The 119,135-nt window shown below is 41.3% G+C and overlaps 4 protein-coding genes and 2 long non-coding RNA genes across 7 annotated transcripts; 3 read left to right on the plus strand and 3 right to left on the minus strand.

Moving 5' to 3' along the window:
- Nucleotides 1-13,634: 13,634 nt before the first annotated feature.
- LOC124145124 lies at nt 13,635-16,285 on the minus strand. Its single transcript, XR_006862514.2, has 3 exons — nt 16,039-16,285; nt 14,968-15,130; nt 13,635-14,042 (listed from the first exon to the last, which is right to left on the minus strand). It is a non-coding gene; the product is annotated as an uncharacterized LOC124145124 (long non-coding RNA).
- A 272-nt stretch (nt 16,286-16,557) lies between these two features.
- LOC124145123 lies at nt 16,558-26,303 on the minus strand. The gene is made up of 3 exons (XR_006862513.2): nt 26,082-26,303; nt 19,067-19,161; nt 16,558-16,749 (listed from the first exon to the last, which is right to left on the minus strand). It is a non-coding gene; the product is annotated as an uncharacterized LOC124145123 (long non-coding RNA).
- A 15,865-nt stretch (nt 26,304-42,168) lies between these two features.
- LOC124145144 (zinc finger protein 493-like) lies at nt 42,169-52,849 on the plus strand. Of its 2 annotated transcripts, none has more exons than XM_046514826.2 (2): nt 42,169-42,319; nt 48,576-52,849. In XM_046514826.2, exon 2 carries the CDS (start codon nt 48,730-48,732, stop codon nt 52,186-52,188), a length of 3,459 nt encoding a protein of 1,152 aa, XP_046370782.2. In that variant the 5' UTR covers nt 42,169-42,319; nt 48,576-48,729; the 3' UTR covers nt 52,189-52,849. The 2 variants fall into 2 exon arrangements, with proteins under 2 accessions (XP_046370782.2, XP_046370783.2); XM_046514827.2 differs by having other exon boundaries at nt 42,222-42,324.
- Nucleotides 52,850-52,924: 75 nt separating this feature from the next.
- Nucleotides 52,925-54,969, plus strand: LOC124145103 (salivary glue protein Sgs-4-like). The gene is made up of 2 exons (XM_048390432.1): nt 52,925-52,939; nt 53,403-54,969. Exons 1-2 carry the CDS (start codon nt 52,925-52,927, stop codon nt 54,228-54,230), a joined length of 843 nt encoding a protein of 280 aa, XP_048246389.1. The 3' UTR covers nt 54,231-54,969.
- A 5,574-nt stretch (nt 54,970-60,543) lies between these two features.
- LOC124145143 (very long-chain specific acyl-CoA dehydrogenase, mitochondrial-like) lies at nt 60,544-85,933 on the plus strand. Its single transcript, XM_048391051.1, has 20 exons — nt 60,544-60,691; nt 60,979-61,036; nt 66,043-66,115; nt 66,346-66,410; nt 66,958-67,066; nt 68,484-68,578; nt 69,203-69,334; nt 69,821-69,934; nt 71,107-71,192; nt 72,043-72,137; nt 72,655-72,758; nt 76,497-76,601; nt 77,527-77,613; nt 78,259-78,321; nt 78,593-78,694; nt 79,526-79,623; nt 81,485-81,557; nt 83,129-83,201; nt 83,523-83,671; nt 85,156-85,933. Exons 1-20 carry the CDS (start codon nt 60,618-60,620, stop codon nt 85,291-85,293), a joined length of 1,893 nt encoding a protein of 630 aa, XP_048247008.1. The 5' UTR covers nt 60,544-60,617; the 3' UTR covers nt 85,294-85,933.
- Nucleotides 85,934-92,772: 6,839 nt separating this feature from the next.
- On the minus strand, nt 92,773-117,835 carry LOC124145122. Its single transcript, XM_046514803.2, has 4 exons — nt 117,650-117,835; nt 97,023-97,220; nt 94,558-94,794; nt 92,773-93,660 (listed from the first exon to the last, which is right to left on the minus strand). The coding sequence occupies exons 1-4, from the start codon at nt 117,708-117,710 to the stop codon at nt 93,425-93,427; spliced, it is 732 nt and encodes a 243-aa protein (XP_046370759.2). The 5' UTR covers nt 117,711-117,835; the 3' UTR covers nt 92,773-93,424.
- Nucleotides 117,836-119,135: the final 1,300 nt, after the last annotated feature.

A 119,135-nucleotide genomic window follows, 5' to 3' on the forward strand; every position in this document is an offset into this window, starting at 1 on the left:
GCCCAGCTAAACTACAGCTTGGAGGGAACATATACAATTTAAAATTGTGAAAACACACAAGAATGCATTCATTGTGCTCCTTGACAAGATTTTTTTTACAAATTCTATTTCTTACTAAGGATACAAAACAAAGTAATTATTATTAAATACGTATGTCACGGATCGAAGTATTTGATAATTTAGATAATGCGCAGTGAAAAAAACAATAATGAAAACTATTTAATACTTTAAAACGAAATCACATGAAACACAGCGAAAACATTTTGTCTTTCATAAATCGATTATCTATATATTGTATGTTGATCTAATTACTTTTACTGTTTATTTTATGAACTGAACAACGCGAATCTCTAATATATGAGGCCAAATTATGGAAAAACGTTTAATATGTTCTTACTGTAAAACATTCCATTCCCTTACTCAACCACATGCATATTATCTTCTATGAATATCAAGCCTTCAAGCATATATGAAAAGCACATAAGTCAACAAATCAAACTCAGGAAACTGCGTTATATTCTAACAGTGTTAGTCAAGTGATACCACGGACTTGTATAATATACAATATAGGTCCGTGGTGATACACGGTCTCATTCACTCGTCGATAACTTCCCATTCGTGATGCACTCGTCTACTTTCTACTTCAGTCAAAGAGAATATTATTATTTGGAAACTGAAACCACGTGTATCCGCTGTACTACCACAACATCAGCTGTTTGACGTGACGTCATCCACGTTACAACACGCGAGGTCACGCGCACCTGTCCAGATGGCAAATTCACAACGACCATCTACTAGCCAATACAATTGCAGATTTAAACATCATTAAACGAAAGAAAATAAAGCGTTTACTCATTGCTGATATTTCAGATAACATATCAAATAAGAGTTGAAGACTTTCAATAGATTATCATATCTAATATCCATGACAGAATGTTTGAAATACGAGCTGTCGTGTTGTGATAATATATTCCATTTTCTAGAGAAGATTTATAATCATTATGTGTATTTGATGATATATATACATTCACACTTGGTTATCAATTATCTTGTACAATCACAGCATGTACCATGTATATTAGACTCGCGGAAAATACTATTTCAGCAAACCAATCATAGCGCCATTATCACAGTTTCAATGAAAGGAAAAACAAATCGAAACTTTACAGCACATCGTATCCATAAGCGGGTAACCGAAATGCTAAAAGGTATTGCTGTCATCATTGTGGAAGTTATGTTGATGTTTTCAGTTGTTGTATTATGTTTGTATCGCGTGTACCATCGACAGAAACGGGGGCCGAGCTACCACATGTCCAACCGACCATGACAAAAATGTTTACAATATGGCGTCAACTCAGGTCAGATGTCGTGGCCACACTTTTGAAATCTCCTTTTGCGACAAAAGGCGAAAAAAGCAGCAGTTATTTTTCGAAACGGGCGAGCATATAGGACAACTGGTAGACAAGAAATCGCGGCACAGCTTTGATGCGCACGTGCCCCACTTCGGGCTCAGCCATTCAATGTTTACGCTTTGATCATGAACTTCCTGCCCATTAATATACACCATACCACCTTTACATTAACGATCATAGCTATCTTTCCATATCTTAGATTTGAATATTTTCTGTAAATCAGCATCATAACCCGAAAGACAATCTGCACTGTCGTGACGTCTCAGGCGTCGTGCTAAATCGCCATGACACAAGCTCGATAAAAATATGTAAACTTTAGTTGTCGTCCGACAATCACTGCACGGTGGGGAAAAGTAACCAAGAGGGTGTGTAAAATCAGGGACCATATATGATCCCGTGGCACTTAGAGGGTGTGTAAAGTCATGGACCATGTAAGATCCCGTGGCACTAAGAGGGTGTGTAAAGTCAGGGACCATATATGATCCCGTGGCACTAAGAGGTTGTGTAAAATCAGGGACCATACATGATCCCGTGGCACTAAGAGGGTGTGTAAAGTCAGGGACCATATATGATCCCGTGGCACTAAGAGGGTGTGTAAAATTAGGGACCATATATGATCCCGTGGCACTAAGAGGGTGTGTAAAATCAGGGACCATATATGATCCCGTGGCACTAAGAGGGTGAGAAAAGTGAGGGACATATATGATCCCGTGGCACTAAGAGGGCGCGAAAAGTGAGGGACCATATATGATCTCGTGGCACTAAAAGGGTGTGTAAAATCAGGGACCATATATGATCCCGTGGCACTAAGAGGGTGTGTAAAGTCACGGACCATATATGATCCCGTGGCATTAAGAGGGTGTGAAAAATCAGGGACCATATATGATCCCGTGGCACTAAGAGGGTGTGTAAAGTCACGGACCATATATGATCCCTTGGCACTAAGAGGGTGTGTAAAATCAGGGACCATACATGATCCCGTGGCACTAAGAGGGTGTGTAAAATCAGGGACCATATATATGATTCCGTGGCACTAAGAGGGTGTGTAAAATCAGGGACCATATATGATCCCGTGGCACTAAGAGGGTGTGTAAAATCAGGGACCATATATGATCCCGTGGCACTAAGAGGGTGCAACAAGTCAGGGACATATATGATCCCGTGGCACTAAGAGGGTGCAACAAGTCAGGGACATATATGATCCCGTGGCACTAAGAGGGTGCAACAAGTCAGGGACATATATGATCCCGTGGCACTAAGAGGGTTTAAGGGTTTGATCAAAACCTGCGCGTACGGGTATGGTACTGACAAACCTAGAAACATAATCGGCGTGAATCTGGGATTCGAACCCACGACCATAGGCTCCTGTCCTATCCAAGGGATGCAACTGTGTACGTTGAGTTCCAACACCTTAAAGGGCTGGGTCGCCTGTGCTCTGATTCTTGTGAAAAGGTATCTGCGTCAAAATGTTATGGTGGGTGTTCTTTGTGACGATTCAGAGTGACACAATACTATCGACATGTCTGTATGACAAGAGGGAAGACTTCAACCCAGTCAGTGTACCCTTTATGTCCAGATATATTCCCAGCTCCGGCTTTTAGTGACTACATTTACAAACTTTGGAGGACAAATGGAGCGTGCTCTTTTAAAGAGATTTTAAGGAGCCTCATACGAGCTCAAAAGTTGTTTGATCGTGGTTACGTCTTTCAAGGTCTAAATATAGCTTTCAAAACGTTTTATGGTAGAAATGTCGAGTCCGTTCCCACATTTGACACATCAGCGACAAAAAAATATTCCGATGCAATTTCCCTTTTTGGCTTTTCCTTATGTCAGCATGAGTTTTCAGGTGAATATTTGACTTGCCTTTGCACGTGTTTGTGACCGTTGCCACCTTGCTGAGAACACGTGGTGTCATCACTATTTGATTGGGATTCAGAGACGCATGCTCATATTCGACATAGTACAATAGACTGTTCCTTTAGTAGAAATTTCTTATGATGATGAAAATGTTTTTTAACAGATATATTGTAACAGATTTTGTTTTCACTCTGCAAGCCAAATATGAACAATGTGTGAAGCCCATTCCTAGTATCTCCCATCTTGATATTGCCGGAATATTGCTAACAGCGGCTTAAAACCATACTCACTCCACATAGCAACTTTTGGTAGGTCCGAAGATAATGCAGACCCGTGAAGACCCGGTAAGAAATGGTCTTCAGCAATCCATGCTTGCCGTAAAAGGCGACTAACGGGATTGGGTGGTCAGGCTCGCTGACTTGGTTGATGCATGTCACCGTATCCCAATTGCGTGGATCGATGCTCATGATGTCAATCAGTGGGTTGTCTGGTCGAGACTTGATTATTTACAGACCGCGTCATATAGCTGGAATATTGCTGAACAACAAACAAACTCGACAAGCCTAGGAGTTTTAAACTTTTATAGACTCGCGTTCATATACTAGTATTTGATATCAAAGAACACATTCCCTATTTATTTCTATCGCTATACCGCTTGCAACTGAAAGATAATTAAATCATACACGCCCAACGGGCCAACGTATTTCAACAGCCGAAAGAATGCATATAGTTCTCGTTTCAGTGAGGCAAGAATACCTTCACATTTTCATTTGTTCGGAGTTATTATCATATGAAACACATGGTGGTCTATTAAATCAGGCATAAATTCAATTTGTCGATGCTATTTGATAAAGTGTGAGTTCGGTTTTACGCCGCTTTTAGCAATATTCCAGCAATATCACGGCGGTATTTGATAAGAGAGAAATTTGTGTGTGACAGTGAATTGCACTGTGTTGTACCTATTAACGATTACCTTTTTTGTGGTTTTATTTTAATGCCCGCGTTATTCCAGCTATTTCATAACGACTTGTAAATACTCGCCTCTCGATCTGAACTAGTGACTGATAGTATGAGCATGGTCCCACGCTATTAACAAAGTGCGTGTGTGTGTGATGACTGTGATGTGTGTGATGACTGTGATGTGTGTGATGACTGTGATGTGGGTGATGACTGTGATGTGTGTGTGTTTGTACGTGTGAGTGGTGTGTGCGTGTGTATGTGATGACTGTGATGTGTGTGTGTTTGTACGTGTGAGTGGTGTGTGCGTGTGTATGTGATGACTGTGATGTGTGTGTGTTTGTGTGTTTCTCAATGTGTGGATCTGGTGTGTTTGTACGTGTGAGTGTGGTGTGTGCGTGTGTGTGTGATGACTGTGATGTGTGTGTGTTTGTGTGTTTCTCAATGTGTGAATCTGGTGTGTTTGTACGTGTGAGTGTGGTGTGTGCGTGTGTATGTGATGACTGTGATGTGTGTGTGTTTGTGTGTTTATCAATGTGTGAATCTGGTGTGTTTGTACGTGTGAGTGTGGTGTGTGCGTGTGTGTGTGATGACTGTGATGTGTGTGTGTTTGTGTGTTTATCAATGTGTGAATCTGGTGTGTTTGTACGTGTGAGTGTGGTGTGTGCGTGTGTATGTGATGACTGTGATGTGTGTGTGTTTGTGTGTTTATCAATGTGTGAATCTGGTGTGTTTGTACGTGTGAGTGTGGTGTGTGCGTGTGTGTGTGATGACTGTGATGTGTGTGTGTTTGTGTGTTTATCAATGTGTGAATCTGGTGTGTTTGTACGTGTGAGTGTGGTGTGTGCGTGTGTGTGTGATGACTGTGATGTGTGTGTGTTTGTGTGTTTATCAATGTGTGAATCTGGTGTGTTTGTACGTGTGAGTGTGGTGTGTGCGTGTGTGTGTGATGACTGTGATGTGTGTGTGTTTGTGTGTTTATCAATGTGTGAATCTGGTGTGTTTGTACGTGTGAGTGTGGTGTGTGCGTGTGTGTGTGATGACTGTGATGTGTGTGTGTTTGTGTGTTTATCAATGTGTGAATCTGGTGTGTTTGTACGTGTGAGTGTGGTGTGTATGTGATGACTGTGATGTGTGTGTGTTTGTGTGTTTATCAATGTGTGAATCTGGTGTGTTTGTACGTGTGAGTGTGGTGTGTGCGTGTGTGTGTGATGACTGTGATGTGTGTGTGTTTGTGTGTTTATCAATGTGTGAATCTGGTGTATTTGTACGTGTGAGTGTGGTGTGTGCGTGTGTATGTGATGACTGTGATGTGTGTGTGTTTGTGTGTTTATCAATGTGTGAATCTGGTGTGTTTGTACGTGTGAGTGTGGTGTGTGCGTGTGTGTGTGATGACTGTGATGTGTGTGTGTTTGTGTGTTTATCAATGTGTGAATCTGGTGTATTTGTACGTGTGAGTGTGGTGTGTGCGTGTGTATGTGATGACTGTGATGTGTGTGTGTTTGTGTGTTTATCAATGTGTGAATCTGGTGTGTTTGTACGTGTGAGTGTGGTGTGTGCGTGTGTGTGTGATGACTGTGATGTGTGTGTGTGTTTGTGTGTTTCTCAATGTGTGAATCTGGTGTATTTGTACGTGTGAGTGGTGTGTGCGTGTGTATGTGATGACTGTGATGTGTGTGTGTTTGTGTGTTTCTCAATGTGTGAATCTGGTGTATTTGTACGTGTGAGTGGTGTGTGTGTGATGTGTGTGATGACTGTGATGTGTGTGTGTTTGTGTGTTTCTCAATGTGTGAATCTGGTGTATTTGTACGTGTGAGTGTGATGTGTGATGTGTGTGAATCTGGTGTGTTTGTACGTGTGAGTGTGGTGTGTGTGTGATGACTGTGATGTGTGTGTGTTTGTGTGTTTATCAATGTGTGAATCTGGTGTGTTTGTACGTGTGAGTGTGGTGTGTGCGTGTGTATGTGATGACTGTGATGTGTGTGTGTTTGTGTGTTTATCAATGTGTGAATCTGGTGTGTTTGTACGTGTGAGTGTGGTGTGTGCGTGTGTGTGTGATGACTGTGATGTGTGTGTGTTTGTGTGTTTCTCAATGTGTGAATCTGGTGTATTTGTACGTGTGAGTGGTGTGTGCGTGTGTATGTGATGACTGTGATGTGTGTGTGTTTGTGTGTTTCTCAATGTGTGAATCTGGTGTATTTGTACGTGTGAGTGGTGTGTGTGTGATGTGTGTGATGACTGTGATGTGTGTGTGTTTGTGTGTTTCTCAATGTGTGAATCTGGTGTATTTGTACGTGTGAGTGTGATGTGTGATGTGTGTGAATCTGGTCTGTTTGTACGTGTGAGTGTGGTGTGTGTGTGAATCTGGTGTGTTTGTACGTGTGAGTGTGGTGTGTGCGTGTGTGTGTGATGACTGTGATGTGTGTGTTTGTGTGTTTATCAATGTGTGAATCTGGTGTGTTTGTACGTGTGAGTGGTGTGTGTGTGATGTGTGTGATGACTGTGATGTGTGTGTTTGTGTGTTTATCAATGTGTGAATCTGGTGTGTTTGTTCGTGGAGTGTGGTGTGTGTGATTGTGCGTGTGTGTGTTTGTACGTGTGAGTGGTGTGTGCGTGTGTGTGTGATGACTGTGATGTGTGTGTTTGTGTGTTTCTCAATGTGTGAATCTGGTGTGTTTGTACCTGTGAGTGTGGTGTGTGTGATTGTGCGTGTGTGTGATGGTGTGTGTTTGTACGTGTGAGTGGTGTGTTTGTGATGTGTGTGGTGACTGTGATGTGTGTGTTTGTGTGTTTCTCAATGTGTGAATCTGGTGTGTTTGTACGTGTGAGTGGTGTGTGTGTGATGTGTGTGGTGACTGTGATGTGTGTGTTTGTGTGTTTCTCAATGTGTGAATCTGGTGTGTTTGTACGTGTGAGTGTGGTGTGTGTGATTGTGCGTGTGTGTGAATCTGGTGTGTTTGTACGTGTGAGTGGTGTGTGTGTGATGTGTGTGGTGACTGTGATGTGTGTTTTTGTGTGTTTCTCAATGTGTGAATCTGGTGTGTTTGTACGTGTGAGGGTGTGTGTGTGATATGTGTGGTGACTGTGATGTGTGTGTTTGTGTGTTTCTTAATGTGTGAATCTGGTGTGTTTGTACGTGTGAGTGTGGTGTGTGTGATTGTGCGTGTGTGTGAATCTGGTGTATTGGTACGTTTGAGTGGTGTGTGTGAGATATGTGTGGTGACTCTGTTGTGTGTGTTTGTATGTTTCTCAATGTGTGAATCTGGTGTGTTTGTACGTGTGAGTGTGGTGTGTGTGATTGTGCGTGTGTGTGGTGGTATGTGTTTGTACGTGTGAGTGGTGTGTGTGTATGAATCTGGTCTGTTTGTACGTGTGAGTGTGGTGTGTGTGATTGTGCGTGTGTGTGGTGGTGTGTGTTTGTACGTGTGAGTGGTGTGTGAGTGATGTGTGTGGTGACTGTGATGTGTGTGTTTGTGTGTTTATCAATGTGTGAATCTGGTGTGTTTGTACGTGTGAGTGGTGTGTGTGTGATGTGTGTGGTGACTGTGATGTGTGTGTTTGTGTGTTTCTCAATGTGTGAATCTGGTGTGTTTGTACGTGTGAGTGGTGTGGTGACTGTGATGTGTGTGGTGACTGTGATGTGTGTGTTTGTGTGTTTCTCAATGTGTGAATCTGGTGTGTTTGTACGTGTGAGTGGTGTGTGTGTGATGTGTGTGGTGACTGTGATGTGTGTGTTTGTGTGTTTCTCAATGTGTGAATCTGGTCTGTTTGTACGTGTGAGTGTGGTGTGTGTGATGTGTGTGGTGACTGTGATGTGTGTGTTTGTGTGTTTCTCAATGTGTGAATCTGGTGTGTTTGTACGTGTGAGTGTGGTGTGTGTGTGGTGACTGTGATGTGTGTGTTTGTGTGTTTCTCAATGTGTGAATCTGGTGTGTTTGTACGTGTGAGTGGTGTGTGTATGATGTGTGTGGTGACTGTGATGTGTGTGTTTGTGTGTTTCTCAATGTGTGAATCTGGTCTGTTTGTACGTGTGAGTGTGGTGTGTGTGATGTGTGTGGTGACTGTGATGTGTGTGTTTGTGTGTTTCTCAATGCGTGAATCTGGTGTGTTTGTACGTGTGAGTGTGGTGTGTGTGATGTGTGTGGTGACTGTGATGTGTGTGTTTGTGTGTTTCTCAATGTGTGAATCTGGTGTGTTTGTACGTGTGAGTGTGGTGTGTGTGTGGTGACTGTGATGTGTGTGTTTGTGTGTTTCTCAATGTGTGAATCTGGTGTGTTTGTACGTGTGAGTGTGGTGTGTGTGATGTGTGTGGTGACTGTGATGTGTGTATGTGTGTTTCTCAATGTGTGAATCTGGTGTGTTTGTACGTGTGAGTGTGGTGTGTGTGTGGTGACTGTGATGTGTGTGTTTGTGTGTTTGTGTGTTTCTCAATGTGTGAATCTGGTGTGTTTGTACGTGTGAGTGTGGTGTGTGTGTGATGTGTGTGGTGACTCTGATGTGTGTGTTTGTGTGTTTCTCAATGTGTGAATCTGGTGTGTTTGTACGTGTGAGTGTGGTGTGTGTGATGTGTGTGGTGACTGTGATGTGTGTGTTTGTGTGTTTCTCAATGTGTGAATCTGGTGTGTTTGTACGTGTGAGTGTGGTGTGTGTGACTGTGATGTGTGTGTTTGTGTGTTTCTCAATGTGTGAATCTGGTGTGTTTGTACGTGTGAGTGTGGTGTGTGTGTGATGTGTGTGGTGACTGTGATGTGTGTGTTTGTGTGTTTCTCAATGTGTGAATCTGATGTGTTTGTACGTGTGAGTGTGGTGTGTGTGATGTGTGTGGTGACTGTGATGTGTGTGTTTGTGTGTTTCTCAATGCGTGAATCTGGTGTGTTTGTACGTGTGAGTGTGGTGTGTGTGATGTGTGTGGTGACTGTGATGTGTGTGTTTGTGTGTTTCTCAATGTGTGAATCTGGTGTGTTTGTACGTGTGAGTGTGGTGTGTGTGTGGTGACTGTGATGTGTGTGTTTGTGTGTTTCTCAATGTGTGAATCTGGTCTGTTTGTACGTGTGAGTGTGGTGTGTGTGATGTGTGTTGTGACTGTGATGTGTGTATGTGTGTTTCTCAATGTGTGAATCTGGTGTGTTTGTACGTGTGAGTGTGGTGTGTGTGACTGTGATGTGTGTGTTTGTGTGTTTCTCAATGCGTGAATCTGGTGTGTTTGTACGTGTGAGTGTGGTGTGTGTGTTTGTACGTGTGAGTGGTGTGTGTGTTTGTGTGTTTCTCAATGTGTGAATCTGGTGTGTTTGTACGTGTGAGTGTGGTGTGTGTGATATGTGTGGTGACTGATGTGTGTATGTGTGTTTCTCAATGTGTGAATCTGGTCTGTTTGTACGTGTGAGTGGTGTGTGTGTGATATGTGTGGTGACTGATGTGTGTATGTGTGTTTCTCAATGTGTGAATCTGGTGTGTTTGTACGTGTGAGTGTGGTGTGTGTGTTAATTGGCTGTTGATTAAAACAAACGGTCTCTGTTAATGCTTGAAACAAATAGTTATGCTTCGGACTGACGAGATCAAAATAGAAATTGCCTCGCACACAAATACATTGTTGCTGAGATTCATAGTTTAAATAAAAAGTCTATCCGGGTTTGCAGCTATAGCTGAGAGCATTTCCAGTCTCCAAACAAAATCCCATCCCTCGCCCCCCTCCCACCACCCGACATCCCAGAATATGAAATAGTTGATCACTCACTGGACATAAGGCGTTGCATTTAATATTTGTTTGTAATTTGCACTGGGGGGCACTGGTATCGCAGTGTTGTAATGAAGTCACATGGCTGATACTTCAGGATGTAGCGGACGTTGTTTGTGGTTTTTTAATAATTTGTCTCCCTTGAAAAACAAGTCCACGCCGGAAGTATCGGGCTATTTTACGACCGCTTCGTTTGCTTTTGATATCGGGATGATATGCTTTAGACTCTTGATGCTGTGTGTTTCTTAGCCTGCATGTTAATCTGTCCTATATTCTTGTGGATATATTTAAGATGCATATTTCATTCACCTGAATGAACAACATAGTGTTAAAACTGACCTCAGGGTCCAGAAAAAAACTTTTTTCGTGGTGGCGTTCGCAGCTAAAGATGCATATTTCCTTTCAAACCTACCAAAAGATCACATTTGTGAATTTGTGTATACAACTGACGTCACGACATTTGAAAACGATCATCCCACTATAAAATGGTCAATAGATTCGGACGTGTTTTCCTCCAGCTGTACGCATGTCGATGGTCCAGTCGTTTAAGAAAAGTTGACATTTGAATGTGAAAAAAAATGACTGTCGAGGAATATACATACCTTGGAATATTATTCACAATTACACAAAGCCTCAGTAAATCAGTGTTAAATATATCAAACCTTGCAAAGAAAAGCTCTCTTTCAATTGCGGTCTGTTTTGTTTACACTTGGCGTTGTTACACCTCGCCTTTCCTTTAAACTGTTTGATTGCCAAATACAGCCGATCTAATTGTATGGCAGAGGCATATGGGTCTGTAGAAAGTTTCATTCTATCGAAAAAGTTCACCTGTTCGCCTGTAAAAGATTTCTTGATGTGTGTATGTAAACTCTATGTAATATAGTTATGGCGAATGTGGGAGGTTCCCACTACATACAGCAACTTATACTCGATGCCACTCTAATGGCTGAAGTTATTATGTGTGCCTGAACATCGTCTGCAAAAGGAAGCCTGTAATAGATCGTGATACTATTGGGAAGAACATGTTGGCTTCTCGTGTACGCTTAACTCTTTTTAATCATGGCTTTGGGTTAAAATGGAGCTTGCAATCTATTGGTGACATTCATATCGTTTTACAACAACTTAGATATATTCCGAAAGGATTGGCATTCTACCCTTTAAAAAGTTCAAAATACAACACATAGCAATATTAAGTCTCTCCTTGAACCAGAGTCGTATCTATCAAATTAAACATTCAAACACCTCTGAAATACCCTTATACATAAAATTGAATAAAAGAAAGTATTAAAATTATATATATACGAGTTTCGTAAAAATGGTATCTAACGAGAATGGGTGTGGTATTTTATTTATTACCCACGTTAAATATATATTTAAGTGAAAGACCAAACTGAAACCGGTTGCAAAATCTGGTTGTGCATGATTATTAATACAGGCCCAAATATGGGCATTGTTGACATTTCTATGCATACGCATTAACAACATACGCCTGCTGTTGTGTTTGCAAACATAACAGCACCGACACCCAAGATTCTTTAAGAAGAATTTCTTAAACTTATGGTAATTCAAGCGCATTGTTGTTAGTATGAAGGACACCTATAAGAAAATTCTAAAAGTCACATTAGCGCCGCGCTTTGAATATCGAACCAACGGCCGGTCGCTGGCACTGGCTTGGTCCTGGCTGAGTAATCAAAGTGATTCGGTTTTCTCGATCTATCAGCTGAATTTATATCTTGTCCGTACCATTTTGGAAGAGGGAAATCAGAGTGTTCGACAAAGACATTCATGTTAACTGTACCACCCTATACTGAAGACGGAAAAGGGTAAAAATCTCAAAACCGACAAATTTTCTGATTATGAACTTGCATAAATAAAAGTGTCCCTAATATAATTTTCTCTTGATATAAGAGCATATGATACTTGAGAAGTACTTTCTATTTCAATGCAGTGCATTGATGTGTTTAATTAATTAGAAAATAATTAATGAATTAGCCTAATCCGCTAGGACATTCAACTCCGTTACGGATCACAAAATGGAAAGTAATTTTAATAGCGCTAGGTTGTTTTGAAATATAAAACCATATTCAGCAATTAACTTGTGCGAATACAATTCAGTGTTAATACAAATGGAAACTGGCTAAATAAAATGTATGATTGGACATTTGTAAGTGCTCGCCAAAACAACAAAGTCATTTCCATGAAAGACAGTATCCAAAATATAGTATTTTTCATCTTTTGTCACAACATATATTATCATTAATCCTACTCTAAAGTTAAAACTAATAAAAACAACAAAGTTTTTCATCAGTTGTCAAAAGAAGTCATCTATTAAAAAGATCCTGACGTAACAGAGTTGAGTTTGTTGTAACGGAGTTGTAACTCATATATTTTGTTATTGCTCTGTAGCATAAAATAACAACCTTTTCATCCCTTTAGAGATGAAATATGAAAATACATGCACTGTGTTGTGTTACTTGTCAGGACTTTGGTACTCATGGTTTATGAGCCAGTTACTGCAGTAATGGCATACAAAAGTGGGTCTACTAAATTACTCATGTTCAGACCCTTTGTATAGACGTTGAAATAAATAAGCACAAAGCTGCTTATAATGCCATTTTAGATCTCTATAATATAGTTACAAAACTCACAATTGTAATGATCAAATTCCAGATCAATCATAACATCAACACTGTCAGTAAATATGTTGTTTATACATGCATAATGAAATTGCTTTCTGCAGCCAAAACACAATAGCCAGGCACTCCCATCAATGTAAAATCAACAGTTCTGTCTTCAATAATTAGTCCACTGTCTGAAAGAGAGCTATCAATAGTATCAGATCCACATTTTGCACAGGTCCTAACATCTTGTTCATCAGAAACATCAGAGCAGACTGAGTATATATATATGAATCCCACCTTACTTGAACATACTAGTTTCTGATTGGATAAGGAGCGGGTAATAATTTTCAATGTCGACCGCTCACGTACCATGCTCGTGTACAGCGCTGAGGAAGCAATCGGAACACACCTTAGGTAACTTGCTTGTCTCGCATTAGTCTCGATGTTTATCCGAAAGCATGTGGGAAAGGGAAGTAACTCGGTTTGTTTGCCTTGTCTGCTAGCGGTCAAAATGGCTGAATCAAAGCGTTTTACTCCGCGAACCTTGGGCCATATATTTCGGGTCTGTGTAAATGAATGACGGTGAGATAAATTCATTGTCAACCGATCCCCGGGGGTATATGGTGTGATATACCCTGTGTGTGAGCCACTGACGGCTTGGGGTACATCACACCATATACCCCTCGAGATCGGCCCACAACTTACAATATATATGACAGCTTTCGTAAACGTATACCAGCATATACTTAAAAGCAAAAGTAACTATAAATATATATAAATAAATCCACAAACATTTGTTGATAACTATACATTAATAATAATCATTACCATAACGCCCACTATCTTAATAGAAGAGGGGAGGGGGCACGGGTGGCCCAGTCGTCTATAGCGCTGCAATTCGCTGTGCAGAGTTGCGTCCCTTGGGCTCGCCAGAAACCTATGATTGGGGGTTCGAATTCCGGTTCGCCCCGATTATGTTTCGAGGTTTGTCAGCACCATACCCGTGCTCGTGGGTTTCACCAAAGTGATAAACGTCTAAAACCTGCATCACTTTGGGCTTTCCTCCCACATCAAGCTTACACGCCGTGATATAACTGGAATATTGTTAAAAGCGGCGTTAAACCCAACTCACTCACCCTCAAGGCCGAGTCATCTAAGGCACCACGTTACGATGTGCTGAATTATTCTCCTGATATCGTCATGGTTACCATTCTTTGACACACAATGCCGTGGTAAACACCTGAGACCTGCATCTTTTTAAGCTTTCCTGCCACAAGCTGACACGCCGGGATAAAAAAGCGGTTTAAAGTAAACAACCGTGTTCACACGTACGTTTGACCTTCGGTATTAATGTCGTGTTATGTAATTGTTTTATTGTATGAAGAAAGCACCAGTAAAGTGGTTGTAGGGGAGACATAGATACCCCTGGTATAAAGGTGTTGGTTTGGGGATTCACAGCATCTGAAACACAGAAGGAATGTATCATTAATGACTCATCATACATTGGACAATTAGCTTATATACACTCATGTGTGTGTGTGTGAGAGAGAGAGGGGTGAGAGAGAGAGAGGGAGAGAGAGAGAGGGGTGAGAGAGAGAGAGGAGTGAGAGAGAGAGGGAGAGGGGTGAGAGAGAGGGAGAGAGAGAGGTGGGTGAGAGAGAGAGAGGGGTGAGAGAGAGTGAGAGAGAGAGGTGGGTGAGAGAGAGAGAGGGGTGAGAGAGAGAGGGGTGAGAGAGAGAGAGGGAGAGAGAGAGGGGGGTGAGAGAGAGAGAGGAGTGAGAGAGAGAGGGAGAGGGGTGAGAGAGAGGGAGAGAGAGAGGTGGGTGAGAGAGAGAGAGGGGTGAGAGAGAGAGGGGTGAGAGAGAGGGAGAGAGAAAGAGAGAGGGAGAGAGAGAGGGGTGAGGGAGAGAGAGAGGGAGAGAGAAAGAGAGAGAGAGAGGGGGGGGGGGGGGGGGCTGGGGGGGGGGAGTTAAAGAGAGAGATATTGTAGGTCTATGTTTAACTCCCGAATATATATTGTTCACTTGTCATGTTGAATGTCCAGTAACAATACTTGGGAAAAATATTTATTATACAGAAAAGAAACAAAGGCTTTGATCCCGAAAACAACACCACCCCTACCCCTACACACACATACATGACCCGTGTAGATCCGGGGTAGAATAGGTCTTCAGCAGCCCATGCTTACCGTAAAAGGCGACTAACGGGATCGGGTGGTCAGGCTCGATGACTTGGTTAATGCATGTCATCGTATCCCAATTACGTTTATAATGTCAATCGCTGAATTGTCTGGTCCAGACTCATTTATGTACAGACCGCCGTCATATAGCTGGAATATTGCTGTGTCCGGCGTTAAACAACAAACAAACAAAACAAACAACCCTACCTGCGTGACGGGCACATGCTGACGGACCTCCATGGCTGTTACGAAAAGTGGCAACACACTTCATCCGGGTATTCACACTTCATAGAATGATCCACCCATCCCGACTCTGCTTCACAATCCGCCTGGTTGTGGAATAAACAGGTGAAGGCAGCCCCCTCACACGCTGTGGGTTGATAAGAAGGAAAAGGATATGCTCGTTACAAGTCATTTCTGACAGATAATTTGACGCGAACATCCAGCTCATAGCTGACCAACATAGGCAAACACTGATGACGTCACAGAGGAGTGAGTGAGTGAGTTTGATTTTACGCCGCTTTTAGCAATATTCCAGAAATATCACGACGGGGTCATCAGAAATGGGCTTCACACATTGTACCCATGTCGGGAATCGAACCCGGGTCTTCGGTGTGACGAGCGAACGCTTTAACCACTAGGCTACCCGACCGCCCCGACGTCACAGAGGAACAAAATATGCAAGAACCGATGACGTCTCATAGGACGAACGGCAGCTTTATTATTGTTACTACTTCTACTACTACTACTACTACTACTACTACTACTACTACTACTGCTGCTGCTGCTGCTGCTGCTCTGCTACTACTACTACTACTACTACTACTACTACTACTTCTACTACAACTTCTATTACTACTACTACTACTACTGCGACTACTACTACTACTACTATTACTACTGCTACTATTACTACTACAACTACTCATATTACTACTACTACTACTGCGACTACTACTACGACTACTGCTACTACTACTCATATGTACTTCCATGCTCCACTGTCTGCGCTTTACAGCAAATTACTTATTAATAATTCATCATTCATTAAACAGACCTGAGAACACTCGGAGTGTCTTAGTGTCTGAGTTGGGTATTTTTGTTTGATTACACATCCGGGGCATTCACACACGTACAGGTGCACTTTGTTGTATAAATGCTATAATCTTCAACGAGATTAAACCCCACCCCAAGCTGCAAATAGGGATGCTTAATAATGGTGGATCTTGCGAAACACTTTACACATGCAATCATTATAAAATGAAACACATTACTTACCACTGTTTGTTGACATTGCCGTTGTAGTCGTCGGCGTAGTGGTTGTTGTGGTAGTAGTTGTTGTGGTAGGTGTGGTAGTAGTCGTAGTGGTAGTAGTGGTTGTAGTCGGTGAGGTTGTCGTAGTGGTCGCAGTCGTTGTAGTAGGCGATGTAGTGGTAGTGGTCGTTGTTGTTGGCGTAGTAGTAGTAGTAGTGGTCGTAGTCGTTGTAGTAGGCGTAGTAGTGGTAGTGGTCGTTGTAGTTGGCGTAGTAGTGGTAGTGGTCGTTGTAGTTGTAGTTGGCGTAGTAGTAGTAGTAGTGGTCGTAGTCGTTGTAGTAGACGGAGTAGTGGTCGTTGTAGTTGGCATAGTAGTAGTAGTGGTTGTAGTTGTTGTAGTTGGCGTAGTAGTGGTAGTGGTCGTTGTAGTTGGGGTAGTAGTAGTAGTAGTAGTAGTGGTTGTAGTTGGCGTAGTAGTAGTAGTTGTCGTTGTAGTTGGGGTAGTAGTAGTAGTAGTAGTGGTTGTAGTTGATGTAGTTGGCGTAGTAGTAGTAGTTGTCGTTGTAGTTGGGGTAGTAGTAGTAGTAGTAGTTGTGGTTGTTGTAGTAGTGGTGGTGGTCGTTGTAGTTGGCGTAGTTGTAGTGGTGGTTGTAGTCGTTGTAGTTGGCTTAGTTGTGCTGGTCGTCGTTGTAGTTGGCGTAGTTCTTATGGCAGTTGTTGTTGTCGTAGTTGGCCCTGAATATTCCAAACATATGATCTAAATACCAACCTACATTCAGAATCTGCCATTCACATATACGGCAGTGTTGACCACTGCTCGCCGAATCTACACTTAAACGTTATTTCCACAATATAGCATTACCAGGCCTCATTACCTCCAAATCGTACCATTGACGGGCTTTGCTGTCTTCTACTTCCCCATCACCCGTCTTCACTCTCTCAAACCTTTAACCACTACCCGTCCTCACTCTCTCAAACCTTGAACCACTACCCGTCCTCACTCTCTCAAACCTTTAACCACTACCCGTCCTCACTCTCTCAAACCTTTAACCACTACCCGTCCTCACTCTCTCAAACCTTTAACCACTACCCGTCCTCACTCTCTCAAAGCTTTAACCACTACCCGTCTTCACTCTCTCAAACCTTTAACCACTACCCGTCTTCACTCTCTCAAACCTTTTACCACTACCCGTCTTCACTCTCTCAAACCTTTAACCACTACCCGTCTTCACTCTCTCAAACCTTTAACCACTACCCGTCCTCACTCTCTCAAACCTTTTACCACTACCCGTCTTCACTCTCTCAAACCTTTTACCACTACCCGTCTTCACTCTCTCAAACCTTTAACCACTACCCGTCCTCACTCTCTCAAACCTTTAACCACTACCCGTCCTCACTCTCTCAAACCTTTAACCACTACCCGTCCTCACTCTCTCAAACCTTTAACCACTACCCGTCTTCACTCTCTCAAACCTTTAACCACTACCCGTCCTCACTCTCTCAAACATTTAACCACTACCCGTCTTCTCTCTCTCAAACCTTTAACGACTACCCGTCCTCACTCTCTCAAACCTTTAACAACTACCCGTCTTCACTCTCTCAAACCTTTAACCACTACCCGTCTTCACGCTCTCAAACCTTTAACCACTACCCGTCCTCACGCTCTCAAACCTTTAACCACTACCCGTCCTCACTCTCTCAAACCTTTAACCACTACCCGTCTTCACTCTCTCAAACCTTTAACCACTACCCGTCTTCACTCTCTCAAACCTTTAACCACTACCCGTCCTCACTCTCTCAAACTTTTAACCACTACCCGTCTTCACTCTCTCAAACCTTTAACCACTACCCGTCTTCACTCTCTCAAATCCTTTAACCACTACCCGTCTTCACTCTCTCAAACCTTTTACCACTACCCGTCTTCACTCTCTCAAACCTTTAACCATTACCTGTCTTCACTCTCTCAAATCCTTTTACCATAACCCGACTTCACTCCCTAAATTTTTTACTATTACCCGACTTCACCATCTCAGACTGTTATATTACCCGACTTCACTATTTAAGACTTTTACAATTACCCGACTTCACTATCTCAGACCTTTACCACTACCTGACTTCACTATCTCAGACTTTTACCCTCACCCGACTTCCCTATCTCAGACTTTTACCCTTACCCGACTTCACTATCTCAAACTTTTACCCTTACCCGACCTCACTTTCTCAAACTTTTAACCATTACCAGATTGCACTATCTCAGACTTTTACAATTACCCGACTTCACTATCTCAAACTTTTAACTATTACCCGACTTCACTATCTCAAACTTTTAACTATTACCCGACTTCACTATCTCAAACTTTTACCCCTACTCGACTTCACTCTCTAAAACTTTTACTATTACCCGACTTCACTATCTCAAACTTTTACCATTACTCGACTTCACTATCTCAAACTTTTACTATTACTCGGCTTCACTATCCCAAACCGTTTACTATTAAGCGAGTTCACTATTTCAAACTTTTACCTCTACCCGACTTCACTATCTCAGTCTTTTACTATTACTCGACTTCACTATCTCAAACCGTTTACTATTACTCGACTTCACTTTTTAAAACCTTTACTATTACCCGACATCACTATCTCAGATTTTTACTATTACCCGACATCACTATCTCAGACTTTTACTATTACCCGACTTCACTATCTCAAACCGTTTATTATTACCCGACTTCACTATGTCAAACTTCTAACTATTACCCGATTTCACTATCTCAAACGTTTAATTATTACCCGATTTCACTATCTCAAACCGTTTATTATTACTCGACTTCACTATCTCAGACTGTTATATTACCCGACTTCACTTTCTCAGACTTTTACCATTACCCGACTTCACTATGTCAAACTGTTAGCACTACCCGACTTCACTATCTAAAACCATTAACCATTACCCATCTTCACGAGCGAACGCTTCAACTACTGGGCCACCCCACCGCCCCATAAGAGTTCATTTGACGCTGTAGTATCAGATGTTGACTGTAGTTTGACTTACGTGCTGTCGTGCTGGATAAGCAGAACTGTCTGCCAAGTTGACACAGCCAGTAACCATTGTTGGATGTACCCTTGCCCGAAGTTATACTAAATGAGCTAGAAATGAAATGTAAGTTAATAACTAAGCATTTAATAATGGTTAAATAATCGTGCACAATATGAGGGAGAAAATGTCTTTCGGATTTGCTCCCTTGACAGAGCCACGACCCCTTGGTCGCATCCCCTTGGTTGTAGTTACCCTAAGTGAGCTATTAATGAAATATAAGTTAATAATTAAGCATTTATTAATAAACTGACGGCCAAAAGAAACGTTACCAACATTAACTGATTTGCCACTTTGAAACAAAGATGCCAACCTGTTCAAAAACAGTAAAGAACTCATCTCACGAATACAGCCTTCATGTTCTCTGTCGTTCTTTGCACGTGCTTTGCGGATTTTGGGAGATATGGGTGTTTTCAGCAATTTTTTAAAACATTCTTTCCCAAATTATCGTGCAATTTTCGGGTATAAATTATGCACGGATCTGTTCCCTATCATTGGTTGCAATGATTAACACCAACGAACATGCCCAAACTGACCGTTGTCCAGAGGGAGAGAGCCATAGGTATGCTGCAGATGGGAGCGACGCAGAGAGCGGTTGCCATTAACATGAACTGCTCCAAGATGACCATTACCAGACTGGTCGCACATCTCCGACAGACTGGCAGAACCGCCGACAGACCACGGAGTGGCAGACCAAAGGTCACGACCCCGCAAGATGACCGCTTTTTACGGGTACTTCATCTGAGGAACAGATTTCTTACTGTGACGTCATCAGCTGCCAACAGCTTAGGACATCCGGTCAGCAGACAAACAGTGACCAGACGACAATGACATTATGGTCTCCGGTCTTATCGCCCTTTCAAGGGCATGACCTTGACCCGTCAACATCGACGTGCCAGATTGACGTGGTGCAGGCAAACTCAGCGATGGCAACAAAGGGAATGGCGGCGAGTGCTGTTTAGTGACGAGAGCAGGTTCCAACTCTTCAAACCTGATGGGTGGACGCGTGTTTATCGACGACGTGGTGGACGTACAGCTCCTTGTTGTGTCCAGGAGGTGGAACCTTATGGGGGCGGAAGTGTGTTGGTCTGAGGCGGCATTTGCGGGGACGAGAAGACGGAACTTGTCATCATCGAAGGCAATCTGACAGCACAACGCTACATTAACAATATCTTACTGCCAGTGGTTCTTCCTTTCATCCAGCGTCAACAACGGACGGTGTTCCAACAAGATAACGCCACACCCCATAAAGCCCGTATTACTAGAGACTTCCTCAACGCCAACAACGTGACTGTCCTGCCGTGGCCAGCTCGATCACCAGATCCGTCACCCATAAAACATCTCTGGGACCAGCTGGGGCGTCGTCTTCGGAAACGTCAACATCCTCCCTTCACGAGACGAGCGTTGATCGTTGCCCTCCGTGAGAAATGGAATCGGATACCTGCAGTCGATGTGAGGACGCTTGTCTACTCAGTTCGACGCCGCATTCGAAGATGCATTGCCGCTCATGGAGGTCATATCCCGTATTGAACGGTCTGGGCCGTCGTCACCTTAAAGTTGTAATGTCCCTGTTGGAGGTCAAGGACTTTGTTGTTGAATTAGTAAATTCGCATTTTACTGTTCTGAATGATGAATTTCTTCAATACATTTGTTATTGCTGCTTCAAATTGTGTTGGTCATATTTTATCCTAGAAATATCGTTGGTAACGTTTCTTTTGGCCGTCAGTTTAGTTGCAAATTCATGGAAGAACATTTCTGTCGGATTTCCTCCCTTTACAAGGCAAGTAAACATTGGTTGCATCACCCACGATTATATATAAGTTATTAAAAATAAGCTTCAATGACAATACAAAGATATGAAGGCTGGGAAAAGTTTAACGACAACATGTTAAACCAAAACTACAATAGAGAGTTATAATTAACAGATAATTATATAATTCAGATAAAGATAAAGAAAGGGACGATACATTACCCTATACAATGGTGGATGCAAAAACAGCGTTCTCATTAAGCGCCATTATTAGTCATATGACTTAATTATGCATATTACCCAGGTTACCCCAAAGGAAATCGTGGCAGAGTGTACGATAACAGGGGCAAAATATCCTGTCTCCCTCCAAACACACCATTTTGAAATGATGCAAAGCAACGTCAATTTCTCTGTGCCGTCATCGACCTGCTGTTTGCGCATGGATTTGTGATGTTTGGACAAAAAAGACAGTGTTGAAGCCTCAGCAAAACCACTGTAAAGAGTGACCGAGTGAGTTGGTATTCCAGGTAGCTTGATTTGGGAGGAAACCCGAAGTGATGAAGATCTCAGACGTTTGCCAATTTGGTGAAACCCACGAGCAGGGGTATGGTGCTGATAAACCTAGAAGCATAATCGGGGCGAACCGGGATTCGAACCACGATCATGGGTTTCTGGCACGCTCTACACAGCGAAATGTACCACATTAGTCCACTGGGCTACTTATACCCACAAGTGAGTGAGTGCGTGAGTATAGTTTTACGCCGCTTTTAGCAATATTCCAGCAATATCACGACGGGGGACACCAGAAATGGGCTTCACACATTGTACACATGTCGGGAATCGAACCCGGGTCTTCGGTGTGACGAGCGAACGCTTTAACCACTAGGCTATCCGACCGCCCCATACCCACAAGTGACTGAGTGAGATGAGTTTAACTCCGCTCCGGACAGCATTTCAGTTCGACCACAGATTGTCCGATTCGTGTGGTGGTAAATGCACGTGCTTGTCTGTTATTTAACGCCGCACTCAGCAATGTTCCTGCTTCATGTCGGCGGTCTCTAAATAATCGACCTTTGACAGGCCAGACAATCCTGTGATTGACAACATGAACATCGATCCACGCAAGTGGGATACGACATGCATCAACCAAGTAACCGAATCTCACCATCCGATCCCGTTTGTCGCCTCTTACGACAAGCATGGGTACAGAAGATCAAATCTGACTCGGATCTTCACGGGTAAAGTCACAATTAACGTTTACCACTTTCGTGAAACCTAAGGGACTGTGTAAATGGTAGAACTAACATCATCCTCGGAGTGAATGCGGGATTCTAACTCAATAACGCCGAATCCTGATGCACCTAAGGGACGCAACTCATAACAGTGAATTGCAAACCCTGAGACCGCCCATGATATATCCCGAACACCAAAGACGACATTCGAAAAAACGTCAAGTAAGCAAGATGTGCAACACGCTGCACGTTTAACTAAAGAACCAGTGAAGCCATAAGCTCTGTTACACCCTATTAATATATCTGATAATCTTCCAATGAATTACATGAATATTTGAATAAAATAACTTATATTGTTCACCCAATGCTGTGAAATATCGGGCATTCTTGTTGTCCTACATATGTGCGACTCGTTAAGGTAGCATCTGTTATAATTCTTCAGAAGTCATGGTAACCTGCGGTTCACAATGGTGAGATAATAGAGCGCGATTTGTGAGCCTCTTATTTGCTTAGTATATTTTTCATTTGGTCGTTGGATCCCTGACTTCAGGCTATACGACGGCGACCTCGAAACAACCGGATCAGCCAGTCTGGCCGTCCATTAAGTAGCCTAGTAGGACAAAGCGATCTTAGCACTAAGGCAATCGCCACACCAATACCTTAAGATAGACTTACGACAGTCTCAGCTCTAAGGGGGCGGTCGGGTAGCCTAGTGGTTAAAGCGTTAGCTCGTCACGCCGAAGACCCGGGTTCGATTCACGACAAGTGTGAAGCCCATTTATGGTGTCCCCCGCCGTGATATTCCTGGAATATTGCTAAAAGCGGCGTAAAAAAAACTCACTCACTCACTTAGCACTAAGTTTGTTATGTACAACGGCGCCCATTCCTGTGAGGACTCCCCACAGGGATCTCAGCGTGGGCTGCTGCTTGTGAGATCCCATTTCAGGTTCAGGAAGACTGGTGTCCTCAGCCTTCAGAACAGATCTTATTACACTAAAGGCCGAAATATTTGGCACATGAGGTACAAAAGCGTTTCAATCTCATTAAAATCAGATCTTTGTTCTCGCTAATAAAAATCTGAGGACATCCCATTAAGGGTCACGTCAGAACGACCTTTCATCCAACCAATCAGAGCATCGCTTACAAGATCATGAAAGTGATAGTCGGAATGTGTTTTCTAATCATGCAACCACGAAATAAAATACCGGGCAAAAGAAAGTTTTTACCGACTTCACTTGACACCAAACACCAAAAACAAAGGCATATGTGAGATTCATGATTATTAATTTATAAACAGAAATCATTTTCCATGAATTAGAATGAAAATGCATTGTAATGCCGATATTGCATTCTCCGCAATATACAAAGAAAGAGTCAAGGGGTCCAAATTAAAAATTACACAAATCGGAGTTCATTGAAAAAGTGCACGAAGAGTCCATTAATGACACAGTAGTCAGGTAACACGTCATCAATAGCGAGTTTGACCACCCTGGGCATCCATGCACGCCAACACACGCCTCCTCATTGACGTCGTCAGTCGGCGGATAACGTCAACAGGAATCCTGTTCCATAAGTTCAATAGAGTTCGCTGGAGGCGGTACATGTTGTCTCAGCTGACGATCAAGATGATCCCAGAGATGTTCAATGGAGATGTTCATGTCTGGAGAACAAGGTGGCCAGGGCAATACGTTGACGTTAACGTTGTTCAGGTAGTCTTGAACAATTCGGGCGGTGTGAGGCCTTGCGTTGTCTTGTTGCAAAATTAATCCTCTTGGCTGATGTTGAATAAAGGGCACCGAAACAGGTCTCAACACTTCATCCCTGAGCATTCAGGTTTCCTCGGATGATAACCAGCCGTGTTGTAATCTGGCAACAAATGCCCCCCCCCCCCCCATACAATGACGCCTCCACCTCCAAACGGGTGAACTTCTCTAATGCAGTTTGGCGCCAGTCGCTCTCCCCTTCGTCGAAAAACTCGAACTCTGCCATCGTTCCTGAACAGACAGAACCGACTTTCATCTGTTAAGAGCACTCTCGCCCAGTCACGTCGCTGCCACCGACGTACGGTTCGTGCCCATTGCAGTCTGCGTTGACGGTGTAGACGGGTCAAGGCCATTCCACGGAAGGGTCGGTAGGCTCGTATACCAGCCGTACGAAGTCGTCGAAGGACTGTTCGTCTGCTGATAGCATTCCCTAGTGCTGTTGCCGCCGTTGACGTCGCCGTCACACATCTGTTTCGGAGGTGAATCTGCCGGATGTAGCGGTCTTCGGCCGGTGTTGTCAGTCTCGGTCTTCCCGATCTTGGCCGGTCTTGAGTCTGTCCTGTCTGTTGGTAGCGGATTATCAACTTGCTGATGGTGGTCTGGGAGCAGTTGAAGGTTCTGGCTATCTGACATTGAGTAGCCCCCATATTGGCCATACCGATCGCTCTGTCTCGTTGCGCTTGTGTAAGTCTGGGCATATTCTTGGTGTTTTTTTTATTACTGAATGCCTGTTTGTCCAACGACGGTATTTATGCCACAATCACGCACGTGCATTTGGACTAATGTCTCAAAATCACGTTTTCAACAATGCATGATTTGGAAAGCTGCGTTCGAAAATCTGCGTTGTAGTTGTGATCATGTTGCATTTGGGCGAATGTTTTCTGCGGGGGTTCAAACCTGTACCAGCTTTTTTGCTTTTTATACAATTATTTTTAAAGTGAAAACTTTCTTTTGCCCGGTAGTTTAATTAACACGGGGTATTCTGAACGACAGTTACGGGTTAATATGTTTCGAAGTGTAGTCGCCAGTTTGAAACTAGTGTCGTAAAGCTTGGGAAAGCTGCCTTCTGATTGGCTAATGTCGATTTCTTGTCAGTCATTTCATTGGTTGGTCAAAATTCGTGAAAGGTCGTTCTGACGTGACCCGCAATGGGATGTCCTCAGAGATTGAAAAGCGGTTATTTCGTTACTGACAATTAAGTACAATTAAATAGTGCTTGAAATTACAATATGCATGACCTCTTCTGGTATGTACACTTTTCTTTATTCTGTGAAATATTTACATCTACAAATGAAATTCATCTCCGCTATCATCCATACTACTCAAAAGAGGTTAAGGACCATCGATTCTTTCCTATTATTGTTTACTTTTGTTTATTGTTGATTGTGAAATGAAGCTCAACGTGCGTCAGGTCCTGGCCCAATGGCATCCTACTCGTGCGCCAACATCTCCAACAGCCACTCAGATTTATCTTCTGGACACTCATAATATTCCTCTCAAATGTTGAGTAGTATTCTATCACAGTATCGTGAAGACGACCGTGAAGATCCGGGGTAGAATAGGTCTTCGGAAACCCATGCCTGCCGTAAAAGGCGCCTATGCTTGTCGCAAGAGGCGACTGACAGGATCGGGTGGTAAGGCTCGCTGACTTGTTTGAAACATGTCATCGTATCCCAATTGCGTGGATCGATGCTCATGATGTCAATCACAGGACCGAAAAGTCCAGACTGGATTATTTACAGACCGCCGCCATGTAGCTGGAATATTGCCTAGTGCGGCGTTAAACAACAAAGAAACAAAACATAATATTCCTCTCAAATGTTGAGCAGTATACTATCACAGTATCGTGAAGACAACCGTGAAGATCCGGGGTAGAATAGGTCTTCGGAAACCTACGCTTGCCGTAAAAGGCGACTAACGGGATCGGGTGGTAAGGCTCGCTGTCTTGGTTGATGATGATCCATTTTGCGTGGATCGATGTTCATGATGTCAGTCGCTGGATTGTCTGGTCCAGACACGATTATTTACAGACAGCCATCATATAGCTGGAATATTGCTGAGCATGGCGTTAAACAACAAACATGCATAAGAAAATACTCATGGGCATGAAAAAGTCTTGGACTCGATCGTATACTAAACGTCGCACAAACCAGAAATGTAAGGCAGAACATAAAGTTGATGTATTCATTGAACATAAACGAGAATGAAGTCGGTCCCGGGATACTTACACTCGTCCACACCAGTTCCTCATGCACAATTCAGAAGAAGTGGGGATAACATTTCGAGCCTCTGCTGGAAACACCGTGAATGAAAGCACAATCAGCACCGGGAAGATCATAGTCAGTTCTTGTGGAGCATGTGTGGAAGGCGGGGACAGACACAGTCAGGCTAACGCTGTTCCACTGCGTGTGACTCAGGTTATAGAAGCTGGTTTCACACCACGTGGTACATCGCTGGATTGTGGGTTATATAGTAAGAGATATGTGGCGGAATGTTCAGGCCAATATTAATGCAAAACCATTTCTGCATAGTATCAGGTAGCCAGCAGCCAGTGTGACGGATTTATTGTGAATAGAAGCTGTGGTTAAATGGACAATCCAGTGATTGATATTATTCGCAACATTTCATTGGGTAAGCTGATACTCTATGAACCATATCGCGACAGAAAACACCAGAAATGAACTTCTGATTATGTTCTTTCGTTTTGAATAACATGGCGAATCGATGAAGGAGTGTCAATGAGTCAGCATCATCGAGCTCACACGCACGGGATTTATCTGATTGTTATTACAGTAAACGAATTGTCGCTGTTGGTTACATCAACATGGCCTGTATAATTTCAGTTTAAGAGTATTCACAACATTCTTACAACCAATAATTATTTATATAAAATTGGATATGTTGACTCTCGTTTGTGTTCTTTCTGTACAAATAAACTTTCGACTATAATCCATATGTTATATGAGTGCGATTATGTCAAAACGGTTTTGGAGAAACTGTACATTTGGATAACAACCGTTGTCAAGGAACCATTAATTTGAACAGAGAAAATGTTTTGTTTTGTCAAGGCAAACACAACAACCCATTGTATATTTTACTTTTAATAAGAAAACAACTTATATACAGACAATGTAGGAAAAGATTAATGCCACATTTTGAACAAATACAGCATGAGATAATTAGTTATTACCATGCTACAAAGGTAATGTCATTTACAAATTGTAACTATGCAAACATTTTTAGTTTCTGGTCTTCCTTCTACACTTTGTTTAAAAACCAATCTGTAATACACACTGATGCTGTCACGTTGACTTTACCGGCAAGAATCCATATGTATGAATAGCTGTACACTTCTTAAATACCACGTACCACTATTCTATTGACTTGGCATGTATATATATGCTGTACCTGCTGAGATGAATAAAGAAGGAAAGAAAAAAACCAGAAGAAAACATATGAACTGTGTAGAGGATCCTGGAACTTGCAAATAGAGAATAATAATGCAGACATATGTCTGCAACCTTCGGTTAAACTGCATTGTCAGGGAGCACCTGTTGATAAATGCATCTTTATTCTTGCTTTGTGAATTTCGGCTCGGAGCCAGTATACTGTAGGATATTCGTGTTAAACTGCGGCATGGTATCTCAGTGGGCGAGCACTATGAATTTGTCCGGACTAGTACAAGTAGCCGGATACACACAGACACACACGCACGCACACACGCGCGCGCGCACACACACACACACACACACACACACACATGTGCATGCAAATAGCTCTATAAGTGAAATAGTCTGGAACGCGACGTTAAACCCCATTTCACCTCACCTAACCTCACCATATCTCACCTATAGTGCTAGAATCCGGTTTACCTAAAACTGCTGAAAACGCTGTGGAACATTGAATGTGTTCAATGAAAAAAAATAGTTTCTTATTATCTGGATTTGAATGGCAGACCTAAGAAACACGAATTTCACAGTGTTTCTGTCTTTCTTGTTTAACGCCTCACTCCAACATTCTGGTTATATGATGATGACCTGTAAATATTGGAATACAAACAATACAAATCAGCTATTTGTATCAGAACCAAGTCACCGACGACTTACTTCGCATTGTCAACTCGAACGACGGGCATAGTTTGCTTGGGCAAGGGTCGCGATATCTGAAGTCCACTGGGAATAATTACTCTACTCTCAAAGTGATAATTTGTCTCCTTAAACATGTCAGAAATTTGCAGACTGGAGGAACTGTGCCTGTAATGACAAAATATTTTGTTGAAATCATAAGTATTTGTGCAGAAGATATTTTGAAGCCACCTCTGACAGGAATGTTTGTTAAATGACTGTCTTCGTTGACAGTTTCAACTGTTTATAGGTGAGATACAATGTCGCGGCACCATTTATTGTTTAACGGCATCATATCCGGGAGTTGTGAACGGATGCGAACTGCTCTCCATGACACAACTCTTTTTTGCAACTAACCAGTTACGATCCGGGTTACAACATGTCTCCAGCAACTCATGCTTGTCGCAAGAGGCGACTAAAGGGATCGAGTGGTCAAGCCCGCTGACTTGGTTGAAACATGTCATCGTATCCCAATTGCTTGGATCGATGCTCATGATGTCAATCACAGGACCGGATGGTCCAGACTGGATTATTTACAGATCGTCGTCATGTAGCTGGTATATTGCTGAGTGTGGCGTTAAACATCAAACAAAAAACAATATTTCCGCTAAATATCAGACAGTAAGTTATGCTACTTCCACACCATGAAAACGCGTGACAAGCACCATCGATACTCAGAGAAGCAGTTAACAGACAATCACCCAAGCTACCAAACTAGGGCAACGATTATATTCAGCCGCCATGTTCAGATGACATGTTACAGGATCATTGTGACCCGGATCATACAAACGCTCAGAAACAGATGTCGATGAGTTAGCAATACTCATTACTCTCTTATTAGAATCGTAACTTCGCCTTTCGTGAACATCTGGCTCAGTTGAAATTACATTAGTAATTGTTCTCAGTCATATCAGCTCTAAGTCTATGTTTACAATTAATGTATCTTCTCCCAACCTGTTCTGTATTTCTATACCGCCTCCGTGGTTTAATGGTAGAGCGTCCGTAGAGCGGAAGGTCCGGGGTTCGATCCCCGGCCGCGTCAAACCAAAATACGTTAAAACATGGTACTTGTTGTTACCCTTTCTGGCGCTCGGCACTAAGGAGCTAAAACAAGGACTGGTTGGCTCGGAGTCCGTATACTGAGTCTGAGTGGGGTATTTATGTTAAACTGCGGCATGGTATCTCAGTGGGCTAGCACTATAAATCGGGTTCAGTCCGGACTAGTACAAGCAGCGACACACACACGTGCATGCACGTCGCTATATAAGTACAATAATCTTGGACGCGAAGTTGACCGACATTTAAGTAAGTAAATCAAGTAAACCGAGGTTCGACACAACCGAAAAAGGATGAATAAAGAAGGAATACTTCGAGACAACCGAAAGTTCAACACATCAAAGTTCAACAATACAGTAATATATTTATATAAGAAATAAACGACGAGTGGGCGGTGTTAGTCGTACAATAAAACACCGCAGGATGAGTAAACCATGAGTGCATCCTCGAGTGATTTATTCTCCCTGCAATTCTTTAGTGAACGGTAAACAACAACCATGAGTCGTTTTTTTAGATATGAGAAATCAACATTACGTACAGTCTCTTGGATGTTAATAAAATGTATATGCTTTAAAAATGCTTTAAACATATTTAAACGGTATCTAAATAATGATGACTCCCTGAAATGTATCCGACAGTGTTGGACAAGTCCATTTTATGAACAAGGGGCGGGGTAAATTAGGCTTATACTCACAATATTCACGTCAGTTATCTGTACCTTTTCTCCCAATACCGATTGTCATATATCTCCCACTTTTGGAAGCGATCTTTCGGGCATTGCGTTTATCCACGTTGCCCAGCTACATCTGTGGGGATCAACTCACCAGACACTTCCCTCTCGCAAACAACGTCGTCCAATTTACGACGTCATCAATTTGCGAGCGCATGTTCGAATCTCCAGAAATGACGTCATGATAGAAAAATGTTTTATCGTGAAATAAACCACGCTTCGTTTTTCTTTATTCTTTGCGTTCTATCGCGTAGTTATCTTACATATAGAGCGGTGCATCATTTTTTTACTCATATGTTTATTATTGTGTATGCCGTTAACACAATGGAAAGACATTGAATCAAGTGTAAGTACTTCAATGTTGGGATGGAGACAGTGGTCAGCGGGGATGATTCCCCGAGTGAGTGAGTTTGGTTTTACGCCGCTTTTAGCAATATTCCAGAAGTATCACAGCGGGGACACCAGAAATGGGCTTCGCACAGTGTACCTATGTGGGGAATCGAACACGGATATTGGCGTAACGAGTGAACGCTTTAACCACAAGGCTTCCCCACCGTCGTTAAGGACAAATAATTATTATGTGCATCATTTTTACAGCAGGTCGGAACAATCTGACCATATCAGGTGACGGGAGGTTTAACGTCGTGAGGTTTAACGTCGCGTCCAAGATTATTGCACTTATATAGCGACGTGCATGCACGTGTGTGTGTGGCTGCTTGTACTTGTACCAGACTGATGCCGATTTATAGTGCTAGGTCACTGAGATACCATGCCGCAGTTTAACATGAAAACCCACCCAGACACAGTATACTGACTCCGAGCCGACCAGTCCTTGCTTTTACCCTTAATGCCGAGCGCTAGACAGGGTAACAACAAGTACCATCTTTTAACGTATTTTGGTATGACGCGGTCGGGGATCGAACCCCGGACCTTCCGCTCTCACGGCGGACACTCTACCACTAGACCACGGAGGCGGTCTGACTTGGAACTATTCAGTTCCCGCATGGCTACACCTGTCTTTCATTTACATGGTATTGTGTAGTTTGTTGACAGATTCTAAGTTTTGTCAATATGGACCAATCACCACTCAGTAGACACATATATCACTCTAATGTGTACACTACGCGAGTATTTACACTATACATGTATATTGCAGAGATACCACTGAAACATGTAGGAGTACGAATCGTATTGTGAATTTCTTTATATATGTGTCACAGCTCTTACTTCATATGTAGAGTGCAAAGAGTGCAATGTAAACTACTCACTCTAGTTTGGCTCCTGCATACTTACAGGAACTTATAGTACCATACAAACCTGCACGTTCTCTCCGATCAAAAGATCAATATCTGCTTGTGGTGCCAAAGCCACCTACCTAAACAAATGGGGATATGTCCTTTATAAATGTGGCCCATTGCTATGCAACCATCTGCCACGAGAAATTTGAGAAACAGAAAAAATTACACAGAAACAGAAAACTTTAAAAATACACCAAAAAAAGTGTCTCTTCAAGAGAGCCTTTATCTAGATCAATCATGGTCTACGAGCATTTGAACAGTTGTTAATAGGAAAAGCGCTATAGAAAACCTTAATTTAATTTAAGTTTACCTGACTGTGTTTACAGTCAATGGCATCATCCTTTCCCCCTCCCAACTTTCACAGATCTTCAAGATCATAAAGAGACATTTCAAATTTCTTTTCAAAATATCTATTCATGGTTGTTGTTTGGAAACTGTATTTATAGCCTGTTTTACTCACTGAAATCCCTAAAATAAAAAGAATCAAAATTTAGCATGGATATGCCTTTGAACTACTAATATTTCCTGAAGAGTTGTTCAAGTGCTGTAGCGTTTCAAAGGCTTGAAGTCAAGATTGTTACGGTCACCTTAGAGTTTGTTGTTTAACGCCGCACTCAGTAATAGTCCAGCTATATGACGGCGGTCTGTAAATAATCGAGTCTGGACCAGACTATCCAGTGATCAATATCATGACCATCAATCCATACAAATGGGATCGATGACATGCATGAACCAAGTCAGCGAGACTGACCACCCGATCCCGGCCACCTTTGTGAGAGGTCCACTATTTATAAGGGACATGGACCTGTAATAACGTATGTGTACTGTTGGTTGAATGATACCATATCCGGTTGTGAAATATCATGCATAGTGCGACTTTAAAACAGAAAGTCCCAAGCCTAAATCTCCGGAAACAAGAAAGTAATGAGTCTCGCTGTTTTACTTCACACCCGGTTGTGGCAAAACCCATGTAGTTATTACTTTAATAAGAAAGTCATATGCACTTCCGGTTTAATTACCTTGACCCTCAATTTCAGCTAATCACAAGTTTGATTATTTGTGCTTCAACTCATCTCATGCATCATTATCTACACTATCTGTGATAAATATTCCAAGTACATTTCAAAGTCCGAGTCAGCATATAAAACAAATAAAATGTCCCTCGTAACACTGTTTGAAAGTTGATCAGAGTGACCTACAAGTGATATCATTATATCGCCATACATAGGTAATTAAAGGAAATATCCACTCCATGCATAAGACCGACAAAATATCAGCAGAAACAAACATATTATGGCTTCACTCACCGGATGTCGTCTATGATATTAGCAAAATATCCGCCCTTATAAATGTTGTCTGCTCATGTTAATTCAAATCACGAGGGCACTGGTGGCCCAGTCGTCTAAGACACCGCAATTCGCTTTGCAGAGTCGCGTCCTTTGGGCACGCCAGTAACCTATTGCTTGTGGGTTTGAATCCCTGTTCACCCCGATTATGTTCTAGGTTTGTCCACCATACCCGTGCTCGTAGGTTTCACCGAAGTGGTAAACGTCTGAGACCTGCATCACTTCAAGCTTCCTCCCACACTAAGCTCACACGCCATGGTATAACTGGAATACTATTCAAAGCGGCTTTTAACCCAACTCACTCACTCACTAATTTCAATCACAAATACTCAAGTTATCGTATATACAATCCCTTAATCATACAGGATGACCTTGACCTTCAACGCCTTCCATTCACAGCACTTAATGCAAACTCAGGACTTTATTGAATCAACTACTTAATGCATTGTTACACCCTCAATTGCCATGGTCTTGTCAGAGGTCATATGACAGTGATGACAGGTAGTTCATGTACCTGCGATATGAGACAAGTAATACTAAATTAATAGCCTTTACTTCAATCTAATCCTAAAACTACATTAAATATGCTTTATCATGTCTTCTCATGAACACACTGTTCGGAATTTGGGATAACATCACACTGTCGTAGTCGAGAAACATGCTCAGACCGTTGATGTACAGGACCGTCCCAGTTCTGGAAGACCTCCTGTGACAACACATCGCGAAGACGGGGACCTTCTTCGCCTCATACGCCGAGAACCCTGTTTAACAAGTACTCGTCTGAAACAGCTGTCCAATCGTCGTTTCCTCGCCAGAACCGTCAGAGACCGGCTGAAAGCAGCAGGACTGTCATAAAGCTTCCCTTGTTGAGAGATCACCGGAAAGCTGCTCGTTTAGCATGGTGTATTGCGCGACAGAACTGGAATCTGAGAAGTTGGAGACGGATCCATTGGTCAGACGAAAGCCGCTTTCTGCTCCACGTCACTGATGGAAGAACGAGAGTTTGGAGGCGCCGGAACACGGCCTACACCCCCAGGAACATTAAACCGACTGTTGCATACGGCGGGGGCTCGGTAATGGTTTTGGGGTTTATCTCTCATGGTTGCAGGTTGGATTTGGTCACCAAAAGGGGCAACTTTACAGGGGCTCAGTACATCTGGGACATTTTGTGGCCAGTCGTCGTTCCTCATTTTGACAACCACCCTCTTGCTACTCGACCTCAGTACATGGATGACAATGCCAGGCCTCATCGTTCGCCTGCAGACGTGGATTACATGAGGCCCATTGCAATAACGACTATACCCTGGCCAGCAATTAGCCCAGATGTGAACCCCCTTGAACATGTTTGGGATATTCTGGGGCGGCGCATAGAGGCACGAGATCCTCCTGTACAAGATTTACGCCAATTTGAAGCAGCATTGCATCAGGAGTGGTTGTTGTTGACCCATCAACAGATCGAACTTCTGACTGGAGGCATGAGACGTAGGGTGGAATGCGTCATCCGGGCACGTGGCATCAACTTTATTCATGTGGAAATGGTTATATATGGACAGAACAGGATACGTATATACCAGATCATTTCAGAGATGCTTTTACTCAGACCCTGAAAGATATGGCATTTTTCCTTATCAGTAGCTTCAGTTGAGAACAATACTTGTTATATGTGACTCTAAAAACATTTCGAATTGCACTTGCAAGATTCAGATCTAGATGTGGTTCACACGAACTCTTTATCGAGACGGGAAGATATGTGGGGATCGTGAGAGAAAACAGAATTTGTGTTTTGTGATTTAAACACCGTAGAAAGTGAATACCAGTTCTTACTACTTCCGGTGTGTGCTGTACTCAGAAAACAGTTCATTGATAAATATAATATCCGTTATCCAAGTTTACAGAAATGTGTTACATTAATGTCTTTGTAACAATGTAGTAAAAACGAAAAAAACTGTCAATGTACATATTGCATGCTATGAAGCTAAGAAGCTCCAAATGTGTTACCTTTTACATGTATATACACCCATTGCTATATAACATGTACCACATGCCATTGGCCTCTCAGTATTATGAATAAACACATTTATAATGTGATATTTGATAATCTAGACTTAGTCGGAAATTTTTATTTGTTTTAGCTTGAACATAAAATCCATATTGAACACTGGTGTAAGAAATCTTTCGGAAGACATTAGAGTCGAGTACAAGAGAGCAATACCCTCTTGAAATGTCAACGTGGATGCATTATTTACAGTATTACACACACATATACACAAATCTATCAGGAGGAGCCATCGGACAGCATCTTAATCTCAATAATACCAATCCTTGATGATCCAGCGTATCATATCCCCATTCCATTATGATAATATTGGTTACAGAAAGTATAGGGAAAATAACGATATCACAGGTGACCAACTGGTATTATTGTGTACCATCCCAAATACAACAGAGAACCTGATAGCATAAGCATTTCCTACCCTGTCGTAATACTCCAAAAAATCTTTCCAGATTGAAGTTCATTATGTTTCGTTGTAAATTCTCTTTTTTGAAATATGTCGCTCGCACAAACGAGACCGCTATTTGGAATGTAGATCTATGCCGAACGCTTGTTAAGAAAACTCATTTTGATTGGCAGCTGAGTTCAAACTCAGATGGAGATCATGACAAAGTATAGATAATATACAGATCATAACGTCAATTTCGCAACAAAGCTTTGGTGATGTATGAGTTCAGGGTATGTATACATCATAATGGCAAAACGCTAAACTAATACGATGGGTAATCGTGGACGTAATTAAAGTAAGCATTGGGGCAACTTTAGAAAATAAAACAGGGGAATTTTTGCATTACATTTAAGTAAAATACTCAGACAAAAATCACTTTTCCAAACTGTTGCACAATATTTCAAATTTTGGGAACCACCAACATTTTTATTTTCCATTTCATTCATGCTGTTCAAACATAGGAACGTCTTGCAAAGTGTGGACTTGACGGCTCATCACCTACATTCCACTACTTGTGGCTGTCAAGACTCCTCATATAACAAGTTGTGATATGTTAAAATAGAAATTATGAAATTACAGGGTATGGTATTGTACTGTATGTGTGAAATTATGTGACTGTGTTGAGATGCGATGTGGAATGACGTGAAGTGATTTGGTGAGATATGTACATAAATTGTATAAAATTGTATATTCTTCAAATTGTACTATAGGCCTGTGGCCTCTTCAGCACGTGAAATAAAGATTGACTCCTCATTCTGCCACCAACCTGGAGGTCATATAATCATAGGGGGCTTCTCAATTGTTGACAATAACAACCTTCGTCAGTTAGTCAAATATGGACCAAAATATCTTGAGCAGCCACCTACCAATTTTGGATCACAACTTTAAGATGGTTATTGATGCTTTCGAAGCATATGCCAAAACAGGCATACAGGATAATAGAGAAATTGAACCTGCTGAATGTCTTTCAGACTGGGTTAAGTCAGTGCGTGATGTTGCTGTCATTGGAATACTGCAGGAACTGAAAAGGAGAAAACATGACAAGCGAAAACTCATTCTGTCCCATCCAGCTGTCATCCAAAGTCTTGCTGCCCTAGGTGAAACGTTTGATAGTCGTTTCCACAGACGAGGCTTCAAATAACATAACCATTACATGTAAGCATCACTTCATTAATCGTTTGATCAACAGACTTATAATATAACTCAAAAATCAAATAATGCCACATATGAGGCCAGTGTGTTGATTGAGGTAGAAATCTGCCAAAACCATGCATCAGTACTCTCAGGGTTTGGCTTGACTCCAAACTTAAAGTCCTTTCCTCTTTTGTACTGGATGCCACCGATCAACAAAAATGCCTGCAAAGGGATATATATTTATGGGCCCAGCAAATGTACCACCAAATCCCTGTCTCAAAGAATAAGCATAATCTAAACGCAGTCAAGCAAGGACTTCTTTATATTCACAGAAAGTACTTGAGACAAGTGGAATTAATAGCATGTGGATTCTCAAAAACTCAAAGTATTTGCTTCACTTTTTATAATCTCCAAGACGATTCAAGTTTAGTTCTGTCAAAAAAGTTTGATCCTATAACTTTGTACACCACTGCCCTACATGACAGCCATAAAGGAAAAACATTTCCTTGATTCGTTGGGCTTTTGTTACAGAACGTGGTGATCATAGAAACAGGTACATATCTATCTTCATAGGTTCAGGACAGTTTGTCAAAAATGGAAGCAAATGCCATCTTAAGTGTCTGAGAAAACAATGTGTGAAATGCAGGACTTCCTCATTGATAAAAGTTTAGGGGTGACAAAATTAGGCAAGAAGTAGGCATCCCACAGGCACCAATTGTGCTCCCCTTTTTTACTGATTTGTTTCTTTATGCGTATGAATAGGGATATCTGCTCAGATCTGGAAACTCAAAAGAAGATAATTTTGCAACAAGAAGTTTGATTTACGGTCAAGGTATATCGATGATCTGATATGGGTCAGTAACTATCAAATAGCCAATTCCCTTCCACGGGTTTACTAACCTGACTAGGGTAAGGAGACCAGTAGTGATACTGCCTCATCTGTTATATATTTAGATCTATACAGAAAGATTCAGAGTGACAATACACTCGTGTAACTTCCAACTTTCAAATAGTCGACTATCCCTTTATGTCGGGCAACATTCCAGCAGATCCAGGGGCGGTCGGGTAGCCTAGTGGTTAAAGCGTTCGCTCGTCACGCCGAAGACCCGGGTTCGATTCCCGACATGGGTTCAATGTGTGAAGCCCATTTCTGGTGTCCCCCGCCGTGATATTGCTGGAATATTGCTAAAAGCGGCGTAAAACCATACTCACTCACTCACTCACTCCAGCAGATCCAAAATTTGGTATGTGCAGTTAACTTCTTTTGGGGTACAATCAAGTATAGTCTTCCTTCGAAGATTTCGAAAAGCGTCATACGATTCTTGCTCAGAAGCTGTTTGATCAAGGTCACTCTGTTCAAGACGTCAGTAAAGCTTTCAAAACGTTTTATGGAAGACGCTAGGAGCAAATTTCCAAATGTCCGAAGTTGTTCCCTTTATGACTTGTACCATATGTTCCCACTTTTCAGGTTGATAAAGTGTTGACTGGCGTTTGTGACGTGTGCCACCAGTTTGGCAGAATACGCTCAGCTTTTCGCGAACATAATGTCGTAATCGTACAGTCGTTTCTGCTTATGGCAGATTTCTTATGAATATGGAAATTATACAGGATCTTTTCGATTTTAGTTATCTACAAATAAGGGACTGAATGAGATGGTGTCTTCAATCAGAGAACCACCAACATACAATCAAGGACATTTGGTTGATTTTGATATGTGGATTTTCGGTGAAAATATGAACTTTTACATGTTTTTTTAACTTAGAATTTGTTTTCACTTCAACATTTACGCGACCTATAACTTGATAACTGCTTCATGGGCTGTTTTTCAAATGGGGGTACAGTTCAATAGTTCGTGATTGTATATGAAGTGGCGAGGATGATAGACAAAATTGTGGATTTTCAAAACGTGAAAAGGATTTTCTTGCATTTTGCAATCCCTGCATTCTAGGTATTTTGGTAGCCCTATGGAGGTTATCACGCGAGTGTATTTAGGGATTGTAAATATCCCGTAATAGGAACAAACATGTATTTAGAGAGCCTTGACCAGGTAAATACATAGTGTTCATTACTAATGCAGGATATTTACCATCTCTAAACACACAAGCGTGATAAACTCTTTATCATATAATGTCAGTCTTCAAGGCCGTAGTTAACTTTTTTTGGACAGGGAGGGCAAATATTTGTACAAATGCTTTAACTAGGCATTAGACACAGATTTTCGGTATATTAGACTATTAATATATAATATTGATTATGAAAGCAGTTATCCCAGCGGCTTGTCCAGATTCCCGATGGTTAATTCTGACTCAATCGCCGAATGACAAGGGCGACGCCATGTTTGTTTATAAACAGTGAAAGTTGTCCCTACTTGACCTTTGATATTTGCATCTCTATCCGCATATGACCCTTAACAGATATCGTTTTTATCCGTTCGCTTTATCCTGCTGACAAACCTACCCAGTATATGATAATTATCGATATCTTCTATTTTAAGGGCCAGCGACAACGTTGTTTTTCCTTTTCCTAACTGGTTCAGTTATGACGGGGGAGTAAGCTGGATATCTGTAAGTAGTTTACATCTTTGATGAATATGTAATTATAGTGAGTGAGTGAGTATGGTTTTACGCCGCTTTTAGCAATATTCCAGCAATATCACGGCGGGGGACACCAGATATGGGCTGCACACATTGTACCCATGTCGGGAATCGAACCCGGGTCTTCGGCGTGACGAGGGAACGCTTTAAACTACTAGGCTACCCGACCGCCCCATCTGTAATTATAAATGTTTAATGTATCAAGACCATTTTGTGATTCCGGTTAACATACTATGACCAGAAATCGATTCTGGCGGTAAAAGAGGAGACGGCAAAATATATGTCATCTTCCCGAGGCAAAAGAGTTAACTGACTTTGAAAGTCCAGTTTCCACCCTTGCCGAACTTGGATGGAATTACTGGGCTCGATCGTAGCGCCACCAGTGGCTATTACGAGTTATGTCCTTTCTATGCGTCTCCTATTGACCAATCAGATTCAACCTCTCGTATCACTTGCATTTGTTTCAAACAAAACGGTGGCGCCCAGTCAAGACGATCTGATCCATAATCAAGATATATATTGTGATAAAACGATTCTTACATCGCGAAGTGCATCAAATCACGTGAGCACCTTGATTAAAAACATGAAAAGGTTTAGAAAATATCTGTTGCCAACGAGTTAGCAGTGCACATGCTTTGCAAATCCTGCAGTCGACCGAAATATGCATGACACTTTACGAACCGGATTTCGATTTCGGTGCGCGATTTTGATTGGACTATGCATAGACTCGTTAGTCCAGCCAAAATGTAACTCCATAATACCAGCCTAGTTCGGCAAGGGTGGAAACTGGACTTTTATAGTCAGTTAACTCACTTGCCTCCGGAAGATGAATATATGTTTATTCCCCTCTTATATGAACCCCCTGCATTTCCGTAAATGGAATCCTAATGAAATTATTTTTGCATTGACATGACAAATTGACTCATTTCAACCTGCAATTATACCAAACAATTACAGATATTTTTTGACGTATGAGTTTGTGTGGTGATTTCAGGAACACCTGGTGTCATCACTGAATTTCAGTTATCCATTTATATAATTTTCATCACTGTGTTCCCTTTTAGGTCGAATGGAATCTGTTTGGCCGTGAAATCGAGACTGGTTATTCTCTGGTGTTGACGTTTTGTATTTACCACGCATTAAGTACTAATGTCAAAGACATGTCTCTCATCACACACGAACCTGCTCTGTGCTGTTTCCATGACCATTCATGGAATATGGACCAATATGTAATAACCAGTTTCGGTAATTTCTTTTTTACAGAAACAAATGGATGATAGCCCCCATCGACACATTCCTCATTGAACACCACAAACATTTCTGTTTTTGTAGAATAAGCTACACTGTAGATATCGCTGCAATGAAATTGCATCACAATGCTTTACAGACCATTGTGACGTCACTGGTTACCATGACGTCACAATCAAATGACATCACTAATGGCTCTGCTACTGAAGCTGTTAGCAGTACTTTTTACACTGAAGACACTGCTAATTACTGTCTATAAATTGAAAAAGTTGGAAGAATGATGTTGGATGATAAAAAAAATCTCACCCTCGTGTCTTTTGATATCAAATATATCAACACTCGTTGATAAAAGTGGCAAAAATCCTCGGCAAGCCTCGGAATTTTTCCACTTTTATCAACTCGTGTTGATATATTTGATATCAAGAGACACGAGGGTGAGATTCTCTATTTATCAGCTTCGAATCCCTCCAAAATCTGTTAAAATCTCGGTGAAGAAAATATTACTTTATGGAACATCGTCGTTCGAGGTTGGGTGGGTCTCGGGGGATCAAGATATGACAAATGAGGATGTTTTCATTCCAGGTTTAAAGGTAACTCTTCTTGATTGTTCCGGTGTAGAATAGGTCTTCAGCAACCCATTCTTGTCGTAAAAGGCGTCTATACTTGTTGTAAGAGGTGACTGTCATCGATCCCAATTGCGTGGATCGGTGCTCATGATATCAATCACTGGATTGTCTGGTCCAGACTCGATTATTTACAGACAGCCGTCATATAGCTGGAATATTGCTGAGAGCGACGTTAAACAACAAACAATCAATCAATAATGATATCAATCACTGGATTGTCTGGTCCAGACTCGGTTATTTACAGACGTTAGTCGCCTCTTACGACAAGCATAGCCGCCTTTTACGGCGAGCATGGGTTGCTGAAGACCTATTCTACCCCCCGGTGAGCGGAAGGTCCGGGGATCGATCCGCGGCCGCGTCATACCAAAAGACGTTAAAAGATGGTACGTTACCCTGGCGCACGGCATTAAGGGGCTAAAACAAGGACTGGTCGGCTTGGAGTGAGTATACTGTGTCTGAGTGGGGTATTCATGTTAAACTGCGGCATGGTATCTCAGTGGGCTAGCACTATAAATATATAATATATTGTTGTTAACGCCGCACTCAGCAATATTCCAGCTATACGACAGCGATCTGTAAATAATCGAGTCTGGACCAGGCAATCCAATGATTCACATCATGAGCATCGATCCTTGAAATTGGGATACGATGACATGAATCATCCAAGTCATCAAGCCTGATCACCCGATCCCGTAAGTCGCCTCTTGCGACAAGCATACGATTACGACACGGCAAGCATGGGTTATCAAATATCACTGTAAATCAGTGATGACACCAGGGGTGCGTTGCAAAGCGCCAATCGCTTGTAAGCGATGTACAGCGATTCGCCTTACAACAGTGCGCTAACTTTCAGCCTCTTGCAAGCGAAACAATCGCTGACTGAGGTCGCTTCGTTCTCAAACCGAAATGGCGGCTTACTTTGACAGCGGAACAAGGAATTCTTGACTGGATCAACTAGAAAATGAGCAGCGTTGATCCAAAGGTAGCTAACACACCATCATCCTTAGTCTGCTCCACATCTTCAAAGTAGTCATAAATTTCATCAGCTCGTCGTCGAGCCTCTTCTATTACGTTCTTCATTACGCGGATGGTCAGGCTCGCTGACTTGGTTGATGCATGTCATCGTATCCCAATTACGTGGATAGATGCTCATGATGTCAATCACTGGATTGTCTGGTCCAGACTCGATTATTTACAAACCGCCGTCATATAGCTGGAAGATTGCTGAGTGCGGCGTAAACAACAAACAAACAAACGTCAAGGCAACCAACCGGTAGTTGCGCCGCCACTTTGGAAGAGTGCGCAAGCGTTTCGAACTGTTGCAGACCCCGGGTTGAGCGATGAATTTGCTTTCTCTAAGCGATTCGTGGCTTGCAACGCGCCCCAGGTGTTCGCGAAATGGGTATTTTGCTTGTCCTGCGCAAGCGGTAGCACCGGTCACTCAAACAATTTGCATAAAAAAGTAAGTGTTTAATCGTTTGTTGCCTTGAGACACGCATCAGTTCCCGCTATACGACAGGGGCCTGTGGTTAACACGTGTGCCAAACACGCGGATGCCAGACAAAACGAACCACCGCCATAACTGTCAACTGGCTGGTTTTCAGTCGAAACGGATCATGCGCAGTCGGTCCCCAGCACAGACACCCGTGCCGTTTTACTTACGCGAAGAGTGAAGCCGGTTTGGGTTAGTGCCGCTTTCGGAAGGGACCATGTTAGCAAAAGTCCGTATGGTGCATTTCCGGTTGCAGTTGGCAAGCTTTGGAAGACTTCAGATTGTCGAGACACGAGGGAGAGAAGTACAGACGCATGGTAGGGTATCATCGGATTTTGCAATAATATTCTTAATCTGCTTTTTGAGAGAGTTCTACGTCGGATTTCTTACCGAACTGTTGTCGATCTGAAACAGGTGCAGAATATATATATGGCCCGAATAATAAGTTGCTCACTTCCTCGGTTGAAGCTGCGTTTAAAGGGGCACTGATCTAACGCAATTCACCGGGAATGGTTGTTGCCATTGTTATTGTTTTTCCCCCCTGAGTACCCGGATGACATAGCAGAAATCTAGACTAGTTCGCGACCTGTGCTGCGCAATTTGTAAGCGCATTTGTCACTTTTTTTGATAGTATGGTCACATTGATCAACAAAATGAAAAATAAGTCACATACTTGGTAAGCCTAATTTTGTGGAGTTTTCGTTTACACTATTTTGACTTGCAACACAAAGTAAATATTTCACCTGAGCATTGCTTGTTTTATGGTGTTTATATTTTTACTGTCAAAATGTGCAAAATTTTCACTTCGGAAATTTATTATATGTCAAAATATTCAGTTATAGATCTATATACAAATTGACTGAAAAATATGTCTAAATGTATTATTATGATAACGAATTCCAAACATCTTTATGTTTAATATCATCACCAAGTGACTGAAAATGTTAGGATTAAAAGTACATTTGTATTAAGGATTGACTGTGTATTTTTTTCGGTTCATTGAGGTATGAATCGAAAAACCGATGTACAAACTGTATGAATCCGAGTAGCGGATTCTTACAAAAGTTTGCACATTGGTTTTTTATTCATACCTCAATGAACCGAAAAAAATGTACAGTCAATGCTTATAATTAAATTCGACAACGTAAAAAATGTTTTATCTACAATAGTTTAACCCAAAACAGTTGCATATAAACAAAACAGACAAAAATGATGACATTGATAAACATTCCAGTGTAGGAATACATACAGTGGCGTGACATGAATCGGGTGATCGTTTAATTTATGCACATAACTTGACACGCCTACACAGTCAGTAGCCAATCAACGGAGAGTGGGATTTAAACAATGTTCATTGGACCTGTCAATTAATGCAATGGGCGAAAAGAACTGCAACAGTCAGACTGTAACGAACCGGAAGAAATATGTCCAAGAGAAGGCGGCTGTTTCAAATAGCATGGTCATATACTGCGTGGTTCAAACATTACTTTTCTGATTACGGTAAAACACAGTTGGAGAAATGCTAGTTAGAAATGAAAGTTGAACCGAGGCGAGCGGGAAAAAAACAGGCGAGCGAGCCTGCACGTTTGCTGTTTCATTCATTCTTGGCCTTCGGTTTCAAAGGGTAGTTTGGACAATATGCATGAAAGTAGCTAAATGTCCTCTGCATCATGATACACGTGAGCAGAAAGGGAATTCCCTCGACTGTAATATTGGGATTCCCCGACATTCCGCAGTAACAAAGGTAGTGCGCCGCGGTGGGCGTGGCTTACTTTTTTACATTCATTGGGAAATGAATGCAATGACACGTGACCAATTCAGCTTATCAGAATGCAGGAATTTCCATGAACACAACGAAAATTTAATTATTACTGATTGGCTTCTAATCCAAGCAATTGTAAAATGACTGAAATATATAGACATTTTATTAATTGCCTGAGTGAATCACATTTTACAGATTGACTGTAACATATACGCGCTTACAAAGGAAAAGACTTGTGAAAACAACATCTATCGTGCATCGAAGAACTTGCCAACCAAGATGTAGAGGAACAAGAATGAATCTGTTCAACGATACAGCAAATGAATGAAAACAAAATGCAAATATCATAATTACAACCTACCAAAGTTATATGTTTAATTTTAGGCAGCTTCCTTGTTTGAGGAATGTATCTGTGAATATCCACATAAAGGAACAATATCCCACACGTCTGCAGCTGTAAAAAGAAATTTAATCGATGTTACGTGTCACTGTAACAATTAAATATTTTAAAATATCGTTTCGGAAAATTATAACCCGTTTTCGTTTCTCAACTGATCACCATGATCACTGAGTTTGTTTCAGTGGTTTCACATAGGTGTCAAGTCTCAAAGGTCAGCTGAGGAAGCCCACGTGACATAATGTCCACGGTTCATAAAAAATCCATTGAGTTAGATCAATCAACGTATTATCAGTTAACCTTTTGAACAAGGTTTGTTGTTTTTACATTGGCACTTCAAGCCATGATATGAGAGTATTCCCTTTGCTTTAGTAAACCTACACATGAAAACACTTACTTTTGACAGACAGATTGTTTATTCGAGTCTCACCTCACAAAAATATTTACTTGGACACATAAAACAGTACCCATAAGTGAACCACCCGTTAAGGGTTACGAGACTTAAAATATATCACAGTGTATACAACATCAATATATTAGTGTAAAACAGGTATATAAAATATACTACCCATCACTAGCCATATAAAATATTTTTTCTTTGTTGGAGAATTAAAAAGCAGGTTTGGGCTGTAAAATATACATAATATTTAAAAAGTATATCAGTATTGACATATCCACTGTGCAAGATAACAATGATTAATCAATCAACATATTTTCGGGTGGATCCTTTGATGGCTAGGAACATGAGGAATGATCTGTTGATTTTACAAAAAAGTAAATCAACTGATCATTCATCTCATGCTGAGCTGCCACATGTACACATAACACACATTTCACCTCACTTCAAACTTGGAGGGGGCACGGGTGGCCCAGTCGTGTAAGGCGCCGCGATTCGCTGTGCAGAGTTGTGTCCCTTGGGTACGCCAGAAACCTATGATTGTGGGTTCGAATCCCGGTTCGCCCCAATTATGTTTCTAGGTTTGTCAGCACCATACCCGTGCTCGTGGGTTTCACCAAAGTGGTAAAAGTCTGAGACCTGCATCACTTCGGGCTTTCCTCCCACATTAAGCTGACACGCCGCGATATAACTGGAATACTGTTAAAAGCGGTGTTAAACCCAACTCACTCACTCAAACTTGGACTTAGATTGAACTATTATCCCAGACACTAGAATTAAATGCCGAATGGGAACCTTTATCAGGTAATCTGAGTGGTGCTGCCACTAATTATACCTGTAATAAATTCATTAACTGAGCATCAAGTGAATGACGACAAATACACAAGTGTAGGGTTATACCAGAAAACGTGGATGACAACATGGGAGTAGTAATCGTATTCTCGACGAAATCCGAAAATGCTTCACTGCATGGATTCTTTTTTTTTATTATTAAACTATAACCATCTGGGGTATTCCAAATGACGACATCTGAAGAGCTCCGCCGTTCTTTTTATCTGTTTGTTAAGGCGGAAGAAATTAATTAACATGCACCCTTTGTCAAAATCTTTATAGATCACGGTTAACCAATCAGTGTTAAAACTTGCGTTAAACAAATATTGATTCCAAATTTATTTAGCTGTCCTTGCAGACCGTAGCCTTGTCTTGCTTAAGGTCAGTTGCGTGAGTGAGCAAATCGACTCACGGCAGCCAGTGAGCCCTAGAGTCGAGTGTTAGACAGTCGAGAAGAAGACAGAGATAGTGCCCCTTTAAGCTTGCTGAACTGAACTGTTGTTGGTTTGTTATGGATATTTTATGAAGTTTATTTGGGGATTTCTTGTATATAAATATAAATAGCATGTGTTACAATTTTAACAGGCGCTGACTCATCCGAATTCTGTTAGAAAAGGATCAAAGGAAGAAAGATCTGGCCCTCTAATAATTAGGGGTCAAACATTAGAACCGTGTTAGAAAGTGGTACTCATCCTGTAGTCCTTGCCAAACTGCCCAATAGTGAAGGTAGCATAAGGACTAGTAGAAATTTGCCGTTTTTGATAGTTTTGCTATATGTTATCATTATAAGGACTAGTGGACTAAAATGTTAGTTTCTACTGCTGATTAAAACATATTGTTTTTTCAATGTAGGATGAGGAAACGTGTGGAATTGCAGGTTTTGACTTGGTTGTATTAAACATGCACCAGTGCAACCTATTGCTGAGAAAATGCAACCTAATATTTATGCCTACTGGTCACCGACCTGTTTTCACCATTTGTTCATGTTATTTCAGACATACTCTGTGTACAAAGTTGACTACATACAAATAACTTTAATTTTGGGGAAACAAATGAGTTTATTTCTGTTCCTAAAGTAACTGTCAGCAGATTTCTGTAATAGCACTACGAATGGGAATCAAAACAGTGGAAATGGAACATTCCCGTCGTCTAACTGTACCAGTTATCGCCATGGTCTTAACGGCAAGTGCCACGTGATCACAAGCATTGATTCAGTTATGCAAATTACATGTCTTAGAACCTTGGGTATCACACTAAATGTTTAATTCATCAAAATTAGTTTGTCGTCTACAAACTGACATTAACCAATATTCCCCAACTCGATCTACAACATGCTTATGCTTAACACTATGTACTGTGAACAGTTCATGCATTTTGGGGGGAAAAGCTGAAATAGGTTTTTGAATTGTATTTTGGGGAAGAAATGACAGACAGATAGTAAGCAAGGACAGAACTAAATGTGCATCATCATGTTGTTGGATTTTCTTTACACATTAATAAGTCATGTGACACCATCCATGTGTTCTTTCTGAAGTTCTAAAGTAAATTCTCCCTACCTAAAACACAGGGACGGGTCACCGCCCCGTGTATTATGACTAAAATAGTAGTTTCCTGTTTGCAAAATCATAAAAAAATATAAACAAAAGTTACCAAAAGTATTTAGGGGCATGAAAATTCTGTATTTAACATATAGATATGATTATATATACAAAATCAACTTTAACAAAAAAATATATTCTTGAAAACTTCAAGACCGCTAGAATACACTCTTGTCAAGCACGGACGTACATATACGTCTTGGGTCAAGCAACAAAAATGGCGCTTTGGGAAACAAACGGTATCGATTGAAGAGTTAAGTGAGAAATTTACTGTTTATAACGGAACATTTGCAAGAGAATATCAAACGCCATGAAGCCATATTAACTCCATAAATGACCGTCTGTCATTGTGGAACTAACGTAAAAAGAAGTCAACAGTTTGTGAACGGGTCAGACCCTTACAATAAAGGGAGACAATTTGAGGGGAGGTCACCCTTGTATGACAATAGTTCCGTCAAAGTGTTATGTTCTCAGCAGTGAAATATCAAGTGTTATGTTGACTGCAATGAAAATATCACTTTTCTCAACTTTGGAAAACTCAGTCTTAGGTATATAATAATTCTCTCTTCTAACAAAAAAAGTGCAAAATTAAAATGAGATGCAATCACGTGCACGCTGTAATGGGGAGTTGGCGATAATTGGTCCTTGGAGATAACTGGTTGCTAGCCAGTACAACTACAAAGTCATGGCCAGTGCATGTAAATTATTATCCCTTGTATTGTTATATCACTACTAACAAGTGTTTGGTTGGATGGTTATTAAAGCATTTAAGATAAGGATCAATACTTTCTGCTTCGTGTGCGACTGTGATTGATACATGTGTCAAGAAGGAAGAAAATGTGATCCGTCAAAGCATCTGAGTATCATCCCACTACAGAAAAAAGATGAAATTGTTATACTCCTCCTTTCTGAGAAAGAGGTTGTGGGGTAGCCTAGTGGTTAAAGTGTTCGCTCGTCACATTGAAGGCTTGATATCCGAAATGGGTACAGTGTGGAACATCCATTTCTTGTGTCCACGGTCGTGATCTTGCTGTAATATTGCTTAAAGCGGTATAAAACCACACTCGCTAACTAACTAACTATCTTAGAGAAAAATGTTTGTTTTAAATCAGTGACTGAAAACTGTCCTGCCTCTAACCACACCAACAAAAATTACAACTCAACCAGGTCAGGTGGTTTGTCTGAAAATTACCTGATATTGTCACATTTGAATAAAATGAACGAACAAGCTGCGAAGAGTAGTGTCCCCTTTCGTGTCAGGATCTGATTGGTGGAAGTCACATGGATTTGAACTATGACTATGATTCTTTGTTTGTTATTAGTCATATAATTCACAGAGATAACAATGTGAGAGAAAAAGCACTTCTGTATTTCTCCCATTTTGTCCTCAATTTTGAAGTGAATTGTGAATTAATTTCTGTGTAGATTTTGGTTAAACGATACAAATAATAATGGAAGTTGTTATATTATTTTTGCCCAATATACCACAACGCAAATGCAATATAACTGAAATAATGTTCAAAATGATCAATGCTGTATCAACATATGATCAGTCTTATTATCCAATTTGATTCTTTTCTCTTTACAGATATACATTTGACTTGCCAACTGACCTAGACAGAGCACGTTGCACAAGAAGACATCGCGTCCATCATGGTGCCCCCCAAGCACAGGTGGAGCTACACTACCTACATTCAACACTGTGCCCCACTGTGAGTCACAATGGTCCACTGTGAGTCACAATGGTACTGATGGGTCCGACACCTGGTGGCAGATCACGCCCGAGGACAACCCGAAATAACCTGACCTACAAACCTCAAGAACACACAGAGAATACTGACCAAGGCTCTCCAGGATTATTGGACGCTTCCACAGGATCGCAGGCAGGACCTGTTGCCAAAGGACACTACCACAATGACACCATGAACTTTGAGAGGCCTGATGTCGGTAAAGACTCCGAGGATCAAGTTGTGATTCTGGATGACACCAGCATAGCTTCCATCCACAAGATTGGGAAATGTGATGCCATGTATATATATGCTGCAGGAGAAAGTTCATCACATGAAACAGTGGTAGTGAATGATGATCTTGAGAGGGGGTGTCGGGGAACTCTGAGTAATGGGTTGGTCGGTCAGGGTGACGATGTTCAGACAGGTACTGAATGTAAGACTGGTAGAGTTGTCAAGGATGCGGGGTTGAAGGATCCGGGGGATGAAAGTCAAACCTTCAGCTACCTGTTTGATGGAGCTGATCACAGTCTTTTTGACATCTCTTTGCCTTCTGGAGGACTCCCCAGGACAGTTGGTGGTGCAAGGGACATGGTGGTGGATGCTGTCAAGACCACAGCAGGAACAGCTGTAGGGAATCGATCAGTGGGTGGTGTCAGGCAGAGAATTGTCTGCAGTGACCATTTGGTGGTTGGTGAAGGAAGGAAGGATGTTGGGATAGTTAATGTTGATACTGACAGTGTTGGACCAGTGTCTGGGGGTGACAGGTCAATACGACTTGAAGGAGAGGACCTCAGAAATCCTTGTGTTCTGGGGAAGAGTGTTGGACCAGGGTCTTCAGATGGGAGGCCACCAGAACTTGCTAGAACAGACCTCAGAAATTCCCATGTTCTTGAGGACAGTGTTAAACCAGGGTCTGCAGATGGGAAGCCAATACAATTTATCAAGCAGGATAGTCAATATATGTTGAAGGACACTGTAGATGAAATAGATAAAATCACCACACAAAATAATAATAATGTCGAAAGAAACCCTACCAGTTCTCAGGTGACTTGTGACAACATGGTTTTGGACCTTTCCACGGCATCCCAGGATGACAGCGATGGGGAGGATGTTCTTCAAGAGCTATCATCTGCTCCTTGTAAGATAATTGCCACCATGGACACCAACGTCCCTGATGAAAACGATTCTGAGAGAACAAAAAATAACATTACAATTCTCCGCCTTTCATCTTCCAGAACATCACAGGACCATCCAAATAAATCACATGTCCCAAGTGCAGAGTCCTTGGAAACAGGTCAAGGTCAAGATATGACCTTGTCTCATGACAGTGACCTTAGTCAAGAAATAGAAACTCGTTCCAGAAGGACTGATGACATAAGTGCTAAGGTGTGTAGTGAGAATCCATCTGAAAGTGGTGTTTTCATGTCTGTTGTCATCAAAACAGAGCCTGACTCTTCTGTCCCGGACATGCCGTACTTCGAAATGGAAGTCCCATCCCGACCGTTGTCCGACAGAGGAAGGAGGAAGCTGACAGAGGCAGACAGGGACTCCCCACTGCCTGCAAAGCGACTGAAGAAGAATTCGAAATCCCATGGTAATCAAATGGCGACCAAATCAGCTTCTATTTCCTATTCATGCAAGGTTTGTGAAAAATCTTTTTCTAAGGAAACAAAACTGACTGTTCATCTGAAGCTCCACCGCCAAAATGATGACCTTCAGTGTGTGACGTGCAGTAGGAAATTTAAAACAGTGGGACGATTCAAATCTCATGAGTGCAAAAGCAGTGTTTACTTTGAATGTGGAATCTGTGAACAAGTTTTTACCGAGAGGGACAAGCTAAAACATCATGTAGAAAACCATCGCAAACAACCCGAGGTGATCAACTTTGAATGTGGCATCTGTGAACTGGCCTTCACTGAAGCCACCAGTTTGAACGTTCACTTACAGACCCATGAAGATAGGAAACGGTTTCAGTGCAAGCTGTGCGAGAAGACGTTCAAGAGCTCCAAATGTTTGGTCAATCATAGAAAGAAGAAGCATGGCAAGACTTATAAATGTAATATTTGCTCAAAGCAGTTTGGGAAACAAACAAGCCTTGATGCACATGCTACAATGCACACAAAGAGACAAAGGTTTGGATGTAAGAAATGCCAAAAAAGGTTTTCAAAGTTGATAGATTTGAGGATCCATTTGAAGACGCATAAGCGATGGAAGTGTAAAACTTGTGATGAAATTTTTGAAACCAGCACAGAACTGGTTGAGCATAAGGTTGATCATGAGACAATGTATGAGTGTGCGAACTGCGAATTTACCTGTAGCTCTGAGGCTGTGATAAAAACACACATGATCTCCCATGAAGAAACAAGATCCTTTCCTTGCGCGGAATGTGACAAGAGCTACAAGTCCTTAAAATGGTTGCAGAATCATTGTAAAAAGAGTCATGGAAAACACTACAAGTGTGATGTTTGTTCTGAGGAGTTTGAGGAAGCAACAAGTCTCTCTAGTCATTCTCTACTACACTACAGTGAAGACAATTTTAAGTGCGAGGCGTGTGGACTGAGGTTTCATAATAATAAAGAAATGATGCAGCATGTGAAGATTCATAAAAAATGGAAATGTCGAAGATGTGACATTGAATATGAGACACAAGAAGAACTGAAGATTCATCGGGATCGACATAAGAGACCATTTCGTTGTGTTGCGTGTGATTTTGCAAGTAAGACTGCAAGTGAGTTGAAGAACCACATGCTAAGTCACGACGACATTCATGAATTCACGTGTAAAATATGCGATGAAACGTTCACGACAGCGACAGCTTTGTACAGCCATCAACTCACTCACATCAATCTTAAGAAATATACATGCGAGTACTGTGGGTCAGGGTTCACGCACCGCTCAACATTAATTATACATAAAAGAGTCCATACGGGCGAGAGACCGTATCCTTGCACCATGTGTGATAAGGCCTTCATTGAAAAAAGTGCACTGAGATCTCACATGATCTCCCACAGCTCGGAGAGAAAACATAAGTGTGAACAGTGCGGGAAAACTTTCCCCCATAAGTGCAGTTTGGTGAGACATTGGAGAATTCACAACGAAGAAAAGCCTTTTCAGTGTGAGCAATGCAAGAAGACCTTTGGACAGTCCACTCAGCTGAAGAGACACAAGCGGACTCACACCGGTGAAAAGCCATTCAAGTGTGAGGATTGCGGGCTCCGATTTGGATATATAGAAACACTACGCTCTCATAGAAGGATTCATAATGATATCACAATATACTGTAAGCTGTGTGACAAGTCCTTCTCGACGACGGTTCATTTGAAAAGGCACATGAAAACCCACACTGGTGAGGTGGACTTCGTGTGTGACATGTGTGGGGAGGGGTTTACCAGGAAGGACTACTTTATGAAACATTTCAAGTCTCATGAAAAGAAATCTGAGAATGCAAAAGCCAGCAAGGTGCATAGTTAGCTTTTCGACAGGCACATGAGGTTTGTGAATTACAAAGCTGAAGGCATTATGTGTCAACCGGAAGAAAAGATGTAAAAGGTGGAATTTGATTTAAATGGAGCATTCCATGCACCTGACATTGATTTGATATGATTGACTCGAATCTCTAGAAACAATTTGATTTTGACAAGGGGGTTGTCAGACCATTTGGTCAATCTGCCTATGTGAACCCTATTTCGACAAAAAAAGTTCTGCAATTAACATGAGCATGGAAGGTTACATGATAGTTTTTATCCCTAATGTTCAGTGTTTAGTCATGTAAGGGACATATAATAAATGACCAGTCTCTAAGCAACATTTCCAGATGTAGCTCCTCCATATATATATATATATATTAATGTAAAAAGTGACGCACATCTGGCATGTTGGCACCCTAATATTTGAACCTTGGTCTGATGTTTATCATCTGTTGGTTTTTCTCAATGTTAAATTTGATCATGTTTATATTATTAAGGATTTATATAGGTGTTCTAATCGGTCAGTATTCAGCTCCGGACTTACAAACAATTTATTTAAGTTTGAAAATGGTGATTTACCGCATCAATAAAGTGAAAAGGACTTAAATAGTAACTTTTACATTACTGCATTGAACGAAATGTCAAATAAAGATTTTTATAAGAAGTGTCTTGTCCCACTTTACCTGCCATTTGTTTTTTAAAATCCTCTATTTCAGTGTGTCCAGATAAAATAGAATACGATGCGAGGATTCCAGGTATTCGAGTGATTGACCAGGTCTCGGAGTCTGACCTATTTAGTTGCCTCTTAAGACCAGCACTGGCTGCGAGGGACTATTTCTAACCTGGATTCCTCACGGACCGCTTGTATTGAAATATAGATGACCCTTAATATTGGTGTTGGTGATTAGGACTATAACTTAATGAGGTAGCACTGTATGAGTTTGTTTGCTGTTTAACACCGCACTCAGCTATATGACAGCCGTCTGTAAATAATTGAGTCTGGACCAGACAATCCAGTGATTGACACGATGAGCACTGATTTACACAACTGAGATACAATGAAATCCATCAAACAAGTCGGCGAGCCTGACCACCCGGTTCTGTTAGTCACCTCTTACGACAAGCATGGGTTGCTAAAGACCAGTTCTAAAGACCATGTTAAAGTTATGAAGACCATTATCTTAACAAAGGGTAATGTAATTATTACATAAAAAGTAGATAGTAATCGTGTCAATATTTACGAAATACCATCCATATTTTTATGAAAATCTACATGTGAGTGCACTGAGGTGCAATCTAAGCGCACCGAGGATCAAACTAAGTGCACTGAGGATCAATCTAAGCGCACCGAGGTGCAATCTAAGCACACCGAGGTGCAATCTAAGCACAACGAGGTGCAATCTGAGCGCACCGAGGTGCAATCTAAGCGCACTGAGGTGCAATCTGAGCGCACCGAGGATCAATCTTAAGTGCACCGAGGTGCAATCTGAGCGCACCGAGGATCAATCTGAGCGCACCGAGGATCAATCTAAGTGCACCGACGTGCAATCTAAGCACACCGAGGTGCAATCTAAGCACACCGAGGTGCAATCTGAGCGCACCAAGGATCAATCTAAGCGCGCTGAGGTGCAATCTAAGTGCACCGAGGTGCAGTCTAAGCACACTGAGGTGCAATCTAAGCGCACTGAGGTGCAATCCAAGTGCACCGAGGATCAAACTAAGCGCACCAAGGTTCAATCTAAGCGTGCTGAGGTGCAATATAAGCGCACCAAGGTGCAATCTAAGCGCCCCGAGGTGCAATCTGAACACACCGAGGTGCAATCTGAGCGCACCGAGGTGCAATCTAAGCACACCGAGGTGCAATCTGAGCGCACTGAGGATCAATCTAAGCGCGCTGAATTGCAATCTAAGTGCACCGAGGCGCAGTCTAAGTGCACCGAGGTACAGTCCAAGCACACTGAGGTGCAATCTAAGCGCACTGAGGTGCAATCCAAGTGCACTGAGGATCAAACTAAGCGCACCAAGGTTCAATCTAAGCGTGCTTAGGTGCAATCTAAGCGCACCAAGGTGCAATCTAAGCGCCCGAGGTGCAATCTGAACACACCGAGGTGCAATCTGAGCGCACAGAGGTGCAATCTAAGCACACCGAGGTGCAGTCTAAGCGCACCGAGGTGCAATCTGAGCGCACCGAGGATCAATCTAAGCGCACCGAGGTGCAATCTAAGCACACCGAGGTGCAATCTGAGCGCACCGAGGATCAATCTAAGCGCACCGAGGTGCAATCTAAGCACACCGAGGATCAATCTAAGCGCGCTGAGGTGCAATCTAAGTGCACCGAGGCGCAGTCTAAGTGCACCGAGGTGCAGTCTAAGCACACTGAGGTGCAATCTAAGCGCACTGAGGTGCAATCCAAGTGCACTGAGGATCAAACTAAGCGCACCAAGGTTCAATCTAAGCGTGCTGAGGTGCAATATAAGCGCACCAAGGTGCAATATAAGCGCACCAAGGTGCAATCTGAACGCACCGAGGTGCAATCTGAGCGCAACGAGGATCAAACTAAGTGCACTGAGGTGCAATCTAAGCTCATCGAGGTGTAATCTAAGCGCACCGAGATGCAATCTGAGCGCACCTAGGATCAAACTAAGTACAATTTAAATTTTTAAGGTCCTTCCTGCACCTGAAGGCACATCTCACGAAATGACAGAAAGTTGTGAGGCGCCCTTTTACTATTCATTCCTGATTTTATTCAGGATAAGATTCATTTTGTCAATAATTTGTTTATTGATATCACAAAATGAATTATTGATATCACAAATACGAATTAATGATATCGTAAAATAATTATTGATATCATATGAAATAATTATTTAATATAAGAAATGCAAATTTTAGATATAAAACGAGTTTGGTATCTAAAAATAAATTTTGTGATATCACAACATCGAATTTGTGATATCTAACAGTCTTAAGTATTTTATGATATCCTAAATACAGTTTTGTGATATCAAGAATTCAATTTTGTATATATATAATCGAATTTGTGATTTCAGTTTAGTTTGTGATATCATGAAATAATGGAGAATTTTAGATATCAATAAATTGAATTTGTGATATCATTATTTCTACTTTCCACAATAACTGCTCCCTTTTATCATATACTTCAGTGAGAAAGACTGAGTTTTCTAAAGTTGAGAAAAGTGACATTTTCATTGCAGTGAACGTACCACTTGATATTTCACTGCAGCAAACATTACACTTTGACAGAACTATTGTCATACAAGAGTTACATCCCCGCAAATTATCTCCCTTTCTCGTAAGTGTCTCAAGCTCCTCACAGCGATAACACTTTCGCTGAGCTCTCTGTACTATCGCTGCTACCAGTCAAAACTCCCAACTGCGATAGGTGGCCACAACCATGCTTGGAGTTGGATCGCATGGATTGCTGAAGACCATCCCGGATCTTCACGGGTCTTCACTACATTAAATCTTTGATGTTGAGTAAAAGTCACAATACATCACATACACTAATCAATGACGTATATATACGTCTTAACACTAATACAGTGCGCAGTTGTAAATTCTTCGGAACAATCTGTTCTGTGGTATTATCCGCAGTCATTCTACGCAAAACAAGTAGGCCTACATAGAGTAAATGTATCGCTGTATGCTTGCATTAAATACTAAATCACCATTCAAAGCGTAAATTCGTGTATCTTTTGAAGTGAATGTATCTGACACTCTTAGAATTTAATTACAAAAGCATCATGTTAGTGATCACTGGTATCTGTAATTTATCAAGACCCCAACAACGATCCCGAAACAGCGGATGTAACCTTATAATCGTTACTGCAGTATGTATATTTTAGAGGGGAAAAAAGCAGGAACACCGAAATAATAGGCCAGGGGCGTGGTGACCGCCTCCATGGTCCAGTGGCAGAGTGTCCGCCCGGAGAGCGGAAGGTCTGGGGTTCGATCCCCGGCCGCGTCATACCAAAAGACGTTAAAGGGGCACTGATCTAACGCAATTCCCCGGACTGGTTGTTGCCTTTGTTATTGTTTTTTTCCCCGTGAGTACCCGGATGATACGCAACGCAACTGAGCGTGACCAGCGACTGGGCTACCGTCTGCAAGGACAGCTAAATAAACTTGGAGGCTGGAGGCAATATTTGATTTGCGCATTTTTGCATAAACACTGATTTGTTAACCGTGATCTATAAAGATTTCGACAAAGGGCGCATGTTAATTCATTTCTTCAGCCTAAACTAACAGACAAAAAGAACGGCGGAGCTCATCGGATGTCGTCATTTGGAAATACCCCAGATGGTTATAGTTAACACTAAAAAAAAGTATCCATGCAGTGAAAGCATTTTCGGTTTTCGGATTGCGTCGATAATACGATTACTACTCCCTTGTTGTCATCCACGTTTTCTCGCATAACCCTACACTTGTGTATTTGTCGTCATTCACTTGATGCTCAGTTAATGAATTTATTACAGGTACAATTAGTGGTAGCACCCCTTAGATTACCTGACAAAGGTTTCCATTTGGCATTTATTGTGTCTGGGGTAATTATTCAATCTAAATCCAGGTTTGAAGTGAGGTGAAATGTGTGTTATGTAATATGCACGTGGCAGACCAGCAAGAGGTGAATGATCAGTTGATTTACTTTCTTTGTAAATCAACGGATCGTTCCTAGTCATCAAAGGATTAACAGAAAATACGTTGATTGATTAATCACTGTTATCTTGCACAGTGGATATGTCAAAAGTGAGTGTTTACATGTCTAGGTTTACTAAAACAAAGGGAATACACACATATCCTTGCGTGAAGTGCCGATGTAAAACAACATACTTTGTTTAAAGGGTTAACTGATAATACGTTGATTGATTGATCATTGTTATCTATCACTCAACGGATTTTTAGGAACCGTGGACGTTATGAAAATAGTTGTCACGTGGGCTTTCTCATCTGCCCCTTGAGACTTGACACCTATGTGAAACACCTGAAACAATCCAAGTGATCAGTTGAGAAACGAACACGGGTTATAATATCCCGAAACGATATATATCTTTTAAAATATGTGATTGTAACAGAGACACGTGACATCGAATAGGTTTCTTTGTACAGCTGCAGACGAGTGGGATATTGTTCCTTTGTGTGGATATTCACGGATACATTCCTCGAACAAGGAAGCTGCCTAAAATTTATACACATAAATGTGGTAGGTTGTAATTATGGTATATGCATTTTGTTTTCCTTCATTTGCTGTAGCATTGAACCGATTCGTCCTTGTTTCTCTACGTCTTGGTTTTAGGAAATTCTTCAATGCGCGATAGACGTTGTTTTCACAGGCCTTTTCCCTTGTAAGCGTGTATATATTACCGTCAATTTGTAAAATGTAATTCTCTCAGGCAATTTATAAAATGTGTAAATATTTCAGTCATTTTGACTAAAAAATCTGTCCAGATTGATTAAGGCGATCAAAAGGGCCTACAAACATCACAAGAGATTATTATGTAGGATTAGAAGCCAAACAACATAGAAATGTACTTTTCAACGTAACATTTTCAGTCTCTTGGTGATGACATTAAACATCAAAATGTTTGGAATTCGTTATGATAATAATACAGATGGAAATGTTTTTCAGTCACTTTGTTAAATAACTGAATATTTAGGCGTTGAATAAGTTTGAAAATGTTACACATTTTGACAGTAAAAAATATACACACTATCAAAAAGCAATGCTCAGGTGAAATATTTACTTTGTGTTGCAAGTCAAAATAGTGTAAACGAAAATCGCAAAATTACCAAGCAAGTGACTTATCAAAACTTCGTCACCATTACCGATGCTAACCACAAAGATACCTACATTTCCTTCTTATCTCCAAAACTGTATTTAATTTTGTTGATCAATGTGACCATACGCCCTCTATATTACTACCCATACAAGTGACTAATGCGCTTACGAATTGCGCAGCAGAGGTCGCGAACTAGTCTAGATTTCTGCTATACATCCGGGTGCTCACTGGGAAAAAACAATAACAAAGGCAACAACCAGTCCCGGGGAATTGCGTTAGATCAGTGCCCCTTTAAAATATGGTACTTGTTTTTATCCTGTCTGGCGCTCGGCATTAAGGGGTTAAAACAAGGACTGGTCGGCTCGTAGTCAGTATACTGTGTCTGAGTTGGGTATTCATGTTAAAATACTGCATGGTATTTCAATGTGCTGGCACTATATAAATCGGCATTAGTCCGTACTAGTACAAGCAGCCACACACACACAAACATACACGTGCATGCACGTCGCTATATAAGTGCAATTAGGTCATGGGCCGAGATCCCGAAAGGCTCTCAGAATTTGAAAGTGTTTCAACATACTGGTGAAAACAAGAACAATATATCAAAATAATCACTAGTAATTCCCATGTTGAAAAACACCAATGTTCAACTAAAGATATGTGTGCATGACCGAATAGCAAGAATTAAGATATACCGTCCGATTTGTTGACGATGACGCTATAGCAGAACTTCCTTTGCTCTTAATGAAGCTGCTTGTAATCTGTTAAGCTTAGTTTCCCTAAAAATAGACAGTATACGGTAAGGACATTATTTCCAGATGTTAAATAAACAAAATGATGAATATTTATTCTCATTTCCTTTTATTTTTAGAAACAATCCCGAGCACGTCAAATTAGCAGCTTACTGGATCCTAATGCTTTGCATACCATTGTTACATCATCAGTAATCATGACGTCAGAATCGAATGACATCACTAATCTCTCTACCGCTGAAGCTGGTCAGCTGTATTTTCTACACTCAAGACAATGCTTATTTATTTTGGAGGTACAAACGTAAAAACGTGTGCGTTCCGTGTAAATCCGCCTTGTCTTGCAAAATTACATGTGCAGTTGTCTTTTTTCTGTCACTGCACGCTTTAAAGTATTTATTTTTTCTGAATACATTATTTATAATATAAAAAAACAACACCAATCGCAATGACACACTGGTGTCTTTAATTTCCCTAATATAACAAATAGTCCGACCCTATTTTCAGAAGAAAAAAAGGAAGAAATATGTGTAATGTATATATATATGTGTGTGTGTGTGACCCGTGAAGATCCGGGGTAGAATAGGTCTTCAGCAACCCATGCTTGCCGTAAAAGACGAATAACGGGATCGGGTGGTCAGGCTCGCTGACTTGGTTGATGCATGTCATCGATCCCATCGATGTTCATGATGTCAATCACCTGGATTGTCTGGTCCAGACTCGATTATTTGCAGACCGCCGTCATATAGCTGGAATATTGCTGAGTGCGGTGTTAAACAACAAACAAACAAACAAAATATGTGTGTGACTTTGACCTTGCTTTGGGCCGCGTTCCACACAGCAGGGAGTCTAATCAATACTTACATAGACTCCCTGGCATGATAAGCCTAACAACCCATATATCAATTGCACGTGGAGGCCCGATTACAGTACACAGCTAGCGTTACCATATACCGCCTACCACGAAAAGAAATGCTTTGGCGATGAAATATTTTGACTTTTTTAAAACGACAATGGCATAATAGTTCGATGGAAAAACATGCTGACTATCCTGAAAAAAAATATTCACTTCTTTATATATAAAAACCGGTTTCTTGATTGTCAATAAATACATTTATTGACATCGCAAATTCGATTTTAGATACCATATTCGTTTTTTTATCAATAAAAAGAATGAGTGATGTAGAAAATGATGTAATTATTTGCATAAGAAATTCGACGTTTTGTTAAGGGTGGGGGAGGGTGGTTGTGGGGGGAGCTCGTGTATGAATAAATGTTACATAATATGGGGGTGGGGGAAGGGGAGTGGGTTTCGGTCAGTAAAATATGAAACAGTCCTAAGACCAAACCCCCAACCCTATAAATGATCATTCCCTAGCGGACATAAAAAACGTGTACAGTGTCATTTAGCGAATACCATACTTGAACATATTATTTCTGAATGTAGAATGTGTAGCGATGTAGCCAGAGACAATAAAAGAGATATGGTCTCTGATGCAGACCGATAAGATTAAGTATTTGTGTTACGAGGTTGCACCGAGTTTTACTGTGCACGACACCGTGTGTAATGTCATAACGTTACATAACATTCACGAGGTTTATACCTGTGGAAAACAGGTTTATATGTTACACGTGGGTGCTGCTGTTTTGGTTAAGTAACATTTCACAAAAGGTGAACGAACTTCTGTAACAGGGAGAACCATAAGCGGTCAATGGGGCAATGACACGTAAGCGAAAACTGTATACGCTTTAGACTGAGGGTACAAAGTTCAAAGGTCATGACAACCGGAAGTTTCATCACAGACGGATAAAGCGCATGCTTGGTGACCGACAAAGTTCATTTTCCATGTAAACTTGCTGGAGGCTCTTCGGGAACTAAAGCGAACATGTTGCGTTCTGCCAGGAATTTCGTGAAGATTTGGGATGCTGTTGGAAAACAGACATTACTGAAGACTGTCGGGTATGATCTATGTTGTTTCCACTCGTACTTTTCATTTTGTTTTTTTAATCGGCCACTCCAAACGTCAAACTCGTGCAGTGGGTAGCCTAGCAGACAGTAACTGTTGTGAGAGGTGGACTTTGACCCCTGTTTGGAACCTAGTTATATGACAGATTGGGTTAATCGTTTCGTTTCTGGTCGTCTGCTATATCGAGTAGACTTATATATTATCAGGCTATGTAACTGGCATAAATATTTTGAAAAAAAACACGCCATGTTTTAATATTTTCATTGATCTTTCACTGTAGTGCTTCACATGCGGCTGTTCAAAGATGTTACGCAAGCTCCGACTCCGATGCAAAAAAGGTAAAGTTTTGTGTACGATATGAATCAAATGAATAGAAGTGTGATCATGAAATGAAAGACTTGTAATAGATGTGACATAAAAATAAATCCACACTTGATAGTAACAAATAGCGCTGGCTATCGATATTGATCTTAGACGAGAAAAGTAGGCTAAATAGCCAATCGGTCAGTTAGCAATAGGCCCTAAATATCGAAGCCGTCACTTTCAGGAAAGGTTCAGAGACACGACATCATATATCTCGTCACTGGTGAGTGGTGACACATTTATGCATGGATTACCTTGTGGACATTAAGATATAACAAAATCAGTTGTTTTCCGTCTTCAGCAGTGGACAAAAACAAGTCTGCTTCGGTAACTTAAAACTGTAATAATATTTCATGGCAACAGTTTATGTACGATGTTATCGATGACACAATTTTCATATCTTCTATTACAGTTAATATTTCTTCCCATTGACGATAATTCCGATTATGGATCTCTTTAGCCAGCCCCAGTAACATGATTTGTCCTTTTTTTTTATTTGCAACAAGTTGAGAACGTTTAAAAAGCAGTTGGTGATTGATATAGATGATGATCATGAATGAGTATAGAAACATTTAGAGGTACATTTCTCTCCACAGTCTGTGACTTTAGTCACTCGTCCAGCAATAGAAACTAGCTGTTTTAGTCTACTAGTCCTTATGATGATATAACATATAGCAAAAATGGCAAATTTCTACTAGTCTCCATGATACCCTAACTATTGGGCAGTTTGGCAAGGAATGTAGGACTAGTGCCAATTTCTAATGCTGTAGTTCAAATGTAGCTGGAGCACCTTTCGAATGCAGCAACACAACATCTCACTAAGACAAGCAACCAGTTTTTGTGAGAATTTGTTGGACGCGAACTTGTGACAATTGGATTGTTAGTCCAACAGCTAACCGTCTGAGCTACGTCCACACTGTTATACTAAGTGCAAATTATACTTAGCTCAGCTAATATCAGATGAGCTAATAACTACATATGATAACACTGAATTCTGCCGAAACAGAATACTGGATATGTATCTGCCAGATTTGTTTGATGCTACTAATATTACACCAAGCGACAGCATGACTATTTGTAAAATAGTGTGATGAAGCTGAAAGCAACAGAAGAATAGACTCTGCTTTAATTTGTATGGTTTAATATGATAATGCCTCAAAATCAAAATATTTAAAATTGCTCGAGAATAGAAGTTCCATTTTGGCATGCAGAAACCTCATAAGTGACAGGGCGGTGGGGTAGTCATTAGCCGAAATCCTGAGTTCAGTTCGCCACATCAGTGTTAGAAATTGGCACTGGTCCCATGGTCCTTGCCAAACAGCCCAATAGTTAATGTATCATAAGGACTAGTCGAAATTTGCCCTTTTTTAGGGTGTTGCTATATGCTATCATTATAAGGACTAGTGGATGGACCCTATTAGTTTCTATCGCTGCACATGGGTACCATGTGTGAAGAACATTTCTGCAACCCCTGGAGACATGGAGAATGACCAACAAGCTATGAGGAGTTATGGATTATCCGTCACGATTGAATGAGCCTTGGTGCGGCATTCATTCAGGAGGGACTGATAATCCATATTTCTGATTAGGTTATTCTATGTATTACCTACGAGGGCAAGCATATCGGGGTTCATAAAAATCATGTGCCCTAGGGTCATGTCACGTCACAAGACAACAGTGTATTGTTTCCGTCATTCAAATCCTATTGTGATGTGAGGTCGGAATTATGTTACACTAAAAATGACGTCATAGCTGAAGATTTTTAATGTCAATTGACAAATTGTGGTTCTGCAGCTATTTCAACTTTCTGTCCTTATAGGTAAACACTAAAATGTGTCTGTGTGTAGACATCTTCGGTGTTAAATAGAACATTATATTCGTGTTCATGTCATACTATGTTTACAACACTTGTTCTAGCTCAGGAAATACCGAAATTTAGACACTCGTGTCGTAAACATAGTATGACTCATATGATATCCTCTATAAGTTACTCCTTGACATTTCAACATGGTCAATAATTATAGTAAGGCTATTTATATAGCCCTAAATCCACATCACTGGGGGACATGCTTAATAAGTTTACGAGAGTTAATGATGATAATGGATATGCCCATGATCAAAGGTATCATGTCATATAAATATAATAAATTGACCGATCAGCATTGAGGAGCTCTAAAAATATGCAAATGTGCAAATATTGGAAAGTTATTTCAAACAATCATTCAATCCTTATGGGTAAAATACCTGGTTACAATAGAGCCCCGGTAACCTATGCTGGTTGCAAGAGGCAACCTTGTGTATTGGATGGTCAGACTGGGTTTTCTTGGTTGAAAGCGTTTCACTGTGCCACCGATAACGTGGATCGTTGGTCATAATATCAATCACTGGTTTTGCCTTGTCCAGAGTCCGTTATTTACAGAGTGCTCTCATATAGCTGGAACATTGCTGGGTGTGGCATTAACAACATTTTGAACCCTGTATGTTTGATCCATATCAAAGGATTTGGTTTTGTAAAATAAATCTTTTGTAAAATGTGCAGTTATTATCAACAATTAATGAGTTGGCAACGTGCACATTTCTTTCACAATGATAAATGTCTGGTAACCATGGTAACATGACACATAGATCTGCATTTACAGTCATACCAAGCTGGTGCATCATTGTATTGGGAATGAATTATGAAAGCGATACCTAGTCCATGTCGAAAAGGTACGTCTCTGCAGCTGCTATTACTGTGGAATATTGCATTTTGTGGGTTTAACGTTTCAAGTATAGTCACTCATATTCACACTATTACGAGTGTTAGAAATTGGGACTCGTCCTTGCCAAACTGCACAATGGTAAAGGTATCATAAGGACTAGTAGAAATTTGCCCTTTTAAAGGGTTTTGCTATAATGTTATCATTATAAGGACTAGTGGACGAAAACCGTTAGTTTCTAACCCTGTATTACACAATTACCTTTTCATTAAGGGGACACAGGTGGCCCAGTCATCTAAGGCGCCGCGATTCGCTGTGCAGAGTTGCGTCCCTTGGGCACGCCAGAAACCTATGATTGTGGGTTCGAATCCCGGTTCGCCCCTATTATGTTTCTAGGTTTGTCAGCACCATACCCATGCTCGTGGGTTTCACTGAATTGCTAAACGTCAGAGACCTGCATCACTTCAGGCTTTCCTCCCACATTAAGCTGACACATTGTGATATAACTGGAATACTGTTAAAAGCGGCGTTAAACTCAACTCACTCACTTTTGCATTGTCAGTGAATATGGAAGAATTTACTTCAATACTTTTTAACAGGGTAAGAGATTTACACATTGTGTGCACACAGTTTTTTATATATATACTTCCATAATCACAACATAACAGAGCTCCAGATAACGTTTTGAGCAATTGAGGTTTTACTCTGGGGTTTCTATTTTAATTGGGTATTACATTTATCATTGGGTTGCCAATATTTTTTTACTCATCTATTCATCACTCTATTGGATTTCCCTAAAATTAGTGAACATTTTAAGATTTACTAAAATATGAAATAATGTTTTAGATGTATATAACTTTTCTAAATATATGGACACCCGATAAGTAAGTAAGCTCGTAATTGTTTTTAGGAAATTAGCACCTTTCTACGCATGCTGAAGAAGCTTCATTGGGTATTTATGCAAGCTGTTTTTATACATTTGAGTTTTTCATTTAATGCATGCGTTTCTGTATGCAAGTTATTGAAAGTAATTGGGTTTTGAAGGGGGAGGGGGGTGTTCATGCAAAAACGCTGCTTATCTGCAGCTCTGTTATAAAGAAGGGGACACAGGCCCCACAGTTTGCTGTGCAGAGTTGCGTCCCTTGTACACTCCAGAAACCCATGATCATGGGTTTGAATCCTGGTTCGCCCCGATTGTGTTTCTAGGTTTGTCAGTACCATACCCGTGTCTATGGGTTTCACCAAAGTGGTAAGTCAAGATAATCAAGATCTTTATTGTAATAAAATGGGTCTTCGTGAAGTACATCAAATCACTTGAGCATGTTGAGCAACATGATAATAAACATGAAAGGTTTTGTAAAACATCTGTCAACGCCCGGTTGATGGTACACATGCTCTGCAGATCCTACAATCGACCAACATCTTCACGGCAGTCGTCATGGTGTTTAGTAACTGAATGTCGATTTCGTTACAAAATGTTTAATTTGACTATCATACATAAAGTTAAAATTTAGACCATAATTCCAGTCTAGTTCAGCAAGGGTGGAAACTAGACTTTTACAGTCCAATAACAAACAAAACATCCTCAAGAATGATGAAAATTTAAAAGTATGCCATCAGGGCCTGGTCCATGATGTAGAAAAGTCATTCAGGTTGAACTTGTTAATGGGTTTTGGTCGTGGGTCAATGGTCAATATGTTCATGGTGAAACAGCCAGTAGCCAGGCATCAGTGCTCACTGATCAGTGTCAGGGCATGCTGTGACTTCAGTGGCTGTCCCCAGTACCTGACAACCAGAGTTATGTAAGCGTCCACACTGATCAGTGTCGCCTGTACACAGGGCTTGCTGTGACTTCAGTGACTGTCCCCAGTACCTGACAACCAGAGTTATGTAAGTGTCCACACTGATCAGTGTCGCCTGTACACAGGGCTTGCTGTGACTTCAGTGACTGTCCCCAGTACCTGACAACCAGAGTTATGTAAGCGTCCACACTGATCAGTGTCGCCTGTACACAGGGCATGCTGTGACTTTAGTGACTGTCCCCAGTACCTGACAACCAGAGTTATGTAAGCGTCCACACTGATCAGTGTCGCCTGTACACAAGGTATGCTGTGACTTCAGTGGCTGTCCCCAGTACCTGACAACCAGAGTTATGTAAGCGTCCACACTGATCAGTGTCGCCTGTACACAGGGTATGCTGTGACTTCAGTGACTGTCCCCAGTACCTGACAACCAGGGTTATGTAATCGACCACACTGACTGTTTTTCTTCCTTGTTTGTAGGAGTCCAAGTCCTTCGCCATGAACCTGTTTCGGGGGAAGATCCAGACAGACCAAGTCTTCCCTTTCCCGGAGGGTATGTACTCAACATTTGGATTCTTTGTATAAAGACAGGGATTTATCAAAGATCTAAGTGGCTTTGCCAGGCAAATCTGGAAAACATCGAAGCAGATCACTTGGTCACAATATCACTCAGCCAGAGAACTGTGTTCCAACCGTGACTACAATGTGTTTTACTACAATGTGTTTTACTACAATGTGTTTTACTACAATGTGTTCCGACTACAACTACGATTTTCTTCACAGTGCTGTCAGCAGAGCAACAGGAGACACTTCAGATGCTGATAGACCCAACTGCCAAATTCTTTGAGGTAAGGATATAATAATAATAATAATAATAATAATAGTACCATTAATAATAATAGTAATAATGATGATGATGATGATATTAATAATAATAATAATTTATTTGCCGTGGTGACTGAAATTTCAAATTGACTACCAATATCATCGCTTGGCCACTTCTATCAGGCGATTAATATTACAAAATGCATAAAATTGGAGACGTAAATATGATTGGACTGAACTTTCTTTTTACAAAATCTGAAATCAACATGAATTGTAAGTTAAAAATCCTTCATGTTGAAGACACTATTCACAAATTCATAAGTACATTCAAGGTATGAGTCACAGAATTCCATATTGGATAAATTCACAGGAGGTGAGGTGAGGTGAAATTTGGTTTAACGTCGCGTCCAAGATTATTGCACTTATATAGCGACGTGCATGTACGTGTGTATGTTTGTGTGGCTGCTTGTACTAGCCGGACTGATGCCGATTTATAGTGCTAGCACACTGAGATACCATGCCGCAGTTTAACATGAATACCCCACTCAGACACAGTATACAAATTCACAGGAAGTAAATGATGCCTTGAAGAATGACTCCATTGAGAAGGTGGATGACCCGACCCTTGAGGGTTTGAAAGAGCTTGGCGCCTTTGGACTGCAAGTTCCTGTTGACCACGGTAAGTTAAAAAGTTTGAATTTTTACGCTAATCTCACTTATTTCTTCTTTCGATCCCATGTGGAAGCGTGCTTGAACAAAGTTTCCAGCTTCTAAAAAATAGTTCATCTGAACACACCCCCTCATAACCATGATAACCACCCAGACAAACTGGGTCATGCACAACTACGTGCACTGAACACATGATCTCCTCAGCCACCTCATTCTCTTTCTAATCGCCCCACAGTTTTGACAGGCTTTTTAGTGAGAGAATGCTGATTTTTTAAATTATTTTTTTGTGGTCACACTACCCTACAACCACATAGTGTTTCTACACAAACAAGAGATCATGGACGACCCAAAACACATTGCTTGGCTTGTTTGATGTGCAGACAGAGTTTTTAATGCTCCGACCTGCATGACAAGTGTTGTGACTGCCAGGGTGGCTGCAGCTCTTCACCATGATGTCCCCTTTGTGTCTGTCTCTGATGAATCCTTCAGTATCTACCTGTCAAATGTCGGCGACAGAGGATTCAGACAGTAAACCTCCAAGGTTAAGAAGACGACTACCAAGAAGTCTAAGAAGCCACCACTACCAATAGTCTGGATCTGCAGGAGGCATACCTGCACATTCCCATCCATAGGGAGCACTGCCATTTCCTACGGTTCATTTTCCAACGCTGCCACGACCAATGGCAGGTGCTCCCGTTTGGAATTTCTTCGGCCCTTGGCTATTTACCCAAATCACCAAACCCACGTCAAATTTTCCATCGACGATTGCATTCAGGCCAACAAAGATCCAGACATCCTCCTTCTACATCTTGATTTCACACGTTCTCTCCATCAACTTGGTTGGTTCGTCCACATCAGACTATTCAAGACGACTCCCACTCAATGACTCCAGTTTATCAGTGCCTTCTTCAACACCTGCCTGGGCAAAATGTCTTTAGTCAAAGATTCAACATCTCGTACCACTAGCAATCAAACAACCGCACCTGCTACGACAATAGCAACAGATCTTCGGCCTTTTTACTTCGGCACAAGCCCTGACTCTTGGGCTAGGTAGCAGGGCGCTGGTCTGTCAACGCAGTCATCCTGGAGATCCCATGTGGAACTTCACAGCAAAAAGCTGACACAAAACATCATATTTCACATCACTTTTGAGCGGTGACACATTTATGCATGGATTACATTCTGAACATTTAAGGTATAACAAAATCAGTTGCTTTCCGTCTTCGGCAGTGGTAAACTTTTTTTCATCACAATAGTTTATGTAAGATATTATCGATGACACAATTTTCATATCGATCATTGTTAATATTCTTCCCTTCGACGATAATTCTGATTATGGATCATTTTAGCCAGCCCTATGTACTTGTTACCTGGCCCTGAATGGCTCAATCACACATGGCATCTTTAGGTGACCCTCACTGTTTCAGGTGGACTTGGACTCTGCAACACACAGTATGCCCGCCTGGTCGAGATAGTCGGAGCACATGACCTGGGCGTCGGCATCACCCTCGGGGCACATCAGGTCAGGAATTTGTTTCTTTTTTCATGTTAAAAATTTCATCTTTGTCTGACTGGTTTGCTTCATCAATGAGATGATGATTTAAATAAAAGTGTAAAAATTGCATAAAATGTGAAGCGCTGCCACGAGATGTACTTTGTGGCGTAAACTTTGAGGATGAAATATTTCTGTGCGTAGATGTAACCCTATGCCATATGAGCAGCCCGCTGTATGTGGTAGCCATGACTACCTAGTTTTACATCAACTGTCTTTGTTTTCAACTTTCTGGTATCCATGACAACCTAGTTCCACAACTGTCTTTGTTTTCAATTTTCTGGTATCCATGACAACCTAGTTCCACAACTGTCTCTGTTGTTTTCAATATTCTGGTATCCATGACAACCTAGTTCCACAACTGTCTTTGTTGTTTTCAATATTCTGGTATCCATGACAACCTAGTTCACCAACTGTCTTTGTTGTTTTTGATCTATTGGTATCAATGACAACCTAGTTCCACAGCTGTCTTTGTTGTTTTCAATTTTCTGGTATCCATGACAACCTAGTTTATCAACAGTTACTGTCTTTGTTGTTTTCGATCTGCTGGTATCCATGACAGCTTTGTTCATCAACTGTCTCTGTTGTTTTCAGTCTATTGGGTTTAAAGGTATTCTGTTGTTCGGCAACCCAGAACAGAAGAAGAAGTACCTGCCAAAGCTGGCGTCCGGGGAGACGGTAGCAGCTTTCTGTCTCACGGAGCCGGCCAGTGGATCCGATGCCAGTGTGAGTATCCATGGTAACATTACAGTCTGCCACCTGCCTGTTATCTGACAATGATTTTAATCTTGTAAGCCCAGAAAGTAATTGTCTGTATAATAATCCTTAATCCTGCTAAAATTGATGCCCACTGACTCTTGTTTTTAGGGCTTCAATCCTGCCCCACACTGTAGCACATGTAGCATAAGTAGTGTCTCCTTAGGCTAGTGCCTTTGTTTGACAAATGTTACTATTTCAAGCAGTGAATGGATACCTGGTAGGATGAGATGGTAATGTGACTGTTGACCTTTTTGCACCTTACAGGCGTCTTATGTTGTATACTCCCCAGGGAGCTGAGAAAGAAAATCAAGTGACCACTGATCCATTGATCGGAGTAATAATAGTGGATTTTGAGAATTATTTTTATTGATGTTGTTGTCAATAGCAAAATATATGGAAGTGCACCATGAATACCACATTGATTGCTTACATCATGTACATTGGCTGTTTCAGTCCATCAAGACGAGAGCAGTGCCCTCTGCAGATGGCAAACACTATATTCTAAATGGCAGCAAAATCTGGATCAGTAACGGTGGCCTGGCTGAAATCTTCACTGTCTTTGCCCAGGTAGACAATATCTGTATTCTTGTTTTACATCGTAATTGTCCTCAGAGGTTTGAGTGGTTACAAGGTATGACCTGACAACGTGTCTATGTACCAAGGTAACACATTCACATGCACCTGTGGAATTGGCCCACTGTAGAATTGGCCCACTGTAGAATTGGCCCACTGTAGAATTGGCTCACTGTAGAATTGGCCCACTGTGGAATTGTCTCACTGTGGAATTGGCCCACTGTAGAATTGGCTCACTGTGGAATTGGCCCACTGTACATGCTGTAGAATTGGCCCACTGTAGAATTGGCCCACTGTAGAATTGGCCCACTGTAGAATTGGCCCACTGTGGAATTGGCCCACTGTAGAATTGGCTCACTGTAGAATTGGCCCACTGTAGAATTGGCCCACTGTGGAATTGGCCCACTGTAGAATTGTCTCACTGTAGAATTGGCCCACTGTAGAATTGGCCCACTGTAGAATTGGCCCACTGTAGAATTGGCTCACTGTAGAATTGTCTCACTGTAGAATTGGCTCACTGTGGAATTGGCCCACTGTGGAATTGGCGTGGTGTGCTATTGGCCCCCAACATTGCTCATGACATCAGCCACCAGGTTATTTACAGGCAGCTGGGATATTGCTTACTGCAACATAAAACAACGTTCTGCCTTTCACTGTTGCACATACTTACTGATCCTGACGTGGCTATATACGTGCTGATGTGATACGCTTGGACATTGCTGATTGCGGCATTAAACAACACTCACTCACTCACTCATTCTGTAGACTGCCTCAGTGGTCTAGTGGTAGAGCGTCCGCCTGGAAAGCGGAAGGTCAGGGGTTTATACCTGGCTGCGTCAGATTAGAAGATGTTAAGTGATGGGACTTGTTGTTACCCTGCCTGGCACTCGGCATTAAGGGGCTAAAACACAGACTGGTTGGCTCAGAGTCAGTATACTGAGTGGGGTATTCATGTTAAACTGTGGCATGGCATCTCAGTGAGCTAGCACTATAAAATTGGCATTAGTCAGGACTAGTACAAGCAGACACATACACACACAGGCATGCAAGTGCAATCATCTTGGATGCAGCGTTGAACCTCACTCACTCACTCACTCACTCACTCACTCACTCACTCACTCTGCAGCACTTTCCAGTGTCCTCAATGATATACACCTTTCCTTCAGACTCCTGTGACAGACCCTAAGACAGGCCTTACCAAGGACAAGGTCACTGCATTCGTCGTGGAGAGGAGCTTTGGTGGAGTGTCAAAGTAAGTCTCAACAATAGAAACATGCTCTGTCTGTCTTGATTTTTGTTTCCAGAGCATTACTCACAAACATTTCTATATTTCAACTTTGTATACACATCAGGCAAGTGCTGCAAGTGTTTGTGCTTTTGGTGTTGTTTGCGTTTTGAAGGGTTTGTGATTTTTGTATTTGCGTTTTCAAGAGTTTGTGCTTTTGGTATTGTTTGCGTTAAGGTTGGTCTTAGGCTGAAATGAGGGTAGGGGTCATTTCCGGAGTTTAACGCAGAAAGTGTTCAATATGTTTTTGTGAAACTTTGTAATCACGTCACATGCCTTTTGCTGTTCAGGATTTGTTCCTATGAAATTAAAGATTATGTTGATTGAAGAGCTTCATTTCTAGTTGTCTTTTCATGCATCATTTAATTGCCAGGGTTCTTCGTGAAATCGGTTGTACTCACAAGTTTGGGTGTAACCATAGTTTTGAATGAGATCCCTCGTGCATGTATGTACGTTTGTTTCAGTGTCAGATGCTCTGTGAGTGAGATCCCTCATGCATGTATGTACGTTCTGTGAGTGAGATCCCTCATGCATGTATGTACGTTCTGTGAGTGAGATCCCTCTTGCATGTATGTACGTTCTGTGAGTGAGATCCCTCATGCATGTATGTACGTTCTGTGAGTGAGATCCCTCATGCATGTATGTACGTTCTGAGAGTGAGATCCCTCATGCATGCATGTTTGGTTGTTTCAGTGTCAGATGCTCTGTGAGTGAGATCCCTCATGCATGTATGTACGTTCTGTGAGTGAGATCCCTCATGCATGTATGTACGTTCTGTGAGTGAGATCCCTCATGCATGTATGTTTGGTTGTTTCAGTGGCCCCCCAGAGAAGAAGATGGGCATCAAGGCCTCCAACACGGCGGAGGTGTACTTCGAGGACGTCAAGGTCCCGGCCGAGTGTGTCCTGGGAGGTAGGTCAAGACACCAGCTTCATCATACAGCTGATGCTGTGATGGGGAGCTGCCGACCATCTCTTAATTGTAAATAGTGTTCATGTTTAACCTTTGGTGGGTTTGTGATTAATAAGTGAGTCTTGAGTTTGTATCTAAATCTGAAACTGTGTCTGAATCAGTATCTGTGTCTGTGTCTATCTGAATCTGTGTCTATCAGTATCTATGTCTCTGTCTGTGACTGTGGGTTTGTCAGAAAAAAAAATGAGTCTTGAGTATGTGTCTCAATCTGAATCTGCGTCGAATCAGTATCTGTGTCTGTGTCTATCTGAATCTGTGTCTGAATCAGTATCTGTGTCTGTGTCTATCTGAATCTGTGTCTGAATCAGTATCTGTGTCTGTGTCTATCTGAATCTGTGTCTGAATCAGTATCTGTGTCTGTCTATCTGAATCTGTGTCGAATCAGTATCTGTGTATCTGTAGCAGTGTCTGCATCTGTGTCCAAATCTGTATCTGAGTCTGTAACTTTATGTGCCAGGTGAAGGTGGAGGGTTCAAGGTCGCCATGAACATCCTGAACAACGGGCGGTTTGGGATGGCTGCAGCTCTCTCTGGCACCATGAGATACTGCATCCACAAGGCGGTGAGTACACACACGTTGTAGAGATACTGCATCCACAAGGCGGTGAGTACACACACGTTGTAGAGATACTGCATCCACAAGGCGGTGAGTACACACACGTTGTAGAGATACTGCATCCACAAGGCGGTGAGTACACACATGTTGTAGAGATACTGCATCCACAAGGCGGTGAGTACACACATGTTGTAGAGATACTGCATCCACAAGGCGGTGAGTACACACATGTTGTAGAGATACTGCATCCACAAGGCGGTGAGTACACACACGTTGTAGAGATACTGCATCCACAAGGTGGTGAGTACACACATGTTGTAGAGATACTGCATCCACAAGGCGGTGAGTACACACATGTTGTAGAGATACTGCATCCACAAGGCGGTGAGTACACACTTGCTGTAGAGATACTGCATCCACAAGGCGGTGAGTACACACATGTTGTAGAGATACTGCATCCACAAGGCGGTGAGTACACACACGTTGTAGAGATACTGCATCCACAAGGCGGTGAGTACACACACGTTGTAGAGATACTGCATCCACAAGGCGGTGAGTACACAGATGTTGTAGAGATACTGCATCCGCAAGGCGGTGAGTACACACATGGTGTAGAGATACTGCATTCGCATCATAGATTTCCGACCTGTGATGATCCTGGGTAGAATAGGTCTTTAGTAACCCATGCTTGTCGTAAAATGCGACTATGTCCTCCCTTGTGTCTGAGAGAAAGTAGGTATCATCTGACCGTACAGAATACATTCTTTGACACCATGGGGATTTCCAGAAAGATGTGACCAAAATAGGTGGGTTGGTCAGGCAAGGTGTGTCTTTATACAATTTGCTTCACAATCAAACCAATTGCCAGGCTGCCATGAGGACCCGCAGGGGGGCACGGGGGGCCCAGTCGTCTAAGGCGCCGCGATTCGCTGTGCAGAGTTGCGTCCCTTGGGCACGCCAGAAACCTATGATTGTGGGTTCGAATCCCGGTTCTCCCCGATTATGTTTCTAGGTTTGTCAGCACCATACCCATGCTCGTGGGTTTTACCCAAGTGGTAAACGTCTGAAACCTGCATCACTTCGGGCTTTCCTCCCACATTAAGCTGACATGCCGTGATATAACTGGAATACTGTTAAAAGCGGCGTTAAGCCCAACTCACTCACTCACTCAGGACCCGCAGACTTCAGAAACTCTTCAGACCTTCAATATTTGAGTCAAAGTTGAATGAAACCAAAAATTCTTTAAATTTATACTAAAGAACACAAATACAATTCCAGAACATTTGGTTACTTGATACATTAAACATGATGTCCAAAATGTCAGTGATAGCTTAATTTCATGCACTCTAAGTAAGTGTTTTAGAAAACATGCATTTACTGTCAAACAGCAGGCACAAACGTAATTCACCACCCCATTTTCTCTGAAATGTTTTTTTTGTCATTCAGTGCTTGTCATACTGCTTTTGTTTCCACAAAATATCTTCAGTTCTTCAGTCTAAGACCTGCATCACTTCGGGCTTTCCTCCCACATTAAGCTGATGGGCCATGATGTAACTGGAATAGTGTTAAAAGCGGCGTTAAACATAACTCACTTACTCCACGTATTACCATGTGCTGATTTGTGACGAACTTGGCGCGACACATTCTGAGATTGTTACTAGTAGGTAGACACATCGCACACTGAAAGGAGCTTATGTTATAGACTGGTTATATGAAATGTCAACAAGAAGGAATTGCGCTAGCTGTAGAAATTAATGAAAAGTTGTGAAGTACTTTGAGGGACTGTTTGTACATATTTGTCATAAAAAAAACAACTAAAAGAACATTTTAAAAAATGGATCTATCTGCTGGCCACAAGGCTCCATACAACTTTGAAACTACGGCCCGACAGAGGATCTTCTGGCTGCTGGCCTATGGGCAGGCACCTGTCTTGAGCACTGCCACCGTCATTTCCATGTTGTTGGAATAGTGATGAATGCAACGGTAGACAAAAGACAAACAAACAAAACTTTCTTTCAGTTTGCCTAAATGTTGTCAATGTGTCACGGTGACAATACAAACGCTGTGATGTGTTATGAAAGTGACTTCAGTCATTGGTTGCTTTGCTTTCATTGGAAGCCTTACCAGTCTTCAGCACAGACAATGTGGCATCAATATTGCTGACATAAACGTAATACAACAGCATCTATGTGACAGGATTCCATATCACAGGAAGCAAGCAGGCCATGTCACAATTATATCTGTTTTTGTGAAACATAATCTATTTGACAAGCATGGGTGAGGTTTATTTTAGTGTCTGGTATTTTCTTGTGCTCAAGTTTATTTTAGTGTCTGGTATTTCTTGTGCTCTTGTTTATTTTAGTGTCTGGTATTTCTTGTACTCTTGTTTATTTTAGTGTCTGGTATTTTCTTGTGCTCAAGTTTATTTTAGTGTCTGGTATTTCTTGTGCTCTAGTTTATTTTAGTGTCTGGTATTTTCTTGTGCTCTAGTTTATTTTAGTGTCTGGTATTTTCTTGTGCTCAAGTATATTTTAGTGTCTGGTATTTCTTGGGCTCTAGTTTATGTTAGTGTCTGGTATTTTCTTGGGCTCTAGTTTATTTTAGTGTCTGGTATTTCTTGTGCTCTAGTTTATTTTAGTGTCTGGTATTTTCTTGTGCTCAAGTTTATTTTAGTGTCTGGTATTTCTTGTGCTCTTGTTTATTTTAGTGTCTGGTATTTCTTGTGCTCTAGTTTATTTTAGTGTCTGGTATTTCTTGTGCTCTAGTTTATTTTAGTGTCTGGTATTTTCTTGTGCTCTAGTTTATTTTAGTGTCTGGTATTTTCTTGTGCTCTAGTTTATTTTAGTGTCTGGTATTTCTTGTGCTCTTGTTTATTTTAGTGTCTGGTATTTCTTGTACTCTTGTTTATTTTAGTGTCTGGTATTTTCTTGTGCTCAAGTTTATTTTAGTGTCTGGTATTTCTTGTGCTCTAGTTTATTTTAGTGTCTGGTATTTTCTTGTGCTCTAGTTTATTTTAGTGTCTGGTATTTTCTTGTGCTCAAGTATATTTTAGTGTCTGGTATTTCTTGGGCTCTAGTTTATGTTAGTGTCTGGTATTTTCTTGGGCTCTAGTTTATTTTAGTGTCTGGTATTTCTTGTGCTCTAGTTTATTTTAGTGTCTGGTATTTTCTTGTGCTCAAGTTTATTTTAGTGTCTGGTATTTCTTGTGCTCTAGTTTATTTTAGTGTCTGGTATTTTCTTGTGCTCTAGTTTATTTTAGTGTCTGGTATTTCTTGTGCTCAAGTATATTTTAGTGTCTGGTATTTTCTTGGGCTCTAGTTTATTTTAGTGTCTGGTATTTCTTGTGCTCTACTTTATTTTAGTGTCTGGTATTTTCTTCTGCTCTAGTTTATTTTAGCGTCTGGTATTTCTTGTGCTCTAGTTTATGTTAGTGGCTGGTATTTCTTGTGCTCTAGTTTATTTTTAGTGCCTGGTATTTCTTGTGCTCTAGTTTATTTTAGTGTCTGGTATTTTCTTGTGCTTCGGCTAGCAGATATAAAAAAAACAGAATTGCTGGTGACCATTGAAGGGATTTTACAAACGGAATGAAGTGAGGCCTGCAATTTTCACCAAATTTGTAAACATGTACGACCTGCTTCAATTCTGGATTTCCTGCTTCATTAAGCTGACAAAGCCGTGATATAACCAGAATACTGTTGACTCACTCTCACCTCAAGTCAGCTCACCTCTGTCTGCTGTTTACAGGTGGAGCATGCCTCTCAGAGAACTCAGTTTGGCAAGAGGATCGACTCCTATGGAGCTATCCAGGAGAAGATTGCCCGCATGACCATGATGCAGTATGTCACCGAGGTAAGACTTGCGAATGGATACCCGGTAGGATCTGATGGTATCTACTTGTACTACGGTCTAACACTACGGGACTAACACTACGGGTCTGACAATTCACACTAGCCTGCAAGCCTGGAGCTAGTACAAATTCCTTTCGGCTTTCCTGATTTTCAATGTTTTAACATTACAAGGACATTTGACTTTACCCAGACACTATGGATCTAACACTACAGATCTAACACTACGGATCTAACACTACAGATCTAACACTACGGATCTAACACTACAGATCTAACACTATGGATCTAACACTACAGATCTAACACTACGGATCTAACACTACAGATCTAACACTACGGATCTAACACTACAGATCTAGCACTACGGATCTAACACTACAGATCTAACACTATGGATCTAACACTACAGATCTAACACTACAGATCTAACACTATGGATCTAACACTACAGATCTAACACTACGGATCTAACACTACAGATCTAACACTACGGATCTAACACTACAGATCTAACACTACGAATCTAACACTATGGATCAAACACTACGGGTCTAACACTACAGACCAAAGACAATGAATTTAGCACTGCAGATCTAACACTATGGATCTAATACTACTGGTCTAACACTACAGATCTATGAATATGAATCTAACACTCCTAATCTAAGACTATGAATCTAATGCTGTGGATCTAACACTACGGGTCTAACACTACAGACCTAAGACAATGAATCTAACACTACAGATCTAACACTACAGCCTTACGTTATGGGTGTAACAGTTTCCTGTGATTACCATGGTAATTTTAACAAATGTAAACATTTTGTTTGGCAGTGAATTAATATTCATAAATTTGTATCGATACTGTATCAACATTAATATTTGACATACAATGACATCCTTGTGTACATTTGTTTGTTCAACAGTCAATGGCATACATGGTTTCTGCAAACATGGACCAGGGCTCCACAGAGTTTCAGATTGAGGCGGCTATCAGCAAGATATATGCCTCTGTACGTATACCTTCTCTCTGTCTGCACTGGTAGTAACATATCCAATCAGTTTTCACTCAGCCAAAAAGCTTTGAACAAAAATTTAAATTGTGTGGGGTCAAAATGCCCCAGCAACCTATGATTAGGACATGGATGACACTTAACTAAGTCTCCACCATCTACTCCAATGACAGGGATTGTTGCTCACAATATCAGTCACTGGAGTTTACTGCTCCGGACTGAGTTATTTACAGGCTTGAGTCATACATCTGGAGACCCGTGAAGATCCGGGACAGAATAGGTCTTCAGCAACCCGTGCTTGTCGTAGGCGACTTCCAGGATCGGATGGTTATGCTTGCTGACTTGTTGATGCATGTCGTCGTATCCCAATTGCGTGGATTGATGCTCATGATGACAATCACTGGATTGTCTGGTTAAGACTCGATTATTTATAGACCGCTCGAATATTGTTGAATGCGGCGTTAAACAACAAACAAACAAACAACCAATCATATAAATGGAATAATGTTGAGTGTGACTTTACACAACACTGTCTCAGGTCACGCAGGGCACTTATGTCACGAGCTTCTGATTGGCCCCTGATACTCAAGAATACTCAGCCTTCAATGCCAGTCACAGTCTTTGTAACCATGACAACTGTTTCAGGAAGCAGCTTGGTTCTGTGCAGATGAAGCTATACAAATCTTGGGAGGAATGGGTTTCATGAGGGTAAGAAAACAGTCATCATGATCACCTCTAGTTTGAAACGGCCATCTGTAAGCCACAATAATTGATTTTATTACAAGAAATCCTTGAAATTGTGAATAGGTTTATTGCAAACTGACAGACCACAATCCACCTTTTATTCCTACACCTGCTAGTTTTGATTATGCAAGTATGGCTTAAATGAGTTAAAGAGACAATATTACAAATTCACATGAAAACTTAGATTATGAGCAGGTCCATGACCCATTTTCTTAGAAACTCACTCGTGTTTCAGGACACTGGTTTGGAGAGAGTGATGAGAGACCTTCGTATCTTCCGCATCTTCGAGGGAACTAATGACATCCTGCGTCTCTTCGTAGCATTGACAGGAATTCAGGTGAGGGTCCCCCAGCCCTATCCTCACAGCTGTGAGACGGACATGATGTGCTTTGCTGCAGTAACAACTTGACCTGACTGGTCAATGGAAGTTATCCTGATAAATATTAGCTGTAGGCATTAAGTGTTATTTTTCCATAAGACCACCTAGCTCTATTTTTCCATAAGTGCTGATGGCTCTGAGATAATTTGACTCGGTGGAATCACACTTTCGATCAGGGGCTTTCAAGATGCGTAGATCATCTAAGATTGATAGGTAGAATTCCTGAATGGAAGACCTACAGAAGTGTATTGGTAGCAATCTTGAATAGTAGACCAACAAAGGTGGATTATTAGAAGTCCTGAAAAATAGACCAACAGAAGTGTATTTGTAGAATCCTGAATAGCAGACCAAAGGATGTAGGGGGGCACGGGTGGCCCAGTTGTCTAAGGCGCCGCGATTCGCTGTGCAGAGTTGCGTCCCTTGGGCACGCCAGAAACCTATGATTGTGGGTTCGAATCCCGGTTCGCCCCGAAGTGGTAAACGTCTGAGACCTGCATCACTTCGGGCTTTCCTCCCACATTAAGCTGACACGCCGTGATATAACTGGAAAACTGTTAAAAGCGGCGTTAAACTCAACTCACTCACTCACTCCAAAGGATGTAGAATTACTGAAAAGTAAGACCAACAAATGTGTATTTGTTGAATTCCTAAAAGTAGAAAAAGGTCGATCCGTGGAATTCTGTACTGGCAGGTCCCTTGAATTGCCACTTAAAGAGGTGGCTGTTGTGATTGCCTGATTGCCCTTGATGTCAGTTGAGTGAATTATGACCTTTGAACCTTGACCTTCAGTATGCCGGAGGTCAGCTGAAGGAGGTACAGAAAGCACTGAAGAATCCAGCAGCCAATGTCGGGGTACTTTTCAACATGGGGTCCAAGAGAGCCAAGAGGTAAGATGTTACCATGGTAACATTCAGAAATCCCTATCAAACATATACAAGACACCAGAGGCAAAAGTCATCAGCGTGTGGACTGGAAGACAACACTTGAGCAAGATGATTGATAACATGAAAGGTTTTGGAAAATGTCTGTCGACACCCAGTCTGTCGACACGTGCTTTACTAATCCTGCAGTCAATAGAAATCTGCATGGCAGCTGCCATCTTGTTTGCATGCGGGATGTCAGGTTTGTTACGCGATTTTTGATTGGACCATGCAGGGACTAGTTGGTCCAGCCAGAATATTACCTGCTCGTCCATCCTAGTTCGGCAAGGGAGGGAACTGCACTTTTACAGTCAGTTAACTCCCTTGTGCAGCTGCGAAATGATTACAATACTGTTCAAAGCAGGGTGCCTCCATTAAGCTGGCTTGTACAGTCAGGGATGGAAATTAGTATTGTTGATGTGTGAAGGTGTCTAGTGGAATTTCAAACATTTTGGGGGCTTTTGCTATGTATTATCACTATTCGGTCTAGTTGACATTTTTGGTTAAATTCCATACCTGTCGTTGACTTTGAGTGTTGGATTTCTATTGTTCAGACTGTAATGTCTAAATGACTAAATTAAGAATATAGTGCAGCCAAATGACTAAAGGAAGCTGACATCCGATAGGCTTAACACTGATGCATCTTTCATTTCATTTTTATCTCCCCGGCATATAATGCGGGGGGATATAGCGATCAGCCAGTCTGTCCGTCAGTCCGTAACCATTTCCTTTTCCGGGGCAGAATTCAAAAACCATTCAGTATATTTGATCGAAACTTAGCAAATCCATCAGGCACATACTGAAGTGGTGCATTTTGATATTTTGGGATTTTTCTAATTTTATTTTTTTAAATTTTTATGGAATGAAGTTGGACATAGACTCAATTGGGGATGGGGTTCGTTTCGGGGTAGAATTCCAAAACCATTCAGTGTATTTGATTGAAACTTGGCAAAGCTATCAGGCACATATCAAAGTGGTGCCTTTTGATATTATTTTTTTACGATTTTTTATTTTTTACAATTTTTATGGAAAGAAATTGGACCTAGACTCCATTGGGGAACGGGTTCATTTCCGGGCCAGAATTCGAAAACCATTCAGTGGGTAAACAATGTATGCTTCTTAAAGAACATTCAACTGTTGACTCATTGCATACAGAATTGCACATTTACTAGTGGTTACTTTACAGACAGCTGCCGGGGGGATATGTCATCTTTCTGATGACTCTTGTTGTTGGAGGGTCAACGTTCGCTCAGGATTTTCCTGATGTGACCTCATGGAGTGTTTGTCAATCTGCATAAAGAGATGTTTGACAATGGATGAAACATCTGATTTAATGACTTCAAATTCAAGAATAAAATTAAAAGCTCAAAGAGGCATGAAACTCTTTTCCTCAGTGAGATTGCCATGTACGGCAAGTTGAGATTGATAGGGTGGCCGGGCTTGTTTGTTTAGCCACTGGAACAATGCTTGGGTGAACCTGGTCCCTATTGTAAGAAGCATCTGAAGTTGATCTGGTGTCAAACTCTGTGGCTTGCTGAATGCTTGTCATTGTCCCACAAGGACATGGGACGTTGATCCAGTGTCAAGCTCTGTGGCTTGCTGAATGCATGTCTTCGTCCCCCAAGGACATGAGACGTTGATCCAGTGTCAAGCTCTGTGGCTTGCTGATTGCTCGTCATCGTGCACCATTCTTTCAGTCCAGACCTGGTTAGTTAGGCCCCCATGATACCACTGGAACATTGCTGACTGTGGCATAAAGCAACAAATTACAAAAACTATTTGAAATATTATACATGATTTAAGAGAATTATTTTTCATCCTCCTACAGAATGGTTGGCATGAGCTCTGGGCAGTCACTGAGTCAGTTTGTCCACCCCGACCTGCAGGACGCAGGCAGTAAGGTGAGTCATGAGTCAGATTGTTGTAACATGCTGCATGATTGTACATACTGAGCTGCTACTGTCATGATTACAATACAGAACACGGTGGCTACAGTTACCATGACAACTCAAGACACAGTGCAGTGTTTGTACAGGCTTGAAAAATCCTTTAATTTGAAGGTCCCTGTTGAAAAGTCCTGATTTGTAGTGTCAACTTTAAAAAGCCTTGAAAATCACCAAATTAGCTTCAAAAGCCTTGAATGTGTATGTATTCACATATGCTTGTCAATTAAAGTATTAAAGCACACAAAATATGTGAAAGATTTGTGTGCCAAAGACCCTGAAGAATTCATGACAGACATAATTGAAACATGTTTCTGTTGGTTAAAAAATAATCATGTTGGAAAATGTGTGATGGTCATGCTGCCTTTCCCTTAAGGCCTTACAACTTCTATATAGTATGCTGGATTTCATAAATTATTGACAGACTAAGGCTAATAACCCAACTAAAAAAGCCTTGACAATGACAGTTGGCAGCCTTGAAAACCCTGAAATTGTAGTGTTTCATATCTGAATGAACCTTGCAGTGGCTACTGTAACCATGACAATACAAGATGCAGTGGCTACTGTTACCATGACAATACAAGATGCAGTGGCTACTGTAACCATGACAATACTAGATGCAGTGGCTACTGTTACCATGACAATACAAGATGCAGTGGCTACTGTAACCATGACAATGCAAGATGCAGTGGCTACTGTTACACTGACAATGCAAGATGCAGTGGCTACTGTTACACTGACAATACAAGATGCAGTGGCTACTGTTACACTGACAATACAAGATGCAGTGGCTGCTGTTATCATGACAATACAAGATGCAGTGGCTACTGTTACACTGACAATACAAGATGCAGTGGCTACTGTAACAATGACAATACAAGATGCAGTGGCTACTGTAACACTGACAATACAAGATGCAGTGGCTACTGTAACAATGACAATACAAGATGCAGTGGCTACTGTAACCATGACAATACAAGATGCAGTGGCTACTGTAACAATGACAATTCAAGATACAGTGGCTACTGTTACACTGACAATACAAGATACAGTGGCTACTGTTACACTGACAATACAAGATGCAGTGGCTACTGTTACACTGATAATACAAGATGCAGTGGCTACTGTTACACTGACAATACAAGATGCAGTGGCTACTGTAACAATGACAATACAAGATGCAGTGGCTACTGTTACACTGACAATACAAGATGCAGTGGCTACTGTTACACTGACAATACAAGATGCAGTGGCTGCTGTAACCATGACAATACAAGATGCAGTGGCTGCTGTTACCATGACAATACAGACACAGCTGCCACATCTCAAAACTTCTGTGCCGGAAGCAGCAATATGTTGTATGATGTGAGTGACCATAACCATTGTTCTTGCTCCTGTTGCGCATCACAAGCAACCTACAAACAGGGTGACTAAATGGACATCAATCGCTGGTTTATTTTGGAGGCTTCTACCAAGTTATTAGGAAATATGCTTCTTTGAATGCATTTCATGTACGTCTATATTTGCAGACTGCCAAAGCGATCGAGGAGTTTGGAGGAACAGTGGAAGATGTGCTCATTAAATTCAACAAACAAATCATAGGTATGGAGTTTGTATGCTTGAGACGTGGGGGATGACAAGGTGCTATTCTGTGTCATACAAACATTTCAAAGGATCAGTTACAGATTCACCCAGTGAAGATCCGTGTTAGAATTGGATTTCAGCAACCATGCTTGTTGTAAGAGGCGACTAGCGGGATCCGGTGGTCAGACAATGCTTGTCATCAGATCCCAATTGCATAGATCAATGCTCATGATGTCAATTACTTGATTATTTTCAGACCACCGTCATATAACTGGAATATTGCAGAGTGCATCATTGAAATATAGACAGACCATAAATTCTTGTTATGAATTGTTCCAGATGAACAGTTCGTCCTCAAGAGGATTGCCGACTCTGCCATTGACATCTATGGCATGGTATCATCCCTGTCCCGCGCCTCACGGAGCATCAACCAACATCACCAGTCCGCCCAACACGAGAAACTTATAGTGAATGTCTTCTGTGACGAGGTAAGGCTTGAAGTTTTTCTGGTTCAATTATTGCCGAACAAACAGGTTATGTAGATTGTTCTACTCCTCACACTTAGGCCGACCAGCTGTGGTGTAGTGGACAGAGCGTCTGACAGACTGAAGGTCGTGGTTCGATCTGGTTCTGTCCTACCAAAGGATGTTAACAGATGGTACTTGTTGTTACCCTGCCAAGTGATTGTCATCAAAAGGGATAAAACTGTGTCTGAGTGGGGTATCCATGTTAAAACAATGGCATGATGTTGCAGTGGGCTAGAACTATAAAACCAAAATATTTCATAAAATTCCAGCTATCATTGCTCAAATTCGTTTTGTGTTCTGAGAAAAAGTTGTCATTATTATTGAATCATCAAAGATTGAGCTTGACTGATGTGTCTGAGATTAGTATACATCACACGTTAAAGGTGATCTTGAAAAGTGAGCCTTCAGTCTAATTCTTCCTGTGGTATGATGAGAAGAGGCAGCTAGACCCAAAGGCAGGATCCTGCCCTTTTGAAAGACACTGAAGGTCCGGGTTAGAATTGGTGTTCAGCAACCCATGCTTGTCATAAGAGGCGACTAACAGGATTGGGTGGTCAGGCTCGCTGACTTGGTTGATACATGTCATCGATCCCACTTGCGTGGATCGATGTTGATGATGCTGGAATATTCCCCTGTGCACTGTTACACAACCGACAAACCAACCAAATCATTGAGAGTGGGACAACAGAACTGCATGCCTGATACAGGCATAGACAACCAGAGCATTTTATACTTTCAAGACCATTCTCACTAACCTTATGAGAGCACATTTACGGGTTGATAAGGTACCTTAGTGGTCAGCGTGTTTGCTAACTTGGTATGCCAGTGGTTCTGTGCACAGGGCACAGGACATCATTGGGGATCAGTTGGATGGATGACCGGGTTTGGCAGCTTGACTCCTGAGAGTTTCATACCCCACACTGATGCACATGTGGTGTCTCCTTAGGAAAGTGGGGGCGGTGGGGTAGCCTCGAGGTTGAAGCGTTTGCTTGTCTCGCTGAAGACCTGGGTTTGATTCCCCCCATGGGCACAATGTGTGAAGCCCATTTTAATGGTGTTTCTGGAATATTGCTAAAAGCAGCATAAAACAATGCTCACTCTCTCACTCACTCACTCACTCACTCACTCACTCACTCACTCACTCACTCGCTCACCTTAGGTAAGTAACTTTGTTCGAAACATTCCTCTGTTTACCCAGCAGAGAATGGGTACCCGATAGGATGAGATATAAATGTGACAGTTAACCTTCTAGCACCCAATAGGCAGCGTGTGGTATATTCATTCCCCAGGGAGCTGAGAATAAAAAATTGAGTGCACGTTGATCCGTTTACTGGGGAGATAATGTAGCGCTTTGAACATACAATACAGTGTGGACTTGGCACGTTATAAATATGCACGTTGTCATGCAATGTCAGAGTTTCATTCCCATATATTTTTTGTTGCAGGCTGCAGAAAGAATCACAACCAATTTGGCTGCTTGCAATAACAAGCAGTCAAGGCAGAACTTTGACAGTTTGGCGCAGATCTCACAAGATGTTGTTGGAAATGGCGGTCTCTTTCAGCAGCATCCACTGGGAATGTAACAAGTTGGACGAAACTTGATTTTGTTTTGTATCCATTTTTGGTCATCACTTTGGCTTCATCAACCAGAATAGAAAGAATGAGCACAGGCTTGACACTGGTGGCAATTGTTTTGATTTGATTTGATAAATAAAATTCTAGAAACATTTCCTGAATAAGTATCAAGTTTTAGAATTGTATGTGAGCCATGTTCTATTCTTGGGAAAGAACCTGCTCTAGTTTTTTATAGTTACTGTTTTGTTATTTATTTAAGCGTACCATTTCTTGAATGCAGGTAAAGTTTGGCCTTTTATGATTCAACAAGTTTACGTTTTGTATATAGAAATTGGGGATGATGTAGCTAAATTGATGACTCTGCAAATTATGCCACAGATCAATATTGTACATACCATTCCAGTAGGGAGAAAGGTAGTGTGTGTGTGTCTGTGTGTCTGTGTGTGTGTGTGTGTCTCTGTCTGTGTCTGTGTGAGGTGATGTTTGTGACAGATGGTTGTGTCGGCTCCATTTGTACAGTGTTTTATGATGCATAATTTACTAACATATCAAAGCCTAACCATAACATCATCATAATGGAATCAATGTATGTTCAACACATGAGTTTACATTCACACATGAAGCAACAATAAAATGGTTTTGTGATCATTGTGCAAGTCTATTTATTCTTCAACACATTTTTGGAAAAAGTTTCTTCATCTTTGGTTTCTAAAGGAAATACTTATGGAATTCTAATCCAGTCCTAGATGAATTCTGTGATTTGCAGAAAATGTTGCCACAGAATTGCAGAAAAATCGTAGAATTTGTCTTGTCAATCAATACTCAATTTTTATTTTTTTTGAAGCTTTTCTATCAAATTTTGCAATTGAATGATGCCCAGATATTTAACATGAGATTCAAACATACAAAATATGAATCCTCTTATGTAACCAAATATGGAGTAAATAATTCTCACTTTTAAATGTTTTCATTGTATTGTGACTACATTAAGTGGACATGTCAAAGCAAACCTGAAATGTCTAAGTGCAAGAGATTAAAAAATGTTAATGAAAAAATATTGAATTTGTATTAAAATTTCTGGGGAAAATGGTTACATTTTGAGTGCAGAAATATATATCTTAAGAAATCTTTATAAAAGGTAATTTTTTTATCTTACCTTCAAAGGTTTGTGTGTAGCAGAATAAGTGTTCATCAAGTCTTTATTTCTATTTTTCAAATTTTCAAATTTTTTGGGGAGCCAGACAAAACACCAGGGCCCACTTGCACAAAGTGATCTCAGTGCAAAGACGATCGTATCTCCCATGCTTTAACATAGGCTTACAATAGTTGTAGCGCTAAGATCGCTTTGTGCAAGTGGGCACAATTTTGAACCCTATGGGCACAATTAGAGAAAGACATCTATGTGTGCTCTAACCCTTCTGGAAAAAGACATGAAATACATTTGATACTGACATTTTAACTCCTACTGACCACTGATTGAGACTTTAGGCCAGACATTTGGGTGGGGTTGGGATGTTATTGATTGTTTGCCCAAACAATCAGGTTGGTTGGTACAATAATATGAAAAATACAAAAAACAGTTTTGAAATATTTTCATAATAATTTGTTGTGTTTTTTAGTTGTTAAAATAAATTTTCAACTTGTTTTTATTGTGGTACTTTCAATAATTTATTTATGTCGATAGCGACAGTTAATGAGGATTTACATTTTACTTTTTTTCTATTTGGAGTAGTAGAACAAACACTTCTTTTCAATATTACTTTTTTTTAACATATCATATTTTTTTGAGTCGGCTGGGTTAGATTTAAAAAAAGACAGGCCTGGCCTTAAAATTTTAAGGGGGACACGGGTGGCCCAGTCGTCTAAGGCGCCGCGATTCGCTGTGCAGAGTTGCGTCCCTTGGGCACGCCAGAAACCTATGATTGTGGGTTCGAATCCCGGTTCGCCCCGATAATGTTTCTAGGTTTGTCAGCACCATACCCGTGCTCGTGGGTTTCACTGAAGTGGTAAACGTCTGAGACCTGCATCACTTCGGGCTTTCCTCCCACATTAAGCTGGCACGCAGTGATATAGCCGGAATACTGTTAAAAGCGGCGTTAAACCCAACTCACTCACTCACTCACTTAAAATTTTAAAAAATCTAATCAACACCATGAGGACTAAATGCTATTTCTACATTTGTACCTGTGATCTTGTGATATACTCAGGGTTTGTTGTAGGCTCTGTGCAATGCAATCAATGCAAATTGTAAAGAATCTATCTTGATGTGCCTCTTGTGTGTGTTGTTTACACTAGGGGAATGGTCTTTTGTTGACTTTAAGATTTCATGACCCTGTTGATATATTTATTATTGCATATATATATTTATATTGCATGTATACACTGAATGGTAATCTAGACAATGGGTGGTTGTGTGCTACTGGCAGTGCTGTGTACAACAGACGGCTATACATATAATGGATGGGTGTGCATGCTGTGGGTGGTTATGTAGACAACCATTAGTTATGCTGACAATAGATTGTTACGTACACAATAGATGGTTATGTATACAATGGATGATGGTATGTAGATAATGGATGGTCATGCGTACAAGAGATGGTTACGTATACAATAAACGATGGTATGTAGACAATGGATGGGTATGTAGACAACGGATGGGTATGTAGACAACGGATGGGTATGTAGACAACGGATGGATATGTAGACAACGGATGGATATGTAGACAACAGATTGGTATGTAGACAACGGATGGTTATGTTTACAATATTCGATGGTATGTAGACAACAGATGGTTAGGTGTACAATGGATAGTTATGTATACAATGGATTTACGTATACAATGGATTTACATATACAATGGATTTACGTATACAATGAAGGTTGGTATGTACACAACAGATGGTTAGGTGTACAATGGATAGTTATGTATACAATGGATAGTTATGTATACAATGGATTTACGTATACAATGGATTTACATATACAATGGATTTTCCTATACAATGAAGGTTGGTCATGTGTACAATGAACAATGGTTACATATACAATGAACGATGGTTACATATACAATGAACGATGGTTCTGTAAACAACAGAGGGTTACGTAGACAATGGACACTTACGGTTATCTGTGCAGTGCATAGATAGACCTGTATGTATACACTTACTGACTCTTCACCGCAGGACAGTGTTTTTGTTTCTGAACAAATAGGCTGCATGCATTTGTTTGTACCCTGCTGTTATGAAGTGGTTCCTACAGATATATATGCTGTAATAGTATGCTTCCTTTATATACATATATTTCATAAACATTTGTCAACTTACAGCCATTATAAGTGCAAGAGTGACCAAGTGTTCTTACAAGGTCATCCTTTAGCCTTGCCATGACAGTCATAGGTTCGAATCCCAGATTCACAACGATTATGGCCCCCTGCTTGTGAGGTTTGAATTCAACACATATTTCATGATATTCTGTTTGATTTTGCATTTTGAAACTCTTTGATTTGACACTCGAGAATGATACTGATATCATATTCATGATTCATTTTTGTTAAGGATTGTTAAAACTTCATGCAGAAGGATCCATTTCAATAATTATTACACAAAGCTTAGAATTAACTTTGTGAAAATAAGAAATAGGAGTATTGACAGCTTTTCTAAGAACTGTTTCAGGTAATTATTGGTTGTCTTTCTCTTTTACAAAATGTCATACATACCAAATTCAGCTTTTCCCTGTACAAAATGTCATCATGGATATTGCTGTTCATGTTTGGTTTTTTTCATCAGAATGTATTCATTAATTTCACAAGTTGATCATACTCTTGTTCTCAAGTGTATTTGCATACATAGCAAAAGCAATCTATGTATGCTTACCTCCGCACCTCCATAGGTTCTTCCTCTTGACAAAGCTATAGGATAGTTAAGATATTGTTGTTTTTTCAATTTTTTGGCATTTTCAATTTTTTGTGGGTTGTTGTTTAATCAAATAAGACATAATTGTTTTTTTGTTTGTTTTTTTATTCCATCATATGAGACGTGTTACGTGGTGTTCAATTGTAAAAATGACAAAACCACAAAATATTTTGTCAGGCTTGTCCAGGTCCAGTGATGGGGTATACCAGTTGTTGAGGATTAGCTTGTTATGAGTCAACCCACCTTGGATTCTCGGATGGTACTCTGCTTGAAGCTAATCCTAGATGCTCCCTGATGTGATATATATTGCAAAATGCTGCATGTACATAAGAACGACAAAACCCTTTCCCTATTCATAAAAAAATCTGTTACACGATGCCGGCTATCTCAAGTATGTGTTTTTGCTTCTGGTTGTGCAGGACATACATATCTTTTTTGGAGCACCTGATGTCATCACTGATTTTCAATAATCTTTGCATAGGATTTTCACAACTGTTTAGCCTTTTTAGGCCCAATGGAATCTGTTTTAGCAGACAATCAAAACTGATTATTCGGTGGGTCGACATTTTGAGTTATGAATCACTCTCAAATAGTGAGGCACGGTCGGGTAGCCTAGTGGTTAAAGCGTTCGATCGTCACGCCGAAGACCCGGGTTCGATTCCCGACATGGGTACAATGTGTGAAGCCCATTTCTGGTGTCCCCTGCTGTGATATTGCTGGAATATTGCTAAAAGCGGCGTAAAACCATACTCACTCACTCACTCACTCAAATAGTGATGACATGAGAAAATACAACTGTCTGGCATCCATCACAAACACATGCAAAGGCAAGTCAAGTGTTCACCTAACCTAACTCCAGCACCCAAATATCACATGTACTTGTAAGAATGCAGTAGACGGCCAACCTGTGCTTACCTTACCCTAAGAGGTGACAATATGTATAGTGTGTTCAGGCTCAGTGACTTGTGGATTGAGTGTCATCGTATCCTAATTGGAACAATGAGCAAGAGGTAAGTCACTGGACTGTCTAGTTCAGACTCCATTGTGTAATGATTGTCGTCATATAGCTGCACTAAGTGGACTTACACAACTAACAACTGAAAAACCTTACGACAGGTTATAGTGAGAATACATTACACAAGATACTTAAAAAACAATGACATTTAAATATGCTGTTGTATTCTATGTGTATACTTACGTTTGTTGCCTCTGTCAATATTATGCATTATACTGTTTGACAATAAAACATGAACCTTCACTCATTGTTGGCTTGTGCAATATATGGATGATGTGGTTTACCTCGGTGAGACATAGTCTAACATGGGACCCGTGAAGAAACAGTTTTATTCCCTCGCTACGATCTGGGATAGACTGGTCTTCAGCAACCCATGCTTGTCATTAGATGAGGCCTCATCGGGTGGCCATGCATGTCATCGTATTCCAATTGCGTAGATCGATGCTCACATATCAACCACTCGATTATCTGCCCCAGACTCGATTATTTACAGAGCGCGTTCTAACTGGAATAATACTGACTGTATAACTACATTTAAAACAAAAACAGAACTCATTATTACTGCGGACACTTTATTGAAAAGTAATTCTCAAATGTCTCAACTCAGTGTTCCTTCTTCCAAAATGAATTTTGTTTTCAGGCTTACAAACTTTTCTGCCCCACCTTTACCTGTCGTATCGCTTAGAGGAGGGGAATCGCAATGAACAGTATGTAATATGAAACGAAGAAACTGCATGAATGTTTAAGTGGTATTTGATCTTCCCCAGGGAACAGACAAGTGGAGAGATATTTCATTGAAATGCTGAAATGTGTCAAGTTTGCACTGTGTTTTCTTTGAAGACATTTCAGTTATATCCAGGCGTGGCAGTTTCCTGTGGGAGGAACCAGGTAGTGTTGTAGATTTTTTACGTTTACACGTACACATTAAAAAAAGCATTACAAGTTAATATAAGAGTTTGGGAACAGACATGGGGCTGTAGGGTAGCCTAGTGGTTAAAACGTTCGCTCGTCACGCCGAGGACCCGGGTTTGATTCCCGACATAGGTACAATGTGTGAAGCCCATTTCTGGTGTCCCCCGCCGTGATATTGCAGGAATATTGCTAAAAGCGGCCTTAAAGCATCCACACTCACTCACTTACCGGTGACATACATGTCCATGTAGATATGAAATAAACCTACTTGTGCACGAAAAAACAAATTACAAAATCAAAGGACTGATAGTTTTATCGTCTAACAACAAGAGCATCTGATATGAGTTTAAGAATCTAAGTAATTTTGAAATGTATTATAAAAGTTTGAGCTTAAAATCAACAGAGTGAGTGGGATCGTTCTGTAGACAGCAGTCAGCAATAGTACAGGTGTATCATGTCAACCTGCTAATGGCGAAGCTGCTTAACCAGTGGTCGTAATCTCAGTTTAATTAGGCATTTTTTATAATTATGACATGATTTCTTAGTTTAAAGTGGGTGCTGGTTTGGGATGAATAAAAAGGACTAGTGATTGAGTGTGTGCATTGAGTTATATGTGTGCCATCAGTGCCACCAAAAAAACAACAGAAAAACTAACAGCCGGAAACTAAACATTTGTAGATGTCCTCATACATTGAAACAAACAGGAAACCGAGTAGGAACTAACCCGGAAATGATTTAAGGAATTACAAAAATCACTTTGCAACTTTCTGGGTATACTGAATACAAAACTTCAACGCCAGAGAACACCCAGTCTCGATTATCTTTTGTTCAATTTTGGACAAAAGGCAAAACAGCAGTGAAACTAATGTGAATGGACTCCGACAAATTCAACCAATGTAAACCAGACAATAACGAGTCTCAAGGGGTAAAGGGGGCACGGGTGGCCCAGTCGTCTAAGGCGCCGCGATTCGCTGTGCAGAGTTGCGTCCCTTGGGCACGCCAGAAACCTTTGATTGTGGGTTCGAATTCCGGTTCGCCCGAATTATGTTTCTAGGTTTGTCAGCACCATACCCGTGCTCGTGGGTCTCACCGAAGTGGTAAACGTCTCAGACCTGCATCACTTCGGGCTTTCCTCCCACATTAAGCTGACATGCCGTGATATAACTGGAATACTGTTAAAAGCGGCGTTAAACCCAACTCACTCACTCACTCGCGGGGTATAACCTGTTTCAGGAAACTGAGAGGAGTCCAAACAAACACAGAAGTAATATACCGGGTAACGAGAAGGACATAACACGACAGCGAGCCTGATCGGAAATGTGTAACTTTCCCAAACCATCAGTAAACCTTTACATAGAAACTAGATGCTAAGCGGAAGCTATTAGAAAACAATAACTTCTATGGAACGCGAACCTTACAGTCAACAGTAAACTACCACACTACTCTATACTACACTTACACTACGCACTTCTTATAGAACGTGGGGGCACGGGTGGCCCAGTCGTCTAAGGCGCCGCGATTCGCTGTGCAGAGTTGCGTCCCTTGGGCACGCCAGAAACCTATGATTGTGGGTTCGAATCCCGGTTCGCCCGAATTATGTTTCTAGGTTTGTCAGCACCATACCCGTGCTCGTGGGTCTCACCGAAGTGGTAAACGCCTCAGACCTGCATCACTTCGGGCTTTCCTCCCACATTAAGCTGACATGCCGTGATATAACTGGAATAGTGTTAAAAGCGGCGTTAAACCCAACTCACTCACTCACTTATAGAACGTATGTTCACCTTTGCAACTTAATGTAGGGAGAGTCAATCCATTCCCTACATTAAACCAAAACGTCAGATCCTAGCCCCGGTCTCCTACGTCACATTCTAAGCTTGGTCATATATTCACATCGGGGGAGAGCAAATGCTAAAATATATATCTGATAGCTTTGATGTGAATGAATTGTTTATAAACAATAAATATAAATAATACATTTGTGCTATAATTATTGTGGTGAGAGTAATGTGATTGTACAGGTTCATACAATGGGTATGTCACACTCGATGTTAACACAACTGTGACCCAACAAAAATGGTGCATAAAAAACACCCAATTGACAAGGAATTATATGCATTACTGTACCAGCAAAGATACTACAGATGTTCTGATTCCAAAGACGTGTTCACAGCAATTTCAGCTGAAGCGAAACTTTGATACAACTGATAATTACAGTTAAAAATAGAAGTAACAATCGTTCCATAATTCTAGTCCACTTCTTCCGGAATTTAGGTGTAGATTCAAGTTTCAAGTTTGGGTGTTTACAGGCAGCTGGCCAGGGTGTACATCCTCCAGGCATGATCTGCCACAGAATTCAGAGGTACTTCTTCGTAGGTTAGCAGACAGTTAGCTTCAGTTGAGGCAGCGGTCCTGTAGCTGAAGTCGATGCAAGAATGACTTTTGTGACAAAGGATGCCACAAGCTCCGGCTGTTACGGCTGATGTAGCCAAGGATGGGAAGGACACCTTCCTGTTGGCTGTGGACGTGAAGTGGGAACCTAGAAAGTAGAAGGTGAGAGCTAGAAAATGGAATACGCTTGTAAAATCTGTTTTCTTATAATATTCGTTGAACAAAGATAATGTACGTGCATCACATAATGTGAAATGTTGCAAGTGAGGTCACCTTGCAGGAACTACTTTCAATCTCCATTCTCGATTCAATGTCCCATTCACTCCGTCACTGTAAATCAATATTTTATGCATACGTTGACACAGGCTGAGATAGTCCTCTGATACGCGTGATAAGTTTACAATTGCTTATTATTAAGAAACTTTCAATTGCTGTGGTAACTGTGCTGTAGTAGTATACTAGAGCCACGCATGTACATTCAGAAAGCTGAATCAGATCAGGAACCCACTACAAAACCTCAGGATTGCATTCAGGAAGTATTCCCCAAAGATTAGTTGAGAATCAATGATGGGGTCGGTAGGAGCTAATAGATCAGAATACTTTACCCTTACACAATTATAACACTCTAAACCTGATGGACCGCCTCCGTGGTTTAGTGGTAGAGCGTCTGCCCGAAAAGCGGAAGGTCCGGGGTTCGATCCCCAGCCGCGTCATACCAAAAGACGTTAAAAGATGGTACTTGTTGTTACCCGGTCTGGCGCTCGGCATTAAGGGGCTAAACAAGGACTGGTCGGCTCGGAGTCAGTATACTGTGTCTGAGTGGGGTATTCATGTTAAACTGCGGCATGGTATCTCAGTGTGCTAGCACTATAAATCGGCATCAGTCCGGACTAGTACAAGCAGCCACACACACACACACACACACATATACACATACACGTGCATGCACGTCGCTATATAAGTGCAATAATCTTGGACGCGACGTTAAACCCCATTTCACCTCACCTCACCTCACCTAACCTAAACCTGACGGCAGCATACTCACGGTATCGCTGTGTAGCCACGACCCCTTGGACATCAATGTGGCCGATATTCAAACGATCATTTCCGGGTCTCGTGACACGGACAAAACGGACAGGGAATGTGGCATTGCAGGTGAAGGTAAACTCCTCCTCACTGGCAACAGTACTGGACACATTCCCACACCACGCCACCTGGACATCAGAGCAGAGGCTGACATCTTTGTCCATCACCTCCACGAAGGCATTTCTCATGTGTAGATCTGCAATATACAAATAACATAAATTCCATATATCTGTAAAGTTAGGATTTTCAGTCTATGGCTAACATTTAATTTGCATGTAAACATCTATGACGTTACATTGACACAATGTACAAAGATGAAGAAACATTCAGTGTAGCTGGGGTCCTGGGTGCTAACTGATTGCACATCAGGTTTGGTTCATTTACAGACTAAATATGACAATGCTGTTAGGATATAAACACCCCCTGGTTTTGCGACCATATCTGTCCAACAACAAGGTATCATTCGCGTAAAGCCTGACCTATAGTGGAGAATTAAATACCTTGTGTAAGACGAGACTCTTGACTAATGAAAACACAGAGACTGATGCAAAGGTTCAATATTTTAATTGCATTACTAACACAGTTGCGACAGTTCTGTAATTGTACAAAATTGACAGCCATTAAAACTATGAATCTGGGAAGTTCCATGATCAGGTATGAGTGAGTGAGTGAGTGAGTGAGTATGGTTTTACCCCGCTTTTAGCAATATTCCAGCAATATCACGGCGGGGGACACCAGAAATGGGCTTCACACATTGTACCCATGTCGGGAATCGAACCCGGGTCTTCGGCGTGACGAGCGAACGCTTTAACCACTAGGCTACCCGACCGCCCCTGATCAGGTATGAACGACCATTACTGTCCAAAACGTTCATTGTTATCTTACAGATAATCACAATCCTAAATATCAGTAGTGAGTTTAACCGCCCTGTGCTTGGATGACAGATTCTACCCTTCTTCCCATTCCACCAGGATGTAACCACCTCCGTGGTCTAGTGGTAGAGCGTCTGCCCGGAGAGCGCAAGGTCCGGGGTTCGATCTCCGGCCGCGTCGTACCAAAAGACGTTAAAAGATGGTACTTGTTGTTACCCTGTCTGGCGCTCGGCTAAAACAAGGACTGGGCGGCTCGGAATCAGTATACTGTGTCTGAGTGGGGCATTCATGTTAAACTGCGGCATGGTATCTCAGTGTGCTAGCACTATAAATCGGCATCAGTGCAATAGTCTTGGACGCGACGTTAAAACGAATTTCACCTAAACCCCACCAGTGTGTCTTCTGATACGAACAATAAGAATGCAATGCAGCCTCTAAATCTGACATTCTGTCCTAGTGGATCTCTTGCCTTCAGCCGACGTCCAATAATGTCCCAAACATGTTCCAATGGACTAAAATCTGGACTCATAGCAGCAAGTCGTGTCACAGCATGAGAACGATGGGGTCTAGCGTTGTCGTCCATAAACACAGGTCGAGTGGCAAGTAGGTGAATGTCAAAATGTGGCATAACAACAGGATTGAAGATGTCCTGGATGTAACGATTGCCACTGAGATTGCCTCGAACTGTTACCGTGTTCATGAGATATTGCTCCTCACACCATGACAGAACCTCCACCACACGGGACTGTTAGTACAATGCTCCTAGGGGTATGCGCAGTGTTTTTGTGTCTCCAAACCCGTAATTTCCCATCTGTGACGTTTCTGATAAGCTCTGATAAGCAGTGAACAAGGAACGTCTGATAACCCTTCGTGACTTCAACCCCAATTTTAGCCAGTTTGGGGCGGTTCTAGTGAACAGAAGCATGTTGGGAAGCCATTGTTCTTTCAGAGCTTTACTCGTGGCAAAGTGGTGTTGCCTCACAAGACGTGCTAGAGCCCTGCCTTCCTGTACAGCTGTCTGGCCCTGGTATCGACCCTGGTCTTTCCTTTATTTCACGTGTCTGTTGGTGTTTTCTTACGAGCCAAGTTGACGTCCAATGGCTCTGTATGACATACCTGTGTCATCCATGCCAAAATTTTGCCAATGGAGTGCTTCTGACAGCCTGCTGCATGTCATGGTTACATGTGCTGACTAAACAACCCGACAAATCCCACTTTATGTACCCTGACTTGAATCAATATCAAAGACCTTTTCCTGAACCTCGAGGGTATCCTGCTCCAGGCTCATGTGTCTGTGTGTCTGGGCGACACAGTTATAGTTATTGTCATGACTATACTCGAGGTCGAAAGCCATTCTATGAATGAGTATCATGAAACCTGATATTTTAAAAACGTGTATATCACTGTTCTTTGTTCATTTCTAGGTGTATGTGACAAAGGCGCAAGAAAGACAACAAGACCCACGCAACAAGATCAGTGGTGAAGTATTGAAGAATATTAACACTTCACCAAGGATAACTAATATTTTCCAAGTTTCGTTAATTTAACTTACTCCATATCATGTCTACTGCTGTGAGGGTGATGTTGCTGATACTGAAGTAGCCCCTCAGGTCCACCTCCCACCAGGATGGGTTGCCAAGGCCTGTGGTCGACCCTCTATTCGAGTAGATTTCATCGAGGGCTATGCTTGCATTATATTCACCATGAGTAGTACTTTGTTTGGCCGTTTTGCCGAAAGCAATGTTTTCACCTGAAAGTAAAAGTAGAGACGATGACAACTTAATACGAATGCAAATTAAGACGATCGCCGTCATTTGGAGGGAATGATGTGCCAAGTTATTTAAAAATTGACTTTCACTTTGTGTGAGTTCATTGGTCTGTGAACCTTCATAGGGTGAGGGTCAAACTGTATGGGTTACTAAAGACCAATTCTTCACGGTCGCTCAAGAACTACCTCAGTAAGGCAGTCACAGTGACAGAGTGTCGTTATGCATCTTCATCATATACAGGATGTCAAAATGTCTGAAAACGTGAAAGAGATTTCCGAAGTTGTTCATTTACATGTGTCAGTCATTATTCATCAATTGGTCGATTACTGAAAGGTGATTATATAGATGTGTCAAATAGATGCTAAGTTAAATTTATAGATTGCTGTCGTCTGTCACTTGTGAGTGCCTAGTCACGAATGGAGTCCATAGTTTGGATTTGGATTTCTTCATTTTGTTCACTTGTATAAATCGTAGTAAGGGTGTGCTTGAATGGGAATGCAGACAAACTCTCTGACTCTTCAAATGCAAGGTAAAACCATAAGTTCACGATAAAAGGTGAGGTGGGTGAAATGTGAAATGTTGCACTTATATAGTGACGTGCATGCACGTGTGTGTGCGGGTGTGTGGCTTGTAATAGTCCCGACAGATGTCGATTTTATAGTGGCCCACTGAGATACCGAGCGACAGGCAAAGTAACAACACGTACCATCTTTAACGTCTTTTGGTATGACACGGCCTGGGATCGAACCCACGACTTTCTGCTCTCCGAGCAGGCGCCCTATCAACTATACTACGGAGGCGCTCCTCGCGATTGAAGGGTCTTATTGATCTGAAACAACACTTCTGTATCTATTTGCGCCAGAGATTCCAAGGGGTTCCCCCAGAAATATGGAAGCAGTTCATCAGTGTTTACGTCAATTCCGGAATACAATCTCGTGAAAACGCAAGAACTTCGAAATGTGTAATGATGCAAAAGCAGTGTAGCAAATACTGAATTAATAATTTAGCAAACCAATATCTGGAGAGTGATAATTGCACAGTGAGAAATTTACCGAAAAGTTAATTCACTCCATCATCACAGATTCGTAAACCTGATCACCTGCCTTGGCTTGCCAGCGCCATGACCGTGCTCTGGGTTTTGATAAAGATGAAGACATCTAGACCTGCACCATCTTAGCCTCTGCCCTACATTTAGTTAGGCCACGATATTCTTATTGTTGTGTTCCAACTACCACAACTCAGAAAGGAGTTACGAATGTCGGCACTCGTAAAACTACTTCCATAACTGATATATTAAATCTATTTTAGGTAATATTTGTCTGGTGCTATCACATCAAGAAGCTGACAAGAAGTGCTTGCTGTTTTACGTCCTACGTTTTCCTGTTATTAACTACATCTGAGGACTAAATGTTTTTGGTCGAACTAATGATCATTTAAATACTTGTTCATATTTGTAGGGCGGCATTGGTTTTGTAAACAAAGCCACCACTCAAGATTAGTTATTCATAGCCAACTTTTAAGCATCTCCAATTCTATCTCGTCTAAATGTTGAAATGGTGTTAATAATCTTAATGATTTTTTCCCTTTAGTGGAGTAATTATCAAAACTGAACATTTCACCCTTTTACAAACCTCCAATAGAAAAAAACTCACCCAGGAACTTCTCAGGTAATACGTACCCACTTGAGCCAGTGAAATTGCTGGAGAGTGATAATTGCTCACTGAGAAATTGATAAAAGTTTCCATAACTGATATATCAACCTAATAATCATATGGTATCATGTATTGTGCTAACCACATGCTTGTAGTGTGTGGTATTATGTCTCAGGTGCTGTCACCTCAAGAAGCTGAAAAGAAGTGTAAACTGTTTATGTCCTAGATTTGTCTAGTATAACCTATTTTTGAGGACAAAATGATTTAAGCAACGTAATGATCCTTCAAATCCCTTTCATATTGCCAGGGCAGCACTAGGCTATCACCCAACACTCGGAGCAGGGCATTCCCCATATCCTTCATTTTCCCGTGTTGTCATGGCTTCATTGTAAGAATGGCAAATGTGATATCTCAAACTTGCCCATTAAAGAGATAAGCACTCGGCATCCTGATATGAATTTACAAATTATTTCATCCGTCGAAGAATACAACACAATATGCTTCAATATCTTGTAAATGTAATTATCACATTAAGAATGAAACTGTTATGTAAGTGATAACAGGTTGTCAGGGAAAGTCTAATGTAGGAAATATAAGTTATTTACAGTGGATCATTATCATGATGATGCATTGGCCACTATAAACATCATGATGTTGTTGAGTCCCATGTCCATTCAAGTCAGACAAGTTCCATCGATATATCTATTTGTTAAAAGAACACATGTAGATAGCAAATTTATATATCTTTAGTTGTATCAACAGGGTATTCCACACATTCACGACATCCCATCATTCATCGTCTAATGTAGTTTCTGGATCACAGTCAGAACTCTTTGAAACCATGCTTTCTGTATCTGAGTTTTCGTTTTGAGAAATTGTAATATCCACTTGAAATTTTGCTTCCATCACGGTGTGGGTTCATGCAGTGAGGGCCAGCCTTACTGTCGCCGGATATATTTAAAGTTTGCTTTTAATATTCCACGACTTATCTTTATTTCCTTTTACCTCACTCTTACTCCTGGTTGTCTCACCAGCAGTATCTCGTGCGCACGCACACCTGGTGTGTGATATAGACAATTTCAAAGGCCACTTTTTGTCACGCTACAGCTCAGGGAAGACATTCGTGCTCCCTCGACTGAACATCAATTAATATTGATTCTATTTCTATCTGTTACAGCGAATAAACCGTTTTGAAACCAGCTTCACCGCCTCAGACCACTTAATCACATCATCGGCCAGGACCCGCGACATAACAATAACACAAACATGTCCACGGTTTGCACATCGTACACTTTTTACATCCTCTGCCAGAAAGTGCACACATATCATTATCTGAAGTAAAACTACATCTTTCTTAATCCTGTCAGGGAATAAACAGACAAAGTATCTTAATGATATTACTTTGCAATATAAGTCTCTCAATGCAGGGGGACACGGGTGGCCCAGTCGTCTAAGGCGCCGCGATTCGCTGTGCAGAGTTGCGTCCCTTGGGCACGCCAGAAACCTATGATTGTGGGTTCGAATCCTGGTTCGCCCCAATTATGTTTCTAGCACCATACCCGTGCTCATTGGTTTCACCGATGTGGTAAACGTCTCAGACCTGCATCACTTCGGGCTTTCCTGCCACATTAAGCTGACACGCCGCGATATAACTGGAATGACGTTAAAAGCAGCGTGATACAAGTGTCAGTAAAAGAAAGTAGTAGCATATATTGTGGAGGTCTAGCGCCTTCCATGGAAGGCGCCCTATTAATATTCATGAGCATATGCTAATAGACATGCATGACGTCAAATGAAAACGGCGTAATTTTGCATGAATGTTAAGAATGTGAAGAATGCGGCCTTTGTTAAAATATCTTAGTTGAGGAATTCTTTAGGAATGCCAGCTATTTGGAATGTAGTTGGTGTAGATTCCTTCAGATGTATACTAGAATGATCGTCATCAAATGGAATGTCACCCTTTCATGAAGAAATTTGGAATTCTTTAGGAATGCCAGCTATTGAATTGTAGTCGGTGTAGATTCCTTCAGATGTATACTAGAATGATCGTCATCAAATGGAATGTCACCCTTTCATGAAGAAATTTGGAATTCTTTAGGAATGCCAGCTATTGAATTGTTGTCAGGGTAGATACCTTCAGATACATACTAGAATTATCGTAATCAAATAAAATCTTACCCTATCCTGAAAGAATGTGGACAAGTGTTAACACCCTTCTCTCCCTTCACCTTAAAAAAACAGAACCAATCATATTAAATGTTAATTATAGACATGATGCCAAAAGGTTATCTAACCAATCAGCTCACTTTTCCCTTTCAACAGCCAATGAATTTAAACCTTATTTCTAGATATAATGCATGTGTACATTCGTTTGTCCTTCCATTTTCAACTGTCGAGTTGAGTTGGGAAAACGTCTATGTGTTTGTGAACGTCTCTCATGGCAACACTGACAGCAGATAGGTTCGTATTGATTTATTCCAAGTTCTCTCCATTCAGGCAACACTATGCTACTGCCATTCATATTGATGATAAAGAATTTTACTGTGCTGAACAATATTACATGTAAAGCAAAACAGTAACGTTTGAAGATTGGGACACAGCCGAGGAGATTTTAAAATGTTTATCACCTGCAGAGCAGAAACGATAAGGTAAACATGTTAGACAGTTTAACCAATGGAAGTGGGACAGTGTTAGCTGTGACGTAGTGCGAGAAGCATCTCTCGCATCAGTCTGCTTACTTAAAAGACATTCTGATCAACTCTTACCCTAGAATTCTAGTAGAGGCTAGCCCTTATGATAGGCGATGGGGTGTGGGACTATCTCTACTTGACTCGAACATTGTATTTCCATCGAAATGGAGAGGAGAGAATTTATTAGGGAAAATATTAATGGAAGTCAGAGACATTATCATGTCAGAAAATATCTGTTGCATTGTACAGAAAGACCATTGAAAAGGCCACCTTTTACACGTGGAAATATGAGTTGCGTGAAGCTGACCAGCTCAACGAAACAGTCATTGTGCAGTCATCCCAATGGTTTCAAGGCAGAGACTAATGTGTGCAAGATGCGAAGATCAAGTTCCATAACGATGTGAAAGCAAGCAAACGAGTCATTGTCAAGAAAATACGCTCACAGAAAGTTCTAGTAGATGAAGTGGAAGCTGTCGATGTCATCCAGTACATTGAAACCTTGCTGACATTGTGTTATACACTTGAACACAGTAAAATCATCAAGCGTTTGTGTATTGTATTCTGTTTTGGTTGTATGTTTGACAGAGAAGGAGAACAAGTTCGCACTTGTTGTGACTTGTCTGAACAAGATAAAGTCAATCAATATTTTAACTTGGCTTTATCTGAAGTCAGTGATGATCATGTGATTGAAAACTGGTTAAAATTGGTTCACAATGATTCGATTTTAAGATCTACACCATCTTTAAATTTGTATCAATACCAGTGCAAAGACTATCGAGATGTTTACTTCAAAACTCCCTGTTGGGTAACAGAGTTAAGAAAACGTGTTGTAAAAATGCTGCAATTAGAACAAGTGTTTATATGAATAAAATACGCTGTTTATCACTCTCTGATTGTTTTGTCCTCATTGCCTATCGTTCTTAGATATCGTTAGTTTTTCTTAACAGGTATTTATGGAGAGACAAATATCGCTCTCGCATGTGTATCATGGCTACAACACAGCACATTCCTCTATGGATAAGGCATTAGAAAATTATTATTTTGACCCTCATAATCCGGGTGCCTTCTATGGTCCGATAAAATTCAAACAAGCATTGCAGAAACAGAGAATCAGCAAGTACAAAGTCAAGAAAATAACACAATTTTTGAATGACAAAGATGCTTATTCGCTGCATAAGCCGGTGAAATATAGGTTTTCATATTTGAGAGTTCACGTGAACAGCCGAGATGCAATCTGGGAAGTGACTTGGCAGATGTCGGAATGCTAAGAAAAATGATGAAATACAATATTTACTAATCGTTATTGATATCCTCTCGAGGTATTTGTGGGTTGTCCCATTACTGAATAAAAAGACTATGACGGTCACAAAGGGGTTGAGAACAGTTTTCAAAGAGGGTCGTTTTCGGATAAAATTTTGCATTGACAAGGGCAAGGAATTTTCTGGAGAGTTTAGTAGTATGTGACTAATCAAAATCTAAAGCAGATTGTGACTCAAAACGAAGATATAAAGGCTAATTGTGCCAAGAGAGTCATTAGGACATTGAGAAAGCACATGTCTAGATATCTGACACACAACAACTCTGAAAAATATATTGATGTGTTACCAGATTTAGTGTATAACTATAATCATAGTCAACATAGAAGCCTCGGACATTGGGCCCCTTCAGATGTAACCAAGACAAATGAACTCAAAGTGTGGAAGCACTTGTACATTAGACCCATGCTGATACACGTAAAAAGCAGGAAGCCTTTCCATAAATATGAGTATAAGGTGGTATAAGTTATTTGAGAAGAACCTTTGGTAAAGAACACAACCTACGCTGGACTGAAGAATTATTCAAAATTGCTTCGCGAACACAGCAACAGGGTGTACCTATCTACACATTGAATGATTTCCATGATGAGGTCTTAAAAGGTCGGTTTTACGAGCAAGAGCTTCAAATGGTAAACAAAGACTTAGACCACGTATGGAATATTGAAAAGGTGTTGAAGAAAAAGCGAAAAAAAGGAAAAGAGTATTACTTGGTGCGTTGGACTGGATGGCCATCCAGTTTCGATTCGTGGGTAGAAGAAAGTCAGGTGCAAAACATACAATGAACATTGGTTGTCATTATGGACAAGTATGTGGTCTTCAACAGTTCAGATTCCAAAGTCTATTTTAAAAACACACCCTACCACTTCCTCGTCAAATTGTCACATCATGTTTGATTCGAAGGTGTGTGGATGGTAGCATAAGCTGAATTAAAATTTAGAAAATTGGATCTGACAAATATTAATAACCCTTATATAGTGAGTGAGTGAGTGAGTTTGGTTTTACGCCGCTTTTAGCAATATTGCAGCAATATCACGGCGGGGGACACCAGAAATGGGCTTCACACATTGTACCCATGTCGGGGTTCGAACCCGGGTCTTCGGCGTGACGAGCGAACGCTTTAACCACTAGGCTACACGACCGCCCCAACCCTTATATAGACGTGTTGTGCAATCTGTGTGACAGTACATGTGTTGGGGAAGAGATTAGGCCCTTATTTAGACGTGTCGATTTAAGAGATGGACCCAATTACCAATTTGAACATTTGTGGTTTATGCCAATAATACTAAAAGATGCCTCTGAGATTGAAATATACATAAACAGTGCACATGATACGGCACAATCATTTCTAAAAGAAGACGTGAGCGTGTCACTTCTCCTACGACATTATCCCTTTGTGCATTGAGCATCGTCTATATATTCCTGATACACAACGGTGGATACAGATATTTGAACGCCGATCTAAAGCTATCAAAGCTGTAGTGAAACATCCTCCTCGATCCACCATGATTCCCATCTTATCTACTCTAGAACGCGCAGCAGCAACAGCGAGTCGAGGATCTCCTAAAATAGAAGTGACATCACAAAACCAGGAAGTGGTCAAAAGGGCCAAGGTTTTACAGAAGCGAGACAAAACTATAAAACGAAAAGCTGGTGACAAGATTGTCACAACTAAGAAAGTGCGGCTTGAGGGTAAGAAGACTCCCCAGTTCAAGAACACTCCCACCATTGGAAAGGATATATATTTACTGACTAACCATGTCCGTTTTGACAGAGAAGAATTTTACCGAGGCGTTGCCATCGAGTTTAAACCTATTCGAATTGCCACCTTATCAAATGAGCATCAGTCAACATTACTATGTGAATGTACGTCCGCTTACAACTATCACTGATGGTAGTCCTGTGGAATTTCTTATCTCTAATGGCGGAAGTGACTACATAGATCTGAGACGAACTCGTTTACAGGTCAAATTGAGAGTCACTCATGAAGATGGAAGCGTGCTGACTGATAAAGAACATGTAGGTCCACTCAACCTGTTCATGCAATCTCTCAAGTGGCCATGCATCTGCAAGGACAGTTAGTCAGTTCAAACAATGGTGGCTATCCCTACAAAGCGTTCATCCAAACTTTGCTTGGATACGGTGCTGAAGCCAAACGCAGTCAACTCCAATCAAAACTGTTTTACAAAGATACCAATGAGACTACTGCTGACTTTGATTCTACAGATCCATTGGGTGTATCAAATAATGGTCTTATCAATCGAGCATCATTTATTGCTGGAAGCAAAACTTTAACTATGTCGGGTCCGCTGTTGGAAGATGTGTTTAAGCTTAATTGTCACTTAGTCAATGGAGTCCATGTCAGTATCAAACTCTTCAGATCCAGTCCACAATTTACACTTATGTCTGGAGCTAGTGACAAAGAGTACATAATAGAACTGCACGGCGTGTACCTGAAAGTTTGCAAGTTGAGAATGAATAATGCACTGGTTCTGGCCTATGCTAAACTGTTTGAGACGGCCAATGCACTGTATCCTTACATCAGTATTAGTGCATCACAGATGGGATACACCTTCGACAACTTATTTCTAGATCACTGTCCCACTCGCGTCGTTGTCGTTTTCGTCAGTGGGGAGGTCGAGAGCAGTTCGTACACTCAAAATCCGTTCAACTTCCAGGGTTCAGTCATTAAAACAGTTGGACTGTACCTAGATGGGGTTAGTGTACCTGGTGGACCGGTTGAGGCAGACGACATAGAAGCGTACGTCAACTTGTTTGAAGGAGCCAACACCTGGAGAGAGGACAGAGGCAACAATATAGAAAGAACAGAGTTTCAAATCGGCAACGACCTGTTCGTCTTCAATTTAGAACCACTCTCTATGATGATAGTTATCTAAACTTAGTGAAATCAGGTAACCTCAGACTCGAAGTACAATTCAAGACGGCTCTCACTAGGACACTCAACGCTATAGTACTCTCTCAGTCACCTGCCCTTCTAGAAGTCGATCAAACGCGTAATGTGTTTATCAAGTAAACTACAACATTAACAAGGAACAGCTACGGTGTGCCATTGACAACGATCCCATACTACGTGTGGTGGGAGCGTATGCACGGGACACTCTGTCAAGTATACAGCAACCACATTCACAGCGTGAATGGGATTTATACTCAACACTGACTCATCACCCTGTTCAAGAGTACATTGGGTGGACATGTATTTTGCAAATAATAATGCAGAAGTGTTTGATATTTTTTTACACCCACCTAGTTACTAATATCAAGACTTTAGTTCGTTTTATGAAACAGCATTGTATTACATTTAAAGATAACACCCAAATGCTACAGCAGTCTAACTCGAGTGTCTGCGGATTGTGTTGCTTATACCATTTGCTGCAGAAATGTAGTGCAGAGATATTACTTGAAGTAAATGCGTCTACCTTTACAGTCGATAAACTTCCCAATGCTATCTATGTATAATCAATATATATGACAATATTTACAAATTGTATGACTTCAAATGTCCACTGTATTCAATAAACTGTTAACATAGAGTCATGGATTTTTTGTTTTGTATTGAAAGAAACATCAATGTAATCTACTTGTTTGGGCTCGTGTTTTCATTCTAAAGTGGGACGTCATAAGGGAAAGACCATGGCGTGAAATGTGTTAAGACATTACGATTTTCTGAGACACATATTAGCATTCAATGACAGACGTGATATTTTAGAAGATATTATAGGCATGACCAGAAAGCAGATATTAGCTGTGGTAGCCATTGTCAGGCGGTTACTTGAAAACTGGTTAGCCGTGACTAAGAAGAAACCCCAACAATCCCTATTTATCCGTATTGAGACAGTTTGTATGTTCGAGTACAACCGACTCCAAATGCAAAAGATTGTTAATCCGACACCCGCTACTCATACATTTCATCTTAAAACCAAACCATATTAATGGTGTAAGAGATGAAGCGGTCAGACGCGCGAGGCTTCTAGCTCGTGTTACGGCTTAAATAAGCAAGCATATAACCTTGGTATTTAGTTCTAGTCGAATGTTACAGTATACAACATGTTCCGACAGATGAGTAGTGCTACGGTGTATAAGCACACAGACTCGACGAGTGAGACCTCAGACCGAACAGAATGTTTGTTGCCTGTACAAACACCCACTACTATTTTGGTAATTGGTGGTACCTGCAGTGGAAAAACATATCTGACTAAAAGCATCTTGCAGAATGCTGATGTGATGTTTAATAAGTATATCCCTGAACACCCACGTGTTTATTTTAATGTCTAACCTTCGTTCAGCGCACGAGTATAAAATTTTAGCCGCTCAGATGTTTCCCGGACAAGCTAAATATTTCTCTGAATCATTATGAGATGCTGTGGAAGTTAGGAAATACAGCTACCTCGTCATAGACGCTAGTCCCTACAACGGCCCTCAGTATGGGCGACTGTGTACGGGAATATTTCCCAATGAAATATGTACTGTGTATTTACCAAAAGACTGAAGTACTATAAAAAGTCCAGATGATTCTGAAAGATTGTCATTTTACTACATCATTGGCATGGACAAAGTCTATTCCTGGTGCAGTGTAGCCTACCCACTCGGTGAATCAGAGACGATTTTGTCGAGTCCACAGTGGTATAAGACGAAATCGTAGTGTATCGAATCATTGAATCGTGTTGTCAAACGTGGGGTTGACCTACCAGACTGTTGGGACGGACCGTATTATTTTCTGTTTTCGAGATCGATTTTTAGACATAACTGATTTTATAAGTGCCAACTTGAACTATCTCACCCTACTTCAAGAAGGTAATGTGAAACACAGACGAGCCATGTTATCTCATGCTTCACTTAATCAATTCAAATCTGTCATTGAAAAGATCTATAACCTGCTGCGTGGAAATATACAGGAGAGTGTTAAAAGACACCTACATTGCTATCGATCCATCACTCGTGCTTTGGGAGACAAGGCAGTCACTAAAAAGCACAAGTTGCAGATGTTAAAATCTCACCAATATATTCTACCACCTTGTATTTCTGCACTACTCGACAACATACGAGCGGATAAAGATAGTGGAAAGAGCGAACCTACCAACAATGAGCAAGCCGATGATTCTGTTATCGAGGGAAACTTATCAGAGATTGATTCAGAACATGAATGGGAAGGGTGACAACGAATTGGAGAAGCCAACCCCACCTTTAACACAGCCAACCTTACACAATATAAACAACCAATTTGCAATACATCAACTTTTGATGATTGGTCATTGTACAGAATGTAACCGATGCTCATTTGGTTTGCTAGCTTTGTGGAACGTTTAAAAACAAGATGACGTTAAATGGAATGAGACAGATAACATCATTACGAGAGAGGGACGCATGATACCAAGGACGAGTCTAGCGAATTTCATTCGCTATACAATATTGTCACCATCAACGATACCCACCCTTCCTCAACCCATATTGTTGATCACCATATTGTTTCACCATAACATCATAGTGAAAAGACAAGAGAATTTGTTTGGTGTGTTCTAAAATGACGAAGCCAGCAGACACGGGCTGATCTCATGTTATGGATACTGTATCCATATTCACTCAAAGGGACGTATAATTCGAGTTCGTTGTAACCGTAGTTTGTTATAAACATATATACACCAGCAAATGTCATGGACCAAAAAAACCCAGTTCGTTATATTCGCAAGTTCGTTATAAGCGTGTTCATTATAATCATAGTTTACTGTATCTCGGAACATCTTGTCTTCAAAGCGTGAAATCTCGGTGAATCAGCTCATCAACACCACTGAGACAGAGACATACAAGTCCTAGTTTACTTGGTATTAAACAAAAAAAACGTGATATTGTTGACACTTTTCAAAATATGATGTATTTGAACAGATAGCACACTTTGTGGTGTTTATGAAGACGAAAGTGTGGTATACCCACCAACATTCTCAAAAGATAACATCTATCATAATCCTCTACAACAGCAACATATCCACTTTATGGTACCAACATTTCACTATTGCAGCAGCGTTCAACAGCTGGAGAGGAAGGAACATCACATGTTGTTCTTTTGGCTGAAGAATGCACACAAACAAGGAAAACCATTTCCAAACAGCCCACAGTATATACTAATGTACACCAATCGTGTTTTAGCAAGATGGGTAATTATGTGCTTCAATTAAAAGGACCTTTCACTCAGGATGTAGATAGTGTTAACACAATGCCTGACCATGCATAAAACTGGTCATATCACATGAAGGAAGTACTGGGAAAACAAGACAATCATAGCCTCCAAAAACGATTGCCCATATGCCAATGTTCTAGAATGTGCATACTCTGTAGCTATGATACAGCATTCAATTTATGTGGTAAAAAGGGTATTGAGCATTTGAATCCTGGTCAGATGCATGTGCTTGCCTTGGATGAACCACTATACACATCTTACTACAACATCAGACATGTGTGCGATATAAGAAAACAGAAGCGAACACAGAAGATTCTTTCAGAAACTGGTGTGCACCGAAGTAAGCTGCTCAGCCCTTTTCACTACTGGCCCCTTGTTCTTGAACAAGAACTTTGCATATTGTGCCTGGTGGGTGCAATTGAAAAAGCAGATTTCCCAAAGTTTGCAGCATCACTTGTCATATTAATGGCTTGCATTTCACAGATATGTACCTCATACAGTAGAGCACAAGCACCGCTGTACCTCGAATATTGTTCCGGTGGATTCGTGACACACAAGAGTAAACAGACATTCTCTGGCACAAGGTCAGACACATGAACAATTCAATAGCTGTATGAAGTGAGATGGAGGTGTAGTTGGATTCACTGAAACAGCCGAGAGTTTTCTTCTAGAGGCCCACGGAATTCAAAGACATTGTCACTATTTCGTTTATCGTTCTCACTGGTTTATTTGGAAGGTCAATGAAAGGCAAAATCTCTGTTCATGAAGATCTCAGACAATTGACATTTCAACCCAAAGAGGCAGCTCTGAGACAGCACCAATGCATATATGGGGACAGGTGCTTGACAAACGTCCCACACTACAGAATCTTGTAGTCAGGAGTGCAGAGAGGACATGCAGTAATATATAGATACCCAAGTGGACAACACTTGGTCAGGCACCAAGAAGTGTTATGAACTAACACTACACCTGTAAGAAGTCTTGCAAACTTTTGTAAACTTTACACTGCCTGTCTTGAGTACAGTACTTTGTGATACTTTGAAGGAAAGTGTTCACTGTAAGTGAATTATAGAACCGTAAAAACATACATTGAACCCATATTCCTGGTCCTACTTATGTAGGAAGTAAGTTAATGTCATAGGTTCGAGGCAATAATGTTAATAATACTTTTACATATATTCCTGTTTTTAAGATACGAATCCATTCCCAGACAAGTGATTTTGGTGTGATCTAATATAAACTAGGTTGAATATTTCTCAGTAGACCATTATTAAAATAATATGCTGAGAACAGACCTTAGACAATACATATGAATTGACACAATGTCATTTTAAAATGTTTCATCTTACCAAAACTTATCAACTTATGCTCAGTCCAAAGATATCAAATGATATTTATATCTGCTATAGAAATAGACAATTTCTGAAAACTAAAATATATTGGAGGCCATCTCGGATTTTCGTCATCACCAGGGGACGCTGCATACCAGATTTGAATTATATAAAGCATTGTTGCAATTGATCCTGAAAAAGATACTGTGATAAAATGAATGAATTGACCAGATATTTATGATTAATGAGTATAGACTAAAGTCATTAGAGATTTCAACCATGTCGGCGGCCATCTTGGACTTTCATAACCACAAGGGGGTGCTGCATACTAGATTTGAATTATATTCAGGTATTGTGATCCCCTAAATACATTACAATGATAATTTGTATAAATTGGCCAGATAACCATGATGTGTTGAGTCTAGATTGAGTAGAGATTTCAGACATGCTGGCCGCCATCTTGGGTTTTCTTCCACCAGGGGTCGCTGCAAACTATATTTGAATTATATACAGCTATGCTGCAATTCATTCTGCATGCATTAGTATAGCTATATGTATAAATGGATCAGATAAGTATGATATATTGAGTATATATTGATACCATCAGAGAGTCCAGCAATGTTGGCGGCCATCTTGGATTTTCTACCACCAGGGGGCTCTGCTGAGGTGGATCTATATCCAAAAATGTTCGGAATGGTTCAATGTATAAGTGTGCCAAGTTTAGTGCTTTTAACCCAAAGTGCACAATTTTAGTCTTAACCGCCCCACTATAGTGGATGACATAGTTTGTTTTGTCCTCCTAACGTCGAGAAAAGTTTGGATCCAGAAGGTTTTTCTCCTTTCACCCCAAGTTCTGTCAACAGAGATTTGAAATGGGGAGAGAAATCAGCATAGGGTATGATCATGGTGTAGTTCCGAAGGGTAATGTAGGTCAACCTCCATAAAGCCATGAGGTCCCTCGAGATCGAACGCGAGCCAATAGATGGTGTCTATCTCTTGCTCTGATAATCATTTAAAGTCGTCACGTGGTAATGGCTTTGACATGGCTGCCCCCTACAAATTGTTGACGTCATAATACATCAGATAGGACTCGTCCTTGCTAGAGTCAAAACCAGCCATGCAATTATTGTTTGACTTGGCATGACGGTGACCTATCATGGCCACGCCTCCACGTATATCTCGCTCGATGGTGTGCATGTCGGGGTCGGTGAACAAACTCAGCGACTTTCTCGTCATGCATAAACAAGCATCCATGGCCATGCCTGGTAACGTATAATATTTAAAAGGGTCTAGCCCATAAATTCCACACTCGTGGTTCGAAATGCCTCCATGACATTGGTCAGAATGAGCGTGTCCACAGCCACATATAGTTTCGTGAAATCTTTGATCAACTGTATTTGAAACGTGTCCCAGAGTTGATGTGCAAAGGCGTATCCTCCCCCTGAGACTGTTTCCTTGCGAAGAGATGAATAAAACTGATCCCCAGTAGGAAATTTCTAGTGAGGTGTTGAGAAATTTAAAAGAGTCTAGAAACATCAGATCATCAATGCGAAACATGAGAAACTGTTCTGTGTTATGAGGGATGCAGGACAGTTTTCGATCCCTGAACAGTTCTGCAGCCTGAAGAATGAGATGGTTGTCATATCTGCTTGCATTGTGACATATGCAGTCTACTGTCTTGTTTTCCTGGTAATTAACATGACAATAAGAATGACACACCCCTCGAAATGCGCCTGTCAAATAATCATGATCGTGATGTCTCTCGAATTCGTCGCCGCATAAATATCAACAACTGGTGCTGTCTATCACTTCGCGGTCTGCAGATGCTAGTTTCATAGGGACGGAGTTATCTAAAATATCTTGCATTTGCATCATAATCGACCAAAAGGTTTTCCATGAAATGTTCAGCTGCTTTCTTGCCACAAAACACTTTCAAAGGTTTCAAATTATCTCAACCCTACATACGATTTTGTAAGCGTAGCCACATGGCACGTGATGCTGAATGTGTTGGGTACCACCACCATGATAGTTTGAGTCTTTGCCGAATCGAGAATGCATTCAAAATCGGCATTCCCCCTCCACAGCTTCACAGAGGGGATTCATGTAGCAACGATGGTCTGAGGTCATGGGTTCTTGACACACTTAGCATGGACGTCTCCATCTGAGCACTTGTGATGGGGCATGGGCGGACAAGCTGAAAACAAGTCGGGCACCTGTGAATAGATTGACAGGTGCTGGGTTTCCCTCTGACGATGACTGGAGATGATGGGTGTAACAGTGTTGATTTTGGAACCATCGTTGACATGTCAAGCAAGGGATCCCATGTTCTTCCTGGGGTCCACAATAGCCAGAGTGGAGGTAGCGGTGGCAGCGGTATTGCTTGATGCAAGCATGTTTTTCGGGATGTTCATAACGGTGGTCGCAGAGTTCGCAGTAATGGCTAGCCTCATAAAAGGCTGGCATGGAAGTGATCACATCATAGTGGTGATCATGATGGAATAAATGCAGCACAGTGGCGTTGGGTGGAGTCTCATCACACTTGTACATCAGTCTCCAGTCCACCTCTTGACTGCAGACTTTCAGTTGATAGTTGATTTGGGCCAAGGCACGTCCCATGCGTGCTAGGTCGTCGATATCTAGGCCACGGAGATCTTCAAAGCGACGAAATGGAATCTGTATGGCAGTGTCCAAAGCGGGGTGTTCGATACCTAGACCAATACGATCTCCCTTCTGACCTGACATCTGTTGATAGAAGTCTTCGATCACCATGTCAAATAAAGGGGGTAACTCTATGGGAACGGGGTCCGGTGGTACGCTTTCCAAGTAGTCTGGTTTGAATGTCAAACGATAAGTATGGTAAGCGGTTCTTAAACATCTGGATCGAGTCGTGTCTTATCCTTCCAAATGGTATGGGGTACTCTGGGTCCGTTGATTGATCCGTTCCGCCGCTTGGCCTGAGCCCTGGTTTTCCCCTTGTGTTTGTTTTCCATAGGGTCAGGCTTGCACCATGGGAGAGAAAGCACAACCCCGTTTCGATCAATCAGAGGCCCGAACAGGCTGAGCGCGCCCTCTGCTGGTCGACAACCCAAGCGTCTGATTGGTCAGATTTCGATCTTGTTTTTTCTCCTCAGGTCTGCATGTCGATTCCCCATCCTAAAGTTCCACAACATGATCGTAGCGCTAAGGTGATTGCCACATACTTTAACTTAGATGAACGACTGTCATTGTGCTACAATATGACCGCATTGTTGAACGAGACCTTGCACCTGAAAGTTTACAATCACGTCATAAAACTCGATGATGTCATTTTTCTGGAATTTGCTGCAAGATCCTTCGGTGATGTGACGTCAACCTAGCAACAAAGTTGCTGGGTCATCCACTGTGTATAAGCTCGTCTCAGTGATCCATCATCTCCAGACGCAATCGACACACACCCTGCACACCCTGCACACCCTCCCTGCTCCCTCTCTCTCTCCCTCTCTCTCTCCCTCCCTCCCTCCCTCCCTCCCTCCCCGTCTTCCCGCCATCTTGGAGGCGCACGCAACCGGAAGTAGTCTCGACCTTAAGGGCGAGATCCACAATTAGAATGCGCATGTTTATGCACGGCACACAATTTGGATGTTTGCGTGTTCGTTGGAATCATGATATTCACGTAGATTTTGAATGTGGACAGTACACACTGATTGTTTCGCTATAAGGTGCTCACAATTGTTTGGCCATTAATAACTCTGAGGCAGTGTCATGGTTTACTGACAATTGATGTATCCTGGTATACTGCAAAGAGGAATGGCGCAAAACGAAGTTGTCAGACGTTTTATTTTCATCGAAAGACAATAGCATGTCTTTAGAGACGTTCTACAGCAGGGCAATACTCATGACTTGCCACCAACAAGACAACAATATTCTGTTGGTGCATATACAGAATCGATACCAAACTGCCCCAATAACCGTTTGGACAATGCCTGGGTTCAGACCAATTAGTGGCATAACTGAACACAAACGGTTGAGGGAGCAAAACATCGGCCCCTAAGTCCAGCGATTTTGCTTCCACGTCATCATCACGATCAGGCACGCGCGCCTAGCTTAGTGTAGACAGTACTTGGGGTTAAGAAGACAAGACTGGGAGAGTATACTGTTCACAGACCAGGTTGAACTGGACAGCTTTGATGGTCGTGAAAGGGTCTGAAGGTGTCCAGGAGAATGTTTATGTGGCGCTTGTGTAACTCATCCATGTCAGTTTGGGAATGGAAGTGTTATGGTTTGGGATGGACTCATAGTTATTAATTAATAATTGAGGGGCATACGCTACCGTGGCTACATCGTTCGAGATCAAATTTGTCGAAACGCAGGGACGTAATGTCACGTTGCAGCAGGATAATACACCCTCACGTTGCGTATGTTGTTACAGACTTTTTGAGGCAGCGTAACACTGCTGTAGATCCATGACCAGATAAGATGGACGACGCCTACGACAACACCCAAACTAGATGGTAAAACAAGCTCAGTTGGGTCAATCTTTGGTTGACATTGAAACGACATCCCCCAGGCTGATTTTAATCGTGTGATGTCTTCAATGCGCCTCCGCTGCCCCGCCTGTATCACCGCAAATGTTGGTCACACCCGATATTGACATTGTCAATTGAGTTGTTACACCACCGTCTCATTTAGGCCACGTTGCTCCGTTTCCTGTTACCAGGTATCGGTTTTGTCAATGAATTTGTTGATCAGATTAATGACCAACTCGTATGTAGTTATTTTCTATTACATCACATTTACACCACTTTATATGTAGCACAGTTACTCCCTCCCGTTACTATATTTGATGTCCATCTGCTGACAAAGGGATTATGCGAAGGATCAAACATAAATGAAAGGCATATATCAAAAATACCCTTCTGATACAAATGTTAAGATGATTGTTCATATACGTAGTCTCCAAAGAAGTATTTATTTGATGGGAATATAATAGGGAATTAACGTTTTTGACGTCTGTCTTTCTGATGTCAGAGAATGGAATAGATTGCATGTCAACGTTCCCAGACGGCAACATACCATAGTTTGATCTGATTTGGATTCAAATATGAACATGCCACCGAGTTACTATACTGCTACCCTGGCGGTTCAAAGGCACATCAATAAATCCCTGTATTTGAAGGCATCGTCAAATCATGGGTTCCCATAGAATTTTAGGGTGGGTGGTTGCATGGTTGGTTGATTTGTTGGTTGGTTGGTTGACATTTTGAGTTACCAAACCGCCCCCCTGGCGGTTCTAAAGCAAGTCCCTCACTTGAACGCATCGTCATATCACAGGTTCCTATAGACTTTGAGGTTGGTTGGGTAGTTGGTTGGTTGGATGACATTTTTAGTTACCATACTGAAAAACTGGCGGTTCTAAGGCAAATCAACGCATCGTCACATCATGGGTTCCTTTTTAGACTTTGAGTGTAGGTTTAACACTCGACTAATGACTGCTTCATGAACAAATGTAGTGTGTGGCAATGGCTGATCGTGTTGTACTGGCAGGTAGCATGGTGTCACAATGTATCATGATCAGACCACGAAGTTGCTCATCCGCTGAACTGAGGATAAACACACCAACAGATGATGTATTCACGTGACCGCTGGCATCAGTTATCAAATGGTTAGTGAGATGCTTGTACGCTGTTTAAACACTCAGTATTTCAGTTATTTAATAGCTGTTGTTTTTGAGTAAAGCATAACATGAGACAGATCCAAGATGTTGACCACTTTGATGTAACATGGGCAATTGTAAGACCATGTTGACAGACTGAGTAAGTACGTGGTTTTGGTATAACCCTGCTCTGATGTGTGTATCAGTTACATCAGGGCATGTCAGCTTGGTGTGGGAGGAAATTTGTTTTGGACCTTTACCATTTTCGGGGGACCCACGAGGATGGGTGGGATGCTGAAACATAATGAGGATGCGAATCTGGATTTGAAGCCTCAAGAATAAGATTGCTCTACGCAGAGGAATGTAGCGGGTCATGCCTTCCTTGCCCTTTGACAGATTGAATACCAAATTCTTGGTAGGGTGTTTTACGCCACACTCACAAATATTCAAATAATTGATGGCGGTCTGTAAATAATTCAATCCAGTGATTGGAATAACGTGATACTCAATCAACCAAATGACCCGTGAATATCCGGGTTAGAATAGGTCTTCAGCAATCTATGTTTGCCATAAGAGGCGACTTTACTTGTCGTTTGTTTGTTTGTTGTTTAACGCCGCACTCACCAATATTCCACCAATATTACAGCGGTCTGTAAATAATCGATTCTGGACCAGACAATCCACTGATTGACATCATAAGCATCGATCCACGCAACTGGGATCGATGACATTCATCAACAAAGTCAGTGAGCCTGACCAACCGATCCTGTTAGTCAACCCTCACAACAAGCAAAGTCGCCTTTTACGGCAAGCATGGGTTGTTGAAGACCTATTCTACTCCGGATCTTCACGGGTCTTGCTTGTCGCAAGAGGCGAACAAACAATCAACTAAACAGTCAACCAAGTCCCTGAGTTTAAATCGCCTCTGATGACCAGCATGGGCTACTGGGAATCAATTTAAAACCCGAATTTTTACGGGGACATTGATGCAATTTTGGGATTCCCGCTGACTACAAACAGATACCATTTATGAAGGGACGCTATTGTACCCGTTGACATATGACTGGACCACATATATCCACCAATCAAAGGTGATCGGGAAGTAAACAGTGACTAGTGACGAGACATCTGCAGCTGTTTGTGAGTGAGTGAGGCATTATAGTTTGAAGCCAGCGGAAGTTAATGGGCTTCACTCATTGTTCACATGTTGAGAATCGAACCTGGTGCTTCAGCGTGACGAGCAAACGCTGTAACTACTAGGCTACCCCTCCACCCAAAATATATTTCTTTTATCATAACTGTCTAGAAACTACAAGTATGTTTCGATAATAGTTCCTGATTAGAAAATGTGTCGGTTATACCACAACAAATGCAGTGTTGCCCCAATAAATACTTCTTGATCTTATTGTTAGAACCTCACCTTAAACCAACATGGATACTATGTGTGATTCCCAATGATATTGCTAGAAACTTTCTAGAAGTGGTATAAAAACTCACTCACTCAAGCACTCACTCAGATTAGGATGATTTGAGTTCCACTCCCAGCTACTATCATTAGATTAAGAAAAACTTTTTTCGGCAGCTCCAGAGTGAAATACTCACCGATCACTTTCTGCAGTATTGTTACGCCGACAGCTGCACCGACAAGAACACGCACCAACATCTTCTCTTGACTACCTCGTCAAAGGAACTAGAGATGTTGATAACAGCGGCTGTGTAGGAAACATTGGAGCTGGCAACCAGCTCAGATACCAGATAATGATTGCGAATAATTATATATATTTACGACAAAAACACAGAGATTATTCATTGGTTAACGAAGACCGTTCACCATTTGAGGAAGACCTCCTCGTTGATAAGTCTATGTTGCTATGTACAGTTAACATAAATTATCTTGACAGACTCAAAGAGACATACTGGACAAATTCCAGTACCTGAAACACAATGTATCGAACAATGTATGCATGAAATGAGTCATCCCTCTTCATATAATACGCTCTTCAACACGGCTACAGATCCTTGTTTAGCAACTCAATAGGTGACAAAGGATTTATTGAGTTTTCATTGTCAACATTGAAGTAAGCAAGAGTGACGGTCTCCTTGAACAATATTCAGTTATATCACAATGTGTCAGCTTGATGCTTTTGAATTCAAGTACATATGGAAAGAAATGTGCTGACAAAGGGATTATGCGAAGGGTGAAACATAAATTACAGAAATATATCAAAAACAGGCTTCTGATGCAAACGTTTAGATGACTGCTCATGTGTGTAGTCTCCAAAAAAGTATTTTTTTGATGGGCATGTTATGGGGGATGAACATATTGGACGTCTGTCTTTCTGAATTGAATTGATTGCTGTTCCCAGGCGGCAAAATACCACATTGTAATCTGATCTGGATTCCAATATAAACATGCTGCCGAGGTAGTTAGGTTGAAGGTACTGGCGGTTCAAAGGCAAAGTCCCTGTACTTGAACGCTTCGTCATAGCACCGTTTACTATAGACTTTGAGGTTGGTTGTTTGTTTGACATTTTGAGTTATACCGCACCACTGGCGGCTGCTATTGCATTACAATTACCTTTATTAGTTTGTTGAAATTCGGATGCAAGCGTATGGTGGCCACTTGCTAAAACTATTGTATTATGATCACTACCCGAAGTATGAGTGCTGATGTAAACCAACATGCAAATCATATGGCACTATACGAGAGGTAGTTGAACAATTCTGAGCTGAACTACGAAGGATATATAATATACCCTTAATCATATGCATGTATTAAGTACAATAATTTCCATGCTTACAGGCATTGAACCAAATACATAACCAGGTAGAATATATATGCCAGCATCAAAAGTCTAGGTATTCTGTGTTGATGAAAAAAGACAAAAGTGCCTATCAAGTACCATCAAGTACTCCAAACAGCCATCCAGGCTGATATATTTTTTGTTGTTGTATTTTTTGTGTAACGCCGCACTCAACAATATTCCAGCTTTATGGCGGCGGGCTGTAAATAATCGAGTCTGGACCAGACAATCCACAGATTGGCATCATGAGCATCGATCCACGAAATTGTGATACGATGACATGC

Source organism: Haliotis rufescens, unplaced genomic scaffold, assembly GCF_023055435.1.
Source record: "Haliotis rufescens isolate VD_foot unplaced genomic scaffold, xgHalRufe1.0.p SCAF_9, whole genome shotgun sequence".
NCBI classification, from domain to species: Eukaryota; Metazoa; Mollusca; class Gastropoda; order Lepetellida; family Haliotidae; genus Haliotis; species Haliotis rufescens.

Bases quoted from the DNA above. Each gene is read 5' to 3' on its own strand.
- LOC124145144 (XM_046514826.2), top strand. From the start codon at position 48,730: ATGGTACTGATGGGTCCGACACCTGGTGGCAGATCACGCCCGAGGACA.
- LOC124145143 (XM_048391051.1), top strand. From the start codon at position 60,618: ATGTTGCGTTCTGCCAGGAATTTCGTGAAGATTTGGGATGCTGTTGGA. The intron at 69,935-71,106 runs GTAGACAATATC...CCTTTCCTTCAG, and splicing joins TCTTCACTGTCTTTGCCCAG to ACTCCTGTGACAGACCCTAA. The intron at 77,614-78,258 runs GTACGTATACCT...CAACTGTTTCAG, and splicing joins TCAGCAAGATATATGCCTCT to GAAGCAGCTTGGTTCTGTGC.
- LOC124145122 (XM_046514803.2), bottom strand. From the start codon at position 117,710: ATGTTGGTGCGTGTTCTTGTCGGTGCAGCTGTCGGCGTAACAATACTG. The intron at 94,795-97,022 runs GTAAGTTAAATT...TGTATATTGCAG, and splicing joins AGCAGTAGACATGATATGGA to ATCTACACATGAGAAATGCC. The intron at 93,661-94,557 runs GTGAGTATGCTG...TCTACTTTCTAG, and splicing joins CGTGGCTACACAGCGATACC to GTTCCCACTTCACGTCCACA.